Consider the following 120,871-nt stretch of genomic DNA (forward strand, 5'->3'; position numbering starts at 1 on the left):
TTATAATTTGTCATACCGTATGATCATATAATGCAATCCACGAACGAAATTATTGGATATCAAGTAAAAATCTGTAAGAGGGACTTAAGAACATTTTCAATACTTTCACTAGAGAGGGTCTCTCTCTCTCTCTCTCTGTCTCTCTCTCTATGCGTCTGCCTGGCAATTACCTTTATTGGTCATTTATGCAACCCAAATTCTTTTTCTTTAACTTCGTTGGCTTATTTCGCTTTTCAGTGGTAAAAATCTTTTCCGCATTTAGGCTTTTCCGTTATTTGTTTTTCCCATAGCACGTTTTGTGTCCGAAAAGGGTTTTCCTCCACAAACTGTTGCTCTGCGAACGCATTCACATTGTTCCCATCTCGGTCATTGTTATTGTTATCCCCTCCTTCAATTGTGGCGCCCTCGCTAGCTCCAGCAACCCGCCCCTCAACTCCTCTGCACTCCCATCGAGACCGCTATTTCTTTGGCTCAGTGACTTGGACCGTTTATTGTAATTGTAATAATTTCGTGTGTTTTTGTTATTGTTGTTGTCCAAGTGCAGACAGATAAAGCCAAGTCAAACACATAAATAAAAGTTTCAAGTGCGTGCGCTTTGTTATTGAAACTACTCACTAGCTCGACAACGACGACGACGATGATGACTATGACGATGACGATGACGACGACGACGACGACGATGATGTTGTTGTTGGTCGGTTTGTTAGCTGTATATATATATATATATATTTCTTTTTTGTTAAGCTTACTTTTTATAGCCATTTGATGTACGGGCAACAGCAAGGCAGAGTCTTAGACAAAAGGGGACTCCATTTGGGATAACATGAAGTAATAGAAGATTTTTCCAAATTTCAAAGACTTCCAGGGACTAAAGGCATTCCTTCGAAGTATTGACTTCGAACCAATCTCTTGAATTCCCAGAATGTACCTACCCCTCTTTTTGGGTACTGATTCAGCGTTTCGGCGCTTCTGGATAACTGCAACATAGTATTGTAAGTAATCTGTGATAGTCATCAGGCATGTCGTCGTCGTCATTGCTGCTGCTCTTAAATTCTGATTTCGTGAACTGGACGATGTCGACGATGACAACAACAACAACAACAAAAGTAATAACAGCAGCAACAACAACAACAACGCATGGTTTTTGGCCTTTAGTTTTGGCGGCATGGGCACTTTCACCCGATTTCTACCCTGGCATTGGTATTTTCATGTTGCATGGCATTGCGGTCTCTCTGCTGGGCTTATTTATGTGGCATGTTGCACTCTTAAGAACCAGCAGCAGCTGACATGCAATATTCGACAGAGGTGTATAAGGCACAGGGGGAAGAAAGTGAAACAGTTGAGAGCAGAGCAGAGCAGCAGCAGCAGCAGCAGCTTCCAATGCCAAAATATGCAACTCATGCATTAAATTGTCGCTGTTTTATTTCTCATTGTTTTTTGTTTATCTTCAACTTGTTGCTGTCAAACTTGGTCAGTTGGTCGGATGGTTGGCTGGTTGGTTGGCCGACGGTCCAAAGATTGTTTCGACGCTGTTGCCTTGGAGCGATGAGCAAAAGTGGGTCAAGTGGCGCCCACTTTTGTTTTCTTTGATAACTATACCGATCCGAGGTCACTTACTTCCTTGTTTTCGTTTGATTGAAACGATCTTATCTGTCTTCAAGTTAAAAGTTGACGTTGATGATTGGAAAACGAGTTTTCTACTCCAAGAACATGGCAACTAATCCACTTTGTCTTTCGTTATTCTTCCACTATGTGTTCACAGGTCTTATATTCGCTGGTGCTCTCTTCCTGCTGGCCCAACTGAGCATTTTTGGCATTTGGAAAACCGTTCAGAGGCGCACACGCAAGGAGCGCTACTTGTATCACCACGATCCCACGCCGACCATCACCTACGGAGCACCCACCATGCTGTATGGCCCCCCACCGCCGCCGCCCTCGTCGGCAGCATCCTCCCACATGGGCAGCGCCAAGGACACGCTGAGCAAGCTCTATGACAGCGGCATCAATGGGCGCTATGGCCAACAGTACTAGGTGGAATGCACCCAGTGTGTTTTGGCCAACTGATGGGCTAGTGGCTCTCACATTTTGCTGGGAACAAACGCAATATGCCTCGAAAGCTTCAAAAGATTCGATGAGACTTGATAATTGAATATATTCGCTCCAACAGCGGACGTTGGACCAATCATTTAATAACTTAGCTTAAATTAATGACATAGTCTAGGCTTAATCTAATATAATTTGCTCATTTTGTTTGGTACTTGTAATATTTGTGTACGAAATGCGCGCTTTCAAATGCTTGGACACGGATCCATCTCCATCATTTTAAATCTGCGCATTGCTCCGACTCAATTGCAAAATTCGATGTAGCCTAAATTCATACACACTCCCCCTGCCCCTCCCACTCATAGCAAAGGATAGGCTAGTTAATTGTGTAGTGAAAATCTATTATTCTAAATATCTAAGTCTAAACGAACTCTCGAGAAAGTGAAATGCATTTATCGATTAACTTATTTTAACTTATTTATTTTGTATGCATATAAGTATGTACTATATCTAATACTTCTTGATCAATCGCTGCTGCCCCTTCCAGCAAAGTTTGCCAAATGATTTTTGTATCAAAATGTTTTGCGCAAAACTTTGCGCAAAGCGCGGCCACGTTTCATTTTCGTTTCGAGCCAAAATACTATTTATTATTGTACTTAACTGTATCAACTAATTGCTAATTAACTCATTTATTTATTTATTTATTTATTTTCCAAAAACAAAACAAAACGAAACAAAAACAAAGCCCAGAGCGGTGCTAAGTTTTTTATTAGCTTATACTAAAAACACAAGAACAAGAAAATTAATTCGAATTATAAAATGAATTCTACTGTTTAAGTAAAGCAATTAAATCTATGTCTAAGGAATACGATCTAAATAAACGACTAAAGAAATATGATTTTTGGTGTATACTCAATTCATTCTGTTGCTAAATTTTGTGGTAAGTACCTTTAATACCGAATCAAACATTTCTTTTTGAACAAATTGTTTGATAATTCTAATAATTCTTGAATAAAACACGCAAAATCCAATCAAATAATGATCAAATTTTATGACAATCGTTGAAGAAATGACCACTACACACTTTTTATACCCTAGCAAAAAGGTCCATCCGTCCAGAGTTGGTTTCAATATATATTAACATTCATATATATCGATTAGAAATCTGGATGATTCATTCATGAGAAGAACAATTTGAACGCTCACAAGGAAATTTCAGAATTGTATGAATTTCATTTATTTAATATATGTGATTACTGCGCAGTCCTCGTTAGATGAGTTGACTAAATAGCCCAGTCATTTAGGCAACAACGAGGATCCGGGTTCGAATACCAGGCTAGTGTAGGTTAATAGATCAGTAGCTACTGTCTACAGGTTAATGTGTGTTATACCTGGTCTAATCGGTGACTTAGTGAGGACCTACTCAAACATAAACACCGTTGTGATCGGTAGAATACTGAAATGGATTTCATGAATTAGTGAATAATATATCATAGGAATTAGGAAACCCTTCTTCTTGATGGATTTCTAAATGTCCTCTCGGAAACCGCGAAGCAACATATCCTAAATGAATGATTCGAATAGACTCGAGTGCCTCATCATATTTTAATGCTTTGGCACTCAATTCATTTGATTTTAGACACTTAACAAAAAGATATTTCCCTATTTACTTGTAAAGGCCAAAACTGCTTTAAGTTCTTATTATATCGTTCTATTGAATCAAAAGTGTTTGTAAAACGTCGAATGTCTTCGAACTAACATCATGTGAGTAGTAATGAAATTCGTCAATTTGCTAATATCCTAACATTGACAGACATTATGGCCATATGAGCTGATTAAGAAGAAATATTTCACCATCTAATTCTTCAAAGATGGGAGACCAAAGATTAGTTTTTGTAATTTGATAGGTTGAATGAAAAAAAAAGCAAGTGATTTAGTTCGAATTTGAATGGCACATCTGAACTTTAGGTTTTTGATTGGCTAAAAGTTTTATACAGATCAAGGGTTAAGAGCGTAACTCTTAAGTTAGGAGGAAACAACCGATCGATTATGTTTAAATGGGTTCAAATGTCTGCTGGTCTTGCTTTTATAAGATATACATTCAATTTCTAGTCGATCGTCAAATCAAATTTACTTGAACCGAAGCCAAAAGGTTTTTTAATTTAGTAGAGACTCTCAATACCATTAGTTTGAGTATAATTCGTTGCCTATTTAAAATAATTACCGTTACCGTTAAATAAACATTTCGGTTGTCTCATCTGGTTAATCTAACAAGCTACAGATTAACATTTTTGTACCTTTGCTTTAAAAAGCCATTAATCTCACTTCACCCGAAATCAACACTCTATCATCCATGCTACACGCCTTGTTTTCCCCCCAAATTGATGATTGATTATCGAGGCGTCTCAGTAGTAGTTTTGGTGTTTGTGTCTGATCGAGTGACTGCCGTTTGTCAAAGCTCTTTTGGCTCAGAGTCTGTTCACAAGTTAAAGACACCAACAAATTATAATAATTTCACGGCATTGTGAGCAGGCACACTTCAAACGTATGTACATACAAAAATACGTGCCATATCACACAGGTGCCCGCAGCCACCATGAATAGATGGAGTAAAGTTGGGCAACACAAAGGTGTTAATCAAATTATGAGGCAAGGCTCAACCAGGCGTTTTATAAACTCTTTAACGCTTCAGCTACGCACGCCATTAGCTTGGCAAAGTTATAAATTCATAGACGAATCTTGCCAGAAGAATCTCTCACCTAAGAACTAAAGGCGTCGATTAATCACTGTCGTAAATTGAATGTGCAAAATATCGAGCACTCCAAGAGCCACTGAAGCAACACCTTTTCTGAAATGAAGACGTCTCTCTTCGCAAACTTACCCCCTACTTTCTCTCCATCCTTCCAGGTCTCTACATGGAACTGTTAAGCTAAAGTGTCAGGTAAGACACATGTGCGTCGTGCGTTGTGTTGAATAAAACGCCTCTATTAAGATTGTCATCACAATCCAACTGAAACGAGTGACGAATTGCAAATGCTCTTGCCAACTACTTAGAAAAACTGACATTAAACAAACCACTATTCAGTCGGATCTTTATAAAATATTATAGAAATAGTGACCCATTGTGTTTCTCTTAAAGTCGGACCACTGATGACACATAGGAAATGTACCCAAAAGAAAGACTCCTTGCTGGCCACGCGTTGACACTTTTTATGGCCGGTTCTTGTGCGAATTTTAGACGACACTGCGTGAGTCCGGGCACTCTTTCCGCGTCCATAGATGTGCCTAGTGGGGGCATTGGCGTTGACAGCTATGCAAATGCTTGGCCATTAAGTTGTTGACTGTTAGCAATGGCTTTTAATTAGCAGCTTTGGCCTAAGGCACAAGGCCACAAACGGATCACTTCACGATCGGGATCAGGGCCCAAGACCAAGCTTTCCCCCATAACACAATGGATGGGACATCTCTAACACCTACACCCACACTCGTTGTGCCCATTCTGGATAGCGTTGTCGGTGTCATTCTCATTGTCATTGTCATTGACACTTTGACCATCATTGACAAACGTTTGCATTTGCTCGAATTTTGCCAATTTCCATGCATAAAGTTCGCATTGAACACCCTCACGCTTCGTGGTCATTTGCATTTAAATGCCATTGATGGCACTGGCGGTTGTGGAGGTGGATCAAGAGCTGGAGCTAGAGTTGAATGCGGAGTCGATCTGCTGCCCGTTTGGCTGAATTTCCTTTGTGCCGCCTTCATCTTCTTGTTGGCCATGTTGAGCTATGCTCACGATTTTGTATGCTGCTTTTGTTTGTTAGTTTTACAGCTGCTCGCCTTGATTGAAAAATTATGCACTTGCCATGCCAATGCCAAAATAAGGAAAAAAGAAAAACCAAAGAAAAGCATACAGGAAATCTGGAAATTGAGCGTCAACGAATCGTTAGCGAATCTTGCATACTCTACGACTCAAGCCTTGAACTTCAATTGTGTCCATAAAGATGAAAATCTTACTACAAAGCTGATTTTGAAAGATTAAGGCATTTTCGAAATCCTGTCTTGCTTAACATAGTGAAGATCTGCTTGGGAATTGGTTACTGATTCAGGTGGATGACTCATTTCTTAGGAGTTCCGAGTATTCTTTATATGAACATATCAGAACTAAAACAGACAGACATATGTACATATAACGAGGGAGATCAGATTAAAGGGTATAGATCAAGCTGAGAAGAATCGCAATTTTTAGCACTTTAGGCAAATAACTTTTTCCTCGATTTCAATTTTTACATTTTCTTTTTTTCTCTGCTTATTTGGCCGGCCGGAAAACAGGGCTGGGACGTCGCTTACTTTTCATTTCGCCAAACTCCTCCGACTTGTCCTGCTCATTAGCAATTGCCAAGCATCGCACCGACAGCTGTTGGCAAGTTTTCACCTAATTAAGCAAACAAAACAAACGTGTGGGAAATCGCCAAGCAGCCGCCGTTTCTTGTGATAAACTTTTACTCTGCTCCGCCCTCTATGCGGAAAGCGAACCAAGGAACTAGGAACCAAACTTACCAACGGCAACTAATTGCCACGAACATGGGGGGCTAAGTAGCCTCAAGGAATGCAGCCGAAAACATTTGTCTCTAATTGCGTCTCTGCCCAATTGGGCAGGCCAAATTAAATTAAATGCAGCCCGAAAACAAACAACCAGAGCAAAGGCAAAGACAAGGTAAAGGGACCATTAGGGACAGGGGGAGTAATGGCGGGATGGTGGGCAACTGCGAACAGGAAGAACAGCGGTGGCAACAACAACAACAACAGCCTCAACAGCAAGAACAACAATTTGCGCAAAAATACAAATTGGAACATTTGTTAAGGCGCAGGCGTAAGCACTGTGAGAATTTATGGCCCTTCTGGGGTCACTGCCGCAATGGGATAACATCTGTTGACGCGTCGTGCGCTCGCAATGCGCATGCAAGGCTGAGCCACAGGCTCAGGACATTGACCAGGCCGCGATACCTGGCCAGACAGACATCCCGATACCCAGACAAGCAGACAGCCACAACCACAGCCACCACAGACACCCAGACAACGGCAACGGCAACGGTTGTGAGTCGCAGAGATGGAAGAAGCATTCGAAATTACCAAACAAGTGGTTCAGCTTGCGCCACTTCCCTTTCCTCGGGCTCCGCCCGTTACCGGTTGAAGATGAGCCGCCCGATGCGATTGTAGAGCCTCCAAATCCCTTTGAAAAGAGCAATAAACAAAAAACGAAACCAAAAAAAAAAACAACCAAACCAAAAAAAAAAAACAATTAAATGAAGTAGATATCTCTGGAATCTCGGCACTCTGGACTCTGAAAATGTAATTAAACTTTTCAAAAGGTCAAACAACCATTTTAAAATATTAAAAATAATTGCAATAAAAGATGTTTTCACCTCAAATGAACTAAATCTGTATTTTGCATTCATGGATGCAGTTGGTGAAAAAATAAAAGTTACAGCTTCACCTGTAAAGCAGCCTTATTTAACTAACTTACTAACAGTTAACCCAGAAAGTCTTCGACCAATCCAAATATCATATATCAAATAATTACTTAATAACAAATCAATTTCTTAAGTTAGCTATGCAGAACGAGCAGGTGCTCATGGCTCACCTTTTTAGACCTCAAGACCTTTAAACTCACTATTGATTAACTTCAAGAAGATCAAAATCTAGACCAAACTTTAAATCAATCTTTTGATCTCGAAGGTACATATATAAGATGTCTATTTTAAGTATTAATGCACCAAAAACGCATTAGACTAAAGAACTCTGAAAGGTCTGTCCTCAAGGTAATAGAGTCCAAAATCAGAAGGTTGATTCCATACCAACTCTGAAGATTCTTAGTTTTACTGAGGAAAATAAGAAGACAAAATTCGTATAGAATTGTAAAACGATTCGAATTTTGTTGGGAATTTTGTTGTCTGGAATCATGTACAAAACAAACATTTCGTGTTCAAAACTTTTTTATATTTTAGAATCTAGATGTGTGTTATTTTTATTTTTATAAATTTATACTAGTGTCTGCATTGTACTATAAAGTTTAATGAATTATAGTCTGCAGTCGGAAGAGAAGCCAAATGGAATGGCTGAAGTAATTTTTCTTAAATCATTAAAGTACTTTACCCAAAAAAGTAGACGCCTCTTCGAAAACTGATTGCTTTTTCCTTTTGTTTTACTCCTTGTTTCATTACTTGGCGCCCTTTCTAGCAAAGGTTTGGTGCCCCGCCTGGATAGACTCATGAGGCGGCGCCTCTTGAAGCTCGGTTTCTAGCGAAAGCTATATAGTTCAAAGTATACTCGGAGTTGTTTCATAGCATTACTTTTTTTATTATCTTGAAAAGAAGGAATGCCACATTACTTTCTCACATCGAACACATGGTATAACTCTTCAGGACCAAAGCGAACGAAGTGGTGTGATCATTGGAAGACCACAACAATAGCATGCGATTAATTTTCTGTATTTGTAAAGGATAATCTAAAATGTATTTTGAATAGAATTTCACAAGAAGTTTCAATATTGTTGAGTTATGCTCTGCCCAGCCTCCATTTGTTTTGTGAAGCTCGCTGAGTTCACACGGAAGCCCGGAGGCTCAGCAGCTCCAGCAACAATAATAAAAGCAGGACAAGAATCACAGTAAGTGATTATGTATGTACCGAGTGCATTGTTCGGCGGATGGATTTGGACTTGGATTTTTTCTATTCTATTACATTTGTTCGTTTATAGTGTTTTATTTCATTCAGCAACGCAACGCAGCAAACTACTCGACGGAGCTTATCAGGTATCAATGGAGCGAGGAAGCTGCAGCTAAAGAAAAATAATTTATTCACAGCCATTATGCGATGTGAATTTATGCCACTTCCTGGTGAAACAACTACAAATAGCCTTTTAAAATGCGATAAAAATAGCGCCAACGGGTCTACAGAAGAAGATGGTGCACCAACGCTGTACAATGGAGTAATGGAGCAATGGGTCTACAGAAGAAGATGGTGCTGTACAATGGAGTAATGGAGCAATGGATGGATGGTCAGACAGGCAGGCAGGCAGGCTGAGGATGGGGCGTGGTATGGGCATGGTCGCCAGCCGCTGGCCTTCGACTGCCTGTTAGAACCTAAGAACGTGGAATGGCTGCCAAGCATGAAACCGTAAAATGGGTTTTCAATATACATACATACCTACGTACAACATACGGGGGAGAGGTTGGAGACTTATGTGAGTTGTAAGTGAGGGAGAGAGTAAGTAAAGGAGCGATTGGGAGAACTGGGAAAACTGTGAAAACAATGCGACAAATATTTGAATATGTTAATTAGTTTGCTGTTGTTCTTAGAGCACGATCAGTACGTTCCTCTTTGTCGTTGTAGTCGTCGTCATCTTCTATCGCTGGACGTGCATCGGGTGCAGTCTAATTTCATGTGTTGGGCATCTTGTTAGCTTAGGCCCAGAGTATAACCAAGAACAGTTTTGCATCTTCGCACCACAAGGCTAACGAGGTAGCTGCTAGCTGAGCTCTAGCCATGTGCCTGGTGTGGGTCCTCAACTGATCGCCTGCAAAGTGCATTGAGATTCATATTTATATGTATTTATGATTGGTATGCAGTTTGAAAAGCTGGCCACACACACACACATTCTCTTTCTCTCTCACTCTCTCCCTGTCTCTATCTATCTCTCTCTGTCTCCCTTTCTCTACGTGTGTAAGCTTGGCAATAAAGCTGCCAATGAGCCTGACTAAAAACAACTGACAGCATCAGCCTTATAAAGTCACACAGGCCACCATCGGACTCTGGGGATGGGATGGACTTCTCTTACTGGCCGTCCTCTCTACATTTTCGCCATTTGCACGCAAAGTTAACCAGGGGACAAGTCTGCTACAAATATTACAGTGGAGTCTGATTTCAATCGCCCTTTTAAACACCTGCATTAAGTTGTTATTGAATGCTGAACCGATCAAAATTCATGTACGGTCACAGTCCGCCATAAATCAGCTTTGTACTTAATTGCGCGACTTTTTTTGACGGATATAAAATCCAGGGGCACATATTTGGTAAATTGCGAGGGAGGATAATAATAATTTTCAACTTTTTGTTCTTATCACAGTTTCCGAGAAGACATCTTTTTATTCATTGAACATTTTAGGCAGACTCTTCTGTATTAATCTTCAGAGTCACCTGTGGCATTCTTTGCGTGCTGCTGGTGCTACCTCGGCTTCGTCTGTAGGTGTTGCCCCGGCCACAGCTGATGCCTTTGACAGCTACTAAATTCTACTTTGCTCTCGACGCACGTTCCTTGTCCAATTTTGGGCAGCTCGCAGGCTGAGCTTCAACTTTTTGGCCGGCGCTTATCGTTTGGCCATAAATTTATGCTGTTGGTTTGTGTGCTGTTGTTGTTGGTTATTTTGTATTTGAGTTTTAAGCTTATGCGGCATCGGGCCGATTGGCGGAGGTCCTAGGCCATACCTTAGCTTGACACGCAATGAAGTTGTTGTGCGGAATTTGTAAGCAAAAACTAGGAATGCAATTAACGGAACTTGTTATAATAATATTTGACACTTGAACATAATTACTTTTCGTATTTTAACATGAAATATATGTATAGGCAAACAAAGACCTTTAGAATATATATTTGGATTATTCTTTGATATGTTTTTGGGTTAACATTAATGTTTTAAAAACAATATACTACTTTATAACTACTCTTGTGGTTTATAATTGTAATGAATTAACATATATACAACTAACATTTCTTGTTATTCGAAAATGGCGGCATTTTAAAAAGTGAGCCGGAAATCCCAAGGTCTGAGCCGAAGTGCTCATTTTGTCTGGGCGGGCATATTTAAAAAACCAAAAAAAAATGTACCCGCGTGGCAGGGCGAATTTCAGTATGGCTGGGCGAATTCGCGATGTTGTTTCAAGCGAATGTTCGATTTGAATTCCCCTGCGTCCAGTGTTGCCAGCTCTGCTGTACTAAAAAGTGCTAAATTAACTTTGTAAACCAGCTAGAAAAGGCTAGATCAAATTCAAAATATTGAATTTTTATTTTAATTGAAAACTGATAGACAATTATTAATGTCAATAAATCAAATTAAAATACTTTAATCTACGCAATTCATAACAGCAAATACTAATTAATTCACGCTTAATAAGAAGACAACAGTTTTAATATTGTGTTAAAATTAATAATTAATTAATATTATTAATAAGCAAGAAGGCTTCATGAGTTTCATGTACTGCAATTTGCAACAGCTAAGGAAGAGTGCTGCTATAATTTAACATAATGCTATGAAAAGTCAGTTTGATCTTTAAAACCCCTAATTTTCTCGCCAGCCGTTAGATCACAATTTTTCCTATGTCATTTTGCTTCTGCAAGTGAATATTTTGAATTTAATTTGGTTAAGGAAACACAGGTCCAGTCTGAAAGTACGGCTTTCTTCGACTCCAATTGCCATATGTTGGCCCAAAATATCAACCATGCAGAGATAGTAATAGCACGGAGCGGCAGTCACGATTCTCTTTGGTAAATGTTTGCTGGGTATTGCTTTAGGGTTGCATTCGAACTGGGCGAATTCGCAAGTCGCGAAGGGCGAAATTATTATTTATTATTTTTAATGTAAGTATTTACAACAATATTGTAGTAAATTACTACAAAAATTCTGGATAATGTGCCCACTTTAATGTCTAAGACGTAAACATTGGGACAACAACGTTTAAAATCTGATATTGAGGGCGTCGGCAACAGGAGAAATTTTCCATTTCCCGAAAGTGAAAACTGCAATAAAAAAAAAAAACAAAGACCAGGGAGGCTGGGACGTGCAAGGTGGCGAAGCGAGGACGATGACCGAGAGCTCAACAAAGGCTGCGTCTGTCGCTTTGTTCAATAATTCAATTGTACATAATAATAGGTAAAGTTTGTTCAGACTTTTGGATTGTGAGTTCGTTATCAAAGTCTTTTGTTTTGGACACTTGCAGTTGGGAAACACCTAGGACCAAGATGAGCATTCGCACCCGGGCATTAGTTTTTGCCACATTCTTTGGAAGCTGCTTAGCTATTGGGTTGTTGTTGGTTAGCATGACGACTAATCATTGGGTGCGAGCAAATCCACGGCGCGGGAACTCAACGGAGGCGAACGGTGACGTCAACCTTGGTCTGTTCTATGGCAATCAGCATCTAAATCCTGGTTTTGGAGTACGCACCTTTCAAGTCGATGGTTTGTTTTTCTCTAACAAAATGAAAGAATTCTGAGTGGCAGTATGTGATCTTTTTTTATCTCACTTCTTTAGTGTACGATTTTATTCGCACGGAACACGGCGACACGAGCTTTTGGCTTTGGTTGCTCACCACCCTGGGCACAGGTTTTGGTCTTTTGGCTTGTGCCGTGGCTGCCATAGCCTCTGTTTTAAAGGCTGCTTCGGCGGCCAAGCGTGGCGGCACTATGGTTCTGCTTTTGGCTTCCAATATAGCAGCTGCAGGCGCTCAAGTTGTCGCCTTTGTGGCCTGGCTTGTGCAGTTCTATAACTATCTCATACACAACGTCCTGCTGACAGTACACCAGCAACAACATTGGTATAGCAATGGACTCGCCTATTTGGGCTATAGCTTCTACCTGGTCGTTATCTCGACCCTAGTGGTATTAATTAACATTACCTTAATATTGTATGCCAAACGACGTGAGCATCGAGATCTTCATCGCCTGGAGCCGCCCAGTGAAGACAAGAATCGGACGGTCATAATGTTGTACTAGGACGCTGGAAAGCGGACAATCTCCGAAATAAACCTCAACTCGAAACTATTTGGGAACAAAGCAAGAAAAGAAATCTCAGCGGCTTATCTCAGCGATCTGTGCCTTTTCGCTTGCCACTTTTACTGAAATTATACTTAAATATCGAATATATATATATATAAATGTATAGTCTATAAATCTCCATGCAATGGCAGACAACTTCGAAGGAACAGACGTGTATTTTATGCATTTTTACACTTTTATACTCAAAAGTATTTTATATAACCTACATACTTAACATTTTGTACTATCTTATGCATAAGAAATGCAAAAAACAAAGTCATTGTTTACATATGCGCATTGTTAATCCAAGCGCTCCCTGAAAGTTTTATAAAAATATATAAAATAAAACCAAATGATTGTTTTTCAATGCAACTTGTAAATCCTTCCGTTAAATTCAACTTTAAAACAGTTTATATCAGCTCCCTTCATCATCTATAGGAAGTGTTTTACATATTTTTATGCTGCTGATAATAACATATTGAGTGGAAAAAGAACAGAAATTAGTTCGAGAATAATTAGTATGACTTGAAAATCTAAACTTTCATTGTTAAAACAGTATTATTTTTAAGTTATTAACGTTGGTCATCAGAACATTACGCAATTTAAAGACATTTACATTAACGATCAAAAAGGAATTTAATGACGAATGTGAAATCCAATTTAAACCAGAGGGCTGGGGCTAACTTCAACCGCGTCAAAGTTTGTATACCCTTGCAACTTTTTTGGTAACTCTTTTCTTACCTATTAGCCATCAATGGCTAATGTTTGCGAAAGAATGGCCTACAATCATAGGAAATAACGAAGATATTGATCATAGTCACTGTTTTCCACCGATCGTTCTTATGGGAGCTATATGATATAGTCACCCGATTCGGCACAGTCATTAACAGATATATTAAATTAAGAAATGTTTAATTTGAAAGCAATCGAGTTAAAAGTAACGGAGTTTTTAAAAAAGTCACTTTTTTCGACCGATCATTCCTATGGGAGCTATATGATATAGTGGTCCGATCCGGCTGAATCCTGTAGTATATACAAGCCACATGCAAAATTTCAGCTCTGTAGCTCTTACGGTCTAGGAGGAGTTTGCGTTAATCCAGACGGACGGACGGACATGGCTATTTGAACTCGTCTCGTCGTGCTGATGAAGAATATATATACTTTGTATGGTCGGAGATGCTTCGTTCTATGCGTTGCACACTTCTGACCAAAATTAATATACCCTTTTTGCAAGGGTATAAAAATAATTAGAAATTGCACAAGTATTGTAACAATACATATTTAAATTAAATCATAATCCCCACATTTCAACTTCTATTAACCTATGGATCTCTTGATTTTTGGCACAATGTAAACTAATCCCCTTTTTTGGTGTCGAACGGAACTTTTAAAAGTGTGCAAAGAAAATTCGATAACTTACAAACTATTCGGGTTGCAATATAATCCCGACCTTTTTTTAAATTGATTTTAATGTTAGAAACATTTTTTGTTAAATATTTTACATTGTAAAGATATTAAAGGAAAAAAGTTATTAACTTATCAATTTGTATTCGAATTACTCATTGCGGCAAACAAATATATGCTCAAAATACAAAAAATATTAGAATTTAAACATTTTCTGATAAGAATTTGAACAAAAAGCACCCCCCAAAATTTGGTCAATAGATTAGCCCAGTCTTTCCAAAATCTTAAATAATATAGTTAGACATGTGTATTCTTTGAAAAATTTATAGATCTCTGTAGGTAATCTAAGATGAACTGCATACCACAAATTTTCATTTAGCATTTAAGTTTTAAGTTTCCCTTGTTTCTATTGTTAATATTAGTCAAGAATTGGATCTAGCACAGATTTGATTCTGAGCATAATATTTGCATTTGTGATGCATTTTTAATTGCGGTGAACTCTTCCCCAGTTCCTTCTCCCTGGATCCGCCACCAAAAGGCACGATAACCCGATTTATTTGGTTAAAGCGTGTCAACCAGTTAATGGAAAAAATCCAAATCAATATAAATTTTAAAGAACTCAGTGTCCTTTCACCAGATTTATCGTGTTCAAAGCAACAACAAAGTTTGTGGAAACACTTACATAGGTAGTCCGGGTTCCAGCTCTCCGGGGAATTGGTAGCACACGCTACGCCACAGGGTGACATCCGATTCTGAGTGAAAAGTCAATTATGAATAAAAAATACATAAAAGAAGAAAGCAAGCAATCTGTGTGGCAGCATCATTGTCGTGATGAATTACTCAAGAATTTAGCCTTCATTTTTTTTACCAAGTGTCACAACAATTTCCTTCCAGCTAATTGCAGCACAGGACCACACGTTGGGGTAGCAAAATCCGAGTGTCATCGCATTGCATTTTGCAAACAAATCAATTATCTGTTTTTTGTTTCTTTTGCAGTCTTTTTATTTATTTTATTTTCAACTTGTTCCTGTCTTTGTGATCGAACACCTCTGACTGATGGCTGTTTCCTTGCCAGGATGAAGCAAAGAATGTCTGCGGCTTTGTCTCGCTCAGCAGCCTGAGGCAGCCACTTCCTATATCATTCTTAGGACTCACAGACGGGCTGCTGCTTCCTTTGGACCCATCGAGCCAATTATGTCATCATTAGTTTTGATTAGTTTGTTTGGGCTCATGTTGATGGGAACTCGGGTATTTTGCGGACACTTCCGGCACCACCTACTGTTCACCTATTCCCATTCCAAAACCCTATTGACTTTGGTTTGGTTTCACCATCCAGCTGGGCGCACCTCGGGTGTTGTTTTGGTTTTGCTTCACTTCTTGTTTGATCCTAATTGCAATTGCATCAAATTATGATGAACGTGTTTTTGATCGAGGGTCGTCAGGGTGGCAGATTTAGGGAGAATTCATGCAATAACGCATTGTCAAATATCGCCTTAACTTTGGAATATTTTTAAACAACTTTCAACTTTTCTCGAATACTACTATTAATCTTGGCCTTATCCAATAACTACCTACATACATCTGTATCCTTCTCTTGATTACAACAAATATGTAGATTTTTCTTCTTTAATGTGTGAAATTAAATTAGGATAATATAATATATGATACTTTGAATTGAATTCAATGTCAGCAAATTCCTGTAATATATCGTCTTAGAATCGAGCTTAGATATTCCAACAAAAATTGCGTTATATCGTTTGTCTGATCTTCGAACCATTCACCAAAAATTAAATGAGCCAATGTTATTATATCATTTTGTTGATGTAGAATGAAATATAAAAACAATCCCATGAAGTTCCTTTTTTTAAATATTAGGCGACTCTGAAGGAAAGTGTTGTAGAGTAGTGTACTGTAGAAATTATCGAAAAAGATTTTTAGACATAGACAATTTTGAAGAAGAAGTCGAGGGTAATTTAAAAGCATTTACAAATGTTAACGAAAGTCACTTAAGATATTTTACCAGATCGGCCATGCCGTGGTTTGTATATGTGTAATACATATACATATGTATATCTGTAAGTTAATAAATACTCTTTAATATTGTATTATCAAAAATGTTTCTTCACTTAATTGTGTCTATTAAGTTAATTATAAATACACAATTAACGAAAAGACTTTAACTTTTTGGCTTAAAGTACAGACTTAAGGGGAAAAGGGTTAGGAAATCTTATGATTAGGTAAAGATATATTTAGAAAAACCTTATAATTTTGAATGTTTTCAAATATCGACGGTGATGAAGAAACTCTATATCCAGAATGAAGTTGAGCGATGTTTCCGTTCCTACAATATAAAGAAATAAGTGACAACTTTTTGCTATTCACAGTTTGGAAAATGTTAAACAAAAATTCATTAATTGTTGTTAGTTGTTATAAAATTTTTAATCACATACTAATAATTATCGAATCCTTTTTCTGATAAATGACTTCTTTGTCGAAATGAAAAAGGAATACAGCCGGGGCTCTTCAGATGAGTTGATGAAGGGTCATTTAAAAATTTAACTACTTTTGAAGTAATATTTTTAAAGTTTACAGTGATATCCTTACTTAACTTAAATTTTCTAAAACACAATTTCTATAAACTTAATCAGTCACAATTTAAGTTCTTATTACAGCTAAATTAGTTATTCTACTTGATGAATAAATTATTCTTTGATTAGATATTATCTCAAAAGAGTCCCAAATTCCATCAGTTTTCTTCAACTAAAATTATACCCAAGGAGTTAAGGCTGTTAACTCATTAATACCAAAATTGGAAAATCGGTTCAACTTGTTTCCCGGATCTGACCATTAAGATATTTATGATTCAAATTGAGATCAAGAAAAAAGCTTAGCATAAAATAACTTTGGCTATAATATTCTTAAAGGACATCAGGTTTGCCGAGTCCAGACTGACAGTTTAGTCTTAGTATTTATAAACTTTTTTTAGTTTCTATTAAACCAGTTACTACTTGGCTAAATCGGTATTTAGTGGCCGATATCAGACAATTACTGCTATCGCTTTGTCTTTCTGTGCCTATGCAAACAGCTTAGGAACATCGGCCATGTGTGTTGATATGACCATGTGTTGTCGCTCTCCACATATCTGGATGTATATACAGATATATGTATGTACTTACGAATATGTATGTATCTGTAAGTATGTCTGATGTTATGCAAGTCCCGGCGTTAGGATTAAGGCAGAAATTGCATGCATTTGCATGAGCAGATAACAATGGTGAGACAGGCTCATTAGCCGCATCCGTCCGGACTGCGAGGCGAGATTAGGAAGCAGACAATCGACTTATTAAGAGTGTTTATGCAGATAAACGCATCGTTTAGCGTGTGTCGGGACATACCCACTTTTCCGCCTAGGATTAGCTGTGTGGAAAGTACAATCGCTTAAAAGGGAAATATTGAGCAACAGGAACACATAGAGATATACCCATGGATGGAAAAAGGAATCTCATCAATAGAAATACCAACATGCCAGCCACACACGTTGTCAGTCTACGTGGAAACTGTGGCACCTTGCTCCTCGTAAATCCGTTTTCTTTACCCGAATTTGTCGAGAGTGTGTACAAATAAATATAGTATCATCTACTACTGCTCTCTCCCTCTCCCACCACTCCGTGGCATTGTGAAAGCATTTCCAGCAACCACAAACAAGCGATCCAAAAGAAAAGCCAACAAGAGGGCTACGACCAGGGCCAGACAAACTGTCTCCTATGCTGCTGACCAATAAATTTTCCAATTAAATGGATCCTCTGACACTTTGTATAAAACGTCAGCCACTGCTACGGACTGCTACTACCCCCCTGCCTGCTCCTGCCCTTGCCCTAGTCCTTGGGTGCGTCCCTGTGTGTACCCCGTCTCCCTGTTTGTGTGCATGTTGGTGCGATTCCATAAGGGATGAGGTTGAGGGTTGTTCCTCGAGGGGTTGAAAACATTCATGGCACTTTGCTCACCCAAGAACTGGCGCTGTGAAAGGTAGCCAGTGATACCGACTATGAATCCGGCACCATTTTTTATTTCACTAGATGCTCATTTCTTTTTCCTTTTTTTTTTGTTTTTTGTTCCTTTTCGCCCTTTTTTGCACTGCTCTTCATTCAATTGCTTCGACTCGGCTTTTGTTGCATTGCGAAATTATGGGCCCGTATATTTCTCTATTAGTGGCACAAAAGACATTTCAATTTTTCACTTAGCCCAGCTACCTCACTGGGTGGCCGCCCGACTCGTACTCGTACTCGAACTGAAATTCGAATTGGTCCTGGCACTGGCAAGAAATTGTCCTTAGCGTCTTGATCTGGGCAATTATTTTGTTGCGAAATTTTGTGTGGACCAAATTTTGAAGACCACCCGATGACTTTTGTTTGGCCTCTTTGTGGTCATGAATGGCTTACATTCTAGCCTCCTACGTGGCAATTGTTCCAAGATGTCATTGGGATATTGATAGCCAAACTACTTTCTTGTTAGGAAATGACTTTTACTTCGATTTGATATTGTCTCTGGGAACAATGCTCTGTTATGTACATGTAGTTGGAATTATATTTTGGTTACAATAATAATTTCCACGAATTATTCGAGTTTGGATCGAAATAACAGTGCTAACTCCAATTCGTATTTATCATAAGCAATTGAAATGGTTTTTTACCCAAATTTATTACACATATTCCTCATAAAGTTCAGAAAGTACAAAAAGATTTTAGAAATTAAATTCCTATTTTAAATGACAGTTTTGAATTAACAAATATATAGATGGGTTACCATTTTCGACTCGATTTTCATTTTCAAATCGCTTTGGTTATCGTTTGAAAACAAAACCAGAGGGCGGGGCTAACTTTGATTGCGTCAAAGTTTCTATACCCTTGCAAGTTTTTCGTTACTCTTTCCTTACCTATGGTCTTCAAAGTGGAAAAACGTTTTAAACGGCTTACATACGAAAAAAAACGAAGTTATTGACAAAAGTCACTGTTTTCGACCGACCGTTCCTATGAGAGCTATATGATATAGTCACCCGATCTTGATCAAATTTGGGACAGTCCTTTAAAACTGTAATAAACTGACTAATATTAAATTTCAACGACAATAACTCAGAAAAAAAACAGAATCGAAATAACAATAACAAGGCAAGTAAATACAATTGAGGTATTTAAAATTGTCTAAGCAAAGGGTAAATGTATTTTAAACTTATTTATTCTATGTGAAATTTGATCTCACTGCATGAAATATAAACCATTTCGACAAAATAAATGGAGAATTGAAATCTAACGTTATTAGGTAATTAATAATCGAGCTTCATTACTGCATAAATGTATAAATAAATTATTTCATAATGGCAGACGGACAAGGCTAGATCGACTCGGCTGTTGATCCTGATCAAGAGTATATATGTATACTTTATCGGAGAAGCTTCCTTCTGCCTGTTACATACATTTTGGCGACTTTAATATACCATTTCACCCTATGCGTGTATGGATAATATAATGGATGGATATAATTATGGAGTCTTATAGGTAAAATCTAGAACGAATTCAAATAACTAAGCCTGCCCTCTTGCCTGTGTGTCTAATTTAAAAACCACTTGCCAAATAAAAGGATACTTCTATTTCTCTATGGACAATAAGTACATAAATAAGTATTATTTGTACTTTTTCAAATGCCTTGATTTATCATACATATTTCAAATTTGTTTACTCCGATAGATGCAGAGATCTACCTGAAACTTTTACCTTTGAGACTCCCAAATGAAACGAATAAATGAAATCCGTCACATTGAAGGTTTTGTAGTGCATATTGACCTAATGGCTTAATTCTTTACGATCCTCAATTGCTCGCCATTTGTCAAAACGTGCAAGTGATCGCTGGACATGTTTCATATTGTAAATGCTTCCCACACTCGGGAATATCTCGTCTTAGGTTGATTGTCACTCAAATGCTAACCCTATGGAAATTAATTGACAGCAATTACTTACATAACAAGGCCCAAAAGTAACCCAGATAAAAGACCGTATCGATGGCAAATATTGACGAAATCGAAAGCGATTGAAAAATATATGTTTGATCGGCCCTCGTCGTAGCCGCTGTGTCTGGCAGCAAACATAATCATTGAACGCAGAGGGAGACCTTGGTGTCCTAGCGAGACACTTGTGCAACCTGGACGACGACGCACTGTCTGGCCTGGGAAACTTGTTCTCAGGACACAGGTAGCGTCCCACATTGAGACATGCACGCCCCTATCAAGCGACCCTTGCTCCTTTGTTTCGAGGACGACAAAAAAATTGGGAATTGAGGCTGTGAATAGTAACCGAAATTCAAAAATTGCAGCAGCTATTGTCATATTGTTGCATTGATTTTGACCAGGGTATAGATCCGATTGATCGCATAACAAATTTGAAATACTGCAGACATTGTGTCTGGGTTTCTAGGTGTCTAGATGCCAAGTTGTCCACCCGACCCACACACAAACCCAATCCATCCATTGTCCTTATGAATGACGCAAAAGTCAAGTCAGGTGAGTAATGGCAGGGCGACGTGGAACAATTGCACGACTGTGGCAGGACTGTGAGAAACTGTGCCCGAAATGATCAGTTCCACAATCAGGGCCTCACTTATCAGTTAGTGGCATCGATGTACGAGTCCAAGTCAATTAATTTTGAGCCCGCCACCAGAACCCTTTAATGGTTAATTTTCCTGCAGTTTTCCTGAATGAAATTTTGTTTCTTTTGGCTATACTTTTCTTGCAAATTATGTCCAAAAATGACTTGTAAATTCAAACCCTTTGACGAATCTAATGGTTCAAACGACGCATGCAAACTGCAGATTAGTCTTTGAATTTGCCGGCATGACGAGGGGAAATCTGAGCTGACTTTTTGTCAAATGATATTGAGATGTCATGGTCAGAGCTAGAAATCATTTTGCCCCCGAATGAATTAGAATTGAAAGTTGCATTTGTTTCATCGTTTGTATTGTATTTCATAAATCGTAAAATCAACGTTTTTATATATATATTTAACTACATAGATCTCTCTCTATATATATATAGAAATATGTATATAAGTATGTATATATATCCTAATCGTATATTGCTAGTAACCGCTCATTCAGCATAAAAAATGTGAAAAATTGTACTTAAATCTATACTTATCAATATCGTTTTTGTATTGTGTATATCTCTTAAATCTCTTAATCGCTTAGCATATGAGAAAGGATCACTTAAGGAGGTATTTACACACATGTGTGTGTGTGTGTGTGTGTGTGCGTATGTGAATGTGTGTGGGTTCTCTACGCTCCCGAAGGGTCACGTAGTTGGAAGTAGTGTGTAAATATTCATTAAAAAATAAATAGCTCAATATTTGCATATATCGTCGCATCGTATCGTCGTATCGTCTTATGTTGTATAGTGTAAAGAATGGATTGCATTGGATGGGGATTTATCCATCTGTCCCTGAGTGTATGAGAAATAGATGAGTAGTTGTGCGCCAGTTTTGCGTCAGGTACGGCTGAGGTAGATCTTTGCAGATTGCAATATCGTAAGGGATTGAGGGATTTATAGAGGTAAGTGTATTGGCCGGCATTTTTATAGCGTGCAAGCGCTTCACAGATCGCTGGAGAGCCGCTGGTCTTTGGCTTTGTTTAGTAGCCATAGAGATATGGATACATTGGCACAAAGATTGCAGGCGCCAGCTGGCGTTCCTGTGGCATGTGCGTCTTCATGTGCTTCTTGAGATGATCACGACGACCGAACTTCTTGCCGCAGGCACTGCATGGATATGGACGCAGTCCTGTATGGATACGTTTATGACGGGTCAACTCCTCGTTGCGGGTGAATGTTTTACCGCAGGTATCCACATCGCATTTGAATGGACGTTCACCTATAAAGGAAATCCTGAGATTAGTCTTATGGCCAATTGTCATGTTTAGCTAGTTAACTTACCGGTATGGATGCGTATGTGTCCCTTAAGCTGGCCATTGTTGGAGAAGGCCACATCGCAATGGGGACACTTGAATTTCTTTGGTCGCTGCTTGCGGGCATTCATGGCCTTAAGTTGGGCATCTTCGGCCATCACACGGGCATACTCCTGCTCCATCAGGCCCAAGGTAAAGGGATCCATTGCAAAACCAGCTGCGGCGGCATTGGCTGCGGCAGCAGCATAGTACAGATCACTGGCCCCGGGTAGGAATGGCGGCTGCTCCTGCTGAGAAGCAGTAGCCACCGCTGGCGATGTGGAGGAGTAAGCCGGCTGTGGAGCGGCATCCAATAGCGGCGTGGAGGTTCGTGTGTAGCTGCTAATGTTCAGGCTATCCTCATAGCTGGACTTGCTCGATGAAGACGATGCCGATGAGGAGTCCCGATCGCTGTCATGGCCATAGCCGCTGCTGCTGCTTACTGTGGGGACCTCCGTTTTGACAGTTACTGTTTCGGGTTCACATTTCACTATCCTTGCTGGTGGGCCAGCTGGTGGAGACGTCTGAGCCTGACGTTGTGTTGTATCCCATGGACGGAATAGACGCGAATAGGTCTGAGGTGGATGCAAGTTAATGGTCGACATGATTCCTAAATATATATACTTTTCACTTTAAAACTCGAGCGGCAAAATATTCACTTGGACTTGAGAGTGCGTTGCGTGGCGTGGCGTGGTGTGTGTGCGTGCGTTGCAAGATCTCAACTCGAACTGAACTCTCCTGGCCGAGTGGCGCACAATTTAAAGAGAATCTTTCTTCATTGAGAGTAACCCAGAGACCAGGACCTACCTAGAGTGGGCTACCTACACACGCACTCTCTCTCTCTCTCTCTCTCTCTGTCGCTGTCACACTCACACACACAGGGTAACACGCGGTCAGGCCTGCTTTTGGCTCTGCTTCATTCATCGATTTGTTGTCTGTCTGTCGCTGCGAGAGCGAGATGGAATCATTTCGGGGTTGTTTTCGCCCTGCACAACAATGGCCGCTCACGCACACCCATACACATACACACACTGACTGGTATATAATGTATATGTTTGTATGTATTAGGCCCTGCGTAGTTTTTGCCCTCTTGAATTGGCAGCAGCAGCTTCCTTGACTTTCGTTTTTAATGCCTTTTGGTTTTCCCTCAGGGTCCTTGCTCTACTACGATATATCGTACACATATATATTTATATGTATATATGTATCTATTCCATTTTTTCCTTTTGTCCCTGCGGGGTGGCTTTCACTTTTTGGGCGCAACTTTAAGTGAAGCATTCATGATTATGAATTTTACGCTTACCTACCGACAAACCCCCCTCATACCCAATTTGATCAAAAGTTGTTGTCAGTAAGGCACGACTGGGCTTGGCTTTTACCCAACCTCCCCATCCCCTCTCCCCTCAGCCCTTATCAGCAGGACTCACCCTTGCTCCAGCGACTGTGCTAAATTTGATACTTGGTTATCTGTGGGCTTCTGATTCCGACTTTGTCTCGATTTCGCGGCGGTTTCTCTGGTTCTTGTGGTGGCAATTTATTATTGAATTAAGTGTTTTTCTTTCTTTCCACCAAGCCCTGCTCAGCTCTGCCCAGAGGGTTGCTTTTTCCTTTTTTGTTTTCTGTTTTGTGCTTTAAATATGCAAAATGTATATCAGTATCATAAGGATATATAAATAAGGATACACACACATGCATACATAGAAAGCAAACCAAGATTTGGCTTCAAATATTCACAGAACATTTCATTTTTCGGGGGGCTCGAGAGTTAAGGGCTGCAAAAAGGTTTGAGCATGTAAAATAGTACAGTTTGATTTGTTTTTTTCCTTCATCCTAAACTTCAGCATCTTGGGGATGCTGTGTCTGCATGGGGGGACGGGGAGATGGAGATTTAAGGGCTGGTTGTAGGCGTTTGCCGTTATGTGATTGTGGGGACTGAGATTAATTGGATTGGATAAACACGGCCCAAACAGTTAGATAGATAACTGAGATGATACAGTCAGTTCAAAAATTGAAGGATATTTTCCAAGTGGCAGTAAATACATATAAGACTCTTTGTATTCCTTGCGATTAGTTTCTGTTTAAAAAGAGTAAACCAAAATGGAGCATATACAACATTTAATTTGGCGGACGAATAGTATTTTAAGAGATACTAATCTTTAGTCCAAGCAACAGTAACACACATTTAAATAAAGTACGAATACATACAGGGAAACTCCACATTCTTCAGACTCTAAATTTTAAATTTTTGTAATATTGAAACACTTTAAGTTAAGCTTTTTCAGAACGAAGCAGATATTCATAGTAATATAAAAGTAGAAAAAAATGTTGCAACATTTACAAATAGTTATTACCATTACTCTCTAGGCCTTTATTATTAAGAACTAGAGACTTGCAGTAATAAATTTATAATAACAGAATCATTCATTAACAAGTAAGATATAAAGCCTTAAATTATAAAATACTTTTAACAGAGAACAACCAAATAAAATTGCAATAAATATCGAATGGTATCTGTGTCGTATTTCAGAACAAAGAGAACTAGGATCTCCGAGATGATAAGCACCGATCTAGGTAGCAGGCTTGTCGAGTATATATCGTCCGCAATCGTCTTTAATTAATGATTAACTCTTTTAATTTTAAACATAGTCTATTCTGTAAGTAATATGTAATTGTTGTGTTTATTGACATGGGTCAAATGTAATGTTAGAGTAAGTTTATAGCTATATCAAAGTAGAGGATTCCCATAACATTACTAACTCTTAATTTTGAGGTAAACAAACAAACAAATTTTGTATCTCTATTCTCAACATAATTAAATTAAAAGAAGAATCAACTGCTGCATCATATTTACTAAGAAATGTAGTTTTAAATGGTATATCAAATGTAATTTATTAATTTAGTCATATATATATTGGGATACAAGCCTACATGTAACATTTTTAACTGTGTAGCTCCAACAGTCTAGGATAAGTTTGCGTTGATCCAGACGGACCAAAATTAATATACTCTTTTTGCAAGGATATAATACAATATTGTTCCTAAGGTGCTGGGTTGCTGTGCATTCTTTAAGGATGTGGGTAATGTTGAGGTTACTTGCACATAAACAGTTTGGGCATGGGTAATGTTGTTGGGGTCAATATATACATACTTGTTGGGTGACCCGTGTGTGTCCTATTCTAAGCCTAACTATTTTTATTTGGTCTCTACGTGTCATTATGTTTTGGCTAAATGATTTTAGATAGTGTCTTGAGTTCGTTAGGCTAGTGTTGACTTGTTGGTACCATCTATTGCAGTGTTCATATATGTATATATTTATATATATTTGTTGATGTCTTTAGTATTGAAGTTGGGGGTGCAATGTAGCGGCCTAAAGATTGTAGACTTGGCTACCGAATCGGCAAGTTCGTTCCCTTCAATGCCACAATGGCTGGGGATCCAAAGAAGTTTTATTTTTGGTGCAGATTTGGTTAGAAGATTCCTAATTAATTTTATAGATGAGGGAGAATCAGAACAAGGGTATAATAAAATTGTGTTGTATGAAAAGAACAACTAAACAATCAAATATTATTCTCAAAATCCTCTATATTCACTCCAAATTCCTAATTAACTAGCAAATCGCTTTATAGAGATTCACTTACAATCAATTTATTGGTCTGAAAAGGTCTGGTAGTCTTACATAATTTACATGAATACAAAGAGAAAACAATTTGCAATTCATAATTGGTATATCAAGATATTTTCCCCATCAATCAATCATTTCAGTTGCCAAATCTGCGGTTGCCATTGTGTTTCCTGGGAACTGCGAGTTCTACGTGTACGGACACAGTTTAAGCCTACCGTTGTGTCATTAGAAACAAAAGGGAAATCATTGGGATTAAGTGCAACCGCTTTGTTCTACTAACGCTAATGGATGCAGCGGGTTGACCATCATCGCCGGCTCGGGTTGAGTGGGTTTCAGTTGGGTTAGGTAGGGTTCTAGCGCAGTGCCCGTAGGTGGTTTTAGTACCTGTCATAAAAGTGCAGTGCGGCGCATAGATTCATTCACCATTCGGGACGCCGCGTTTCAATACGGATTCATTCATAAATACGCCGATTTGCAAAATGTGGATGGGTCAGGTAGATGGCCCCGGCCCCGGGGTGAGCTGTTGGTCGTAAAAAATCCTCAAGCTTATTTGCGTAGGCTCTTAGGCTTGCAGCCGCCTTGGGTAGGTTGCGGGTGCGGAATTGGGACTTTCCCTGGTTGCTTCTTCAAATAATGAGCGCGGGATTTTCCACGCATTGGCAACTCGACATCGTCATAAACTAGCACCTACCTATTACAATGCGCCGCTCATAAATGCTGAGAAAGGAAGTTATAAAATAATTAAATATAGTAAACCGGGCGACCATCCATCCGACCAGCCAGTTCATTCATGGAAAGTAAGTCTGTGTGTGATGGCTCGCGTATGTAAATATCTCATCATAATTAGGTCAAGAGAAAACAATATTTGGCGATAAGGATGAGAACGAGGACGTCATATTCATATTTCAATTAATTTAGGAAATTTTGACAGGAATACGTGAACGGATCCGGAGCCACGCATGTGGGGGAAATACGACTTATGTGATTGTAATGAGACGGCGACGTGATCAGGGGAAAACACACGTCCTAACCAAACTTTGCTCAAGAAAAACAGTTTGTCCATCCAACTAAATGCAGATAAGTGCAAGCGAGTACGCTCCATAGATCAATTGATCTTCAGTTTCAACTAATACAAGATTAGTTGATACTCACAGTTGGTCGATGGATCAGGTCTACTAGATCCAAGTCCAGATCAGAACATCCGGCTTGACAGAACCGAACCAGAGTGCTTATGATAGGCCACGCTTTGATCACTCCACGTGATGGACTAGGTGTGATCTCGATAAATCACCTGATCACATATTTTGGTCGATGCTCAGGTAAAATTGAATCTGCAACCACATAGGTCAGATTAGCAAAGGGATTACATTTCCACAATGTTAGACTAGGTCCTAGAGGTCCTAGAATAAATAATTCAATCCATTTCATCTGAAACTGTTCAACCAACAAAAACCAAACATTATTTATTACTTCAATATTCATTTATGTATTTGTTGTTAATCATTTTTAACCATTTAAATGTTTAGCCAACAAGTCTTAAATATTATCTGTTGGTCTAGTTAAAGAAATGTTGACATGGAATTGTAATAATTCGGCGGAAAATAGACAAATCTCTAGTTATTAATCATATTTAAAGGGGAATTTAGCTCGAAAGTAACTAAAATTTATACCCAAAAGGTATTCATATACCCTGACTCAAAAAATACATTTCTTGTTGGAGTAAATCGAGTTTGAATCTTTAGTTCTTGACTCTTGAAAAGACTTAAGATCCACAGTAACCCAATAGACAGACCAATTAATCAATTTACCTTACATGAACTATATTTTATTTTAGTCTTAACATTTCCATCAAATATGTACATATGTATATGACTAACTAGAGACATGTAAACCTTATTTTAAATGTTCGAATTAATAAAGTTAGTTCAAAATGTGTGCTAAAGCTCTAGTGTGACTCGACAGCTGGCCCTTTAAATTTGCCTCCAAATTCCGAGAAATAAAATTAATTACACAATGTCCCCCACAAAACAGAACCAAATCGAGGCAAAAATCCATCCAAGCAAGAGGCATCAAAAGGCGCTTTTCTGGGCGTTACAATGGCAGGCTGAGTCCGCATCTAGATGATTTGCCTGGGCCTTAGATGGTGGTGGACACCACCGAATCGAAAACCATACGAGGAAACCTTACGTTAGCGCGAAAACATAAATCAAATTAGTTTTTCAAGTGAATGCACTCGACTAATTCATTCGGCGTCCACGCCAAGGTGGCACTACGCGGTCGATGCGCATTTCAGGACGCTGAGAATAGACAACGACGGACGACAAAAGGGATGCTACAACCACACATACGTCGATCGATTAACATTTATCCCGTGACACCGAAAACCGCGTTGGCTGTTGGTCCATTAAAAGAACCCCAGGCTACAACGTGAACCATTGTATTGTTTGTTCTGCGGCCCTCTCAACGCACCAGGCCAAGCCAGGGAGCGAGCTCGCGCGTTCAAGTCGTCCTTTACCCACTCAATGATCGACTCTCGTCCTTGTCGTTTGGTTCGATTTCCTTGGCGCACGTGGCTGGGCCCTTGCGATTGCTTTCTGCGTTTTTTGGGGGCATGCCACTGGCAGCTGAATTCCCTCCCTCTCTTTCTCTTTTTGTGTCTCTCTCGCTTGCGCCATGGTTTCAGCAGCATCGGGGTGCATCGTGTGGCAGAGAGTTGCCCTTCCAGCAATGGCGTTTCTACTTTGCCCCGCCTATCCTCTGTACGTTTGCGTTTTCAGCGCGTTTTTTTCACACATCTCGGAGCGGAACAGCAAAGTCAAAACAGTTGTGAAAATCCTTGTTACAATATTTCGAATTTCAATTTTATTTTACACTTAATCGCTGAAAATGCACTTAACCTCAAATCCAATAATCCGCTTGTAATGCAGTTCATTCATATGCCAAGGAATAACAATGACATCGACATCGACGACTGACCAACGGACAAGTCCTTTGTGCCCATGTCCTGCGGTGCTTTTCAATTTGAATATGCATATGCGGGCCGGAGCAGGATAGACACCTCGGTGAATGTTTCCACACATAAAGTGTTGACCTCGATGGGTAATCGTTCTATTATTAATGCACATTTGCCTTCAAACAATGTCACAGTTGTATAGCTCGGCTACCGACCTAGATATCCACTTACCTGACCAAGGATTAGCAAGGCCTGTGAGCCCGATTCTGGGCATACATACAACACTTTTCAAACACTGAATAGGAAGCGACTCGCAAAAATTTAGTTTTTGGCTGAAACCACATTACATCATTACAATTTTACCATTCATTCAATACACTGATTCCATATCGAAAATTGAGGAAAACCTATTCAAATTTTAGATAATAAATGTTCTTAAAATTGATTTGAAATTACAAATTGTGGACCTTGGGTTCGCTATTTGGAAAATTCAATAGAAGCAAATTAAGAATCTTAGTGTTTTTGGAATTGTTAACTCCAGGATTGCATGAATCCACCAATCGGGTAGCTTGTTGGTCGAGTAGCCCAGGATTAAAGAATTAAAGTTCGAACTTAATGAAGCGATTCTATAAAACCTGTAACAAAATGTTTTGCAAATATATACATATATTTCGTAGATCAACGAGGATCCGGTCGAAGGCTTTAGTTGCCAGTGCTATACTATATCCTATACTTATAATAACAATAACAATAACATTCTGTTCGAATTTGTTTTTAATTTTCTCGTTCTTAAACATTTTTCCTACTTTCCGGTTGAAATCGAAAACATTGATAAAACTGAAGAGAACAAATTTTGAAATACTCTTGTTTTCATGGTTTAATGATTGACACATTTATTTACAAATGAATCCAAAAACAATTCACATTTACATTTCTTTAGGCCACAGAACAAACTTTGTCCTTGATGACTTTTTGTTGTTGTTTTTATTCGCCCTGTGCTAGTGGCTGTTAGGACAAGACTACACTTAAATTGTTAATTGGTAAATTTCAATTTCGATTCCTAGACAACACTTTGCCTAGTGACAACGATTGACATTCAAAAAACTAGGAGTTAAAAGCAGGATTTAGAAAGATTACATCTGATTGTCAAACCACATATAGGATCTTTACAATTTAACAATCCTGTTCTTCGATAGATAGACACTTTGAGGACCTAAAAACCTATAAAATCATTTAACCTCATCTTTAAATTGACCAAACATTGCCTCTGAATCATTCTATCAAGATTCCCTTAGAATGAGACTATTTTCTTGAGAAGTATCAAATAAATATAATTGACTACTCGAAATATTTTTCAAAAATATTTATATACAAAATATAAATATGTGAATAACTATGAAAATTCTTCGATATGTATTTACCTAGATCTTTCAGTTCAATTTGCCATGTGACACGCTTTGCGACTTACCACAGATTTGTTGGATAGAGAAATCGTCTTGGGATTCAAAAAAGATTTGTGCAAGCGAGCGAAAGATATATGTATATGTGAAAATCTATTGCAATTGTCCTACAACTGGACGGCACACTTTTTTCTTTACAGAGCCAAAAATCGGCTCGGTCCTTGATCCGCCTAGCAAACTGTGACATTCAGTTGAAATTTCATTTAACATTCCGTACGTGGATTCCCATACATAAGTGGTTCGGCTCGCCCCCGACTAGGCCACAAGGAAAGTCAAATGCAAATGTGAATGTGCGAAAGTGAGACAATGGGCGGCAGGAGCTGCAGTTAGTTCAATAGAAGAACAGAAGAGAAAGAGGTCCTCTCTATGCCATTGAATGGCAATCCTGCAAAGCCTTTTCACACTTGCTTTCAATGAAGATGCAAAAATTTGTAATGAAAGGTTCGGTAGGAGGAAGTTACCAGAGGCCTGCTTCTCTCTGACTCTTATGGTGCAATTATGATGGAAAGGTGCTAATAATAACCGATAAATTCATGTTTACCTAACAGCCCAGGGTTTTTTGGGTTTCGCTTCTGACCATGGTCAGCTGTCAAGTGTTGTCTGTGATGAATGAATCTTTCAATGAATGGCAACGACAGCGAAATGAATGATGAACTGTGCAGTTGAAGTGCTTGTTGTAGGAGTACAAGAGATCCTCAAGCACATCTCGATGCCCATTCCATTGCCCACGGGCCATGCAATTGTCCTGATTGCAAAATATTGCAATACTTTTGATTGATCGGCAGCGGTTACGCTCGTGTGCCTCTTCATGCTAAAAATTACAAAAAATAACCCAAAAAAATTTCCTTTTTTAGTAAAAAAAACTCATAGTTTTCGTCTCAAATTTGATCGATTGGGTTCTATTAAAAGTAAAATAAAATGGCGAAACGAAATAGAAAATATTGTAGTTCCAATATACAGAAAAGTCCAACGAAGTTGTTTGGCCTAGAACTATCTAGTCCTGTCTAACTGTCTGTCTGGGAAAACCGCAAAAACTACTGTAAATTGACATCATAAATTAAAATTACTTCCACCCTTCTTCATCAAGGCTCAGAGAGTCCAACCGTGTTGCAGAACTGTTGGTGTTGGTCCTTCGTCTCTCTCCCTTCCTTGGAGGGTTGGTACTGGGGTTGCGGCGGGCCAAAATCTACCCGAAAAACCAAAACGAGAAAAAGGGGCGAGCACGCAGCCATCAACACGATTATTTCGCATAAAATAAATTGATTCCTGTTAAAAAGTCAAGCATGTCTTTTGAAGATATACAAAAACGAAGTATACGAGGTATAGACAAACCGACAAACAGCGTTTGAAAAATGTCGAAATTTGTCCACAATAAGTTCTTTATTGAGTCGCCATAGACAAAGGATTGCCTCTTCGGGCCGCAGTCGCAGCCGCTATAAACCACGGACACTATAAGCCAAGACACTCGAGGAGAGCGATGCTGATACTGATGCCAGTGGAGAGGGAAGAACTAAAAACCAACAAAAGCAAAGGACGAAAACAATAGACTGAAAGACAGAGTGAAAACTGTGGCACGTCTTCGCCTCGAAACGGGGCTGTCCCTGTTGTCTGTCCCAAACACCTTTGGCTTGACACCATCCCCTTCCCTTAGCCTCATCTTTGTCATTCGATTCAATGGAAAGTGGCATATAAATAATGATGAGCGAGCCAATTTCGGGCAGTTGCGTCAAAAGTCTATTGTGACCTCACCGCCTTTGTGTTATGTATGTATGACGTAGACAGCCAGGCAACAGCAGCAGCAGCATCTTCTTGGCACCTTTCATATCCTTAAGTGCGGTCGCCAGTGTGGCTAGCTGGACCAGGTCCTTCTCCACTCCCAAATCAGACGCGCGGTCGCCGCACAAATTGAGCGAACAGAATTGATTAGCTCACGCATTTTAGTTACAATATTTGTATTTAGTTTATAAACTAATTCAAAAACGTGTGTCCCATTAATGAAATGATGTCCATGAAGTATGCCACCTAGGGTGCTAATCATGCGAACACGGATTTCATTGATGCCACTACGGAGGAGCGGTGTGCGGCAACAAATAGAACGGTTGTGGCTGGTGAATTTGGTCATGGTTACTGGTAATTTGATTTCATTCATTATCCACTCTGCTGCTAGGACTAAACCGAACAATAACGAAAGCATTTAAAACACTTGAAAGATTCTTTATTCCAAGATTAATAGAATTAAAAGTCATTCATTCTGCTTTTAGCTTTTTTAAATTTATTCAATTAGAGAGCGTTGTCTCTCAACAACAGTCAAACCTAAATCCGTAAATCTAAGCAAACTTTACTTGTAGTCAGTCCGATAACAACAATCAGTCTATGCCCATTTTCCATCCGATCGACCCAGGGGAGCAGCCCTATATCGCAGGGTTCGAATCTGGTGGACAAATACGCCTAGGAAAGGGAGACAAAGTCTGTCTGATCGGTTGATCCTAATATATAAACAACAAGTAGTTTAAGGTTGCAAGTAGAACATCGTCTTCGAATAAAGGAATAAAGCGATAACTAGTTGGTCTACAAAGTGGGGATAGATTAAGATAAGTAAATAACTTGACATTTCTAACAAGTCTTTTTCATCCTTTTTTGTTGATGCTTGCTTGTGTATTACTTATTATGAGTGATTTCTAGGAACAATTGCAAATAGGATTAATGCTTTATAAGAGTGTGCAGAAAAACTTGTCTAGCAGCTTTTTAGATCCAATTCACAAGCAATAAACATACCCATTGCCAATAAAAGACTCAGATGGAAGTACATTTTTGAAATAAACAAAGTAGTATTAGAGAAAACTTGGATAAGTAACTTGAACTTATAATTTAGCCCCCTAGTCCATACAACATTTTTTGGTCTTCTGTCTTTTTCAGAAATTAAAGGGTCTCTTGCAAAAAAAGTCTTTAGACTTATACTGAGTATCTTTAAGCAAGACAGCCCAAATACTTTCCTTCGCCTATATATTGGTTCCCAAATCATCTAAGTGTACTACCTCTAAAGAATAAGAGGACAACAGAACTATTCTGAACTTTGTACCTTGGAGGAAAAACAGAACAAACTAGCCGATCAAGAGCTTAAAACACGTCCACCAAGAAAGCGGTTACAACGGACACAACCTTGAATACTTTTACAGATTACTTTTTGTTGCGTTTCTGCAAAAATCAGACCGTGTACCGTCTATGAAGAGTTTCTACCTTCGTATGCAATGACTTTATTGCTCATAATGATATAGTCGACTGTTTTGAAATGAATATCCAACTAATACAATGGAATATTATATGCTTTTAAATACAATGTTCTATTATGTACACCCTCGCACGGAGACTGAACACTCTGATGATAATCCAAAAAAATATAGGTTTCCAAAACCTAATGCAAACAACATGACATAGGGATACAGCACTAAAGTTAATCATTATCATTTTTTGACCTTTTGAAAACTTTCATGACTCTTACATCTGGATGGTCCTACTCCCACCATATATGTAATGAAGCAAGTAAGTCGACTCGTCGACTTGGGTATACCATACACCTGGTGAAACAAATATTTCAAATTTCGAAGACCAAATGTATGTCTATTAAATTGTTTTTACATGTCTTATACTATGTGCTATCTCGCTCACTCTACAAACACACGAGCACTCTAGCGCCGCTACTAGCCAACGGCCAATTCTGGCCTTGTGGACCGCGTAGTAAAATACGTTCATTTGCATATTTTACATGTTTCTAGTCCGATTTCAAATTTGGTAGTTTGGTAGAAATAGATAGGATAAATTAGTCTGCCAAATTTAAATGCGATAGTCAAAAAACTAAAGGAGGAAATCGTTTTTTTCTAAATTATGGAGGCGGAAGTGGGCGTGGCAAAATGTGAAAACATCTAAATTCTCCGCGCATACTATGCCAGTATACATACTAAATTTGGTGACTTTAGCTTTGTTAGTTTTTGATAAAATCAGTTTTGTTTAATTTGCGGGGGCGGAAGTGGGCGTGGCAAAATGTTTAAACAATTAGTTTCTGCGCGCTATCTAACCGAGCATATAAACCAAATTTGATGTCTCTAGCTATTATACTTTTTAAGAAAAACAGTTTTGTGTGATTCCTGGGGGCGTAAGGGGGCGTGGCCGAAATTCCAATTAACTCTGAACATGTGCATACTACACGAGTATACATACCAAATTTGGTGGCTCTAGCTCTTATAGTCTCCGAGATCTGCGTGTTCATACAGACACGCCTGTTACATACATTTTGGCGACTTTAATATACCATTTCACCCTATGGGTGTATGGTATAAAAATGCATGCATCGTCTAACCGCTTCCATCAACGCATCTTCTTTAAGTTCATCTAAGGTACAGTGCTTGAGTTTTCCATGAAGGTTGCACGTTCTTTTACAAGGCCAAAGTATTCTCGTCCTCTGATTAATTTACTATTCCAATGATTACCCACTTAAAATTGAACTCTCTGAGGATATTCAATTTTTTTCATTACAATAGTTAAAAATTGGCTCCGTTTTACAATCGGGGCCATTTACAATCTCACACACTTTCCCATAAAGCTGTTCACACCATTGGTAAGATAAGTCAATGTCTGAAATTTCTGAATCAATGTCATATTTCTGGGTTAGTCGTGTCGTTCTCCAAAGAGCAGCCGCTGAATTTCCCAAGAAATGCGCACTATTCACCGACTTTCGCAGACTGACAGTCGCTCCACCTTTCTTATAGGCGGCGGGTAGGAGAACTACCAGTCTTTTGTGCACCCTCTAGGACTACCCCGATCCCGTTTGCGTTCCCAAGTTGTAATTGAGCCATATACTCAACCTGTTACAATTGAATGGTAGCCGATCCCATTATTAATTTGCAGAAATGTCATTGTCCATTTGTAAGGTGTCAACAGGTAAATTCGTCATTGTGATGGCAATTTTTTATGATACTAGCCATAAGAGCCTTTGCCTCTTTTTCTTTCGGTTTGTTGTACGGCCCCGAAGGAACCCTACAAGGGCGGCTACATCAGACAAACGTATGTAGCAATGTCACGTTGCACATCAGAGATGCCGATTCAAAGGATAATGTGGCAAAATCCAGACAATTGATGTCCTTTGCGGCACTTCAAATGCCGCGTTTGTTTGCTGTTTGCCTAGGCCAACCAAAAACACTTGAGGTCCATGGCCGAAGAGGCAGGGCGCATATAAATAACAATCAAACATAACAAATTTCTATATTCCAAGACAATCTAAATGTGTCATGTGGTATATTCATTGTCTTTAATGCAATTTCTCAACAAATCCGTAATTAGCCAATGACCAAGGTTTACGTATAAGTCAATTATTTTTGAAGTTGGCGGAATTGGAACTTCAACAAGGTTGTTCTCTTCAAATCGGCGGCCTAAGATTTCTCAGACACAACTGAACCAATTGGTTTGAAATTTTTACACCTGCTCTTCAACGATATTTTCATGGCCAAAATGTAGGTTTCAACAAGATCAACAAATTAATTTTTTTTACTTCATAAACTGTTTTTTTCCACTTCAAACATAAAGTGGTCACCGCAAAACGCTTTTTTGGCAGGAGTTCCAGAATTGAGATCCACCTAAACCTTAACGGCTTGCGAGGGAAATTTTTTTTTGACCATAATAAATTTATAAATTTGATCAAAATGGGTAAAATAGCATGCAATATGCGCACTTTTTGGAATAAGTGAATGAATTGTACTCTTTGAAATCGTCTTCGAATGTTTTTGTCGTTCCTAAATTTCACGTTTTTGTCTCTTTTTTTTTTTGATTTTCTTGAAAACTGCAATACAGTTTTGTACTGTTTTGGAGAGTTGCTCATATATTTTGTCCAGGTGGAAAGTCTAGAGGTCAGGCAAATTAAAAAGGGATTAAACATCTTAACATTTAAGCCGAAAAGGTAAGAGAATACGTTTTGAAAACTAGAAAATTGACTCCCTTCTTATTGTAGTCTACAAATGTTGCTATGTTTGCTACAAGATCCTGTAATAATTAAATTGTTTCAAAGAGGTTTTTTTAAATGTATTTTTGCATTTTAGCAAGGAATCGATCGGATCATTCCGAAAGCTTTGTACTTAACATAATGTAATACGCCAAACAGTTACTAGTCACAGTGAATTTTTAATCTTATTTACATAAATAACAACTAAAGTATTCTGCGAAACTGGATGCACACCCAAATGTTCTTGCCAATTCCCTTACGCGAACTAATAATAGAACTCGTCTTAAAAGAAATGACAGACCAACCCAATAACAAGTGATTCGGGCCGCCTGCAATATCCCCAGGATTTATATTAAGTACTAGATTAAGAAAAATATCTCAAACTTGTTGTTAGGCTCTAATTTAAGAGTAGATTCAACAAATATATATTAAACGTTAAAAAAAAAAAAAAAAATTTACATAAATCTATATTTTTAGTGCTTGTATGTTTTATATTTATATACATACATAGTTATACAAATCAGTCAGAAACTTAGCTTATCATTGTAAGATATTGCCTTCTCTTTAGCCTGTGGATGCTCCTTTGGTTCGCAAAGGGTCTAGCCGGGTCAGCCGGTTTGGTTTTACCATTTGTCAGCCAGTTTAGTTTCGACCATTTGATTCTGCACGTTTTTAGAGAAGCTTCGATGTGATCTTTAAAAATGAGGCGTTTGTCTGGGACTACTGACAGGTATTTTGCCTTTGCTTCTGTTTGTAGCACCTTCCCGTTAAGCCATACACGAGAAGGATGATTTCTTCTCAATGTTAAGCATATATTTGAACATTTGGCCTCGTTTAGCATTATTCCCAGCTCTCAAGCAGATGGAGATATTCCTGCACTGCATCAGCAGCAGAATACTCACAGGATGAGGAATAAAACATACAGACATCATCTGCATACGAAGCTATTAAGGACTAGTTTTCTTCCTCAGACCTGGGTATATCAGAAGTATACACCGTGTATAGTAGAGGACCGAGAACACTTCCTTGAGGCACGCCCGCAGCCATATCATGAACACTGGAGACTACAGATCTTACTTTAACTTGAAATTTCCTGTATTCAAAGTAGGAGCGAAGAATGAGGTAGAAAGGAGCAGGCAGCTTTTTCTTCAGTTTTGCAAGAAGGCCAACATGCCAGACTCTATCGAAAGCTTGCTTTACATCTACGATGACTCCATTGCAATACTTTTTTTGATTCGAAGAGTGAAAAATTTTTGCCACAGCAGAGTGTCTATAAAAACGTTGCATACTTTGTGGAGCAATAATTTCACTTCCCATTCGTTCTTATAGAAATGAAATTGGTTTAATGTTTGCTACAATATATAATTAATAAGACAATAATTTATAGCTTGTAACATTTCAGAAGTCTAAAAAAGTAAAAGTTAAAAGAAAAAAGAAAAAACAAATAACAAAACCACGGAGCTGTGAAACAATTACAATTTAAAATGAAACTTAAACAAAGTCTGTGGCTCGGATGTTATCAGTCACGTCTATAACTGTATGTATAACTTTAGACTTTGTGCTTTGAAGTCTTCCACTATGGATTAAAAAATTTATAAAAATATGCTTATATGTACATATACATATGTATGTATGTATATATAAATGTGACCCAAACCTTATCAGAATCCGAATGTACTTTAGACAAATTTTTAAATGAATATTATTAACCTTATACCATTCCAAATCAGTCCAATAAGTGCGATCTGACATATTTCCAATCCTATGCTTGTAAGAATAACTATGACGACATTTTGCCTTTTAGATATTGTTCTTATGAATTTGAAAAAGCTTTCCATTTGGCATTCGGTATATCGAAATCGTCTCTCGTATATCTGAATAAAAAATCATCTTAAACTGATGGGTAAAAACTTTATTCAAGTGCAAAGGTCTGCAGTTAAGTTGGTCTATCGATGTACCAACCCTCGGAGTCCTTTCTTAGAAGGTCTGCAGGTGTAAGCTTGCCATAGATGGCGCTAGTGGCATTTCCACTCATATCCAAAGAAGATTGATTTCCGTTTTCCGAATGGTGAAAAGCTTTTAAAAATCAATTTGAATTTTTCTCGAGCGCCAAATGGAAAATGTAAAGAAATGAACTTGAATACATGAGCAGAAATATGAGCGAAAATATTATATTTCTAATGGTCGGAGAAAAGAGAATTTCACACTTGCATGTTGTGAATTTCCCACAAGCGACTCGGCTTGACGCCTCACAACGGTTGCCCTTTGGGGGGCGGTCGGCTGTGGTGAGTTTTCCACGCGCTCCGACACTTTGGGATGGACTTGGCCAGCCAAAACGCCGCAGACTTGGCGACGCGAAGTCGTCAGTTCAGTTTGTGTTCAGTCGTTGCCAGTCGAAAACAAAGGCAATCCGCTCCGCCTGGTCTGCTCGTAGTGCTCGTATCACACACACACACACTCCCCCACACCAAAAACACACATACATACACATACACACAGAATCATCCGTCAACGCACACCGCGGCAAAATAATAAGTTATTATAGAAACATACATAAAAACAGCTAAGAACAAGTGCTCTAAAGAAAATGAGACATCAGTGATGAAGTGAAAATATTGTTGAAAACCATTCACACTTTTCCAATGCAACGGTTTTCTTCTGTATCTGTTTTCCACAGAAGCTATGTATAATTGACAAGAAAGCCAAACGTTATAATACACTCGAATTTCCAAAGTGCTAAAAGGATACATTTTGAGGCTTAAAACAACACGAACACGAGGAGCAACAACAACTGGGGGAAAATGGTAAGAGAGAGTGGATTATGAAATGAGACGAAATGGCAAGTCAATTTTTGTCAATTGTCCCGCACCGATTGTCCAAAGGATTTATTCTTTGTCCATTGTTTCGGGTATATATACATATATACATCTTTTTTTGGCAAGTCCTCCTCGAAATTGTGCTTGCCCCATTGTTTTGCGACGTTAAGAAGAAAATATGTATGATGTAAGCCCCAAGCCCAACGACGCCCCCAACCTACCAATGCCACACAGCTGTAAAAAACCAAGCAGTAGTCAGTAGTCCTGACGTTTTCCTTCTCTTTTGCCGATTTCCTTCCTTCCGCAGCTACGTATTTAGTTAGCGCAGCCATTTATTTTTATAAGATGGTCGGTGGGATGATGGGTCGGTCGGCTGCAGCCTCCGTTAGAGTCTCGTCGGGACGTGAGCATCATTGACGCCGTCATCGTCGCTTGCTCCACCAACAACATCAACAATCACACACACACAGATAAAACAACTGTAACTAACAGCAAAAGTCAAACGACCATCCTTCTCTCCCCCTGACCCACCAAGTTGTTCCCAACGTTTGCAACCTTACCCAACAGCGCGTAAGAGCGTCTGGGGGGGGGCGGCAGGAGGTTTTGGTCTCTGAATGTAAATCGATATTGTGCGGCCTGACCGAGTGGCCCACAAGAGTAGCGCCCGCTCGTTGTGTGGTGGCTTTGCCTCCGCTCGCCACCCTGCACCCTCTCCCATGAATGTGGTGAAAACTCTCACTCGTTTATTCGCCATCTCTCTCTCGTTCGCTCACTTTCCATCTGCTGCGACGAATTTGCGTTGTTATCACACCAGCAAGAACAACAACAACAACATCAACGATTTCTGCCAATAACAAACAAGTGAAATGTTATTCAAAGACATTTATTGTTACGATTCAAGAACAAGTCCATGATGTCATATGGCAAATCCTCCCTATTAGGTTCCACCGCCCATGGGCCATGGCCCATCCATGCCAGTGGATGGAACGAGAATGCAGCAGCTTCTGCCAGTGCAAACAGAATCTTGGTCTGCGTCTTGTTGCTGTTTGCTCAGCGCTTATCAGTTTTGTGATATTGGAATCTGAAGCAAAGAACTTTGGCCCTTGGGTATTTGCCTTAATGGACTGGGATCTGATGTCACTAATTGCCATCTCAATATCAAATATTCAGGCATTTCGAATACTTAAAAAGAGTTCAATTTCACTTGCAATTTAATGCCCCAAAGCAACGGAAACTCATGTTCTCCGTTTTATTACTGCAATGATAGTTTCTTATATGCACCTACAATTATTTCTGTTTCTGTTTTATAGTCTGTCTTTAGTTCACGTTTTAAAAACAATTAGTTTCTTCTCATTATTTTCTTCTAAACGCCTGACATTTAGGGCTATTCAGGACATTTAGTGCTAACAATTCTCTTAAGATATTTGAGAGGCTATATATGTATACTCGACAAGTCCTTTCGATTGGTATTACTTATCTAGATCGGAATTTGGATATTTCAAATTAAGACTTTATTGCCAAATCAGGGCCATAAATAATAATAATAATCCCTTTAGATTGCACTGAAAAAGTCGACAAAGATATTGTAAATTGGATCCAGCCAAAGATAACCCTTTAATAATAATATTGCTACACAATTTTTCGATTCTCCATGGCTCTTTGAAAAGTTCGATATACCCAATTAACTTTAAGCAGTTAGAGGGTAAAAGTTAAAACAGAACAAGAAGATATACAATTTCCTAACATGGCTGAGTAAAGTTTCTGCTTCTCTTCCAATGCAGGTTATTGAAATTACTTAGAAGACTTATATTTTATATTCATTTCAATCAGAAAGAGCTTAAATCAAGCTATTGAAAAATAAATACAGACAAACGTCGAATTCGCTTTTCTGCTGGCCCGATTTCAGTCAAAAATGAATTCACTTTTATCTTAATAGCTTTATTAATAAATGTTCCTTAGATTAGGATGCTAACTGTAAACAAATTATTTTAACGCGGTTTCTTTTGTCAAAGTCCAAGAATATGAGAATCTAATTCTACCGATTTCTGATTTTCAGTTGGATTAAACCAAGATGTTGGTTAAAACATTAAGATTACAAATTTCATGTCAAATTTTCGACAATTTAGAGAGTCTATTCAACTTTTAAAGGGTGTTCAAACTATTGGAGCCATGCAGAAATTTTATTTTTGCCTTTGCTTTTACTCGAACCCAGACGTTAGTCTGGATTCATGCGACGGAAAGGTATTAAATTTCCATTGTGAGTCAAACCATCGAGCCAAGCCTAGCCAAGCCAAGCCAAACTAAACCAACCAAGTCTGTGACAAAAAACCTAATAAGTTTTCTAGTTGGAAAATAAGTGAATGTACTTATTATATACTTGTACAATTGGATGGGTGTGAGTGGGTAGTTAGTTACCTGGCACTCAGCATATGGCAAATCTTATCAGAGGCATCGCCTCTTGGCACTGCACGGCATGAGTTGATAGCTGAGTACGTAAGCCGCACTTTGGAGGGTGTGCTGGGATTATTTAGCTTGTTCCTTTGTCTTGGCAGTGTAATTCCTAATCCCTTATTTCATTCCCCAGATCGTACGTCGTCGCTCCCACCGCGCCCGCATGTGGAACATGGGGCTGCTGTTTTTGATCTACTACTGCGTCAGTATTTACTCGGCCAAGGGTGATGTCAAAGAGGGCGTTGACCAGACGCTGACTCCCGATGTGGGCAGCCTGGCCGAGGATGCTGGTGATGCGGATACCAATGTAAAACCAAGTGAACCAAGTAATGGAAACATTGAAGACGAACCGGTGTCAACCTCCGAGGTGAGTGGGTAACTTGTTTTAGAAATTGTTTTGCTAACTTGTTTTATTGCTTTTAGATGCCATCCACAGTGGCCACCCCGATACATGGAGCCGTGCCTACTTGGCGACCTAGGCGAAATAATTGCACACCGCCGGCTATTGAGCAATTTCCGGAGCCCTTGATGAACAAATGGGCGCGACGACATGGCGGCCTTATTCTCCACATCCTGGTGGCAGTTTTTACTTTCTTTGGCCTCGCCATTGTGTGCGATGAGTACTTTGTGGCCAGCTTGGATCGCTTGTGCGAGGGTGAGTCAACTGTCTATAATGAAATCTGCGACTAATTGCATCCTTTTCTTCATTAGAACTCAAACTCTCGCCGGATGTGGCGGGTGCCACATTTATGGCTGCCGGCAGTTCAGCCCCCGAGTTGGCAACCGTTGTAATTGGAGTGTTTTTCGCCAAGGATGACATCGGCATCAGCGGAGTCATTGGCTCCGCTGTCTTCAACATTATGTTTGTCATCTCAGTGTGCGCCCTGTGCTCTGGAACCGTGTGCCAATTAAACTGGTGGCCACTGGTGCGCGATTGTTTCTTCTACTGTGTGTCCATATTGGTCATGTTGATCATTATCTTCAACGATGTCATATCCTGCGTAAGTCCCGTACTCAATACAGTGCAACTGAGTGCAGCTAAAATGATTCCCTTTCATTTGCAGTTCGAGTCCGTGGTAATGTTGCTCTGCTATGTCGGCTATTGCATTGCTTTGCACTTTAACACGGAGCTGGAACGCTGGGCACTGAGCCTGAATCTACCCTTCAAATTGCCCAGCAAGGAGGAGCAGTCAGCTTTGGTAACCTACAAAAATGTGCCAGAAGGATCTTATACCCAAGGACAAGGACAGCAGCAAACAAAGGAGACCGGCGATATTACTTCCCCCGTCACTAACAGCAATCAGGCGCAGCAAAATAATGATTATCAGAATTACAGTGATCCCAATGCCAGCTGGGATCCGAACGCGGCGTGGGGAGAGGAGAGTCAACCCAATCCAGTGGCAGCCAGCCAACCGCCTGTTGACAATTGGGGTGGCATGGGTATGGGCCAAGAGAATATGGGCTACAATGCCGATCAGCCTGATTCCGTAGTGACAGGCGAGGCAGCAGCAGCAGCTGCCGCCGCTTCATCGGCCGGGAAAGGTGGACAAGTGGTGGCCACTGCTGCTTCAACTGGTGACTATTACAAATCGACAGATAAGCAACGCGAACCCCGCCCGGATCCGCTTATACGACCCACTGAAGGTGGTCTACCCGCCTTGGTGGCGTGGTACGTCGTCTATCCCATACACTTTCTTTGCAAGAAGACCATGCCCGATTGCCGGCAGGAGCAATATCGCAATTGGTATCCGTTCACCTTTCTTATGTCAATGGTTTGGATCTCGTTCTACTCGTACTTTATGGTGTGGATGATCACCGTCATCGGCTCCACACTGGCCATACCCGACACCGTGATGGGACTGACATTTGTGGCCGCTGGCGTTTCTGTGCCAGATGCCCTAAGCTCAATAGCTGTTATCAAAGAGGGCTTCGGCGATATGGCCGTCTCGAATGCAATTGGCTCAAATGTCTTTGATATACTAGTGTGCTTAGGTCTTCCATGGTTCATACAAACGGCCATCATAAAGCCCGGCTCTCATGTCAACGTAATATCCAAGGGTATGTACTCTTAACTACCTCAACTATGCACATACATAGCTCGATGTTTCTCATAGTGTGTGTGTGGTATGCCTGGCATGTTACGTAGCTGTCCTCGATGTGTCTAGATCTCAGTGTGTCCCCTAACCAGTTCATGATTAATTGTCGAGAGCTGGCTTGCTGGCTCCTCTTTTGCTTTTTGCTTCTCATTTCAGGCCTGGCCTACTCTACATTATCTCTCTTCTCCACCGTTGTCTTCTTGATTCTGTCAACGCATTTAAATGGCTGGAAGCTCGACAAACGCCTGGGAATCATACTCATGGTCTGGTATATATTCTTCATCACGCTGGCGTCGCTTTACGAATTGAATGTGTTTGGCTATATGAACCCACCCGAATGTCCAAGTGAGTATTATGTCCAAGTATTATTGATTTCATCTTGAAGTTTGACAAATTTCGATTATGACAGAATTATTTAGCTTAAACGTAAAGAAAAAATGTTTTGGTTCAAGTTAATGAATAGTGAGGTTGAAAATTATCGGCCATATCTGGAATTTGTCGTTCATCAATAAAGGATCAGATTGAGACAGGTTTCCAGTTCTTTTGTTGAAAATCCTTTCCCTTTTAGATAGCGATATGAAAATAATTATCCAGTTTCTCCAACGTTACAATATTCATTACTACGGGATTTTGAACCCTATAGTCCGAACTTTCCAAAATATCCTTCCAAAGATAAAACATCTCTTTAGAGATTCGTTTAAAAATGTAGCTTGAAAATCTCTGATGTAATTTTCATAATTTATTTTCGTGTTCATCGGAATTTTAATGAAAAATGTGTACTTTAGTATAAATTAGTGTCGTAAAATGAACTCGCCGAAAGGAATAAAAATTTTCATACAAAATTCCGATTTTCAGTTGGCTCCAAATCGAAAGTTGGGGCTAAATCCACAATTTGTGGTATGCACTTTATATTAGTTTTGATAGATCTACAACTTCTTCAAAAATATCAAAGGTCTATCTTTAATATTTAAGATTTTGGAAAAAATGTCTTCAATATATCCTCCCCCAAAAAACAGACTTTTCTTTGTTCAAATGCACCTGTGGAAAAAACGGAGAGAACTATGAAGACCATTTTGACGATCCATTATCTGAATACAATAACCAACAAATTACAGATAAAATTATTCCATTAAGTTATTTAGGAGCCGAGAAAATCAGAACTAAAATAAAACAAAACCTTTTAGTTGTGATTCCCAACTAGTTTTAACACTGAATTAGGCGTAAGCTTTGCTGTTCAATTGAGGTGAAATTTCAGTTAAAAAAAACTTGGTAGTTCTTGGCAGGGCATCTAATTTGTGGGGTTTCTTTTTTATCCTACAAATTAATTACAATATTCTTGTTTCATTCGTTTTCTACCATTTAGGCACATATTAAGCAAAATAGCCTAAACAGCCTAGACAAAATATAGCCACAGATGCACCGGCATATATATATATGTATGGATTCGCCAGATTCTTACCAAGCACCAAATATCATAGTCAATTTCAGCAGCATAAGCACCGACAGCCGATACATATATACATATATGTATGTACATACATTTGTATGTATGTGTGTACTTCGTTTAAGTACATATTACATACAATCTCATACATAGAAATATTTAACATTAATCAATGGACAAATTTAATACTCGAAGCGCGTTTTACATGGATTTTTACATTGCACCAAATGAAAGAAAACAAAAAAAACAAATGGAAAATATACAAAAATATATATTTAAATGATATTTAGGTAACCAAATAACCATATGTGTACAACAACATAGCACTGTAGATAGGGAGACAAAATGTATGAAACTAAAATAATAACTATATACACTAAATATATGTATTTATGGCAAAGGTTTGAAGGAACAAAAACAAAATTGAACAGAACAACGCAACATTTCACACACGACCATAAGAAAAACCAAAAAACAAAACGAAAACAACAACAAAAAAGTCAAACAAAGAGCGGTCAATACGTACTTTAGCAATTTTGTTTAAATATTTTATAGTAGGTACCATATTGTACATACATATACTTTTTATATTTAAATTGTTATTGTTAATACATATGTATATTTATGGTTTTATATTGTTACAACAAATGTCGACAACAAATCGAGCAACGAATTTTTGTTATATACGCGTTTCAATTCAATATCTTATTTTTAGTTCCCATCCGTATAAACAATAACAACCAAGCAAAGCACTATACTATATATTTTTGTACAATAAATCGAAAACAGAACAATGAACAACAAAAGCAACAACAAGAAAGGGCTGAACCAATTTCGGTCGTTCCGAATTTCCAACACTTTTGCAATATATTCTCGGATCATAAGTGACAATTGGATTGTTTTTGGTGCCAACTCAAAAAACAAATAAGTTCAGAATTCATCAGTCAAAACTCCATTAACTTCTCTGCCGTTAAAATTAAAGAGTTTATATTCAAAAAGTCCTGAAATGTCAATATTTCTGATCATTTTTTGCTTGCCTTTAGGCCCCTCGGGGGACACCCCCCCCCAAAACTATTTTCAAGGCCCGAAAACATTCAATCCAGGCCAATCATTTATGACAGATCCATTGCAGAAGTATAAATTCGAGTTCCAATTTGGTCGCCAATTTAGATTATTTTATTTGATCAACTAAAAATATGGCATTAATGTTAATAACCAAAAGAAATTACAAAAATATTAACTTTATGGCAATTAATGGCGTCAATTTTTGAATGTAAATAATTAACGAAACAAAACAACAACAAAAAACACAAATTATAAATGAAAACCCTAAATGAATGTAACGAAAATTAATTACAAAATTTAATAAATTATATATTTAGAGTCAATTTTTGGTACATAATGACGAAATATTGTATGTACTTAAATTGAAAGATCTGCTTTTGTTTTTTAAATTAAAATTCGAAAACATTAATAAAAATATATAAATGAAATATTTTTTAGACTCGTGTATAAATTGTTAAATTGCTTGAGATAAATAAAGCAACAAACTAAAAACCAAAAAAAAAAATAACGAAATAAATAAAAAACAAAACAAAATCCAGATAAATCATATTGGAAACAAGAAAAGATTTTTCATTTCGCAATTGCCTCTATCCTGTTGAAACAATAAAACATATTAACTAATTATAATTTATATTTAACTCCGGACAAGAACTAGTCCAAGAATTAACTGCATTTACGTTAGCTAACTAAATGTCACCCCTCACCCAAATGTATTAGTAATCTAAACTCCGACACACACACAGAATCAGTATCAGAATTTAGCTGCAAGCGAAAAGTGTAAGACAAATATATATATACATTAACATATTATATACATAAATACATACAGATATGACAAATATAAACATAACATTCATAATACCCACATAACATATTTAATAATACAAAAATATACTTACATAGTGAGCAATGCACTGGCTATATGAAAGCGCTCAAAAGACGTACATAATTATACATACATACATACATATAGAGAACATACATACATAGATGTTATGCATCAGTTGGATGTATGTAGAAATGTGTGTAAAAAGATTGATGATGAAATACGATGAAACTGAATACGATGAATTATCAATGCAACTTCCTTGAAACTAAAACGTAAAACAATAAATGTATGAACAATCGCATAATGAAAACTCCCACTAAGAATCCCCACAGACATCCACACACACACACACACAAATATATATACCTACATTTTAGGGCCAACATCTCTGAAGAGGTCTCGACCCAGTGGAACTGCAATCTCTTCATAAATTAAAGGTCCTAGCACTCACATACATATATTATTCATATACAAAATTATATCCATGGTACAAGGATTGGGGATCTTCCCCATGTGAAGATCTTACGTCTCGTTGGACACTCGAATCTTACAAAAACAAAAAATTAATACGAAAAACCAAAAAACCAACTAACCGATCTAAGAAAATAGAGTCAAATATTAAGTGTTTCAATTATTACAATTTTTCGATTGACAGACCGTTTTTACCGTTATTTCAATGTACAAGTACTCGTGTTCTTATTAATCAATGTTCCATTCCCAATTACAATTACGATTACAATTATTTTATGTATACATATACATATGTATGTATTATTATAGTTGAGGAAATCAAATCAAATATATATTTCGTGTTACTTTTAACTGAAGTCTACCTACATACCTATGAAACATACATATACATACATACCTACATACATACATGACATACATATATATACAATTATACATACTTATGACTATTGCGGTCGATTGATGGATGACAAAATACACCAAAAACCTAAAATCAAACAACAGCAACTAACCCAAAACAAAAAAAACAAAAACTATACAAACTATCTACAATAATTGTTACACCTTATGTGCAACTAGGCATACATCAAAGACACATCTTGACATTTGTGTTAATTACGACTATAATTGTTTGCGAAAACTACATTTAAAACAAATGGAAAATCTTTAAAAAATTTAATTATGACAATTTAACTAACATACATAATAAACTATTGCTAGTATACAAAACTGTTGATGTTATGTTTAGTCAAACAATGGATTCCAATAATAAAAGCATAATTATATACACGATTAACTGATTGTTTTTATTTCTAAATCTCTAGGTCTCTAAAGAGAAAACTTTGCTTAAAACTTGAAGGTTGGTGTAGAAGTTGAATAAAATCGGCATTTGTAGGAAGATGAGCATTGCGATAGCCTGGGGACCAATTGGGCCAACATCTGTGGTAGGAGGACTAGTTTACACGGAAACAGATCGTACATCGTAGTCTCAAAATGTTATTAATATCACAGTTTTCAATTAATTCCGTCTTTTGACATCGAAAATGGAAGGCTAGTATTCTGAATAGTACTGCATGTTGGAAAGGAAGAACAGTTTATCTCACTCTTGGCTACGCAAAACAATGACAAAATTCGACTTATATATAATTTGTAACAATAATTTGAAACAAACTTAATCAGGCTGAGCAATGTAGCTAGATGTCCAAACGGATGGACGGAGGGCACGACAAGCTGCCTTCTATCTGTTGCATATATTTTGACGACTTTATTTCCACCCTCTGAGAGCGTGGTACAAAAAAAATGGCATAAACTCCTAATTTTAGACAACTTTAATCAGCACGAGTCTACAAAATTGGGTGGATATACATTTGTAGCTCTTATGGTATCCTAGTTGTTGACTTGGCCTCTGCTCGTTGCTGATCTAGATTCTAGACTATAAGTATACTTTATGGGGCCGAAAAGCTGTTTTGTCTGTTGCATACATTTGGGCGATGTTTCATTCTCTGAATTCAACAGCCGACAGATAAAAACATTCGGAAACAAGAACACGTCGATTTCGTTTTTATAACCACTCAATTCTTATTGCCTGCTAAAAATAAAATAGTTTAAAAGACTTTTTTAACTGAAATAGAGACGATATAAATCCGTGTAATTTGGCTCGGAATCGAAAACGAGAACAGCCTTGCTTAACATTGACAGATACGAGTGTGCTTTCTGGAGGCAGCAGCAGGCTTTTGGATTTCGTTTTTGTTTTCGTTTTTTAGTCGTTTTTTCACTGCCAAAGTGGTAGGAACGGTCCCGGAGCTCGAGAGTGTTAAGACGTGCGAGTGAGTGTTTTGTGAATAGGTGGAAAAATTATTCAATTTGTGTGAGCGTGTGTGTGTCTGTGTGTGTGTGTGAGTGGGTGTGTACATATACGTACACACATAGGCGAATACAACCTGTTCTCTTTCTCCAGCTTTTGTTTATGCACAGCTGAGAGTCTGCGTCGGCTAGCGGCACTGATAACACTTGTATATAGATTTTTCAATAAGAATGTGCCCTTTTAACGCCATTATATAATTCAGCCAAAAGTATTGTTATTTGGTTTGACTTCGTAATACATAATCGAACTGCTGACCACTGACAGTCGGTTCAAGTCCAAAATCTGAAGAGAATATTCAAGTATATGTGTTCAAATATGTATACATATAAAAATATACGAGGGATAACTAAAAAGTTAAAATGTTTAAAGACTTTCTCTGAATTTGTTTACAAACATACAAACATACATACAAGTGGCAACTAAAGATTGCAATATTTGATTTAAATCCAGTTTTAAAATGAAATTTTTGCCTCTTGCTTTAAAGCAAGCAGTCTCCAAGTTATATTTCCTATTATCGCCACTCTTTAACGATAAGAAAATTAAACCAATTGCCATTTTTTATGATTATTAGATGTGATATAAAATCACAATACCGTTCACGGTACATACATTGATGTTCTATGGTGGTTTTCAATTAAAGCTTTTATGCAAAAAGTAAACATAATTTCATAGCAGCCCTCGCATAGTTATGTACATATATGCGGGAGAAACTTGTTTACTAGCGATAAGCAAGACGCAGTCGGGTCACAAACATTGATAAGAGCAGACGGGCGGGGACTCAAGATTTTGCAATTAATTTTTGTGAATATTTTTTTGATTTGTTTTCTACGCAGATTAGATACTAATTCAGTTCATTTAATTAACTGTATTTCTGAATTTGCAGTTAAAATCCAGTAACTAACTACGAAAAATGACTCCATTGCCTCGTGTCGACATTGATAAGCCAAAATATGATCAGAGCACTTATGTTGGCAGAGCCAAGCACTTCTTTTTAGTTACCAATCCGCTAAACGTACTAGCCACCAATGAGCAACTCGAACGTGCCCGGCAAATAGTCCTCAAATATCGCGCTGGAAAAGATGTGCCCGAGTGCAAATCAATGGATGAAATATGGAAGGCTAAGTATCTCTACGATTCGGCCTTCCATCCAGAGACGGGCGAGAAGCAGATTATTATTGGACGAATGTCGGCACAAATGCCAATGAATACCATCATCACGGGCTGTAAGTGTGTAGAATGTGATTCAATTAGAAAATTTCACAACAATTTGCTTCCGCGCTTTGATTGTTAAACGAGCTGTCTTGTTGTTGTCATGTGTGTGTTGGTTTCATTTAGGTATGATGACCTTCTATAAAACCACCCCGGCCGTAGTCTTCTGGCAGTGGGTCAATCAGACATTCAATGCCACTGTCAACTATACAAATCGTTCGGGCTCCACTCCATTGAGCAAAACGTAAGTACGCAATCATAGCTGGACTTCTTCATCTCATGTCGTTTCATTTGCAGACAACTTCTGACCTCCTATTGCCTGGCCACTGGAGGCGCCTTAGCCACGGCTTTAACCCTCAACAATGCGGTTAAGAATATGAATCCCCTGGTGGGTCGCCTAGTTCCTTTGGCAGCTGTGGCAGCTGCGAATTGCATAAACATTCCTTGCATGAGAATGCAGTAAGTATGAGCCTAAAGAGAGAAGGAATGTTTAAAAGTTGCATACATTTAAAATCGCTGCAGAGAGCTTCAAAATGGTGTTACACTACTTGATGAGAAAAACAATGAAGTTGGAGTATCCCAGAAGGCGGCCTTCGTCGGTATCTCAGCGGTCATCCTAAGCCGTATTGCCATGGCATTACCCGGAATGAGTAATTAATATAAAAACAAACATTAAATAAAGCAAATCTCTAATCTTTCTTGTATATATTGCTAGCTCTTACTCCCTTACTGATGACTAAACTGGAAAAGAACGGATTTCTGGCCAAATATCCACGAGCAAATGCCCCTATTCAAACACTCTTCTGTGGTTTTATACTAATCTTTGCCACGCCTCTGGGCTGCGCCTTTTTCCAGCAACGCGCCGCAATCAAAGTGGCCAGTCTTGAGAAGGATGTGCGCGAGAGTGTACAGAAGAAAAACCCTGATTTGGATACCGTCTGGTACAACAAAGGCTTGTAAATTACAGTTGCGCTTGGGTACAATTTGAGACACATTATTCGTAGCTCGATGACAATAATTTAAAACAATTTATTTATTTATTTGTACTCACAAACCACTTTAACAAACTTTCTTGGCGCAAAATTACCATAAGCAAGCATTTGTTATACGAAATACCTCGTTTATGTTCTTACTCGTAACTTAGTTGGTAATGCCATTAAAAATATCTCCTCAGAGCTTGTTATTGTTTATAAATCTTAAACTTACGTGAACAAAATCAGGAAATATATACATATATGTGAATTTAAATAATTTTTTTAAATGTATAATTGTGGGTCTATTTCAAAAATTATATTCACCACACCAATTAGATTAATCGTTTCGTATATAGTGATTCCAAAAAGTATTGGCAAAATTAATATTTTACAGAAAATTTATATATTTTCCAAAGAGCAAAAAAGGGTCCGAAGATAGTCAAAAAATTTGACCCACTTTTGTCAACTGACTTTATCAAAGGAAATTTAAATACATATATCAAAGAATAATTTAATCTTTAGGTTGAAAAGTTAATTTTGAATTTATTTACTTCTTAAAGGGAATTTGCACCTTTTATATAATTTACCTGCGAAAGATATGTTTATAATTTTGTATTTTGCTTGTTGTTTATATCACACTTAAACAAAAGAATTGTTTTATTAATTTAATATAGAAAACTTTACGTTGGCGACACTTTTTTGACTCACTGTAGGTATCGATATGAGGCCAACTTGGAGAAACATCGATATCGATTGGTGGATGTTGGGCCCAGCTTAAAAAACGACGGTCACACTTGTCGGCTTGCTCATCTCCAACCTGCTTACGGAGTCGTGATTAATTTTTGTTATTTTTTCAATTCAATTATAATTTTAAAGTGTTTTGTAAATTAAGTTTTTACCAACTGGACGATACACATTTCGTGTGAACTAACTGTTACCGTTACTTTTTGAAATTCCACATCAAGCCGACATAAAAACACAATTACAGAGTAAATTTATAGTTTTATATAAATTTAAGGTGTGGTTTTGAATAAAATTCATAATCTCGACTTGGGGCGGCGGCTATGCTGTTTAAATTGACCAATTGGCCATCTTATTTTCAAGTCATCTTCAAGCAACCAACTTAGTATTTGGATATAAGTTGAGCTAAACATCAATGATTTAAAGATTTTAAATAACTAATTGGCAAAGCAAGCTCAAGACCACACCTAATCACACGTACACACATAAATATCACACTCACACACATGAACATGCATACACACTTACACGCATATCTTTGTTGCTCATTATTATTATGAAGCATTTGTTTATAACATTTGTTTTTTGAAAATAAACAATTAGTTTATTTATTGTTTTTTTTATTTATAGACTTCAGCGAATTTCGGGCAGGAGAAAAATGTGTCTTTAGTCTAGGGTGAAACGCCATCTGCAGCAGTTCTCACACTCGCACTCTGTGACCCCCTCGAAACAATGTCCCAAATAGTGGGAGGATTAAGTAGGTACTTCACCTACTTTCTTTTGGTGGAACTATGCCTTTTGGCTGTGGCCCAATTGCCGGGAAGTGAATACATGCCGCAGCCGGATCTGGGTCAACCGCAATCCCAACCACAAACATATCAACCCACCTACAACAAGGATTATTCGCCGCGTTATAATCCATTGTACACGGGACAACAGCAACCACAACCTAATTCGAACATCGATCCAAATCAATACGATAATACACTACTAGACAACAATCCGAACAACTACAACCCAAATAATGGCTTCTTTGATGGCAATCGTCCCTTAATCGGAGGCGGAGGCAATGTGAATGTCGGAGGACCTGGTCAAAATCTGGGTGGCATTGGATTGGGGCCCCAATACGATCCCTTTAACCGCAATAGTCTTAATTCTGGAGGAGGAGTAGGCGGAGGTGTAGGAGGAGGAGCTGGCGGTTTGGGCTACAGAGACATGTTCAGCGATGAAGAGAACTTTTGCCCCGAACATTGGGTATCCTTTAGGCAAACGTGCTATCGTTTTATTCGCTCACCGAAACGCAATTGGGCCGAGGCCAAAAAGATTTGCAAAGCCTACAATGCAGATTTGATTAATGTGGACAATGTCGAGAAGCATTCATTCATCTTAAGGAATCTGATTGTGCAGAATCAGCGACAAAATCGTTTCTTCATCTCGGCTCGCCAGACAGGACCACAGAATTGGGTGAATGATGACAATACACAGCTGGTCCATATCGAGGACTCGTTTGCCTTCGATGAGCAGTTGCCACTCGAAAACGAAGACCTCCATGATAATCGGTTCTTGGTGCAGAATGACCTGAACTTGAATCGAAATCCTAACAATCCCAATCAGTTTTACAATGTGTTGCCTGGCAATGTGAATCAGAGGAATCAAAATAATTTGCGTGGTTATATTGGTAAGTCCATGCGCTTGTAGCTGAAAGAAACATAAAAATCCGTAGTTAACTAAACAATATTCTTCCTAGGTGCTAACCAGCCCTACGGCGACAATGGCTATATACGTGATCGTGTGGTCTATGCCTTCTCAAAGAAACGCGATAAATGGGTCTTTATGCCCGCCTACGAAATCGAACTGAATCTCTTTATATGCGAATCGAGATCTCTTTATGGTCCGGATAATGTAAACATTAAATTGGATGACAAGCGTCCCTATCATTATGGCTTGGATATACGCGATCTGGAGCGCATTCCACGAGGTCCCTACTTTGTGAAGCAGCCCAATGATACGACTTTCGATGTAAACAAAAATCGGCTGATCAATGATGTATCCCTTAGTTGTCTGGCAGGCGGCTTTCCCACGCCCACATATCAATGGTATCGCGAGGTGTATGTGAACGATACTCTCGAGTATCGCAGGATCGATCCTCTGGTACAGGATCGCTACACTATTTCCGGCGGCAATCTCATCATCTATGAGCCAAAACAAGCTCTCGATCAGGGTGCCTACCATTGTGTGGCAGAGAACAAATTTGGACGAGTTCGGTCGGAGAGCGCCCATCTGAATTTTGGATTCATTATGGAGTTTAATTTAAAGCGTTCGTCGGAGACAAGTGAAATGAACTGGGGCAAATCCATATTCTGTGATCCACCCCAACACTACCCGGCGGTGCGTTATTATTGGGCTCGTGACTATTTCCCCAACTTTGTGGAGGAGGATCAACGTGTGTTCGTCTCGCATGATGGAGCCTTGTACTTCTCGTTTATCGAAACTGTGGATCGGGCCAACTATTCGTGTACCGTGCAAACCCTTGTCTCCGATACGGGTCGCAATGGACCCTTCTTCTCGTTGCGGGTTACACCCAATAGCAATTACCAGGCACTAATCTTCGCCAACACGTTCCCCAAGGTGTTCCCCGAGGCGCCTGTAGCGGGTGAGGACATACGGCTAGAGTGCATGGCCTTCGGTTATCCGATTCCATCATATAACTGGACGCGCCAGGGCCAAAACTTGCAGAGAAACGCATATACGACAAACTATGGGCGAGTTCTCATCATACAGAACGCCACGACAAATGACAACGGCGAATACACATGCACAATCACCAATCTGCGCAAGACTCTTGTTAAGAGCATTTACATCAATATCCAGATGCGACCCGAGTTCACCATCCCTTTGAAGGACATGATCAAGGACTACAATAGTGATGTTACGTTCATATGCGAGGCTTTTGCCATTCCTGATGCCAACTATACCTGGTACAAGAACGCAGAACGCCTGGATCCGCTGACCATCAATAGGGACCGCTATGTCATCCAGGATAATGTGCTAACAATCAAGTTCCTAGAGAAGGATAAGGACGAGGGCATGTACCAGTGCGGAGCACAGAATCAACTAAAGACTTCGTTCTCGTCGTCCCAATTGCGTGTACTTTCCATGAAGCCATCGTTCAAGAAGCATCCGCTCGAAGCCGAAATATATGCCGTCTTCAATGGCAATACCACAATTGTCTGTGATCCCGAGGCAGCTCCGCGACCCAAGTTCCAGTGGAAAAAGGATGGACAACTTTTGGGTTCAGGTGGACATCGTCGCATTCTGCCCAGTGGCACGTTGATAATATCGCCAACATCGCGTGACGATGAGGGAATGTACACCTGCATTGCTTCCAACCAGGCGGGTACAGATGAGTCCCACGCCCGAGTCATAGTCCTACGTAAGTCAGAATAAAAACTGTCACGGATCCTGAAATTGTTTAAAACCCCATATTCTTTTTTGCAGAGGAAATTCGTTTCCTTCAGACTCCACCACAGCGCATTGTTTCCAAGGAGCACGATCTGATCTATTTACACTGCGAGGCCATCTACGACGAGCTTTTGGACATAGCCTACGTGTGGAAACACAATGGGGAGATATTAAAAAACGACCACGACGGCACAACGCGTATTGTAAGTCAATCCTTTCGCCTATGCTCGAGATGTCTTAGTTCAACTGGCAATATTTTCTTTTCAGATTGTGGATTGGAACAGCTTGACCGTACATAACACCACAATGGCCGATGCCGGAGACTATGAGTGCGTAGTACAATCTGCAGTAAATGAAATTAGTGCCAAAACCATTGTCGTAATAGAAGGGGCACCTGGAGCTCCGGGCGGTGTTCAAGTTAATCAGATCGCTAAGACCAAAGCCATCATTGAATGGGTTGATGGGGCCAACAATGGGCGGCCCATACGCTATTACAACATCTTGGGTCGCACCAATTGGAATCGCACCTGGACAAATGTCTCTACTCATGTGCAGGCCAAAGAAATCGATCGATATACAATGCGGCAGCAGGCCGAGGTAATGAATCTCACGCCCTGGTCTTCTTATGAGTTTAGCGTGACTGCCGTCAATGATTTGGGAATCGGAACTCCATCGGCCCCCTCACCCATCTATAGTACCTACGAAGACAAGCCATATGTGGCACCTAGGAATGTGGGTGGAGGAGGTGGCAAGATTGGTGACCTGACCATCACGTGGGATCCCCTTCTGCCTCAGGAGCAGCACAGTCACGGCATTCACTACAAGGTATTCTGGAAGCTAAAGGGTGCTAAGGAATGGGCGACAGATATCATTATGAAGCAGGAGAACGTTGGCGTTGCCGTGGTCAATATACCGCGGAAGAACTACTACACGCAATACGATGTGAAAGTGCAAGCCATCAATAACGTAGGCAAGGGCCCCGAGAGCGAGATGGTTACCATTTATTCTGCTGAGGACATGCCACAGGTGTCGCCGCAGAAACCGTTTGCGTTGCCTTTTAATTCGACCTGTTTCAATGTCACCTGGCAACCAATAGATATGTCTCGTGAGCATATACGTGGAAAATTAATCGGACATCGGGTAAGTCAACGGAAGAGTTTGAAAAAACATACAAATGTTTCAACTCCTTTTTAAATTTAGTTGAAATACTGGAAGACCACCCATCAGGAGGAAGATGCAGTGTACTATCTTTCACGCACAACAAGAAACTGGGCACTAATTGTCGGATTGCAACCCGACACATATTATTTTGTGAAAGTAATGGCCTATAATGCTGCTGGCGAAGGACCCGAAAGCGAACGTTTCGAAGGTAAAGACACATTGAAAATAGAAAGCAATAATTGCAACTTCATCTATTAACATGCATTTCAGAACGCACATATCGTAAGGCACCTCAAAAACCGCCTTCTTCCGTCCATGTCTATGGAATAAATCCATCCACTGTGCGCGTCGTCTGGCGCTATGTATCACCCTCGCAGGACGAGGAACCTATTGAAGGTTATAAGGTAAGCATATGCAAATTATTAATTTTGATCTAATCTAAAGCAAAACTCTATGCAATGTTCAAATTTTAGGTACGCATTTGGGAAACGGATCAGAACATGATCACTGCCAATAACACAATTGTGCCAATTGGTCAAAAGCTGGAATCATACATCAATACTCTAACGCCCGGCAAAAGCTACAACATGCGTGTCCTTGCGTTCAGCAATGGTGGCGATGGCCGTATGTCCAGTCCCACTTTACGCTTCCAGATGGGCAAAACAACCCGCAACTCAGCCGTCTTGGGTGGCGGACATTACACAAGCAACATCAATAGCGCCTTAATAATGAGTTTATTGCTCTTTTTGACACACTTTTTCTATATAGATTACTAGTATCTCTAGACTAGCTTAATAAGTGTAAGAGACATACATATATAAAGTAACCAAAATAGCCATCCAAGATTTGGGGCGAAGCGCACACAGCTTTACAAACAAATAACCCCACACACCCACACACAATTTATGAGTCTCGTATTTAGCTGTTAAACAAGTCATTCAAGCATTCCGTATTTAAGAAAGTGACCTTATATAAAAGTAAGAAAGAGTCGAATCATTTTTATACATAGATATTTTTCGAATCGTGTATATTTAGCATAACCTAATTAGTTTTGTTGTCGTCCATATTCATTGTATTCCGTCCAATTGTACAAAACTATTTCGAAATATATTAATATTTTTCTGATCAAACCATTTTCTAAATGTATAAAAGTTCTATAGCAAAACCAGCACAAGAAGACGGAGCGTTTTTTCACAATCACATAAGATTCTTTGAGAAAGGCAAGAATTGTCTTTTTGGACTGACATTGTCATTACCGCAGAAAACGGATGGATTTATGTCCAGACACAAATTGCTTAAAATCTTCATGTTTCGGAAGGCGGTATCTTTGAAGATTTGAATGTGCTTGATGCTGAAACCCACAAAATGGAAAACAAAGTGTTTCAATTTCTATAAAATTTAGACAACCTTAAATCTCATTTCAATTTACGCAAATATATTTACAATTTCTACAATGCAATTATTTATCAGTCAAAGTTTTTTAGACACAAACACATTTTCTTGTATACCTTGCAGCCATTGGGTGAAATGGTATATTAGGGTCGCCAAAATGTATGTAAAAGGCATAAGGAAGCATTTCCGACCTTATAATGAATATATATTTTTGATCAGGATCCACAGCCGAGTCGATCTAGCCATATCCGTCCATCCGTCCGTATGAAGACCTAAATCTCGGAGTCTATAAGGGCTAGAGTCACCACATTTGGTACTTAGACCCCTGTAATCCCTACGGCGTTCAAGTTTATTTCAAATTTTAGACCCGCCCCCGAAAATTAGACAATACCGATTTTCTCAAAGACTATTCTACGACTATAAAATTAAATAAACTTTTCTCGAAAACTAACATAGCTAAAGCTACCAAATTTGGTACGTAGATTTGTTTAGTATGCGTGCAGATTAATAATATTTAATCATTTTGTTAGTTAACTTATTAATCAATAAGATCCCACTACTAAATCAAGAAATCATGTCGAATTTAGGTACTTTATGGACTTTAACTTTCGCCATTTCGAATACGCGATAATCATATTAAACGAGACTGTTATCGCGATAATTGGTACCGTGTAAGCGTTCACCTAGATGTGGGCGCATTTTTGGTATTTTTTTGCTTTCCAACAACGACCTAGAGTATTCGGTGAAACGCAACAGACAAAAACATCAAAGCAATTATTAAAATGGTTTTATAACGACCCACCCAGGACGCACGCCCACGCACAAGGAAAAACCCCCCACACAGAAGAGCAGAGAGCAAGATTGACAAGATAGCCAGGTCGTCGATATGGCAAAGGCGAACGGTTGGTATGCTCCAGCTGGAGCTGGAACCAGAGTGGGAGTGGCGCAGGGAAACGGTGTCACTGTAAGCGGCGCCTCAACGCATTTGCCAAAATATTCACGCAGTACGGAATTACGGCGCGTGGAGGACAATGACATTTACCGCCTGGCCACCATATTGGATGTGAATGCTTGCTGGCGAAAGCTGATGTCCATTATTCCCAAAGGTCTCGATGTACAGGCGGCAAGTGCGGCCGGCGCGCTCAATTATCATGAGATAGCTGCCAACGGTGGGCTTAAGTACAGCGCACAAGACATAAGCCTGATTGATGGCGTAGCGGAGAGATTGCCGCCCGATCAAAGCATATCACAGGTCATGATAGACGAATGGAAGACTTCGGGAAAATTAAACGAGCGGCCCACTGTTGGCGTGCTGCTGCAGTTGCTCGTTCAAGCAGAGCTTTACAGTGCGGCCGATTTTGTTGCTTCGGATTTTTTGAGTGGTAGGATTGAATCCAGAAAACACACACGCATTTAGCCAGAGCCTAAAAATATTTTTACTTTTGTTTTAGAATCGAAACCAGAACGACCTGCGGATGGTCCAGCTGCACATATTAGTTTAGACCTAACCGAGGATTTGGACGAAGATATGGATGTAGATAATGAACAACCGGGAAGCCTGGCTCGAAATTTGGACTATTTTGACAAGCATATAGAGCCACACGACAAAAGTGTACCGCAGCCTTTACAAAATGAATGCCCACCGACAGCACCGCCTCGATCTTCACGTCAACTCAGATCCAATACAACTGCCAATTCCTCTAATCAAAATCCCATGACAGGCACATCGACGACAAGGACAACGACAACAACAGCAACAACGACAGGAGCAACAGCTGCCTCAGCGTCAACGTCATCAAGCATACCCAATGTACCCAATTTAACAATTCTCAATCTTAGCGAACAAATACAGGAAGCGCAGCATCATCTACAAAGTGTGCCAAACCTCTCCATACTCAATCCCAGCAGACCTGCCGCAGTATCGGCGACAACGGCTACCTCCGTCTCGGTGGACGGGACCAGCAATGGCATTAGTACACACTCAACAGATTTGCCCAGAATAACATTATTAATCGAGAACTCAGCGGAAATTGGGTCATCGCCGTCCACCACCTCAAATGTTGCAGTAGCAAATTTACCAGAGATTAGCGCATTAAACCTAAATACGCAAACCCAACAAAACAGTGCCAATAGCAGCAGCAGCACCAACAGTCTGAGTAATGACGAGGACGACGATGATGATGATGACGATGACGATGAAGAAGAGGATGATCCAGATGCAGATAACTCCCTGCCTAATCTGAGCAACTCGGAGCATCAGAACTCTAACAATGATTCCAGCCTGACCACAGTAACGGGCACCAGTGGTGATAACAGTTTTGAACTTACCAACGATTCCAGCTCCGCCTCAAATGAAGATTACTCCAACAACATTCCAAATCTAAGCGAATTGCAGCCGTAGAGGCGAGAAAGTGCCATTATCTGGCCGTCCATATATAGCCAATGTCCTTAATCCAGACATTCCTTTAATCATATTAGCTTTAAGATCTGGCATTTATGGTAATAAGAGGACCGACCTAATACACATACATATACAGTTTGTATTGGGGAAAGCTTTTACAAATATTTCATAGTTGTACCCATTTTTTTTTTTTTGTTTTAACCATGACATTGCCCCATGTTCAATTATGTTACGAAAAAAAGAAAATATGAAAACAGTAAGCATTGTTTTTCAAGGGAAACAAAATTTACAAAAATTCAAATGTAAACTAAATAAGCTAACAGTAAGAAATGACTTGCTGTGTCCTGCTGACTCTACCGATTTACATCTTTCCACTGGTATCGTTCCTACACATAGTAAAAATGTTCAAAATGAAGCGATCTATGGCCCAATTGGAATTGAAGCTACGCCATTCCTTGATAGAGCTAAAGCCTTTGGAGGCGGATATAAAAACACGTGCAATCAAATTCAAAATCAAGACAACGACAAAATAAATCTGAAGTAAAATGAGATACTTTTATGTAGTTCTTGGATAAGTGGGATCAGTGGAGCCAACATTTTTTGTTTCGAAACTTGTGTTTAAATTGACAGTCCATGCTAATCTGTTCCATTTCGTCGTTCCGCAGAACGCTCTTCGCCGCGATATTCGAATTGGTTGACGGAAGTCAAAATTTCGCCAGCAAATACATTACTTTTCGTGCTCCCAATTTTTTCCATCTTTTCCTTTTTTGATCCACTACATTAAAAGCTACCGTCTAATAGTTAATGTGAAGCTAAGTAGCCTACAATCTTGACCGAGATTTGGGCTCCCAAAAGGCCACTGTTCAGGTGTTTTACTGACTTGGGCAGTTGCACATAAAAATTTTCCAAACCTGCAAACTTTTCCATTGTAAAATTGGTTGATTGATTACTAGTTAGCAAAACCGTTTTTGCCAAAAATAAATTGTTTTCGTCATACAAAATGTTTGTTTTCAGAGGCGTTTGATCACACATGGTCCACGGTATTCATAATTATTATTTGCTAAAGGCAGAGAAGAAGCATCTCAAAATCCCAAATTGGTTCGAAAGCCACACGAAAAATTACCTAAGCCATTGACGAATACTAGCTCACTCTTCCAAATATGGGATTCCTAAGTATCCGATTGGCTTAGCGATAATGTTTGCTGGGTATTCTTTTAGGAATGGAATGTATAGTGGATATCGGCGTGGTTGTTGTTGCATTTGTGCTGGGCGAATTCGCAAATCGGAAAGGGCGAAATTATTATTTATTATTTTTAATATAATTATTTGAAACAATATTGTAGTAAATTATTACAAAAAATCTGGATAATGTGCACAATTTGAAGTCCAAAACGTATACATTTGCGCAACTACATTAAAAAGACTTGCCAAAAATAAAAATAAGGTCAACAACAAACTAAAGATCTGCAAAGGAATTTTTCGATTAATACACCAAAATTATTCGCAACATGGACGAGTCGGAACTGCTCTTTAATTTGTTCTATTTTCTGCTTTGCATGGTAATAATTTACCCACCGGAGGAGTTCTCCCGTTTGGGGTTTACCATTGAACAGCTGTTTTCGCGCCTCTTGGGCGAGGAGTATCAGGATTTCGTTGGCTACCACCTGCGGCGGACATCGCTCAATTTATTTGTCCACTCGTGCCTCCCGTTTTCATATTTCCTCATACACAGGCTTAAGTTCTCAGTTTTTGCCACGCAAGAGCCCCTCGAGGAGTCTGACCTAGACCCAGATTTTCCTATGCCACAAGAGGCCGTGGCATTCAAGACGCTGACGTGGAAGACTGCTCAACGGTTTAGCGTCCTGGCCGTACTAGCAGTGCCAGCATTAATTTTTAATTGGCACCAGCAAAACTGGCGTCGTCACCCCATTAATAAGACGTTATCCAAATATGCCAACAACAACAATCCGGGAAATTACCGAACGGTGGCAAGCGACATTGCCATCGAGTTCCGTCGACCGGAGATCTACAAGAAGAAATTGAACTCCATTAGCACGGTCATTGCCACAGATAACTGGCTAATTAAGACGACCATGTACAATGTGCACTTTGCCCATCAAAGCAACACCACGCTAAGTGTAGCAAAGGTGAGTGAGATGTCTCAAAAGATTCTTGAATTAGCCTTCTATGACTTAAGAACCAGATATCTAATATGGTTTGATTAATTCATCCCTATCAATAAAACTAAACTAGATTTTTATCTACTTATTTTGTCAGGCTGAGACGTACAACATTTCGCAACACGACCAGAATGATACATTGCAAATGATCAGCATCGTTGTGAAGCCCATGCGGCAAGGTGTATCCGATTTCCACATACGCATCAATGCTCTGGAGTTTCGCAATTTGGAAGATCGCCTCCGGAGACCAATTGCCATACCATCAGACATACAATTTCATCGCAGTGTTATTGACCGTTTTGTGGATGTTTTCAAAACGCAAGTTGCTCTAAATCCCATGTTCAATTCAGAACCCATCACAGACAAATGCTTCGCTTGCATGCTGGCCGAGCCGAACATTAAGATAAACAAGCAATGCGTCGATGTGAATCGCCAGGGCGTACCTCTCACGGATGAAGCTTGCTGCTCCAACTGCTACTGTCGACCCATGTGGTGTGTGGAGTGCCTGGCCCGTTGGTTTGCTGCTCGTCAAAGCGATGTGGATCGTGAAGTGTGGCTGGAGCAAAAGTGCACGTGTCCCATGTGCCGGGCCAAGTTTTGCGTGCTGGATGTGAGCTACATAAGTGCACCAGCAGCAGCGCCAGCTCAACCGGACTCCCAGGGGTCTGATTCGTCCTTGTGATTTACTTTACTTTGCCCATGCGAATGTGGTAATTACTAAAGAACTCATTGTAGTTTTAATCGAACCTTGTGCTTTATTGGTAAGATTAAACAATAATCCTTTGTAAACTAATTCTAACAAATAATTAAATATAGTTATCACGTTTTAATACTTGTCTAATCTAAGCAAAGCAAGAGATATAAATGTATGTATGTACATATGTGGAGAAATTTATATGAAATCTCCGGAAATGAATATATATTTATGTAATACTAAAGCTTCATCCAGCAGCCAGCTCAGCTCTAGCTTGGCTTTCCTCTTCCTCTCTGTGCCTCTCTGCCCCTCCTCTGATTTAATAAAGCGTCATTAAATGTATATATATACATTATGGTTTATATAAGTAAAATAAGCCACACTGCACGTCAATTCGTTCATTATCTATAAATTCGTTTCGTAAAAACTTTTATAGGTCTCTGTTTTGTCACGTTGACTTCGTGTTGTGTTTCCTGCTGCAGATGTGCCCGAAACTGGGGACTGTGTCTGCGCAGTGGTGGAGGATCTGGACATGTTAGCGGATACAGTTACGCCTGTGTTGCGCGATGAGATCTGCAATAGAAGATAAGACATATTCAAGTTGACTCCGATTGATAGAAGAAGTTAAACAATCAAACTTAATTGAGATTACACTTTAACTTATCAAAAGACATGCTTGAAAGTTGTATTTATGGTTTGCCGACCTGATTTTAATCGATGTCGAGGCTTAATACCATTGACTTCAGGCACAAATGAACACTTGAACTAATACACAGAAAATATTGTTCTTGGAACTATTTATCAGAAGGTTGGGAACATTATAGACTAATATATATTTTTAATTCTTATCTTTTAACTGTCACAAGAAACTAAAGTATCTAAACGGGATTCAACTAAAACAGTTTAAAATACCAATTTAAAGTTATCTTAAATAATTTGATTCCTGTTTAAATACTTATTCTAACTTTTTGGTAATACTGATACACAATTTCTAATTATTCTATTCCAAAACAGACGACAAAACCAGTCCAACAATGTATACACTCGTTTAATAGGTACATACATATGTATGTACATATATACATTTTTCTATATATGCAGTCAGTCTTGCTCCGATAATAAAAACCACAAAAAAAAACCGTTGTCTTTGTAGTTTCGTTTGTTTTTGTTTTTTCGCTGGCATTAGTGATAACGTGTGTGCGTGTGTATTTTGTTATTATTTTAGCAGGTCGATGAAGAAGAAAATTTGCAATATCTGATATGGCCTGGCATGGGCTGTTTATATAGTGTTAGTGTTGAGTGTGTACTTCTTTCGCTTGGAAAACCTTGGAACCAATGTGTGCTAAATTATTATCAATAATAATGCACCAATACACTCATAAAATTCACTATTTCTAACCACGAAGTGAGCTAGTATACGAAATCAAACTGTTTGCCTCGATTTAGTATACATATATGTCTATATACATATGTATGTATGTATATGATACTTGAACAGCTTCGGTGACTGAAATCACTTTCAGGACTAATAATGCATATGGGCAGGTTTTTAAGAATTGTTTGTTTCTAACTTAATTTCGCAACTGTATGTTTCAAATAGCATAACTTTGACTCCAGCTTTCAGTTTTGTATGTATGTATACATATTGAATTTTCATTTCATTTTTGCTGCTTGGTGAAGTTTATCATTTAGCACCTACACACGTATCTGCGTACAGACAATCTTAATCAAATCCATCCCTCCATAAACCACAACACCCAAGACATTATAAAACATTCTCCCCTGCCCTACTGCTACGCTTCCTCCTGGGCTCTTTCAAGTTCAATGTACAGACGAATGAGCGATGACGCAGCAACAATGTCGGCCGATCGATCGATCGATCGGACACTGCGTTTGAGTTGCGCAAGCCAACACCGACCCACCCGACCACAAAGGAACCCCCGCCCCCCATTTCCAGCTCCAGCGATACTCTATCTCCCAGACTGACCGGTTGCCAAAATAAAAAATAAAACAAAATTTCAACCACATTCGCATGTCGCCAAAATTCATAAGGGTGTGTTTTATTTTTGCTCAAACCCCGAATTGCACTTCTTTTTTTATACATTTCATATACATTTGTACATACATATGTATGTATTTACATGTGTATGTGTACTATAATTTGCATAAATTTAGTCACTTTTACTTATTTATGGGTGTATAAGGTTTCCAGAGAGGTGTGTTTGTCGGTCTCGGTCGGCCTCTGTTGTCTCAGGTGAGACAAAAAGAAATTAACAACTTTTGTTCTTTCTTTTATTCTTGATAGGAAATTGCATGTACGCAATGTTTTGAGTTCAGTTCGTTTTTATGATCCTTTTTCAAGTATACGACCCTTTTTCTTTTTTTATTAAACAAAGGGGAGTGGTGGGGGGATTAGGCGATAACAAAGGACTTTACGGCATGTGAGAGTTGCAAAATTTTATATCGTTCCATCGCACCAGCGAAATTGCAATTTTGTTTATGAGCTTGTCAAGAGAATGATAGGCAGACTAACATCAAAAAAAAAAAAAAAAAAAGTTCCCTTTTTTTTAATCTAATCTTCTTCATTAAATACATATAAATCTTGACTAAAAAAAGAAATACACCCAAGGACAAATTAAGGTACAACTTTTATTAATCGATTTTCAGAGTACTATCCAAGTGCTGTGAATAAACTTAAAGTCCAACATTAACCCAACCTGAACCGAAAGTTAAGCCATTAAAGTCGACTCGGTCTCTGGATACACATATTTTAAGGGGTTTTTGAGTTTTAAAACAACTTTTAACTACTGCTAATTGCTTTTTTGTGATGATGAATGTCTCGCAGAGGTCATCAGTCTATCAGTCATCAGTCTATCAGGCAACTCGTCGCGTGGAGTGACATTGAAATGATAAATAAAAGCATCCAGAAAGTCTTACAAAATATCCCATAAACTTGAATATATTTTTGATTCACACATAACGGAGGGTCTTTTCCGCTCTTATCAAAACAGAAGCGAAGCCCCAAAACTTCCGTTTTGTTAACGAGCATTTCCGTTTTCTGTTATTATGCACATTTCACAAGAAAAATGATTTCATACCGACTACGCTATACCATGCACCAACGACTATATCAATTTCTTATAAGCATCCATGGAGTAACACCTTAATGGCATTAGTTTAGCGATTTTAAAAGTTTATGCGATATTTTTACCAAATTTTATTACAATTAAGGAGGAAAACCCAACTATATGCACTTTATGGGTTCGGAAACTGTCCCTTCTTTCCTTTTTAGTACTTTAATGCATGGTACAATAAAAAGTTCCAAATGGTGACGCGGTGACAATTGGTTAAGACCCACTTCTAGATAAAAAAAAAACGACAAAATGTCGTTACCTATAAATCACATTCACGCACAATCTATTTATGGTATAGCTGTGTTCATATGTAGAGCCCTGATATTCTTGAAACTTGTGATAAGGCTTTTGGCCATGGACACGCACCTTTTCGTTGTTTTCTTTGGCAGACACTCCTCCCGAATTGTGGGCGGCATCGAAGAGTTTACCGTCGACGGCATCGCGCTTCTTGTTCTTCGATCGGAAGCGGCCGGAACGAGATATGGTGAAATTGCGCCACTGATGGCTGTAAGCACCTCTCTCCTCTTCATTCAGAATGCTGTCCAAGTAGTGAATCGGTTCGTGGGCAGCTGTCATAGTGTTGCTCATGGTGATAATACCGACGACGTCGATGATGATAGTGTGGGTGGTCTTGAGCTGGTGGGAGAGTATAGTCTATTTTCTACTGCTCCTTGTTTGTATGTGTTGTATTATTAATTATATTTAGTACAAGCCCGATCTATTACCCAGTTCGAATTCAGTTCATTTTGCCCCGAGCGAGATAGCAGACCACAAACACATATGTATATGAAAGTTTTTCTCTTTTTTCGTTTTTGTTACTTGTGTTTTGGTTTTTGTTTCTTTTTTTATCAGTCAATACAAAGAGACGATGATGATGGTGCCCGTGCCGAGTGTAGTCACTGACTGCGGGCCAAGTTCTCAGCGCTGCTGCTATTAACCGACGCGACTGCCAGCAATTCGTTACGTTTACGTTATATGCCTTGCCTGGCCCGACCCGGCCTGGCTTTCCCTTCGTCCCCTTTCCCGCGCAGAAACGGCAGTCAGTCACAAAGAACAAAACGCAATCCGTTGGAGTTATGGCTCTTTCTGTTGCTGCCTGTCGCCAAATGTGAGCAAGCAGCGGCAGAAAGAAAGCAACAGAAATCTTACAACTTAGCGTGTGTGATTGCTCCTGAAAACCCAAACAGGTGGGTTACACTACACTCCACTCACACCTGACTGTCTTTGTGTGTATGTGTGTGTAGACATAAGCTTAACTGTGTATGGCCTGTTGGACTTAACTTGATGCTGTTGCCAACTTTCGATGAAAAGCATCATATACATTCGCCCAATACTCTGCCCCTCGTAGTAACCAAAAATCTGGAAAAAGGAATCCCACATATAGTTTTACTACTATAAACCTAATGGTTTGCCTTTTTCCAGCTTTTTCTAGAGTTTGCGTTTATGGAAAGTTACCCATTCTACTAGGCGTTTCCACCCATTTCTTAAAAGAAAAAAATATTGAAATGGAAAATTTTTAAATAGATTAGAAAAATTTGGGCAGTGCAATTTACAATTCTTTTTTTAATAGCAGACGCAACTAACTGGTTAGTTGAAGTCGTTAAAAACTAAGTCTTTATTGGGTCTTAAATTTGAAGTGCATTCAAGAGTCACCAGTGGCCATATTAGATTGTGTTTTCCGCTTGTACGTACATACATATGTATGTACATATATATTTTCTATATGCACACAGCGGATATCTTTCGTCTAACCGTGTTGTTGTGTTTTCTCGATGATAAGCGCAAATAGACAAAACAAACAAACACAAAACTTGCTAACAATTATAAATGATTAGATCGCTTTTTGGAGCATTCACTTTGAGACGGACGGGATCGCGGTCTTTAACAGTATCTTTGGTGTCTCTACAATTCGATCAAACATATATGTAGGTACACACACACTTAAATATTAGATACGTATATATGAACATACATAATAGATGGATAGAAGCTGTTGCTCTTGTTTAATGCTGAATAGATGTACATATATACACACACATTGAGTCACACACATTTCATATAAAAATATATAGTAAATGTATAGAAAATATTTAGATATGTAGTCTCGATGACTCAGCAGAGCCGTATTACAAGGCTAACTAAAACATTATTTACACTTTCTTGCAAAGCTTGAGAAGATAGATCGGCTCTTCGTCATTCAGAGATTCGCAAAGCAGTAGTGATCGCATATATCTTATCTCTTGGACATTGCACTATATCACAAAGTGTTTCGTGGACGATTCCAAAGGCCATATTATTATATTAATAATTCAGCCAAAGCCGAGGATTTGTTTTTTATTTACATAGGCAACATTGTAATTTACAAGTGTTAATGTTAAATATATGTAGTATATAAATTCAAAATATTTTTTTTTTGTTTTTAGGAAGTATCTATATTAATCCTTAATATGGCTAAAAAAAAGGGACCGGGAACCTGTGTCGTAATTTGATTTTGGTTTGGTTAACAACAAAAAATACAAGATGTACTTGGCCTATATCGCGCAATTCCGTGGTAAGAATGCATTTAACAATAAATTTTAGCATGAATTCGTTTTGCGTTGAGCGTGTGTGTGGAGTGGGGGTGTCTGCTAGTGGGGACAATCAATTAACTTAAAAGAAAAACCAACTGGTCTTAGGCCATAGTATATAGGATGGTTTTTATCATCAACATCTTAAACAACGCTGCCAACATTGGCCCCCTGCTGACGGTCATGCGCCGGCGCTAGACGAATTCCGCCGGAGGTCGGCGGTTGATTACGAGCCCCCCTCCGCTTGCATTTGCTGCTCCTCCTGCTGCATGATTAACATTGCGATGCATGAAATTGCGTATATTCTCCTCGGTGTAGTCCACAATGCGACGCTTCTTGCGTCGTGCATATTGTTTTTGCTTCAAATATATTTTCAGTATACCCTTGACTGTAATGAAGGTCAAACCGCCCAAGAGAGTGCGATGCAATGTATTGTCCACAGAATCAAATAGTATGCGTCCTACAATAGAGGATATAGTCGGCAGTATAAGGGCACCGCAAAAGACGCGAGTTGCCGATACGGGATCGGTTAAAGCAGGTGTGACCGGATTACTAATGCTTTGTTGCTGCTCCTCAGAATCTTGATTACTGCAAAAGTCAAGAAATTTGTTGAATAAGCCAGGAATATATGTAAGGAATTAACTTACAGTCTTGGATAAATCAAATTCACAAAGGGAAACTTGCGAACAACCGTGCCACGGTTGCGTATTAAACGCAAAAGGGCGTCTTCCCAACGTATTAGCCGTCCCAATATGAGGCCAACTGGTATAGCAGGAAGGCCAATAAGCAGAACTAATGGGTCGCCACCCTCCATGATGGACATGCCGTTCTCGTGGCCAACAATTTGCAAAAATGTAACAGCCCCATATGTCACAGCCGTCCAGTAGAGTGAGCCGACAACAAATCCGGCCGCCAGGAATGGACTCAGGCGCTTTATAATATTATCCATCGCTTCCAAGACACCACCAAATTTACCCATTTGGGGGAACACAATTATGTATTCTGTCTGGCATTGCGGACATGATACAGACCGCAGTGCATTGCCCTTCTGAGTTTTCTCATCGATCCAGCGATAAAGGCAGCTTTGGTGGACCCACTTGGTTGTGCCACGGCATTGGCACGGCTTCACCCAAGAGGCCAGTCGATTGTCCTCGTCAGTGGCAAAACAAATCCAGCAACATCGCTCTGGTTCCTGAGGATCAGCACTAACCGAAACGGTTGTGGATGTGTTGGTATTTACCGTCGTTGCCTTTAACATCGTGTCCTTATCAGCAACAACAGATGGTACGGGAACGGAATCTGCATCTCCGTCCGGTTGCACTATAACCGTTGTATGGTTAACGGATCCTGAGTCCGAAACTTGTGTGGATTGTGCGGCCTCTGCCGCAATGTCATCCATTTTGCTGTAAGGTGCCACACCTGCGAATGTGCAATGAAAGATTTATGCTAATATTAATCGGATTGCTGCACTTTTGCACAGGTGTATATCATTTTCGATTATCGCTTACTTTGGGTGATGTGCCTTGGTCTTTGCCTTTGGATAATTTGGATTAGCTTTGCACTTTCTTTGTACTTAGTTGTATGTTAACTGGTTTTCTACCGACTTCAACTGTAAAAACTAACGCAAAACAAAAAATAAAATTTACATTAGTTGGCAGAAGCTAGAGATGAGCGACATTTACGTGTTTGCAATTCTTAGATATTTGAAAACAACAATTCACACTTTGAGTATGCGTTGAAGATGGAATGAATATATTTAGCGCATAAGCTATTTCATAATTTATTCTTGTTCTGATTTAGGCCTTTTGACAATAGTGTATTAAATTGAAAGTAAGCCGATTGCTATGTGGGAATTTTTAAAATATTTTGGTCTCGGCCTAAGTTGCAGTGATTGAAAAATCTGATCATTGTTCATCTCTATATCGTGCTTTGACTGATTCTGGCAACACTATTCTCAGAGTTGATTTTTGGCAATGATATCGATGCTTTGGCATCGTTGGTTAAGTGAAATTTTGCAGAAGAAACTGTAATAAAAAATGCAAAATAACTCAAATGTCGTAGCTAAAGACGCACAAAAATTCAAAATATCGTTTGCATTTACGACTTGTTTTGACTGATTTTGGCATCTCTGCCTTTGTTCAGAGTTGCTTCTGTTCATAAATGGTATCGATAGCTTGGAGTGAGTATTAGCGTCAATATCGATACTTGGATATCGGTTTTACATTCTTTTCGTGTCAAAAATCAGGCTATCAAGATGGGTCGTATGCACGCTCCTGGGTAAAAATTGCATTTTCTATTAAATTTAAAGCAGCCGGTTGAACCAGTACATTTGCAAACTATGCCCGTGCTATAGTTTGATGTAATTTATATGTTACCTTCAGTGCCAGAGTGGGATTGAAGTTGAAAAATTGTCCACAGAGGCAAGCACATGTTTTGCAAATGTACTCGCGATACTATACTCAATGCGCACAGCTCTAACAACCCAACGATTCTTCTTGCAGCAAGGGTATTTCCCAATCCGCTCTACCTTATCGTCGCACAGTGCCATCATGGCTGAAGCTGAACTCTGAGGATGTTAAGGAGCAAATTAAGAAATTGGGCAAGAAGGGTTTGACGCCTTCCAAAATTGGTATCATCCTGCGTGACTCTCACGGTGTTGCACAGGTGCGTTTCGTGAATGGCAACAAAATTCTGCGCATCATGAAATCTGTGGGTCTGAAGCCCGATATCCCAGAAGATTTGTACCACATGATCAAGAAGGCTGTGGCCATCCGTAAGCATTTGGAACGTAATCGCAAGGACAAGGACGGCAAGTTCCGTTTGATTCTGGTCGAGTCCAGAATTCACCGCCTGGCCCGCTACTACAAGACAAGGAGCGTTCTGCCACCAAACTGGAAATACGAATCGAGCACCGCCTCTGCTCTGGTTGCGTAAGGAACAGCTGCTATCAAGCCGAACATGGTATTCGATAGTTGTTAGTTTGTTTTGAAAATAAATTTTCCTCTTTTACCATGTACAACAACAATAAGAAGAATATCAAATAAACACACCCAACCGGAAGAATAACATTTTCTATCATTTTCTAATAAATGCTTTTAAGAAGAAAAACCAAGTTGCTAACTTAATCAAGCCCACACCATGGCCGGCTAAAACCAATTGCTAAGCTCTTTAATAATGCAACACAAAACTGTAAATAAATCGCTTTTAAAATACATTTATTTTCCAATCCGTTCGGGAATCTAAATACATTGCAAATAATGCGCACCGTTACGGTAAAGTACAATAATTTTGCACACAATTAAAATAACAATGAAAAATAAAGTCCGAAGAGAAAAGACTGCGGTAGTTCCTGTTGCTTTTGGTGTCGACTTGAACTGAAACGGGCGCTTAATGCTATAAAGGACCATCTCATTATCCATTCCAATTATAGACGATATTAGTCGAGTTCGTTGTTGGCGTTATGTCGTCTTGCCGCCGAAGACTGTGGTTCTTCAATATCATCGTCATCAAAACCTTGCATTAGACGGTTGAATATATCGCCAATCATCCCACCCAGTCCCGATGGACCACTATGCGGCACCTCGGGCTGTTCATCGAAATAGACAATTCCAATTTTCGTCAGATATTTTAGAAATGACGTGTCCCGTTTTAGTGATGGATCGTACAGCTTTCGCAGGGCGCGGAAGCCGCTAACAGATTTTGTGTCGATGAGGCGGAACAAGAAATAAAGGAAATTCACAAGAGGCTCTCTAAATGGGAACTCGTGCCGTAATATCTTCGGGTGGTAACGTGTATACTCATAAAACATAACTTCGGCTGTTCTTTGATCCTTCAGCGACAATTGCTGAAGCACGGCCTGCACAAGAAACAAATCCACCTCACTGCGAAAACCCTTGCTTTGGCTTATTTGAATTAGCACCCGTCCACACAAACTACCATCCTGGCAGAGTAGATAATGGTGACGCGCCGACTCAACGTTGCCTTCGTTCCAATACACATGGGCGATTAGCTTATGCAAGACTGGATGCCCGTACTTGCCATGTAGACCACTGCTCCATTTAACGACCCGTTGCTGAAAAGCCAATAGCATTTTGTCACATCACTCAAAATTTTATGTGTATACATGTATGTACATGTTGGTACTCACAATAAATGTATCGCGTTCCACAGTGGTCGGGCTAAAGCCACGGATAAGTGAACCCAACCGTGGGACCCAATAGAAATTATTATCTCCAGGCAAGGAGCCTCTTTTTTCCAGCGTGTCTATCAGTAGCAGAGATAGATCCGCAGCACTGCTTTGCTGATCCTTGGCAATCAGCTTCTCGGCTCCATCGAACAACAAGACTAAGCAATCTTGATATCGCTTCTGAGCCGTATAACGGAAATATAACGTCCTATACATCATATGAGCCTCATAGAAGTCGCCTGCCTCGAGCGAGTTGGCCAACTTATGGAGGACACGACTCACTCCCCCGTTGGCTGGCGGAGTTGCCAGTTTCAGAACTGCTGCTGCCTACTGGACGTTCGCCCTCGGCGGTGGCCATATTGTAGCGAATCGTTTGCTTCGATCAAGGATATAGTATAACGATGTGTCAGAGGATTGGAAAATATAAGCTAAATTGGATATTTATAATTTGTATGGTAGCTCTATGAGTAGAGTCAATCAGTGTTGCCAGAAGCACAATTAGTCAATCGATTTCACCAATCGATTTCGTGAAATCGACTGCATCAATTATGAAGGGATGCCAATGTCGAACTATGGTAGGGTATCGTGGGGAGCTTTGACTTATTGAAACATTCTAGCACTTATTATCTATTTACAAATTAATAAAAAGTTTTATTAATATTTTAAGCAAACAAGGGTACAAATCTTAAGGTAGTCAAGGAACCCAGCAAAAAACTTTAAAATAAATCGTAAATAATCTTAAGATATGAAACTATCTTTAGTTAAAAAAAAAAAAAAAACATACGTAACCTAAAGACATATATTACTTTAAAAAACGAGAAATATATGCAGAATCTATTAAACAATTAATCTATTTAACAAATGAAATGATTTTTTAATTCTCTGATCAAAATTTATACGGGAACACTTAGTGTTGAACAATCCAGACATGCAGAAAATAGTGGGTAAATATCAGACAAAAAGAGAAATAGGGGCCAATATAATAAATAAAAATAAACAAGTCTTTGGGGTAAAAGTGCATGTGCATTGATGGAAAAGGAGGCGAGTGGCAACGGATGTGGAGAAGGGGAAGAGCTGCAGCAGGCTGTTAGCCGATGGGTTAAATTAAATGTGGGGGGTCAGGTGTACACAACCACAGTCGACACTTTGTTACGAGAACCGGACTCGATGCTGGCTCGCATGTTCCTTCAGGATGGGAACGTTATTAGACCGAGCGAAAGGGATGAGCAGGGAGCTTATTTGATTGATCGCAGTCCACATTATTTTGAGCCTATACTGAATTATTTGCGTCATGGCCAGTTCGTATGCGATGCTCAGATAAGCATCAAAGGTGTGCTGGAGGAGGCTCGATTTTTCGGCATATGTTCTCTGGTGGCTCATTTGGAGGAGCTGATAAGCCAGCAGGAAGGACCACCAAATGATTTTTGGCCTCTCACGCGAATGGACGTGATTAAGGCCATAATACAGACATCTGTGCTAACTGAGTTGCGTTTCCAAGGCGTTAACTTATCAGGCGCTGATCTAAGGAAGCTCGACTTTCGGAACATAAACTTTAAATACGCCAACATGTCGCGATGCAATTTATCTCACACGAATCTTAATTATTGCTGTCTAGAGCGAGCGGATCTTCAGTATGCCAACTTAGAGTGCGCCCAGTTGGTTTCCATTCGTGCCCTATGTGCCAATATGGTTTGCTGCAATTCGTTTATCAAATACTGCATTTTTATTTATCTGTCTCTTTTTTCTGAAGGAAGGAGCTAACCTGCGTGGCTGCAACTTTGAGGATCCAACCGGCGTCCGTACAAACCTGGAAGGCGTTAATTTAAAAGGTGAGTTTTTCTTAAAATATAAATACATACACATAAATATATATATAAATATAATATATAATATTATATTCATGAATCTTTCAGGTGCATGCCTTGAAGGTAGTAACATGGCTGGTGTTAATTTACGTGTTGCCAATTTAAAGAATGCTAATATGAAGAACTGCAATCTGCGCTCTGCCGTCCTTGCTGGGGCGGATCTAGAGCGTTGCAATTTATCGGGCAGTGATTTGCAGGAGGCAAACCTTAGAGGCGCAAATCTAAAGGATGCGGAGCTTACCCTTATGGTAACCCCGTTGCATATGTCGCAAGCCATTCGTTGACCCCAGCCGGGCAATTTCATATCATTTTAGTGCAATGGCAGATTTCACTTAATAGATATAAAATGTGTATTGTGTAAATAATTCGAATTGTTCCAAAATAGTATTAACAGTAAACAGTAACGGTAACATTAAACAGTATTAAGTAAGTCAAAAAAAAAAAAATTCAATTTGACAAATCTAACAAATCTGACGTACTGCTTGTTTTACTGTCACCCGACATTCATTCGATATTCTCACTTCGTCGTAGACGGTTGAATTAAGCATTGACTTCAGTGATTTTTCATTAATTTGTAAAGTTTCCGATTTGTGTTTTATCATAATACTTGCCAGTGAATATTCAACGGATGCCGAGGAGATTCTCTTAATCCCAGGTGAGTTTTTTGAGTCCTAATGACTTGCGTAACTATGTACATATGTATGTACATATATGCAATATACTACGTTTATTTTTGCCATGAGCGGCTTCGTGTCTTCTATAACTGGATAATTTAAAGAGTTGTTTTAGTTGATTGTGTGTGGCAGGCGAAAGGTTGAACATTAAGGGAATTAAAATCTGTTTTTCTTTAAGATTTCACCATTTTTTTCTGGAAGTTTATGTGCATGCATTTTATTTTGAAAGGGACTAGAACCACATATAATGCCATTCAAAATTATTTTTACAAAATAGAAGGTTGACTTAATAAAACATTCCTGTTTTTTAGAAATTGTTAAAGGCAACTTCATTTTTATAATATAGGATAACACTACCAAGTTTCCTGTTGGCAGGACGCAGAAGAGGTGTTTACACCACATTATATATTTGTAGACATAGTAAACGAAAAATTATATTGGTATATGGACAAAAAGTTATGTTAAATGGCAAAAAAGCATTTAGAATCTTTAAAAAAAAATTGTTCTACTAGATTTTGAACACAAATTCCATCATATCTATGTACATTTGATATTTCTTTTCAATGTCATACCTTCATTTTAGCGATAAATTATATGGAAATAATCCAAGTGTAAACACCCTATTTAAACAAATGCAAAAATATCGATATATCGATAGTGACATCGTTTTGTTTTATCTCCACTTATTTAGCCCTATTTATATATCGATAATTTCAACGTGGTTTTGTTGGAAGCGCCGGAGAAGTTGGACGTTGCTGTGTAAATTGTGTAAATTGAGTGAAAGAAAAAGAGCAGAAATTGTTGAAGAAAAAAAAGAAAAAGTAGCAGAAAAAACGAGAACGGAAAACAGTTTAAACACACATTTTATATAAACGAAATACAATGGAAAATCAAAGCAACGCAGCTCCCGCTGCCGCCGCTGCGGAGAATGGCGCTAACGCAGCGCAGGAGGTATCATCGACAAGTAAGTTTTTTCTTTAATGAAATGGGAAATTGCATATGTATTTTATTTTTTTCTGGCCCGCGCCTGTGAAACAGAATTATTGTTATCATGACTGCTCAGTGATGCGTTAGAAATATGTGCATTTGGCAGCATGAATTTTGAGTACACATGCGAATATATATTCTCATGCTTTGCAAATGGATCAAGGGCAGGGAGTTGGGAGCTGCCAATTTTTGCCTACGGCCATTTTTAAACGAACTTGTCAAAAAAGAATGAAAAAAATGCCGCCATATTTCTTTCAATAGATTACTAGCGGTAAATAAGAGTTGTCAAATTGCTGAAACTGTAAACTTAATTTGACGGCAACACAAATATACATTTGTATGTACAAATGTGTATGTATGTATGTAGGAGTCCGCCCCGCCGCCTTACTTTTCTTTGGCGATCCATGTTTGTTTTGTTGCTGCTATTATTAATTACGTCATCGTGGCGCGCATTCTTATGCTGAAAATTGCTCAAAGATTTTACAATTAGTATGCGGTGTGGAAGAGCGAGAGAGGACACACAACTAATAGTGCAAAGTGAATCATAGTTGGTGACCATTTTAGTTGCTCTTGGCCGCCGATGATTTGAATGTTTCAAGTTATTATTTTTACTTTTTGGTATATGTATATGTTCGCATGCGTGTGTGTGTGTGTGTTGTCTTCTCGCTCTTTCGCCGCTAATGTCATTCTATGCAAGCGAGGCATACAAACGCACCCATATCTCATATACACAAACACACGTACATGAGACGAGGGTTTATTAAGAATGTTCTATAAACTTTACTGTCATCAAATGTATACTCTCTTTTGGAAAAGTAAGTTTTTCATGAAATGCAAAAACATTTGTATGCCCCTTTCATTTTAATTGAGAAATTTCGCATTTTGATGCTCTCATCGCTGAACAATGTTTGTGGTGTGTGTGTGTGCGTGCGAGCGTATGAATGAGTGGTCGCAGCAGCGTTGCCAACTTATTGGTCATGCGTCAATATCGATATTTTTAATACTTTGCAATTCAATTTTCTGACACGCACACACGCAATTTTGTTTGTGGTAGTATATACTAGCATGTACATACTTATGTATATAAGCAGGAATGTGCCAATACCGACAGTTGGCATTTGATTTAATTACTTCTCTTTAACATATGTATGTGGGGATGTACAATGTGTCGTGCAGACAGGTGGCAACTCTATTAAAAACACTCGCAATGCAGATCTCTGCTTCTTCTATCTAAAAATTAGAAAGAGAAAAAGACAGTAATTCTAATTTGAAAACGGCGGTATAATGCATTCACCATTTGTTTAGTTTTTTTTTTTTATTGCTATCGCATCGTTTACTGGGCGTGAAAACCGGTTTATCAGCTATCACCTACTAAAGTGAACCTGACGTGATAAGAAAATGCTTGTGCTAAAACCTGGGTCAGCGATAAGAGATAACGAGCGACTTTGGGGCGGTTCTATCAAAAATAAATTTAAATTATTGCGTCTGTATTTCTATTCTATTGACCATACAATTTAACGGTTTCCAATTTTCATTTTTATAGCTCAGCCCTTGGAGCCTACAAAGCGCTCATTGCGCGTCCAAACCTGGAAGAAAATCCAGGAGGGCAGGGTTGGAGTCGGCTCTAACAGCATATTCAATCGAATTCCTGCGTTCGTGGATGCCGATAAGGCCGCTGCATTGCTCATTCAGCAGGAGGAGTTCAAGAAAGCACGTACGTTGAAAAATATACTAATGCAATTAGAACATTAAATGTACATTTTGATTAAACCTATTTTAATTTTTGACCACTTGCAGACCACATTAAAGTGAACATCGATCGGGCTTTGCACGACTTTAAGGAACAGGCTCTGCTGGCTAACAAGACTGTCTACTTGCCCAGCACACGTGACTCGTCGGCACTTTGTTTTAAGGTTGAAGTGCCAGGGGATGCCCCCGATGAGCAAAAAAAGGTGGCCCTGCGTGTCCAGGAAATACAAAAGTACCGCACGGAAATTGGACTTGACAGTAACCTGAAGCTTGATTTGGTAGTTATCGGTTCTGTAGTAGTGTCGCGCGACGGTTATCGTATTGGACGCGGCAATGGATTTGCCGATCTGGACATAGGCCTGCTTATTGAATTGGGCTCTATTACACCAGAAACAGTCATTGCCACAATTGTGCATGATTTGCAGGTGGTGGACACGTTGCCGGTAAATCTGTTTCAGAAGTACGATACACCGGTGGATTTAATTATAACGCCCACCGAAGTGATACGCGTGGCCAAACACCTGCCCCGTCCCGCCGGTGTCTTCTGGGAAGTGTTGTCTGAGCGTCGCCTTAAGATTTTGCCCGTGTTGCAACAGCTTAAGGAGCGAGAAGAGAAGTCAGGCAAGGCCATATCCCTGAAGGAGGAGGATACCGATGTCGAGCAGCATCAAAACAATAGGCGTCGTCGTGGACCGATGCGTCGTCGCTTCCAACGAGGAAACCCAGGACGCACCACCTCTCAGACTGATAACGAACAGCAAGTCGGTGGAGTAAGTACATAAATTAAGCTGCTGTGGTGTATAGTTAACTTAGCCAATTGTAAAACGAACGGAAAGGATATTTTCAAAGACATTTTTTTTGTTTATTTTTTACATGTGAAATCCTTCAGCTGAATTCTATACTAACCAAAAAATATTATATGTTTCTTTTGCAGCAGGATAACGCACAGAAGCGTGCTCCCCGTCGTAAAGGTCGTTATATTAATCGTCGCAGACGCCCAACTAGGGTAAGTGTAATAAAAATCAGAAAATCGTTAAGCTTGAAATTAACTTCCCATAACCATTTTGTTTGCAGTCTGAGGGCGATCAGTCTGGTGTTGAGGGTGGTGCAAAGAGTGAGGATCGTAAACAAGATGAAGCTGGAGGTGGCGAGCGTCGTCAAAAGAAGAACAAGAACCGCGCTCCTCGTGACTTTTGTATTAAATTGACAAACCTGACGCGCGACATTCGAGTCAAGGATTTAAAAACGGAATTGCGCAAGCGCGAATGCAATCCCATGTCAATCACGTGGAAAGGTAGTCAACAGACAGTCTCCATTAATTTATTTATTTTACATTGTGCTTATTTTACTTTTGTCTGTAGGTCACTTTGGTAAATGCTTTTTGCACTTCGGAAATCGCAATGGCACTCCCAGCACCCAGGATGATATCGACAAGGTGCTAAAGTCACTGAACGATCTCTCTCTGACGATTACCACTGGTGGCGGCAGTGGTGCCACTGCAGAGTCTACTGGAGCCGACGGCGGCGATGCTGCTGCTGTGAAAACTGAGCCGGTCGAAACCGCAACACTAGTGCAGACAAAAACCATTAATGTCAATGTGGAGTTGATTAAATTTGGAGCTAAAAAGGGCACCAATGCGGCTGGTGGTAATGCTGCCACTGGCGAGGATGGTAATGCTGGTAATGGCGAAGCCCTCAATGGCGAAGGTCAAACAGCTGCTGGCAATGGCGGAGATGACACGGGCGCTGCACGCATCGAGTCAGTGGACACCACCACTGTATAGTATGACCAAGAGCTTGGTGCAGCCAACAAAATGTTTAGGCGGATGTCCGCCAGCAGTAGCATCACGTTTGGAGTTCAACGAAAACGAGTATCATTTTGTTTCGAAAGAGTCGAAAAGTAACACAAACACTAAACAATCAACAATAGCAGTGAACTCCAAGCGACACCACCACCAACAACAACAACACACACAGTCATACACTTCATCTCACTTCACACACACACACTCAAAAACAACTCATAGCCATTAACAACACTCAAACACAGTCTCCAGATATCATAATTTGCCGCTTAAAGTTTCTTCTTTTCCTTTATTCTTCTTCTAACAACGACAACCAATAGCTATAGAGAAGAGCAACAGAGAAGCAAAATTCTTCTAACGACAAAACACACAAAATCACTGACGCTTTTTCTTAACAATTGCATTTGTTTTTGCTTAAAAACAAACAAAATCAAAAAAAAAAAAAAAAAAAAAAACAAAATTCGTGCAACAAATGAGTTTACACACGACCTATACAACAATCTTCGTGTTCCACATCTGCAATGTGGTAAAACATCCAAAACACACAATTTCAGCCCCAAATAGTAATAACCCTTCACTAACTTGTTCTTTTACTTGGGCCAACTCATGTTGCAGTTTTCATTCAACTTCTCTTTCATATAAATTTAATTTTACGCCCTCTCTGGACTCGAGAGCTTGCTATAGCCCGATCGTCCGGCCACTCCTCATTAAGGCAGTTGAGCTGCTTTTTCTTGGAGAGCATTGGCACGATTTGGACCGATAGCAATAACTGGGCGTATGTTAAGAGCTATTCGTAAAATATATAGAATAACCATAAAACAAAACGAAAAACTAAAAAAAAAATATAAAATCAAAATACAAAAAGAAAAAAAAACCTGGATTCAACAACAATGAATTAACAAACTATTAACATGTTGCATTTCCGTTGAAAGAAAGAAAAACAAAACAAACAAACACACAATAATAGAAAAGAGTCAACATTATTATTGTAAATTTGGTTAGTGTTTACCATAATTACACCACAAACACCAATAACCATAACTTATATATATATATATATATACAGATATATATATATGTTTTTAAAAAGAAATGGATCAACAAAGGCGTGAAAACAAACAATGATACAATACAAGATTACAATTATTTACTCTTTTTTATACAAAGAAAAGCATTACAAGCAAACAAACAAATGTGAAACATGATTGAAATATAACTTGAAATAAAAACTTCAAAAAAATTGAACTGTTACCAATTGTTTAATCTTTTCTTTAACTACAACTGAATTTTAATTCTGAATTCCAGTTGTTAGTCTTGCTATTAGACCTGGTTCATTTGATGCTTTGGGGAATTGAAAAAAGGACCAGAATATTCGATCACTCGGCGCTGAAGGCACAAACTTAGAACATTATAGATATCATATACCATGTGTAAATGTTTTATCCTTCAAAGCTCTAATCTTAGAATCTGAATATCAACCTAGCCTGAACTGCTGTTTTTGTACATGGAATACTATATTACATAGAAATAATAAGATCGGAAGATTAAAAAATAAGCAAATAGATTAAATAATTGTTCAAAAATTAAATGAAATATTTCCTTCATTAACGGATATCCATTTGGGTAACTTGAATAGCAATTACAAGAAACATTCATGGATTTGTCTAGAGTTATTTTATTGTATTAGGATTTAAAAAAAGAAAACTAGAGATTAACCATGGCGATTTGGAAAATCTTTCACGGTCAGTTAGTTTACATGACTCAGTTCATAATAAGTCCTGTAATCCGGATCCGACCACCATATCCTATAGCTCACATACATAGCTAACTGTTCTCTATGAAAGCCACATGATATAGTCACCTGATCTTTATCAAGTTCGGAGCAGTACAATTGGAAAGCATTCGCGTCAAAAGTGACGAAGTTATCGAGAAAAGTCACTATGGGAGCTATTTTATATAGTCATCCGATCTTAATTAAATTTGGCTCAATCGTTGAAAGCTGTAATAAACTCTCCAATATTATTTTTGAGAAAAGTCACTGTTCGTGACCTACATGCAAAATTTTAACTCTGTGGTTCCAACGGTCTAGAGGGAGTTTGCCTTGACCCTGGCGGACAGACGGACGGACAGACGGACATGCCTCTTCTTGTCGTGCTGATCAAGAATATTTACACTTGATATGGTCGGAGAAGTTTTTTTGATCAGACGCGTCTTAAGGAGGTCTTTGATAAGTCATTTTTCTCTGCACAATTTTATTATTTTTCCTGTCCGAACTCATCTTTGTTTCTTCTTTGGGGGAGGATTGAGAACATCCCTTTTCTTGTCAGTAGCATCAAAGGTTAGGTTTTTTTCTAGTAGTTGGTCCCTGGCTGTGTGGTCAAAGTACTGGCTCAGCGGTCTTACGGTCGTTTTGCCATAGCTCATGTTACGGGAAACTCGAGTGGTCAGAATGTGCAATCATATATGGATGTACATATGTACATATATCTACATAAATATGTCCAAATATGTTGCTGGGCATGTTTGTGTTGTTGTGTTTATACATTCTTCTATATACTTATTCATGCAACAAATGGTTAAAAGAGATTTATTCATGCAACAAAGTGTTAGAAGAGAAGATAGGTAACGTGCTACATATGGGTCTATATATATGTATATAATATGTTTAGATGTAAATGCACTAAGTATAGTGCAACAATGGAAAAAGAGTACATTTTTTTTGGATTTTTGTCAAATTTTTTATGTTACGGATAATGTCGACAGAATGAGTTCGGATGAGATATCTAGGAGTGATATTTTTCCTTGAAGATGTCCCTATCGTGCCTTTCAGCTTTTTCTAATTGACGTACTCACTTGATGTCTCTCTGAGGTTTCTATACTCTGTTCCAGAACTCTGACTCTCATCTTTAGTAATTTCTGAGGATTCGAGGACATTTATACGCTTGTTAAAATGGTATATTAATTTTGGTCCGACCATATGAATTATATATATTCTTGATCTACATGACAAGAATAGTTCGAAAAGTCATGTCCGTCTGTCCGTCAGCCTGTCTGGATCAACGCGAACTCTTCTTAGACTGTTAAAGCTACAGGGTCGAGACTTAGGCTTGTATATACTGCACAGATTGTATAATTTGGATTCAGCCGGATCGGACCAGCATCTTAGCTATGCTAAGATTGTAGGCCGTTCTTTCCCAAACATTAGACTTTTTAGATAAATTGTTTTTCCATAGGTAAGGAAAGAGTAATGGTCGAAGTTAGCCCCGGCCCTCTGGTTTTTTATTTGAATAGTTGGTGAAATCTGCTCGTCGCTAGTTAGTACAAGATACAGCCTTTTATCAATGATGTTACTAGGGCTTATGTAAAGGCAAGGGAAGGATGCCGAGGCTAAAATGAAGCCATATAGGCCGACCGACCCGGTCACCCTTATAGGCACGTGGTGTAAAATGTTCTTTGTACAGCTTGACTTACGATTTAGTAACGCAGTCGTAAACAAGCTGTAGACAAGCAAAGTGTGTGTGTGTAATTTCCTAAATACGAGTCATTAAAAAAAAAACAAGGTCGAATTCGGAAAAATTATCCTAAAAAGTATTATGTGGTTATTGCAGGCAATAAACTCCGAAATCTTTGCTTTCTGTTATTGGCATGTTCGGAAGATCAGCTTTACATATATCACTGATTTAATATGATGATGAATAAATCAACATTTCGAGACACGTCTTGAGTCAGGATATCTAAACGATAAAAATAAAGTGCTACAAATAACTCCACGGTCCCCTATAATTAGGCCAGCTAATGTAATTATAAATCGTATCCTTTTCGTATTTATTGTGGTTAGTTAATAGGTTCTTTTTTCCCCGATTGGTAAATTTCTGAAGATTCTTACATGGGCCAGACTCTGGTTGCAATACTTATACAATGTCATGATTATTTTCTCTATTAAAACTTCCATCTATCTCACTTTCTCTTTTGAAGCTGAAGCGGTTTCTTTATCAGTTTTAGATATGCATCCAAAATTTATGTTTGGTTTACAAAGCTATAGGATAATTTAAATGATCTAAGTGCTAATTCAAAATCTTCTGAAATACTTACAAATATCTAAATCAAGATCTTGAAAAATGTCCCTCCTCGAAAACAGTGAGCAGATGCTATTATCGTGTTTATGATTAAACTTCGAATTCATCTTAATCGGCTTTACCAATTTAGATAAACAAAAGCAAGTTGGCTGAAAACAAAACGCGTCCACACGCTTTGGTAAACACTTATAAACATAGCAACGCTGCTTGACAAACAACCAGATGCGAGGGTCATTAGGATAAGGACTCCTAGATTCTAAGAGTGTAGCTCAATCCAAGATAACATTTTTTATGTTTGCTGGTGGAGATGTGTCTGTTATGTTATGTGTTCACACTCCAGTTAATCCGAACCTTTGGAGACTTTATGAAGATTCGCAATAGACGCATTTACAATTATATGTTGTTGCATTTATTTTTGATTTTTAGCTAACATCTAACAATATTATATATACAAAGGAACTTATGTCCTAGGATCGGTAATAGAGACCTTAAAAGTAAACAAATTACAAACATTCTCCTACATATGGTACATATGTATACAGTATACAAAGGTGACATTCAGCGTGTTCATTGACGATTGTAATTGGGCTCGAAAAATAGTTGTGAACTGTCTTCTTATTGTTGGTGCTCGGGAGCATAAAGAATCTACATACATATGTGTTGGTGGTGGGTGGGTGGGTGGTCTTTGTTGTTTTTAACTGGGCATGTGTGTTTCTATGTGTGAAACCTGTTGCATTAGAATTTTGGTCTTATTAGGTGTTGCAATCGAAAATTTAAATTCGTTTCGAAATTTACTACTTTAGGGAGGTGCTTGTTGTCTTATCGGCCACGCCGCAGAATCTACTTGGTGTGCCCTGTGCGATGCTGGAGGATGATGGTGTGCCCTGTGGCTGGGTCTGGGCCTGAGGCGACGGCGTTCGGTCTATAAATTCAATGTTATCACTCTCTTTGTAGGTCGTGGATCTGGCGCAGGCGGCGCCAACTGCAGCAGCGGCTACGCTTGTAGCTGTCGCTCCATCAGCTGGCTGGAGGGCAATGGATGTGCTGGGCTTCTCCTGTATGGGGGCGAGGCTGTTGACAATTGAATTGGCCATGGCCAGTTCCAGTTCCCGTTGCCAGTCGTTCTCCTTTTGCTCCATGGCCTTGCGCTTGAGCTCCTTGTAGCGATTGTAGACAATAAACTCTTTGACCAGGGGCGTCTCGTGATCGCTATCGCGTTGCGCTGATCTCTGTTTGGCCAATCGTTTCTTCTTCTTGTGCAGGGGACGTGTCTCCACTATCATTTCCTCCAGCTCCAGACAGGGATCGCAATTGAGATGATCCTCGGGTGGCTTGAACATTGGTTTGATTTTCTTCTCCAACACTTGCTGGAAATCAATATGTCGCAACAAAGGAGTCTGATGTAATTCCTGTTGTGTGCTAATCCTGGCCCCAGGATATGTGCAGAGCAACTGCAAAATAAAGTTTGAATATGCTTGAATTAATTCAGTTCCGGGTAAGTCCTGGGTAATGGACCGCTGACTGTTCCTTTATCTCTTTGGCCGAAATGCCAAGTTCGGTATGAAAGAACTGAAGTCGGAAAGGACTTACGGCGTAACAGCACAGGATAATATTGTGGGAAAAACAAAGCGCCATCACTTACAACTACTTACCTTTTGGAGCAAATCGATGAAATTGCTACTCCAGTAGCGGGGATAATGAACGGGCGTATTCAGTATGTTCTTTATCTCAGCCAGCGGGGTGTTGGAGTGCACCACAAAGGGGCGGTTGTTGCCTCTCATCTCGTAGGCCACAACGCCAAGGGACCACCAATCCACTGGATAGCTGTAGCCGGCTGTAATTAAATTGCAACATTCCGGATGCATTCAATTGGCCATATATGAGTAGTTCTGTTAGCACTTGTATAAATAATTTGATTTTTCTCGTCTCAAGTGCAGAGTTTTCACATTTTTATTAACCCGCTGACACCCACCCACTGCCAGCCCCGAACACACACACACACACTTACCCACTTCGTCCAGGGCACACAAGAAGACCTCGGGGGCCATGTAGGGTTTCGTTCCAGACATGCTGCATGCCAGGCCATCCTTTTGCAATCTCGTTGCAATATTAAAATCAGTCAAATGAGCGTGTCCTTAAATGAAATGTCAAGTAATTGATATTCACTCCCAACTCAATTAAAACAGTCGCAGGATATATAAAAATATGCATACATACAGGGACTATCATTTTGGTTACCCCCAACGAATTTAAATTTCTGGTTTTACCCCATTAAAAGTAAATTGAATAAAAACCTCGTTCATATCCCAAAACTAGTAACATTTCAAACCCAAGTTATGTGTAAAACTTGTATTTTTTCAACAGAGCAGAACCTTTTTTTATCTTAAATTTCTCGTGAAACATTTGACTTGCTTTTGTCAAACAATATTCTAATCTACTCGCCTATAATCGTGTCAATTAAGTGAAAACCTAAAAATTTAGTAAGTAAGATAGAGTAATCCCATCTGAACAGGGTTTCCTTAACATTCTGAATTATTCAAACTTGAAACTTTCAGTCAAGAACTTGAGGGTGAATTCGGGTTTAAAAGATATTTAGGAATATTTCAGTGATGTGCCTTAACTCTAGCTTTTCACGATTTTCTCAAGAACGGTTTACGGATTTCATCACCGAGTTCCTCGACTTCAGGTTTTTGCAGAGATCACTCCAATTCGGAGGTTCCCCTTTGGTGTAAACTAGTGTTAATAATGCATCCTTTTATTAAACTACTTTTGACCCTTTTTTAGGTCCTTTACACTATGGTTTGCATGGCGGTTATTCTTCGATTCGGCTTAGATCCATACAAATGGCCGGCCATTCTATAAACTTAGTTTCTTTGAGAAACTCAATCAATCCGGATACGTCATCAGCAATATATATATATATCTGTTTCCTTGTTCCTGCTCAAATATAACTCGAAATGCATTTAGTCATTTGTTATAATTCAATGGCAAATTAAGTTGGATTGCAGTGTACTGAGAGTCCATCACATGGCGCAATAGTCATTCTTAACAATCTTGCTCCCAATTCGTGACAAAATGATTTTGGAAACACGTAACTCGTATATTTCCATTATCTGTTTAAATTTAGTTCACTCGGAGTGTAGAACATTTTTTCGAAATTTTATTTTGTGAACCCGTTTATCCCATGCCGAAAAATTCCTAACAATTGAAATGAATTTAACTTTCCTATGTTCTTTTGCAAAAACTCGAGATGCTGTTTCAATAAAACGTGCCATGACGAATTTTCGCATACTCCATCTCTGCCTCCGCAATAAGACACGGCATTCGCATAAATCAATATAGCAGTAAAAATATATGTACCTACTTATACTTTTTATACATACATATATCGCAAGATAAATTATTGAAGCTGCTGGCAGCTATCTTGATGGCCGGCGATTCGGCGCCAAAGTTTTCCCTTTGACAAAGGGAGCGAAAAGTTGGCACTTACCGGCATCATCCAATAGAATATTATCTGGCTTGATGTCCCTATGGACGACACGCTGTGTTTGCAAATATTCCAGCGCACTACCCAGCTCGCACACTAATAAGGCCACACTCTGCTCAGAGAATTCCACCTGAAAGAGGTAAATGTTAATGTGAATGCAAATGTAAGTGCGATGGCTTTGGCGACGACCAAGCTCGGAAGCGAAGGTCGCCGTCAAGTAGTATATGACGCGATGACTTACTCTGTTCTGTAAATGATATCTTAAATCACCGCCAGTCAACAGGTCGCAGACCATGAATAAATCTTCCTCATCTGTGCGAAAGGAGCAGAGGAAAAGGAAAAAAAAAAAGGAGCATAAAGCATAAAGGTACCAAAGAACCAAGTCGGGGTATAGGAATTGCTTGGGTCTGGAAGCTGGGAAGGGCATCAAAAGAAATGCAGAGACTTAATTTGCATTTTGATTGCCAATCAGCAGGAGCGGCGCTTAGCGGCCACAGGTAGCTCAGCCCACCCACCTACCCCTCATCCCAGACTCCATTTGCATTTGTACCTAAGCATATATTTTCCCCAAACGCACATACGCATGTTTGTGTGTGTAAGCGATGTGGTTCGGTTTGTGTTTGTGTGCACTTACCCTGAAACGAGAACCATAAATTGACAAGAAACGGATGCTCCAATGAGGACAGCAGCTCAACCTCCTTGATAACGCCGGCGAGGGCACCACGCATCTCGCAAGCGGATCGACTCACATATTTCATGGCATACAGGATGCCGCTATCACGTTTCTGTACAATGCAGACCTACAAATCACACCCCATAAATATGGCATATCGAATGTTTGTACAGGACTCTGCTTACCTTGCCAAAGCTTCCCTTGCCAATGGCTCTTAGTATTTGAAAGTGATCAAAGTTCACTGAAAAGACAATTATGAAACATATCAAAAGAAGAAAGGACAAAATCATATGAAAACAACATATATTTATTTTCCATTGCCAGCCCCCAACCTCTCCCCACATCTCTTCATCCAACTCTCCAAACACATTCCCTTTGACTAAGATGTAAAAATGATGACTCATTGTCCTCCTTCCTGATGCGCTCACTTTTTGATTTCGGAATTAGTTTTCTAAGCTGATGGCGAAGACGATGACACACAAAGAAAGGTGGCAAAACATCGACATGCAGCAAACAAAGATTGGGATATCTATGTCGGACCAGAACAATAAATTTATCCCTATCCAAGTAGCTTAGTTTAAGCTGAAGCAACCGCTTGCTGGCTTGGGTTAGAAGGAACTCAAAATCGTCTTTGTTTAGCTGAGTTTGCAACAGGTTGAGGTCAATCTGGGTTAATTTACGCCGCCAAATGTAGCCTAGGAGAGGTCGAAACCGTTCGTGACACTGCAGCATGGCCACCTGTTCGGGTAGTGGCAAGAACTCGAATATCTGCAGCAGGCATAGCTCATCCAAATGCTCCATGGCGGATGTTGATTGGACGGGTGTATCTATGTGTTTTGGTTGGATTTGATTCGGGGCTGGGGGATGGAATGTAAATGTGTGTTTTTGATTTGCCCCTAGCTCCCTGCCTGCCTGTCTACTCAGTTTTTCCCTTCATTCATTCAGGCGAGTGTATGTACGTGTTTGTTTTTCACTTGCCGTCACTCACCATCTTCATCGGCAGTGAGCAGACCTGCAGCATCGGATCTGCTCGATGAATTGACGCCCATGTTGCTACATCAATGGCTGCTTCCTCGGGCGTTTGATTAGCGTCGCTTCGATGCAATCCAATTCAATTGCTTTCCCTTGTCGACTATCGCCTCCAACTGATAGTTTCAATTGGCGTCTGTTCCAGTGCCTGGGTTTGCCTGCTGAATTTGATTAGCTTGCCACTTGCACATTGATGGGTTTAAGGTAATTGTTGATATTTGTCAACGGTTGCCCTGGAAAACACAGAGATTATTGTTTCGATTAACACTTTGGGCTCAGACAGTTTTACACAAATTCTTAAAATACTCTTCTAGTTCACCCTCACAGATAGATGTAGATTAAGGATAAGGGTTCCACTAATTCTTCTGCTTAACTTATTGTTAGACAGAATCTTGTCAAGAAGAGAATCGGTTACCTATAAGGATTTCGATTTGCCCTTATCACACAATGTTTGTTTTTGATTGGCTAAACGAAATTTTAGTTTAAACCATAGACAGTAGGGATAAAAACGTTATCAAAGTAGGTTTGTAATCTGAGAAATATATTAAATAAACATTTATCAAACGATTATATGTACTAAATTAAAGAACGATTGAAGGTTTGTGGTTTTCGTTTCGAAAATATACACTCTTTCTTAAATATAAACATAACGAAACAAGGAAACACTAACTTAACCGAAATTAGTTTCTAAATGCTAAATAAAGTAAAGTAAAACTCTTTTCAATCAATTGCTCTTTTTTTGTGATACATATGATTAAGTCATCCGAAACTCCTGAATCCGAGACAAACATTGCCTGCAGTAAGTAAAAGACTTCAGTTCAATTTAAAGTCTGGGAAGTAATTAGGTTGTACAGATAAGTATGCTTTATATGGTGCTTAAGATGCTGAATGTGGGTTCATCTGGAGAATCGAGATTGGATTCGAGTTTTAAGATGGATTGTTTTGGGCAAAAGTTTGTTAACTGGTTTCAGTTTTCAGTTAAGACAGCTCTAAAGGACGATACATGACATCTCTGACCCTTAACGTTTATTCTAATGAGATAAGCGATAGGCAGAAGTAAAGTAATGAAACGCTTCTTTAGTTTTTCTACTGCAATCAAAACTTTGATTGGCCTTTCTCTTTGGCTGGTTGATTCTCTGTAAGACGACGCTTGTGGTATAGAAAAGACAAACTCATTATTAAATTAGAATAAACATACATCACAAAGCTAAGTAAATATTTGGAGCAAGCCAATGTGGCAACTGTCACTTGAAACGTTAACAATTGTGATACATATAATATTATTATTCGCTTTCTCCTTATAAACCCCATTCATAAGTTTCCCTTCCCTACCGACAGACAACACGTTCCGCTCCAGACTATTTATTCAGTTTCAACGCTCGACAAAGCCATGAATTGCTTGAACACCATCAATATCAAGGCCAAGGGGAGCGGACGAGAGGCTATAGTTTCGTTGCGGCAGAACGAATTGATACGTAATTTTCGTGCCCTGGTGGCCGTGAGATTTGAGCTGGCCATTGATCGGATTGTGCTCGTTTTTGGTGGTCATGTGCTCTGGGATGTGGGCTCAATTGATCATCACGGAATCACCTCGGGTGTAACAGTGCATGTAGTTTGCCGACAGTTGCCTGTTCCAAGTAACAAGGTCCTGAACTTCGGTAAGCTTTACGAGGGCGAAAGAAAATCGAGGAATTCTGCTTATTTCAAGCAGATGCTGGACAATCCGAATATATTGAGGGAGTCGCTACAGAGCGATCCTCGCATTGGACGTATTATCGAAGAGAATGCTTCGTTTCGGCATTATCTAAGCAGTGATCGTAATTTGCGTGAGGTGATCTCCTTGTCCTTTAGTCCGGCTAGACAGGAGCTAGGCAGGCGTCGAGATCTATACATCTTTCGCATGGAATCGATACCAGGTGGACATAAAATGCTGGACCGCCTGAACAATCACATGCGTGAGATTTATGAGAACAGTGTGGCCATGTCTTATCAACAGCTGTCCCAATCCAGTAGCTCCAAGACGAACAACGAGAATCCCCAGCGTGGACGAGAAAATAACGAGCCATTGCCCAATCCTTGGCTGTCGCAACCGAGGCCTATGACTGACATGGAAATGAATATTCGAACTCTCCAATACTTGCCACAGCATATCAAGAGTCAATGGCAATCGTCGGCAGGCCTCGCCCGTGGCCATCTAAGCTCAGACGAGACGCTGGAGGAGAGGGAACAGCAGCAACAGGACGAAAACCAATTGGAGGAGGAAAGGCAGCAAGAACCAGAGCCGTCAACAAGTAAAGGCACTTCAACATTGAACATGATTGATTTTCTCTCGTGCAATGAAACTCGCTGCGAGCAGCGCTACCAATCGCAACTTCATGAGCTCTGTCAGATGGGCTATTCGGATCGCAAGCGTAATATTTGTGCCCTTCTCATCTCCCAGGGTGATGTTAGGAGCGCCACCAAATTGTTGGACCACTGGAACCGTTAATATAGCAAGAGCGACCGCAATCACACTCACACGTCCACCAACTCACACCCCAGACACTCAGGCACAGTTAAAGTTTCCGTATGTTTTAGTTTTGTTCAATTTTGGCCACATGTCATGTGTCTCAGTATGGGGATTTAAGAAAATAATCGTTGTTAGGTAAATTACAGAAGACTCGGTCCAAAGAAAACGGAAATTTCACCATCTCTGACATTCGGAATGTCATAATTTCCATCACTGAGCTCGTATTTATATGATGATGGATGGATACGATTTTGTCATGTCCGGCGCACAACTATTCGCTTAGTGTCCTAATCTAATCCCAATATTAATCCCATCCATCTATTCATCCATCATTGAGCTTCTTTGCGCTCAATTCGTGTGACAGTTTTCATGGCGAACATATAAATTCTTCGGTCCATGACCAAAGAGAGATGTTGCCAATCCCCAATCAACACCCACTACCCACAACCTACAACTTATAACCAACCACGTAGTTATGTCCATATGTACATATTGCATACCGCTGAAAAATTTTAAAAATATTCAAAGTTTTTTCTTAAATTTTTATTGTCTCAACTGTTTTACTAACTCTTTTTACTTTTAATTGAAATTCTCGGGCAATAGTTGGTTATTTCTCTGTCTTGAGCAGATGAATTCTGTACCCCAAGGATAGGGATGACGTGATGAAGAAATGGTCTAAGTATGTGAGGCACAACATCGATTATAAAACCGCAAAGGGTCTTGGAAAAATGGCAAATAAAGAAACAAACAAATTTTCGTAACAAAGGAAATGTGTTCCGTAAATTACTCGTAGTTTCATTTAACTAAGGTTTTGGTTTTGAAAAGGCTTTACTCTTGAAGACAGTTTATATCCAACTTCCAAAAAAGCGGAAAGACCGAAAACGAATTGGACTGAAACTTATTTTATCAAAAGCCAAATTGGAGGCTAATTTAAGATCGGAAGATTATATCAGAGCTCCCATAGGAACAATCGGTTGGAAACAGTGACTTTCATCAATAAGTTCGTTATTTGGCATGCTAAGATTGTAGGCCGTCCTTTGTTTTTTTAGATAAAACGTTTTACATTTTGACGGCTATAGGTAAGAAAAGACTATAATAAACTTGCAAGGGTATTCATACTTCGGCTCGGTGGAGTTTAGCCCCGGCCCTCTGGTTTTACTTAAGGCAGATTGTAAGGTAGAGGAGCTCCTAGCTGGGTTAAGTCTAAGAAATTGCATATAGTTTTTTCCTTAATGAAGCCATATAAATGAAGTATAGAGTCTGATTAATTAGATTGGATTCGTTTAAATTGACTAGATATAAAGTTGTCTTAATATAAATCAGGAAATGGAAAAGCTGCCACAAGATGAAAACTGATCGAAATTCAGTTAAAGATTACTCCAAATTGATTATTCATTCAGTTGAATTTGTTATCAAATATTTATAAAACTCAACATTTCTTACCCCCTTTTGGTAGTGAGTGGCTAAAAAGTTGTGATTCTTATCAATTTCTCCAGACCTTGTAAGTACGAAAACTAAAGCAGAAGCCATTAAGGAGGTTAGCCTTAAAAAGGCAAACTCATTTAAATGCACAGGCACAGAAGAGGGAAGAGCACTCCGCGAAGAACAATTGCCACGAAACGTTCCCCCAGGGTGGCGGAGATGGTGATGGTGGTGGCGACTTAGGTGGCCAAATGGCGTAAAAGTATGGACGCTTTTCTTGTTTGGGTCCAGGACATTGAGTTGGAGCCGCTTCATTAGGGGGCCACACCAGGGAATGGTTGGATGATGGTGATGGTGACGGCGTTGCTAATGTAGCGAAACATTCGTTCATTTTGCTGGCTCATTTTTACATTTAAATATTTTATAAAAATGACAGTCGGAACAAGAGTCGGGCAGCAGAAACAGCAGCAGCAGAAGATACCTTAAATGTGATTGCTTGGAAAAGCCAACAGACTCTGGCTGGGAGCAGAGCCATGTGTCACCTTGAGGGTTTTCGTTTCGTTAACTACATACAAACATATAACGTTTACACAGACAAAATTTACATGGATTTCCGCTCACTAGCTTACCCCAAAATACTTTTCTGAATAGAATGACATGATGATCTTTTGTCAATTTGAAGGTTTCCCCTGTGTGATCTGATTAAATCTTTCTGACTTAAAGATAATCTTATTCCAATGGTTAACGAAAAAGAAATGAATTTTTTAAATATATATTCTCATAGATTGTTATAATTACTAGTGACACTCGGTCCTTGTTCGTGGCGTTATGTGCACAGCCTTCATGCGTGTATCTATCAAAGGGCCGTCAAATTGTGGGTCTGTACAGGTGCCATTGACCTGGCTAAACCAATAGAATTATGCATATGTATATCTTATATATATATATGCTTATGTTTTAATAGCGTTTACTAAGACCCTCTCATCGCATTCAAATCGAAAGTTTTTAAGGTTTTATAAAATTAGGAAAATTTAAATCATCGTCCAGGAATTTGGGGATATTCATTGAACTAATCGATTTTGGAGGACGCGACGTTAGTTATACCTCAGGGTCACCCATCCTTAAAACTAAATGCTTAATTATATATTTCTTGTTTATAAGATAGCTATGATATTTTTCTTTCTGTGCATTATTTGACTTATGTATCTATGTATAAAGCCAAAGGCAAAAGGCAGAGCGACCACATCGGAGCGTCCACTTTTCATCACGTGCGGCAGGCGACAACAGACGGTGTTGACTGACTGTAGCTTTTATTTAAATTAGATAAAAGTCTTTTATTGAGTTACGTGAGTTGCAATTTCGTCAGAGTCAACTTTGGTGTGGCTTGGTTTGGTTTGGTTTTTGTGGCTAGCGCATGTTCTGTGAGACATATTGGGAGGGATTGAGAGATGTGTTCTATGCCGATGTCAGGCATGTTGGTAATTATTCATTATTTTACCCAGTGAATGGAATTGAATAACTTACGCTGTGGGAAAGGAACTACGCGTGTGACAAAAGAAAATTTAATTCCAAGAAGGCGTTTCATGCCAGTTTTCATACATTTCTGTTTCTTGAAGGGATCTTGAATATTTAGTAGACATAAAATGTTGCCTACATGGAAACACTTTTTACTCTACTGTTGTTTTTATGCCCAGGTGCGAGCCTGTGAAAACTTCCGCCCACCCAAACAAAGCACTCATAAAGCGGATTTGGGACTTATGAATATAGCCAGCGAGTGGTGAAAGGGGTGAAAGGGATTGAATGGGTAACATAACAACATAAATGCGATTTCATGTGCACAACAAGTCGCGGGAAATGAAGTGTTATCAAACGGCAAGTGAAGAGAGAATGAGGATGAGGATGGGGATGAATGGGGATGAATCATCATCTTGACATTCACTTTGTGTGTCATAAGTTGCTTTCCTTTTGATGATGGGGCGACGCCTTTTAGTTGCTTGGTTGCTCTCTTTTAAGTTTGCATAGCACACACTCCTTTCGCATCCTTAAGATGTTCCTTCCGTTGGCCTTGCTCACTCATTTCGCAATATTCATACGCATACAGTGCTCAAATGTCTGACTAACTAGATTAAACTAAAGTTCATTTAAAGCACAGCATTTGGGTTTTGAGTTTTTGTTCTTTTTCAGGTTGGGATACGCTTTGCTCTCAATGATTTTGCACATTTCACGGTACAGTGAGTGCTAAAAATAAAGGACCACTTCACGAAAATTTGCAACTTTAACGTTAGCGTTTGGCTGAACATCATCGTAATCATCGCCATCACCATCGTGGGTTTACTTATTGATTTTACATAATTAACAATTGCGTGATTTGGGTAAACCGAAAATGGGTCAAGTTGGTTTACTTGATTGATTGGATTGGAAATGACGTAACCGAGGAGAGGTAAGGTGAGTCGAGCCGAATCGGTTTACCATATTCCTGTTGTGGCTTTGTTTGCAATTAGTGTTTACAAAACGGCCCATAAATATGTATAAACTCATGGCTCTTTTTGAGAGATTAAAATATTTGGATTACTTAGCCATTAGCCATTATCTAGGCATTTGTTAGGTGGCCCCCCCCCTCCATATCAAATATCTCAAAGCCTCATTTATCAGAGCTTAACAATTGACAGAAGAATCAATCAAAATTAAATGCTCCTAGCCTCCGATGGAGCAAGTTTCGACTTGTGCCAATTAAAAAGTGTTCCTAATTAATGGCAAGCTTGAAAGTTGTTTCATATTTACTTTACTTCTTTGAGCGAAAATCTGCTGCTGTTGTTTCCTTTTCTCAACGCTGCTTCCAAAAACTAATTAGACGACGAAAAATGACGGCTGACGGCCCCAGCGGGAGCCCATCGATTCGTCCATGGTAAACCCTTCATTAGCGGATGGGCAAAGGCAAACACCAGCCAAATCAGCGAGTTAAGAAATAAGAAAAATTTGCATCTTTTTCTTAGATTTTTGAACACCACACCAAAGATAGAGTAAGGAAAGTTGTACGAAATAGCCAGATGGCATAATATATGAACTTATGCCAATAATTCATAAGGGTATCTAGAATGTGCTATCAAAGTTTGCTTAAAAGTTGTTTTGCATTTACCTCGATTTCCCGCTCAGTTGGGAATTTCCTTTTATGCTTTAATAAGAAACTAAATTACAAAAGAAAACTGAAAAAAAGAACTCGTGTACCCACGAAGAATACGTATACGCCCCATGAAACAATAGAGTATTAAATCTGGGTACCGAATCAGGATGCTTCGTTTCAGGTGCAGTGCATTCTCACATTGTACATATTATTCAATTATTTTTCGTAGTCATACGAATTTAGCATTTCTTGTGGAAAATGCGACTTAAGCAAAAAATATGCTGACTTGGCCAACAAAATATTTAGAAGCTATGCTACAGTATGTTACCATTATAAATGTATGGGCACATTTATTATTCAGGAACAAATTTCATAGAATTTAATGAAACTTTTTCAAATTTAACACTCAACCCAACGATGCGCAAAATCCGTAAATTGCTGTATACTTTAGGGGGCTTTGATTGCCCAGCCCGTGATGTGTCATTGCTCAAGTTGGGCCCAATCGAAAGGATTACAAGTGTTGGCAAAGTGAAGACAAAAAAAAAAGGACTGAGACCCTCCGTCAGCCACTGCTCCAGCCAGATATATATTTTCCCACGACAAAGCCTTGTTTTATGTCTATATCTGTGAGAGAGTGTGTCTTGGCATCGTGTGTATGTGTGTTGGTTGATAACTTTATTGCGCCGCCTCCACTATTAAGATTACTTAATCATAACGCATACCGGAGTCTGGACACGCCTCTGTTCCCGTGCGACTACATACACACACACACACACACACACAAATGTATATGTATGTGTACTTTATAGCACATTAACACACACATATTCTGGAAGCAACTTGAGCTGAGACTGAACTGAAGCCCCATAAACAAGGCCATGTCTTTTGACAGTAACTGTTTACGGCTCCACCACATCAAATATAATATCATTCAGATTGGAATCATTTATGCCGCACATATTTCTTACATACATACATGTCTGTTGACTGATGCGTTTTATGATTTTTAAAATTTAATGGCATATGCAAACAAAAAAGGATCTTTCTTAGCTCACTGCTTTTGGCCTGCTAAACCTTTTTATTCATGTTCTGGTCCATCAATCAAAAAGTTTTTATGAAATGTTTTATATAAATTAACTAAAAAATTTCACAACTTTTTTTTTGTTATTCGTTTTATGAGTTTACACTTTTTGTGTTAGGAGTTTATTGATTTTGTTTCAAAGTTTTTGTTCATTTAAAATTTTTCATTCTATTGCACCCAAGTAATTATTCAAAACTGATGGCCCGCCCCTCCCAGCCGTATGATTTTAAATGGTATATGAATTGAACACTTAACACAAATATGTGAAATATCGAAGGATTGACCATCAAATGTGGCCCACTTTATGGCCCACAAATTTTCATACTTCATACAAGGCATCTCCTCTATTTTGCATGTATAACGAAATATGAGTTAAGTTCGAAGTCAAGCTTCCTATACTTATCATTTCGAATATTTTTTTCAAACGAATAAACAACAGAAACAAATTTCTTTTAGCACAGCTTCTTACTTTACCATTTTGATGGTAGTTCCACAAATTGAAGGCAATCTCCATGTACATGCTCTCAAAAGTAAGTAAAGGTAGAAAGAATTTTAAAATTTAAAGTGTCAATTTAAGCTCACAACTAAAGTTCTCAAAAATAATTATAACTTTTTGAAAGTTAGTTCATATAAAAAGATTGCAAACGACTCTCAGGAGAATGTTGTATTAATTATTCAACCATGCTGTGAAGATGTATACTAAAGTTGCCAAATAGTATGTAACTAGCAGAAGTATGTATGTATTTGCCGACTTCCTAAGACAGTTGAATAAACAATGAAAATATAATTATATTCGTTTTGGTTGGCAAGTTCTGGGGGTTTAAGTTTATTCTATTCAGATGAATAAAAAGAGTTATCTTTACTACAAATGGAACTTACATACTATTCAGTGCTTATAGCCGAAAACAAATTTGTATGATTACTAATTTATAATTGATTACAGTTAGAATTAATTAACAAAAGTTGTCTAGTTTGTCAAATTATTAGAAACTGCAAGGACAAACAAATGTTGAACATGTTTAATTAAGCTGTTTGGTTTCGGATTGCTTAATCTGATTTAAAATTAATGAAATTTGCTTCAACTAGTAAGCAGTGGGTCAAAGTTTTGGTTAATGACCCATTATTAAGTGCTTGAAATAAGCAAACTAACTAAAGCCATAAACCAAATAAAGTATAATTGACTTGACTAATTGACATTAACTTAAGTTTATTTGAGTTGGTATTTCTGTATTTCAATTTTTAACTATTCCACTATTCTGCTGACCCATTTCGGATCATGACAAAAAAAAATTAACTTTAGAGTGGTGAGCGTTGATATCTCTTTTGCGCTTCATCCAGATGCTCTATAACTCTATAAGGACGACCTCCACATTTTTGATTTGTTTCAAAAGTGACCTCGAGCTTGTTCATTCGAAAAATTATTAAAATGTTTATTAATTTGAAGTCAGAATAGCCATAACATTACTTAGTACCCTAACGAAATGGTATACTAACGATATGAGTCTAACTATGTCCTTGTAGTTCGGGCCGTTTTAACGTAGTTAATTCCTGCAATAAATTTCCTTAATAAGTTGCCTTTTCTATAGAGGGTTTTGATGGTATCTTTTATTATAGTGGTCCGATCCGACGAAATGCCAAATTTGATCTCAATGAGGCAATAAAAGGAAGAGAATAAACGGACATTTATATTTCGTCTCGAGTTTCCATAGTTTTCAAGAATAGTATACAAAAACAAAATTAAAATTAAAATTAAAATTTGATGCCATCAATTGTGTATTTGTAGTTGAGGCTCACAAATCCCTTTTGACCCACTGTATTTTTTGTACAGATGCGACGCGGGACACGGTGGTTACGCTGGAATATATTTCTACAATTTCCGGGAGTTATTATTATTTTTATTGCCAACTTCATCTTCTCTGGACAAGAAGTTAAGAGAAAGAATTGCATTAATGGAAGCAATCATGGTTTTCTGTTATTTCCATTGGGGGTGGAGGATGCTGCGAATGAAAACTGCGATGGGGATGAAGATGGGGATGGAGATGGGGATGAAGATGAAGATGCCATAGTTTCATGCATTGTTGATGCTGATATAATTGAATGCAGAAAAGTTGTCATGGTTGTGGGCAGTGAAGCTGGCTAACAAAACTGTGTCTTCGAATCATATTCAAATTGGTTAACAAACAAACTTTCGCAAATCTGAATAGGAATTGAGGACATTGATTGAATTCCATTTGATTATTTGTCTTGTATTCAATTTCACAATTCAACTGCTATGTCCACTGCCATTGTATACTCACAACCCGAGATGACATCATTGACATGGCCCAGGCGCAACTATTCTGCGACCGAGTGGAGCCAGAGTTTTGTCTGTGTGTATTCCCTTTTACTTTTATAGCTTCTCACTTGGCTCATTTAATTTATATGCAAAGCTTTTAAAGTCCAAAAATGTTATGAAAAATTATATAGATGTATTTATGTACATACATCACGATGGAAAGATTGAACCGCAGCAGGAGCAACCCTCAATGATGGTGGTGGATTTACACCACCGACAAGACCAAAAATATCCAAGGACCACAAGCACTTGAGGAACCAAGATTTCATCAAAATGGCAGGGCAAGGAGTTCATTGACATGTTGTTTGTTGGGGCTGCAAAAATAACAACTCACACACACACACACCCTCCTCACACACACTATTCTCAAAGAAAATTTGCTTAAGTCAGCAGCGCACACAGAGCCAATGCCAATAATTTCTCATAACATTCTCGAGCTGTTTGGGGTTAGCATAGTCAGTGCTTAAGAAATTTATCGATTGATATACATATTCCGCTGCCATTATATTAAATATACATATGTAGGTTATAATTTGTATATACCTACTGAAGCATATATTTACATATGTATATTATTTTATATTATATATGTACATACATACATATATTCAAGTGAGTACTCACATGCATGAGAGTTAAGTTATTCAAATTGCACTCGCAACATTTTCCATGTTTTTAATGGGCCGTAGCAAAATGAAAAGAAACAAAACGGAAAGAAAAATTTCTTGGCACGAGACCGAAAACCAGGAACCGGGACCACCTAGTTACCCGCACAAATATACAATATAGCTACAGTAGGTACATATACATATAACTAACTATATGTATAAGTTGTAAGACATGTTATTTTGAACTTTTGATGGCGGCAAATGTCACGCGATATTACGTTCACTGTTTTGAGCACTCAAAATTTCAATTTGCCGTCGGTTAAATTTCTATTTAGCTAACATTTACGTGAGCTACGATATTTTGGTATTAAATTGCAGGAGGGTGAAACCGGATCCGCAAGAACCGTTAGCTTTCGAGGGCAACTAACAACTGTTGTTGGTTGTTTACGCTTTGCGTGTGGCAGCGTTGCCAGACCAATTGCCAGCACGCAGGCTCTGTGGCCCGAAAGAGAGAGTAAGCGAAAGTGAGGCAAAGAGAAAAGTGAGCTTAAGAGAAAGCTGTTCAAGAGCATCTGAAAAGTAGTATGGATGGCTTATGAATGAATATGTCAATTAGGCGCAAGTTGTCTGTCCAGATTTCATTATAATTATGCTTACACTTACACGCACACACACGTATAAACATATGTGTAAATTTTGGTGCATCCTGTCTATGTGTGTAGCATACATTAGGGCGTAAAATAGTTAGACTGCCGGAAATTGGCTTGTTTAGGATAGATCAGATGAGAATCTCAATCAGAAAATGCGGATTTAAATTCATATCGGATAACAAACATCTTGTTCTCACTAAGAAGTTCCAATTTGCCTTGTAAATGTGATTGTTGTACCTTGCGCTCGACCTTGAGGCACAGTCATCCTGTCCGCCCATGCCGCTTATTCGGCTTCCTCAATCTCACCACATGACTGGCCAACACACTTGTATGGGCATTGTTTTTATGAAATTTCATTGTTTATTTTGTTGATAACGCCGCAAAAAGATGAAATCCTCGAAATGAAATAACAAATTTAAAATGCCTACCCTAAAATTTACAAAATTCACCCCCTCTCTCTTTTCCACGCTCACTCTTTTACCAGCATCAGGTCTGGTCTGTGCTTAAAAGGCTATTTAAATTCAACAAAGCCAAAATTGTTTGTTTTACGCACAGTCAGTCCAATAATCCAATGCCCCACTGACTGCCACTGTGTGTGTGTGTGTGTGTGTGTGTGTGTGTGTGTGTGTGTGTGGGAGATTTCATCTGCGGCAACAAAAGGCCTTAAAGTGGTGTCTGCTTTAGGCCAAGTGGCTGTCAGGGTTATCTACTTTCTTCCCATTTCTAGAGCACATCAACTTGGTCATCACGACTGCTTTTGTCCAGGTAAATCATTTTAAATTAGATACAAATAAAAAACAACATTTTAATTGAACAGACTCAAGAGATAAGGAAGCTAATTCAGAAAATTTAAAAATATTTTGTAAGCAAAAACTCTGGAATTGTATGCGATATCCAGCTTAAACTGGTTGCGAATCACAGCATCAATATAAGTATTACATATTCAGTATGGTGCTTCATTCATTGGTACTTGCTTTAAAAAGAGGATGTTCAATTCGGTTTGCTGTAAGTGGAAAACGTTTTTCTTTTCTTTTTTCTACTTTCCATATTCTTTTGTACCTCAATATTAGCTTTTGCTTGGTCTATGCTGATGCTAATGCCGCTCCTCTTTTGTGTGTACATTTCTTTTTTGTTTTCGTGCAACACAAAACGTCAACACACACTCACACTCACCCAAGCTCTCACACTCACTCTCTCACTCACACACACACACACCAACAAAACACTCAACACACACACAAAGTTCTGGTATCGAAAAGGATATGTTTTTTCGCTGGAAACGCGTTTAAAAGTGTTCGCCAATAAGTGCTTAAGGCTAGGGTTAACACAAGAGTTAGGGCTAAGGCTATGGCTGGGTTTAGCTGGGTGTGTTCGGCATTGGACGCTTTGCTTGTTTACTGAGTGTATTTGATGAAACCACAAAGCTTGCCACTTGCCTCTCCAAGCGGCTATAACGCTCGAAGGCTTCGTTCGGCAATTCAATTAATTCAATTAAATGTGCTGTTTGAACGCACATTCAATGCCGACCTGAATACTTGAAGCATACTTCAATTTGCATTGCGCCCGCTTATGTTTGCTTTGGAAAACTGCGAAAGGAGAACTGGGAAAATCCATAATGAAAAGTCAATTACGTCAATCAAATTGATAAGACACACACAATACGAATTGATACTCGCAATTCGCAGTTGCTTGTGTTGTCGCATCCAAAGGACTCGTTTCATTTTAATCAACAATTATTTCCTTATTCTAAAAGAGATTTACAAGATATGGCTTTGTGATAAGGCCCTGTGCCTTGTGCCTCTGATTTTCTTTTTCCGGCTTCAGTAAATTGGATATTCTTTTAAAGTCTTCATGAAATTTAATTGTCTTCCTTTTTACGACGAGAATAAGGAATAATCATATTAACTAGTAGAATTCTTTAAGTCTATAATTGAAAGCATTGACTTGACTTTTCGCTTAAAGCTTAAAGTTGAGGGAAATTTATACAAGTTATGCATAAATTGCATACAAGGATCATTGAACATGAGCAATAAATTCATCAATTTTCATTCAGATATATTTTTTTAATTAAAAATTTCTTTAAAATTTAACCAAAATTCATTTTAGTTGTGGGGTATTTTGCAAACTTTCTCTCTATTTGTTTTTCATTTTGTTTGGTTTTTTTTTTTTTACGATGTTGGCTTGCCTGGACCATTCCAAATGGCAAACGCAAAATAAAAGTTTTCACTGAAAATCTGCAATTAATTTAGTCTTATTGCAACTCCAACTTTATGTATGGCTTTCCGCCATGAAAACTCAACGAAGCAGCACAATGTGTATTATATACAAATCAGAAATGTTTTAAAAACAATAAAAAGTTCGTAAAATCAATATTGGATTTACTCTTAAATCGATGTATGTACATACGATGAATGGGCTTCCTGCGAGCCGTTCAAAATTTAAACTAAATGAGAAGACTGTTCCCATTTTGGCCAAGCTGAATTTAATATACTGCTTCTTATTACTAATTTGTGATAAACAACTAAACAACAACCAAGCAATTACATCCTGAAGGGTGTCTTTTTACCGGCAGAAGCTGAGCAGAGAAAATGACCACTTATGCATTGTACATTGTAATCATTTAATTTTACACAATTTGAGCTAATGATTAGTTTCGCTTTTTGATAATATTTGGCGAATATTGTGATTAACATATATTTTACTGAAACCCATTAATTTAAAATCTATACCATACATAAAGCCTTCAGATCCATCTGAATCCAAGATTTACACTAAAATGCACAGTATTCAGCACCTTTAAACATAGAAGTTAGCTTTGCCTTAGGCGAAGAGACAGGTGGACAGACAGATGTTCGGACATGTCTAAATAAACTCGTCTTGTTGTGTTGATCAATAATTTACAGCGAATGCTCTTGTCATGGCAAGTTCCAAAAGGCGGACGTCTCTCTCTCGGACGAATCAGTCCCAAGACTATGATTTGCATTTAAAATCTATTTCACCAGGCAGCCAAAAATACTGAAACTGTGAATGCCCGCCGACGGAAGCTTTCACTGTATATTATCTATATATAATCATTGGCCTTAAAATAATACTTTTAAATGATTGTTTGGAACTCACTTGCTCGGCTTTCAAATTCAGTTTCATGCAAAATTTCGATAGGGAAATTTGTTTATTTGAACATAACTAACAGTTAGTATAACAATTTAAGCAAGCCTAAAATTTTTTGTTTAAACTCGAACTGACTGGATGCTCTAAAATAGTTCAGTATTATGATTACTGCGAGGATCCATATTATTCTGATTTCTAATGATTATTATAGGAAACGGATTGGGATGGGCAGAATCGAGGCCAAGCTATCGCAAATGTATGTACGGATCGGATCATATATATCATATTGAATTTACCTAAAAGCAACAAAATGTAATGCTACTTATAGCTGCCAGAGAGATTTCTTTGTTTAAAATATATATGTATAAATAGAATCATCTATTACAGATATATCTGTCCATCTTGATTGTTTAGAAGCTGCTCGATAGCTTGGTCTCGCCTTCCACGTGAAGAAACGAGTACTCGAACTTTTTCGCTCATCAGAATATACAAAGTTGTTCATTTTTGGTAACTTTTAGAATGGTCAGATAAAATTGACCTCGGCACAGCTAAAGTCGTCTCTAGTTGAAGGATCGATAACTGTTTGTTCCAACGATAAGCAAACGCAACTAAGGGAAGGCAATAGGAACCTGATTTTGAATTGAATTGTCTAGTAATTATTAAAGTCTCCATGAGTATCGAATTTAATATTTATTAATGTTTTTGCAACAAAAAAGATCCAGTCAAACATACATACATATGTATATATATGTATGTATGTGTGTAGGTACATAGCACACGTGTACACAGAAGGCCAAACAACAAAAATTCGGCAAGGCTGGATGGCTCAGAGCAAGCAATTTGTGTTCGACTGGGTGCGACATGTGGGGCGTGGGTACACGTACTTACACGTATACACAAACACACACAAACATACAACGGTGATGGAAGGAATCTGCCGACGGGAATCAAACAGAGAACACCAAATATTTGCGACATAAACGTGAACGAACAGGAAAATACATTTATTGCTCGAGGTGGCAGACATGTTGATGCCGTTGCGGAGTTATTGCCGCTGAATTCCCCAAGAGACAAGCCCATACACACACATGCGTGGCATACATGCACATGTGTGTATGTAACTGTATGTATACATTATATGCGGCAGAGTTTGTCATTTTAAGGCCTCATAATTAAAAGTTACAACATTGTGTAGCATACTTTTTTGCGCACCCCAACACAAAGTAACTTACACATATTCAGATGCATGGCGACAATAATTGTCTCATTTTTTATGTCAAATTAATTGCGTATTACGCGTAAATGTAAACGTCAGTCGGCTCACCATACCTCGAACTTTTGACTCCGCCAGATTGCAAAATGATTGCAAAATTTGTTCAAGGTTTATTCCATTTCATTAAGCAGGAAGACAGACAAGTCTCCTGGGCGAGCCCACGTTGCAAATTGTGTGTAATTGCTTTTGAGTGCTAAATGTGCTGGCATTAAGCTAATTGTTTTGCATTAATAAACAGCTCAGCCAGCCATCCAGCTTCCAGTCGAGCCGAGGAGTCGAACCATCTGGGCATAGCCACATCACGGGAGCCAAATGTCATCTGCTATCTGACTTGGTTGACTTGAGTTGAGTTCAGCCAGCAGCAGGCGTTGGGCCAAGGCGTTGGTGTTATTAACGCTTCATAAGTTGCCAAGTTGAGTAGCCTGCATACAAACAAACATATGTACATGTGTACATAGATAGACATAGTGATACTTGTACAACATTTTATTACCGCTGCAGGCTCTGTCAGGGATTAGTTATGTATGCATAAGCCAACCACGGCAACAACAAGAGCAGTAATAACAGCACCACCAAGGACAAGTACAACATCAAGGAATCCTGGCATATGATGGGTTAGGTAAGGGTAAAAGCATGGCAATGGCGTAAAAGTTAAAACCGCAAGTTAGTTATACAAAGTTTTTTCCTCACACCCATTAAAGGGCTCACACACTCGCACACACAAATATTTTAATATTTTACGGTTAGCAAAGCAATTTGCCAAAAGTTGATGTTTTCTTTTGTTTATTCATGTTCGTTGCCCATACGCCCCGTTGGTCTGAAGGAACTCTCGACCCAATATGCCTTCAATATGCATGAATACAAAGTGGACAGGAACTACAAAAGTCTAATCTCGTGTGAATTGTCATGTCAATATCTTCAGTTTGCATTTACAATGTCTACCTAACTCAAAGTGATCACAGCTCAATTATTATTAATAAGCTCATATTTTCTATGACAGTGTCTACCAATAAATAAATTAATTGGGCAGCTGCCCATGACGATACAATAACTTGAATTTATTTTGACAACATTTCTCTTTTTTAATGAGTTAATCGAAAGTACTTGAGAATGGTACATAAAGGAAATAAATAAATGACTTTGAAAATGAAGTAAATTGAACTTTAATTAAATGTTCATCAATCTTACGAAGAAGACTATTTCTAAGAAAAATCAAAGAGGAGAGCAGGTTTACATATTACATATTTATAACTTACTGCAGCGAAATATGATTGTCAGAGATTTTATAATCAGAGTTCATCTTTTAAGAGCTTTGGCCTTAGTCAACTCATCATCACGGCTAATTTGGTTTACTTTATGATACAATATATACACAGAAAATATATTTTTTGGAACTAAATTTGACCAATTTCAACATCAGTTTATAGAGCACACATAAAAAAGCGTGTCTTCTGTGATTGTTTCCCTGGCTACTTTGTCTTGGCCGCAATATCATATAGCTCCCATACAAACGACAAAGTCACGAACAGTGAGTTTTCTCAATAACTTTGTTATTTATTGTCGAAATTGATTGAAATTTAGTATTTATGACTTTAATAACAGATTAGAAGAAGATCAGAGGATTAACAAAATAAACTTGCATGGGTATACCGACCCTCAAGTTTTACTTCATATAACATTTTCAAATATCAACGAGATCGAGAAAATCAGGGTTAGAAAACATTTTTTTTATTCCCATGGCAATGGCAAGAATGAATTATAGCTTTGACCGTGCCTAAATTGGAAGATATATTTTACAGACTTTCAGAAAAGTTTATATGGTCTCTTTTGGACCAAGGAACATGGACCATAGACAACGGCATAAATGGGATATCCACATTGACGATGTGGAACAGTAATTATTCAATTAAGAAAATAAATTATTATAGATTAAATTTAATAAACATCTCTGCTAAGTGAATTTTGTAATATAGGATGATTATATCAAATAGCCGTCATTTCAGCTCAAGTTTTTAGGCACATCTTAAGATTTTCAGAAGAATGTTTCTCATTTAGACAGCTGTAGGTAAAGAAAAATTAAGTAAGTACTATCAAGGATTTACATAATAGTTTTCTTTAATTATTATCATTTCATTTAATTTTCATTGGTATAAATCATTCAACTGAAATGCATATTATTTTTAAAATACCTTATTTAATACTATATTAATTATTGTTTTGACAGAATTTGTGTACATTCTAAGATAGTTTCAATCTTTATTCCTTTGTCGAATAAGCATCTGAACTGATTTGAGAGAAATGGAATCACCCCAACTCATACTTTCGTATGTGAGTAAATCACTTTTAAAATATTTTCCGTTGAGGTACCTAACAATCATTAGGAGAAATGTTGAAATTATTAATTATTATTAAATATTATTAGTTGTTTACTTACACATAGCCACAATCATTGTGCCACCAGGGTCCATGCATTTTGGCACAATCTAAGAATCCCGATCGATCATTATCTTGATCAAACGTTGAGAATTTGCTATTTAACAGATATTCCATGCTATTGTTGGCTGTCCCCCGAAATTGTCCCAACGACTCCAACTTATATTGCTTGTTCTCACCACCAATTCGAAAATCATTATAGCTAGCAAATTTGACCCTTCCATCGAAATATTCCATTTGTGTATAAAGGATATAAGATACAGAATTAAGTTGGCAATCGGTTATGCGATGCAATTGCTCGAGCCCAATAAAGAACTCCCCCGTGAGATTACCGAATCCATTACGGTACTCAGTCCAACTCCTATTGAAGTCTAGGCTACCGTCATACCGCTTTAGAATAGTTATCCACCCACCACCTTTTATGTCTCCGTTGCAGAGAGCAGAAAATGGATCAAGTCCATGAATTTCAATTTTACGAACTCCCGTTGGGGATCTTTTGCAGCCTATAGGCATTTGGTTTGCTTTGCACTGAGTCAACTCCGAACTTAATTTATCAATTTCAAGCTTAAAACCATTTTCCCTATCCTGTAAATCTCTTATTTCTTTTTGAATCGATTCTTTTTCGATTTCTGTATTCTGACTATTTGAACAATTTTGTGTCAGTGCCTTGATATTGTCTTTTAACTCGGTCACATATAGAAGCGCAGGCTTGACAAATTTATAGCAATCAGACGCACAGCGATCATCTTCGGAATCCTTTATACGGGTTTATCAATCAGAGTTAATTTCACTTTACACTAATCACTTTTCCACTTACCTCTTGGGGACCTAACATTGAGAGAGATGTCAATGACTCTACTCCTAGAAGCGGGAATAGAGCCAAAACTAAGCACCCACTTTGTAGAATCATTTTGGAAATGTACAAGTCTGACTTGTCGAATGTCTCAGGGAGCAATGATTTAAGTTTCAATTTATTCACTGTATTATATATACCAGACTTAAATCTAAACGTTCGAGTATGACAAGGTTTGAATCGGACAGTCGTGGTTAGTCCACAACTGATTGTTTGATTCCATTTATAGTACTCGAACTTGTAGATGATTATTGTTGATCCCATAGGAAGTGATCAAAAGTTTCCTTCTGCCTGGTACATTTTGGCGACATTAATATACCACTTCACCCTATGGGTGCATGGTATAAAAATATTCAGTAGAATATATTAATATACTGCCATTCGTCCTCTTTTAATGTTGAGGTTTGATTTGTCTTAATACGACATTTTAGACATTTGATTAATCATGAATAATTATAGTCGTTGCTGTTCTTTTAAATTTTTTCCATATTTATCATTAGCGGAGCTTGACTCAAGAACTTCTAATCTTGCCATCATGACATGAATTTATACTGACCACAAAATGCAAAAAGTGTTTATAAATAGCTTCTGAAACCTTGTAATCTTTATCATTCAATGGAAACAATAAAGTCAAGTGTATTGAGTAACATTAAAGTGGCTTACTTTCGTCACTTATGTTAGTACATACTGTATAGTTAGTAAATAATTGCTTTTGCAATTAAGCGTTCTAATTAATTGTTGTAGTCGAATTAAAGAAAAATTTGTGATCTCTCACTAAGATAATGTAAGCACAGACTGAGTACAAAATTTACAAGTTTTCTCATAAATCATCATTGATCAAATTTGTCAGAAGTCATAGGAAAAGACAATAGACAAGATCTTCGAACAACGAGATGCCAAAATGGCAAGGATTACCACTTACAGCCCAATTTATTAGAAAGACATTTAAGTGAATAATAAAAAATGCCGAAGTTTATATACCCTTAAGCCCTCCAGCTCGGACTCTATCCCTTTCAATTTCGCTATACCTACTTACAGAATCACTTAAACACATGTAGTTTATGTAGAGTTGCGTCTGTATCTACTCTACTGCTAGGCTGCTGGCAGCGCTGTCGGCAGCTGTGTTCTATTTGTCCGATGTTATTAAAATTTTGGGATACGATGTTTTGCATGCAAAACTATCACATTTTTTTAAAATTTGGTAAAGATACTCTCACTCCTCTCCTGATATTTCGTATAGCTCTTAATGATATAGTGGTCCGATCTGTATGATTTTCATGCTTTATCTCACCCAGGATTTAAAAAGCCCAAATGCCAAGTTTTATCCTAATTGCTTTGGCTAAGTAAAACGCATAGGACAGACGGACATGATATCGACTCAGAATCTCATGCTGATCAATAATATGGGGTCGGAAACGTCTCCTTCTCTGCGTTACAAACTGCAAAATTAAAGTCTTCTAAGATTGGAAGAATTCACGAATTTTTCACAGAAGGAACTGTATCCTGTGTATTGAGTCGTCTATAATTGGAGGCATTGAAGATTAAAGTATGTAGAAGTTATTGTTTTTATAAGTATATTATATAATTGTAAACAATCAATTTAACCTAAGGCCTTCGGCTTACAATTAGATGAAAACTACTTTCATACACAAAGCTCTTGTCGGTGGCTCAATGGAGACGTCCTAAAAACTACAATTCTGTTGTGCTCGAGTTCGAACCCCGACGTAGGTGAAGTTTCCCCCTGATGAAGCAATTCTGAAAGGTAGTTCCGTCGGGGATAATGGAACCAACCGATAGTGGATAACGAATAATTTTTTTTACTTTCATACACAAGCCTGGGTTTCGAACTGGCCCATTTAGACAACTTATCTACCGAGGACTGCATATAGAAGTAATTCATAAAGGATACATTGAACGTCACGAACTAATCAACACGGTTTGTATTCTCATGCTTTAATTTGTATTTTCACAACATTATTTCCGTTAGTTATTGGTTATTGTTTCAAGAACCAAATTACCCAATTTAGACTAAATTTTATGCCCTTTGTTTGGGTCTTTCTTCTAGGCTAGTTTGAGGCCACAGAAAATATTTCAATTTCATTCGAAACAACTCATTTGACAGAGAATTGATGGGCTCCAAATTTTGATTTATTCAGACTTTAAGGGTTGCGAAGAGAAAATACAAGACACCTAGAACGAACCGAAAAAAAACATGAAACATAAGACGAACATAATTACTTAATGGGTCTGGGGAAAGTTTGCAGTTCGGACATTCTGATTACCGCATTTAAATTTCTGTTTTTACTGTTGACCGAATTAAGTGGGTGGAATAAGTTTTTTGTACACGAAAGCCACCCGCACCACCATCTCGACCAGCACCGCCATCCACCGCCCAGCGACAGAACGTCACACAGATATGTGGCTACATTAATTGCGCTCTTTTAATTACGTTTCCAAGTCTCTTCAATTGCATTAAAATTAAATGGACCATCATTTAATATGTTAATGCATTTTATTTTTCGATTTATTTGCTTTCTGTTAAAAAAATTGTGGCGACTAATGAAAATGCCAAATGATAATGTAATTAAATATTTAAATTTAAAAACTTTCATTCGAGGTAAAAAAAAGGTAGATAAAAAACTCACATACTATTCAATTCAGTCATTCGAGAATCTTTTGTTCAATTGTGAAATGGGAGAATGTTTTATATTTGCCCCTTACCGAAGTCAGCCAATTAAATTGCTTGCCCAATCTACGACAGGTGGGCGTGGTAAGGGCGAGCGGTGTCAATCAATCCTACGGAAATGCGTTAGTGCCAGCGTGTTTGAAATTTCTCTGCCAGTCAGAGGCGGTGGTCGATATCGATTAGGATGCGCCATCAATAATTGCCTTAATGGGCTAGCGACTAAGCAAGTCAGGCAGACGGAAACAAAACTACATACATGACTCATAAACGTCAATCACTGGCTGCCCGGACAGCCCTTGGCCTTTGTCTTTGTCTTTGTTGAACAATAAACTGTGTGCTGAAAGTGAGCAGTCACTCGGCGGACTCATGCAAGTAGGTGGCAACTTTGTGGCCACATTAGCTTTTATTATCAAAAAGTTTATATCGTTCACGTTCACGTGGTTGGGGTGGGGTCGAACCCATCCTTGTTATTTTGGTGCTGCTTTCTTTTTTGTTTGCCGTGGTTGGTGGCAGTAGATTATTATGGCATATGTTATGACAAGGCCGCCCGCAACTCCCCAATCCAAAATCTAAATGCCGCCACCTAACAGTGTGTGGGCAGATAACATAATAACAACATGAGGTTTATTTGCCCCGAGCAAACAGCGGGCCACAATTCATTACAACGGCCTTTGGAAAAACAAACTTTTGGCGGAGCTGTATAAAGAGGTTGTTGGCAGGACCGGGGCGGGCACTCACCTCAGGGCCGAAACAATGCTTGTTGGGGCCTTATCACAGTTACAGATGATTTTATTCGTTGTCTATACGTATTAAAGTAGTACTTAAAGTAGTTGGTTTCTCTGCAGTCAAAGTGTGTCTCTCATGCAGTTTGTCCTTTGATGACCGTTCTCTATCGTATATATGTATTGTAAGTATTGATAGAAATCTCCGTGCTCTTCGCCTAGCGTAAAAATTGTAAACCCTGACCTGAAAATTGATTTGCCTAAAGTAAGTCCTTAATCAGCTCGTTTTTAGTAGGCGAAAATCTTGGTTAATGGCTTAGTCTATAAAAGACCATAAAAATATCCAAATTTTTAAATGCTTTACTTAGCGTGTAAGTATAAAGTAAATTTTGAATTACTAATCTACTAACTTTTTACTTGAGGTGTACTAACTCATGGTATTGTAATCAATCACTTATTAGTGATTAAAGTATATCATACAAAAGTAATTAGATTCGCAAGGGACTATATTTCAATACTGTATTTGATTACAGTAAGCAGTTGGTAAGCAGTTTTGTAATCGATTACTTCATGGCTTTTTAGTGTACGGATTCTCATCATGAATCACAGCAGGATCAAGCGATCTACAATCTGCTAAGCGATCTCAAATTTTCTCATGCATTTGATTCACCACCAGTCTATAATACAGTTTGGAATCGAAAGCCAATTAAAGGAGTATTAAATCTGATTGTTCATTTTGAATGGGAGTTGTTCATCCATTTTAGTAATGATTTTCTTAAGATTTCCTTTCATACGATGTCAACTAGTGTCCTGGGATTAAGGCGTAATGCGGCTTTAGCAAGAAGTTAGTTACACTTGCAAACTATCAAGTCGATGGTTTAATTAGGGCTTAGGTCAAACGGTTGAATGCATACGGATAAAATCGAAGAAGTTTGTTGACATTTCCTTGCCTTTCTTCTCACAAGCTGAGCAAACAGCAAGTGCAATAAGCTTTAAGTGGGAGACAGATATGGTTAATATAAACTTTTTCCCAGTTGTGATGTGAAAAATTACTTAAAACTTTTAATTTGGCCAAGAAGAACTTTAAGTCGTAGATGCTACGGTAGACAAAAAGTTTTATTTAACTTTGGATGCTCATCAAGAGGCATGAAATTCAAGTGAGCAGAGAAAGTTTTGCGCATTTAGGTTGAATAAGGTAGGAAATGATTGCCCGACATTACGTATACGCCCTGACATCTGTATGTACGAAAAAAAAGGGATCAATAAAGCCAAGCCAGAAGGCGACAGCCCAGGACTGACATTAAACTAATGAAGTGGGTAATTCTCTGTAAAAGGATATAAAACATATTCCTTTTTGCCTGCTCCTTTCTTAAGTAAACAAACATTTCGGTGCGAGTTCAGTCAAGAGCTGAGTCGAAAGTCAAAAAAGCAAGCAAACTTCAAATGAGATTTGCGTTCAAAAGATGTCCCTTTAGCCAGTAACCAGGACCAGCACATCTAGTACCCATTCCCAGTGAAGCAACTAAAATGTTTGCTAGTCACAAAAGTCAATAATGAAGGACAACTTTAACGTTCGGTCCAAAGTTTCGAAGGACGAGCAGAAGGCAACAGTTAAGAAAGCGTTGTGCCACATGCATCTATAAAAATGTGTGTGTGTGTGTGTTTGGGTCTATGTCAACGAATTCTACTTCTTTCTAGCAAAAGTAACCAGTTAAACATGAAAGTTAAGATCTTAAAAACCGATTGGTCATGGTAATGACTTATAAATAACATGGAAACAATGAACAAAAAGTTTACAACAATTGAAGTTCTTAGATTATGAATCTTTGAAGATAGAACCAATGTTGGTGGTTGAGACACATTTCAGTTGATATACCGGGCAATTGTAAATCTAGAAAATTAAATTTTCTAATGCAAATCATGCTTTAGAGTCATTCTTAGAAAGTGACGTTTTGCTTGACACATATAAATTCGGATGCTCTTCGCTTTTACCTAAAGGTTGTCGCATATTCGTATGAATTCGTATGAAAATGCGACACTTTAGCATGAAAATGTGTTTTAAATCACGGCTTAATGATAAAACGATTCTGCCTCTCATTACATGGGCTATTTAAGTGCAGATTTTGCTCATTAATTGTATATTAAGTGATACTTAAGCCGAGTATCTGTGTAATACCTGGGCAATTGATGCATATGGGACAAAATTCCCCCCGACTCCTTCTCCTCTTCACATGCGAATCACGATTAAACGCTTAATGAACATATTTTACATAAGTTAATGAGACACATACGTGAAAGCTTTGACGTGGTGAAGACCCTTTGTCCTGGCGGGGTGCCAACATATAAATAGAATTCAATTTGTCATTCCCTGCATGGTGGGAGTGACAAACCCTTAATGTGTAAGGACTTGTGTTGGTCGCGAATCTTCCTTATACTAATTAAGAGATGCAATTTCGACTCATTAGTGCAACAGATTGAATGGATTACAAATTGTCGGCAGCGTGCCCCCGACCTTTGTCCTTTGACCTTGCTTTGCCACCGAAAACTAATTAAAACTATGAGTCGTTATTTGAAAATAGAAACAAACAAAGACTTTTGTTTCACAATATTTGGGTCAGCAGTCCCAGCAGCAGGAGATGAAGAAGGATCCGGCAGGGATGTCAACAAATATTAGCATAGCCACAACAAAATAAAGGCTGTTGCTGTCTTATATTAACCTTCCCTCTGTATCCTCCACACCCCCTTGGCTGTGTGGTATATTGGTGACGAATTTTAAATTTCCCTTTTGTTGGATGACGAAATCCAAAATGCTGGCAATTAACTTGTCGTTGGTGGAATGGCAAATGGCAAGCGGCACTTTGATGCGGTCCTATTTGGGGTCCAATGCCAAATGACAGTAAATGATGAGGGGCTATTTGAAACTCTAGACAATTTGTGTGGGCCAAAAAGGTAACATCGGTCTGGGCTTTGACAGAAAGTATTTTCATTTAAAACACAAGCACGGAGAGTCGGCACGGAGAATCGACAAAAACAGAGAAAACGAGAAAAGATGCAACCCAGATCAAGTTTTCACTCATTTTTACGGGCCGCTGTACACGAAAGTCGCATTATTAAGAAGTGGTTAGCAGTTGCTCGCATATTTCAGGGTATCCTTTAATTATAAAGTTACAAATTATGTTTGCGTTTCAAGCTTTAAATGTTTATATGCATCCAATAGAAATTGCTTTTTTATTTTTCGCTTTTCGACCTTTAGTAATCATTTGTGTAAGGGCATCATCATCACTGCATCATTTAATGATGTTGGTATCCTCCAATTAACCGAGGCTCATTTATGGTCTGGCAGCTTTTACCATCTCTATAAACTTAATTGAAATTTCCTTCGTGACCACACAAATCAGAATTCATTTTCAATTCAGTACAGCCAAATAAGTTCTTCTAGAACTAGGTAAAGATGTATGTATGTATGTACGACCTAGAACAGATCAATAATGGGTATAGAGGAGTGCAATTGATTCCATTGAAACATGGGGGAACACATCCCAAGTCTTCCCTAACAAGCAACGTTAGTGAGGTCCTACTTTATGGCTTTATAGCTGCTCGGATATACAGAGGAGGGGAGGGAATTGTTTCATACATTTATGACTTTAGTAATTTAACTTGTCTACCTATTAAAGTGAGAGACAGACAACAGGTTCCCTATCCAACTCTTCTGTTTCAAAGATAAAGATGTACAAATGTGCAGTCAAGGAAGTACACTGTGAAAGTCAATATGAACGAAGCCAGAGAGATTAAATTCGAACATGACGAGCTTTATAAACTCTAACAAAATGATCAACCTAAATATGGCCAAAGATCACCTTTTAGTCTCAAATAGAAGTAATTAGACGCATATAGTATCCACTTTGTATATATCGATTTGCATGACAGCAACAAATGTACATATATGGATAATATAGTCATCCGATTTCAATCAAATTTGGCAACATTTATGCTAACGATTTTAATTTTGCTCTCGTATTAAAAGTTAGGTAGAATTTCTTGAGAACCTCTCATGACCTCTTTAAATTACCACTCACAAATGTCAATAATCAAGTGTGACTATTAGTCGATTAAAACGACTGAGATCTGGTGTTTTAAGGCAAATATTCCTTTTTCCGTTTCTCCTATGTTCTTGTAATTCCCAACTAGTTTTAGCACTGGCTAAGAGGCATGGTTCGTATAGTGGTTCACTTTACTTTTTTCCCACAGTAAGGTTTATAAACTTCAGCAAGTAAACACGGAATCTTGGCCTAAAATGACCACACACAGATTTAATAATTTTCATTTTGTACTGATTTTCACTGTGTGTACTTATAATCTGATTAAACGGGGCATTATTGAAAATTGTTTTGCCTTGGCTATCACAGAATTTTGATTTATCTATGGAAATTCGATTGGCATTCACATTAAATTTTATAATTCTGATGCCATCATATATGTATATAATATGTATATATTCATACATATGTATGTATCTACTTATGTGTTTTCTTTTTGTTGTTTAACATTGAATTCAGCATCTTTGCTTTTCATTGGCTACTTATGGGCTTAAGTTGCACATGGAACATTCATTGAAATCAATAAATTCGTAATCTGCTTTGGAAAATTCTGAGCTTTCGTTTGCCATTCATCATTTTTGAAGCACTCTCTAAGCAATACCCATCGACGTGTGCTATCAACAAATCGAAATCACATAAAAACCAATCAAATTCAATACAAATATTTGTCATAAAACGTTCTCTACGTGGTGGCAACATTTTATTTGATCCCCTCTCGCGTTGCATGTTGACCAGTTGGGACCCGTTCGGACGCCAGAATTGGTTTGGTCACGTGCTAAGAGAATGGAAAACCGAAACCAAGTATCAGAATGGTTAAGAAGAATATTTAATTTATGTGCATTTCGATATACATAGCTACACAAATTCAAGATAAGTTTCTTTCTTAGTGGCTTAGTGGCTGGCCACTGCTTTGCTAATTAAACTGTCAGAAACAAGTGGCCAACTGGTGAAAACATCAAAGCCTCGACACCACATTCTGGCCAGAGTTTAGGCAAATCCGGCTGAAATGCTCATTTCCCTTTGACTAAGACGGCGGCATGAAAACAATATCCTGTTTAAAGCTAAGCAAACATAAATCGCAGCTCAGGCCATATTCAATTTTCTGTTGCCAACCAACGGGAAATGAGTTTTCGTATTTTTTCCTTCTCCGTTTTTTTTTTTTTTGGTATGGTAAACGGAGTAGAGGTTTGGGTTTTTTATTGGTGGCGAGTATCCTCATCCCAATATACCCAAAATCTTTATATAACAAAGGGATTTCAACTCAAACTAATGGCCCAGCATCCATCAAGCAGTCAAACTACACAGGCACACGTGGGGCAACCTTTTCTCTGATTAATGTCTAGTTGTTTTAGCCAACATATATGTATGTATACCTCTATATAAGTATGTATATATACCAGCCACGTATGTATGTACATATATGTTAAATTTCTATAACAAAAATGATATATATATAAATGAATTTAACTGGGACGGGATGGTGGGAGTTGTTAAAATGTATGCATAAATCATGGCCAAATTCAATTAGCTTCAGCTGCAAAGTAGGCATTTTAACTTGAGTTTTACACTTGTCAGACAGTGGGGAAAGTTTAGTTGTTTGTGTCCTACCAACCTTTGAAGGAGCCAAAGCTCCGGCTTGGCGTTTTGGTTATTTAACTCAATTTAAGATGCGAGGCAACCAGCCAACTGATTCTTCATCATTATGTTACTCTCCGGAGGATGTTTATGCATGTAAGTGATATTTATTTGCACTTTGCCGGTTGGCGCCAGTCTTTTAGCTAACTCACACACAGACAGAAACACATCCACTCGCCTCACATTCGCGGTCTAAATGTCTACGTATGTAGTTTAAGGGGTTCAATTCAATTATCATACATTTCACTCTGAGATAACGATACAGTCCGCACTGCTGCTAGGACGAAAGCAAACTGAAATCAAATCACTCAAATCCTTGCTCCTTCTGTGGTCAGCGCAGGCGCTGGGCCAAAAGAAGAAAGAGCGGCTTTAAGGCAACAGCCTTACCCAATCCTGCCGCGTCATAGTCGTTCCTGTGCCCCTACACTAAGCCCCAAAGGCTTGTTTATTTCTTAAAGGCAAGTGCAAGTGTCGGTTTATCATGGCAACTCACAAATATTTTGATATTCTTTCATTTTATTTGTTACACTTCTTTTGTTCGCCGCTTTTCGCTCTCGTTTTAAGTGCCGGAAAATCGTTGTTCTCGTTGCGGCCCGAGTGCGGATGACGCCGCTTCAAAATCAATTGAAATTCGCCCACAAAACATTTGGCAAATTGTTTACACAATCGCATTTCCACCTCACTCGAGTTTCCCCTTTGGTATGCTTGCACAGAATACATTGCATTCGATTTGAAAATTGAAAATTCCGAAAAAAATCAAATTAATTATGCCATTTAACAGGCATTCATAATTGATTTCGTTATATCGTAAAACAATTGCATATTCCATTGTATTATTCATGATTTGGTTCAGCCAAACTGGTGCATTATCAGCCATTATTTATAACAAATTAAAAAATTGCATCTTTATAAATTATAGTGGAGTAAGGAGGCGTGGCATAAATTTAAATGAACTCTGTATATCTACATACAACACCAGTCTACTTACCAAGTTTGGTGGCTTTATCTCTTATGGTCCGCTAGATCTAGCTGTTCATACAGACGGACGGACAGACAGACAAGGCTAGATCGATTTGGATGTTGATGTTGATCAAGTATATACACTTTATGGGGTCGGAATCCTATGTCCTTTCACCCTATGGATGCATGGTATCACAATCTGAATCCCTAACCGACATACTACTAGCTACGCATAATAACAACTTCCTTTGACAAATACTTTTCTCTAGAAAAATGTCCCATCTTTTACCCGAAGTATTCTTGCGCACCTTTGTTTATGTACCATCAAACATATGAATAAATGATACTGGACCTAAAGGATCAACACATATGTAAACTGCAACTACTCGCCGTTTCAGTAATTTCACCACCAATTCCTTTTTAAGAAAATCTATAGAAACAGAGATCGAGTTCGGAATAACCAAAAGTTCTTTTATCATCCGTCAACAAAGACAATTTTTCGGAAGGTAGAGAAAAGTTCAATATTAAATTGTCTCAATCGTAATTTAACTGCCGCCGTGTACAGACGTGTTTTTTAATGCACTCCGCAAAAATTGAGTGTAAAAAAAGACCGCGTTTGCAAAAATTTGTGTAAGGCTCTCAGTCGCCCCAGAGACGCCTATTTACAATCATATTGCTATTAGATTGCTCTAATAGCAATAAATACTAAGTTGCAACAACAAAGTGCGTAATTTTTACATAAGCCATGTCCACCAATTCGGGCCCAAGCTCTCTCGATCCCCAACAGCAACAGCTACAAGAACTAATTGTACAACAACAACGTGAGCGTCGACTCTCGGTCCAACGCAACAACGCGTACTTTTCGGTGGTGTCGCCGACCCCACTGAATGCTAACGTAAGCAATAACACCGAAAGTGCCAGCCACTCAGCAATCAAAAGCAACTTACCGTGGAGAGAGCAGTGTGCTTCTCCATCAATAACGATAACTGGGTCACCGATTGCACCGACCAGCACCGTCAGCTCGTTGACAGCAACTACTGCAGCGTCTGCCGAAGTATTGACCTGCCTCAAGCCGTCAACGACAAGTCGCCCTGAGTCAGCCACAATAGTAAACCCAACGACTTCTGTCCAAACTGGAATGGATAGATATATTAAAATAACTAAGCGGAAGCTAAGCCCGCAAAAAGAAAAAAAGTGGCAACACGCCGAAAATAACCAAACCAAATGAACGAGTAGCACCCCTTAGCGGGAATCGTTTTAAAATTCTTGCCGATCAGCAAGATGATCAAGCCGGCGCTGTAGATAAAGTTAAATCGGCTAGACCACCCCCCCTTATACATCCGTGGAGCCAACTGCAGCGCCCTGATTTCGAAGCTAGTAGAAACAGTAGGGGCAAATAACTTTGTTGTAACCCCTCTCAATAGGGGTAACATTAAAGAAATTAAATGTCAAACCCAAACTGAGGACAATTTCCGCATCATTGAAAAGTACCTCCGTAATGCTAACATCAACTTCTATACCTACCAACTAAAAAGCAGTAAAGGGCTCCAGGTTGTGTTGAAGGGGATTGAGCCATCGGTCCCTACTCAAGAAATAGCAGACGCGTTGGTCGAAAAAGGGTTTGCGGTCAAATCCGTT

The 120,871-nt window shown here is 38.7% G+C and overlaps 16 protein-coding genes across 23 annotated transcripts in view; 11 read left to right on the forward strand and 5 right to left on the reverse strand.

Annotated features, from left to right (window-relative positions):
* nyo (nyobe) overlaps positions 1 to 2,090 on the forward strand; it is a 22,509-nt gene extending 20,419 nt beyond the window's left edge. Inside the window, exon 9 of the mRNA XM_068297430.1 lies at positions 1,763 to 2,090. Within this exon, the coding sequence (XP_068153531.1) occupies positions 1,763 to 2,031 (269 nt within the window). The 3' untranslated portion in view covers positions 2,032 to 2,090. The remainder of the gene's footprint in view (positions 1 to 1,762) is intronic.
* A 9,508-nt stretch (positions 2,091 to 11,598) lies between these two features.
* Positions 11,599 to 13,201, forward strand: LOC137582381 (uncharacterized). Of its 2 annotated transcripts, XM_068296897.1 has the most exons (4): positions 11,599 to 11,674; positions 11,748 to 11,966; positions 12,034 to 12,272; positions 12,346 to 13,201. In XM_068296897.1, the coding sequence occupies exons 2-4, from the start codon at positions 11,899 to 11,901 to the stop codon at positions 12,804 to 12,806; spliced, it is 768 nt and encodes a 255-aa protein (XP_068152998.1). In that variant the 5' UTR covers positions 11,599 to 11,674; positions 11,748 to 11,898; the 3' UTR covers positions 12,807 to 13,201. The 2 variants fall into 2 exon arrangements, with proteins under 2 accessions (XP_068152998.1, XP_068152997.1); XM_068296896.1 differs by having other exon boundaries at positions 11,622 to 11,966.
* An 8,332-nt stretch (positions 13,202 to 21,533) lies between these two features.
* Positions 21,534 to 22,850, reverse strand: hkb (huckebein). Its single transcript, XM_068297704.1, has 2 exons — positions 22,225 to 22,850; positions 21,534 to 22,162 (listed from the first exon to the last, which is right to left on the reverse strand). The coding sequence occupies exons 1-2, from the start codon at positions 22,838 to 22,840 to the stop codon at positions 21,924 to 21,926; spliced, it is 855 nt and encodes a 284-aa protein (XP_068153805.1). The 5' UTR covers positions 22,841 to 22,850; the 3' UTR covers positions 21,534 to 21,923.
* A 15,778-nt stretch (positions 22,851 to 38,628) lies between these two features.
* LOC137582801 (probable sodium/potassium/calcium exchanger CG1090) lies at positions 38,629 to 45,489 on the forward strand. Of its 2 annotated transcripts, XM_068297497.1 has the most exons (8): positions 38,663 to 38,681; positions 38,937 to 39,063; positions 41,660 to 41,893; positions 41,950 to 42,181; positions 42,238 to 42,527; positions 42,591 to 43,584; positions 43,779 to 43,967; positions 44,986 to 45,489. In XM_068297497.1, the coding sequence occupies exons 2-8, from the start codon at positions 39,061 to 39,063 to the stop codon at positions 44,994 to 44,996; spliced, it is 1,953 nt and encodes a 650-aa protein (XP_068153598.1). In that variant the 5' UTR covers positions 38,663 to 38,681; positions 38,937 to 39,060; the 3' UTR covers positions 44,997 to 45,489. The 2 variants fall into 2 exon arrangements, with proteins under 2 accessions (XP_068153596.1, XP_068153598.1); XM_068297495.1 differs by having other exon boundaries at positions 38,629 to 39,063.
* A 3,714-nt stretch (positions 45,490 to 49,203) lies between these two features.
* Positions 49,204 to 51,755, forward strand: Sfxn1-3 (Sideroflexin-1-3). Its single transcript, XM_068296970.1, has 6 exons — positions 49,204 to 49,257; positions 50,179 to 50,518; positions 50,631 to 50,748; positions 50,802 to 50,963; positions 51,027 to 51,154; positions 51,220 to 51,755. The coding sequence occupies exons 2-6, from the start codon at positions 50,206 to 50,208 to the stop codon at positions 51,462 to 51,464; spliced, it is 966 nt and encodes a 321-aa protein (XP_068153071.1). The 5' UTR covers positions 49,204 to 49,257; positions 50,179 to 50,205; the 3' UTR covers positions 51,465 to 51,755.
* A 522-nt stretch (positions 51,756 to 52,277) lies between these two features.
* Cont (Contactin) lies at positions 52,278 to 57,972 on the forward strand. The gene is made up of 8 exons (XM_068296627.1): positions 52,278 to 52,467; positions 52,850 to 53,897; positions 53,967 to 55,652; positions 55,718 to 55,884; positions 55,949 to 56,821; positions 56,882 to 57,050; positions 57,113 to 57,246; positions 57,316 to 57,972. The coding sequence occupies exons 2-8, from the start codon at positions 52,952 to 52,954 to the stop codon at positions 57,616 to 57,618; spliced, it is 4,278 nt and encodes a 1,425-aa protein (XP_068152728.1). The 5' UTR covers positions 52,278 to 52,467; positions 52,850 to 52,951; the 3' UTR covers positions 57,619 to 57,972.
* Positions 57,973 to 58,949: 977 nt separating this feature from the next.
* On the forward strand, positions 58,950 to 61,186 carry tub (interleukin 1 receptor associated kinase 4 tube). Its single transcript, XM_068296264.1, has 2 exons — positions 58,950 to 59,616; positions 59,686 to 61,186. Exons 1-2 carry the CDS (start codon positions 59,121 to 59,123, stop codon positions 60,633 to 60,635), a joined length of 1,446 nt encoding a protein of 481 aa, XP_068152365.1. The 5' UTR covers positions 58,950 to 59,120; the 3' UTR covers positions 60,636 to 61,186.
* Positions 61,187 to 61,892: 706 nt separating this feature from the next.
* LOC137582819 (E3 ubiquitin-protein ligase TM129) lies at positions 61,893 to 63,851 on the forward strand. The gene is made up of 2 exons (XM_068297515.1): positions 61,893 to 62,782; positions 62,913 to 63,851. The coding sequence occupies exons 1-2, from the start codon at positions 62,144 to 62,146 to the stop codon at positions 63,495 to 63,497; spliced, it is 1,224 nt and encodes a 407-aa protein (XP_068153616.1). The 5' UTR covers positions 61,893 to 62,143; the 3' UTR covers positions 63,498 to 63,851.
* LOC137582820 (uncharacterized) lies at positions 63,545 to 67,562 on the reverse strand. Its single transcript, XM_068297517.1, has 2 exons — positions 67,010 to 67,562; positions 63,545 to 64,082 (listed from the first exon to the last, which is right to left on the reverse strand). The coding sequence occupies exons 1-2, from the start codon at positions 67,229 to 67,231 to the stop codon at positions 63,915 to 63,917; spliced, it is 390 nt and encodes a 129-aa protein (XP_068153618.1). The 5' UTR covers positions 67,232 to 67,562; the 3' UTR covers positions 63,545 to 63,914.
* Positions 67,563 to 68,936: 1,374 nt separating this feature from the next.
* Positions 68,937 to 71,045, reverse strand: LOC137581759 (E3 ubiquitin-protein ligase MARCHF5). 3 transcript variants are annotated; one of them, XM_068296019.1, is made up of 4 exons: positions 70,893 to 71,045; positions 70,719 to 70,828; positions 69,858 to 70,629; positions 68,937 to 69,798 (listed from the first exon to the last, which is right to left on the reverse strand). In XM_068296019.1, the coding sequence occupies exons 3-4, from the start codon at positions 70,607 to 70,609 to the stop codon at positions 69,405 to 69,407; spliced, it is 1,146 nt and encodes a 381-aa protein (XP_068152120.1). In that variant the 5' UTR covers positions 70,610 to 70,629; positions 70,719 to 70,828; positions 70,893 to 71,045; the 3' UTR covers positions 68,937 to 69,404. The 3 variants fall into 3 exon arrangements, with proteins under 3 accessions (XP_068152120.1, XP_068152121.1, XP_068152122.1); XM_068296020.1 differs by having other exon boundaries at positions 69,858 to 70,656; XM_068296021.1 differs by lacking the exon at positions 70,893 to 71,045 and having other exon boundaries at positions 69,858 to 70,656; positions 70,719 to 70,874.
* Positions 71,046 to 71,351: 306 nt separating this feature from the next.
* RpS13 (ribosomal protein S13) lies at positions 71,352 to 72,276 on the forward strand. The gene is made up of 2 exons (XM_068296024.1): positions 71,352 to 71,487; positions 71,712 to 72,276. The coding sequence occupies exons 1-2, from the start codon at positions 71,465 to 71,467 to the stop codon at positions 72,142 to 72,144; spliced, it is 456 nt and encodes a 151-aa protein (XP_068152125.1). The 5' UTR covers positions 71,352 to 71,464; the 3' UTR covers positions 72,145 to 72,276.
* Positions 72,277 to 72,408: 132 nt separating this feature from the next.
* LOC137581760 (Golgi to ER traffic protein 4 homolog) lies at positions 72,409 to 73,888 on the reverse strand. Its single transcript, XM_068296022.1, has 2 exons — positions 73,358 to 73,888; positions 72,409 to 73,282 (listed from the first exon to the last, which is right to left on the reverse strand). Exons 1-2 carry the CDS (start codon positions 73,613 to 73,615, stop codon positions 72,647 to 72,649), a joined length of 894 nt encoding a protein of 297 aa, XP_068152123.1. The 5' UTR covers positions 73,616 to 73,888; the 3' UTR covers positions 72,409 to 72,646.
* A 467-nt stretch (positions 73,889 to 74,355) lies between these two features.
* Positions 74,356 to 76,782, forward strand: LOC137583249 (BTB/POZ domain-containing protein KCTD9). Its single transcript, XM_068298208.1, has 4 exons — positions 74,356 to 75,085; positions 75,147 to 75,225; positions 75,310 to 75,916; positions 76,627 to 76,782. Exons 1-3 carry the CDS (start codon positions 74,426 to 74,428, stop codon positions 75,543 to 75,545), a joined length of 975 nt encoding a protein of 324 aa, XP_068154309.1. The 5' UTR covers positions 74,356 to 74,425; the 3' UTR covers positions 75,546 to 75,916; positions 76,627 to 76,782.
* Positions 76,660 to 81,720, forward strand: lost (methenyltetrahydrofolate synthase domain-containing protein lost). Of its 2 annotated transcripts, none has more exons than XM_068298207.1 (6): positions 76,660 to 76,899; positions 78,466 to 78,636; positions 78,720 to 79,441; positions 79,609 to 79,677; positions 79,746 to 79,965; positions 80,033 to 81,720. In XM_068298207.1, exons 1-6 carry the CDS (start codon positions 76,818 to 76,820, stop codon positions 80,452 to 80,454), a joined length of 1,686 nt encoding a protein of 561 aa, XP_068154308.1. In that variant the 5' UTR covers positions 76,660 to 76,817; the 3' UTR covers positions 80,455 to 81,720. The 2 variants fall into 2 exon arrangements, with proteins under 2 accessions (XP_068154308.1, XP_068154307.1); XM_068298206.1 differs by having other exon boundaries at positions 76,661 to 76,899; positions 79,606 to 79,677.
* A 3,217-nt stretch (positions 81,721 to 84,937) lies between these two features.
* Positions 84,938 to 118,549, reverse strand: LOC137582458 (serine/threonine-protein kinase 32A). 2 transcript variants are annotated; one of them, XM_068297007.1, is made up of 9 exons: positions 118,251 to 118,549; positions 89,700 to 89,973; positions 88,897 to 88,952; positions 88,673 to 88,838; positions 88,280 to 88,350; positions 88,042 to 88,168; positions 86,560 to 86,685; positions 86,204 to 86,385; positions 84,938 to 86,002 (listed from the first exon to the last, which is right to left on the reverse strand). In XM_068297007.1, the coding sequence occupies exons 2-9, from the start codon at positions 89,758 to 89,760 to the stop codon at positions 85,346 to 85,348; spliced, it is 1,446 nt and encodes a 481-aa protein (XP_068153108.1). In that variant the 5' UTR covers positions 89,761 to 89,973; positions 118,251 to 118,549; the 3' UTR covers positions 84,938 to 85,345. The 2 variants fall into 2 exon arrangements, with proteins under 2 accessions (XP_068153108.1, XP_068153109.1); XM_068297008.1 differs by lacking the exon at positions 118,251 to 118,549 and adding an exon at positions 100,833 to 101,151.
* Positions 90,260 to 92,789, forward strand: LOC137582597 (ubiquilin-2). 2 transcript variants are annotated; one of them, XM_068297196.1, is made up of 2 exons: positions 90,260 to 90,338; positions 91,079 to 92,789. In XM_068297196.1, the coding sequence occupies exon 2, from the start codon at positions 91,131 to 91,133 to the stop codon at positions 92,226 to 92,228; it is 1,098 nt and encodes a 365-aa protein (XP_068153297.1). In that variant the 5' UTR covers positions 90,260 to 90,338; positions 91,079 to 91,130; the 3' UTR covers positions 92,229 to 92,789. The 2 variants fall into 2 exon arrangements, with proteins under 2 accessions (XP_068153297.1, XP_068153296.1); XM_068297195.1 differs by lacking the exon at positions 90,260 to 90,338 and adding an exon at positions 90,390 to 90,539.
* Positions 118,550 to 120,871: the final 2,322 nt, after the last annotated feature.

Source organism: Drosophila tropicalis, unplaced genomic scaffold (genome assembly GCF_018151085.1).
Source record: "Drosophila tropicalis isolate 14030-0801.00 unplaced genomic scaffold, ASM1815108v1 contig_859, whole genome shotgun sequence".
NCBI classification, from domain to species: Eukaryota; Metazoa; Arthropoda; class Insecta; order Diptera; family Drosophilidae; genus Drosophila; species Drosophila tropicalis.

What these genes read in the sequence shown, in the direction of transcription:
- Sfxn1-3 (XM_068296970.1), top strand. Translation starts at nt 50,206, where the DNA reads ATGACTCCATTGCCTCGTGTCGACATTGATAAGCCAAAATATGATCAG. An exon ending in GAATACCATCATCACGGGCT is followed by an intron (nt 50,519 to 50,630) that starts GTAAGTGTGTAG and finishes GGTTTCATTTAG; the next exon opens with GTATGATGACCTTCTATAAA. An exon ending in ATTCCTTGCATGAGAATGCA is followed by an intron (nt 50,964 to 51,026) that starts GTAAGTATGAGC and finishes AAATCGCTGCAG; the next exon opens with AGAGCTTCAAAATGGTGTTA.
- tub (XM_068296264.1), top strand. Translation starts at nt 59,121, where the DNA reads ATGGCAAAGGCGAACGGTTGGTATGCTCCAGCTGGAGCTGGAACCAGA. An exon ending in TGCTTCGGATTTTTTGAGTG is followed by an intron (nt 59,617 to 59,685) that starts GTAGGATTGAAT and finishes CTTTTGTTTTAG; the next exon opens with AATCGAAACCAGAACGACCT.
- LOC137581760 (XM_068296022.1), bottom strand. Translation starts at nt 73,615, where the DNA reads ATGATGTATAGGACGTTATATTTCCGTTATACGGCTCAGAAGCGATAT. An exon ending in TGGAACGCGATACATTTATT is followed by an intron (nt 73,283 to 73,357) that starts GTGAGTACCAAC and finishes TTGGCTTTTCAG; the next exon opens with CAACGGGTCGTTAAATGGAG.
- RpS13 (XM_068296024.1), top strand. Translation starts at nt 71,465, where the DNA reads ATGGGTCGTATGCACGCTCCTGG. An exon ending in GGTCGTATGCACGCTCCTGG is followed by an intron (nt 71,488 to 71,711) that starts GTAAAAATTGCA and finishes TTCTTCTTGCAG; the next exon opens with CAAGGGTATTTCCCAATCCG.
- hkb (XM_068297704.1), bottom strand. Translation starts at nt 22,840, where the DNA reads ATGTCGACCATTAACTTGCATCCACCTCAGACCTATTCGCGTCTATTC. An exon ending in ACACATACGCATCCATACCG is followed by an intron (nt 22,163 to 22,224) that starts GTAAGTTAACTA and finishes TTTCCTTTATAG; the next exon opens with GTGAACGTCCATTCAAATGC.
- LOC137582597 (XM_068297196.1), top strand. Translation starts at nt 91,131, where the DNA reads ATGAATTGCTTGAACACCATCAATATCAAGGCCAAGGGGAGCGGACGA.
- Cont (XM_068296627.1), top strand. Translation starts at nt 52,952, where the DNA reads ATGTCCCAAATAGTGGGAGGATTAAGTAGGTACTTCACCTACTTTCTT. An exon ending in CGAAAGCGAACGTTTCGAAG is followed by an intron (nt 57,051 to 57,112) that starts GTAAAGACACAT and finishes CATGCATTTCAG; the next exon opens with AACGCACATATCGTAAGGCA. An exon ending in AACCTATTGAAGGTTATAAG is followed by an intron (nt 57,247 to 57,315) that starts GTAAGCATATGC and finishes TTCAAATTTTAG; the next exon opens with GTACGCATTTGGGAAACGGA.
- LOC137581759 (XM_068296019.1), bottom strand. Translation starts at nt 70,609, where the DNA reads ATGGATGACATTGCGGCAGAGGCCGCACAATCCACACAAGTTTCGGAC. An exon ending in AATTTGATTTATCCAAGACT is followed by an intron (nt 69,799 to 69,857) that starts GTAAGTTAATTC and finishes TGACTTTTGCAG; the next exon opens with TAATCAAGATTCTGAGGAGC.
- LOC137582820 (XM_068297517.1), bottom strand. Translation starts at nt 67,231, where the DNA reads ATGAGCAACACTATGACAGCTGCCCACGAACCGATTCACTACTTGGAC. An exon ending in CCAAAGAAAACAACGAAAAG is followed by an intron (nt 64,083 to 67,009) that starts GTGCGTGTCCAT and finishes CTTCTATTGCAG; the next exon opens with ATCTCATCGCGCAACACAGG.
- LOC137582819 (XM_068297515.1), top strand. Translation starts at nt 62,144, where the DNA reads ATGGACGAGTCGGAACTGCTCTTTAATTTGTTCTATTTTCTGCTTTGC. An exon ending in CCACGCTAAGTGTAGCAAAG is followed by an intron (nt 62,783 to 62,912) that starts GTGAGTGAGATG and finishes TTATTTTGTCAG; the next exon opens with GCTGAGACGTACAACATTTC.
- LOC137583249 (XM_068298208.1), top strand. Translation starts at nt 74,426, where the DNA reads ATGGAAAAGGAGGCGAGTGGCAACGGATGTGGAGAAGGGGAAGAGCTG. An exon ending in GTGCCCTATGTGCCAATATG is followed by an intron (nt 75,086 to 75,146) that starts GTTTGCTGCAAT and finishes TTTTTTCTGAAG; the next exon opens with GAAGGAGCTAACCTGCGTGG. An exon ending in GGAAGGCGTTAATTTAAAAG is followed by an intron (nt 75,226 to 75,309) that starts GTGAGTTTTTCT and finishes TGAATCTTTCAG; the next exon opens with GTGCATGCCTTGAAGGTAGT.
- LOC137582801 (XM_068297495.1), top strand. An exon ending in AACCGGTGTCAACCTCCGAG is followed by an intron (nt 41,894 to 41,949) that starts GTGAGTGGGTAA and finishes TATTGCTTTTAG; the next exon opens with ATGCCATCCACAGTGGCCAC. An exon ending in CTTGGATCGCTTGTGCGAGG is followed by an intron (nt 42,182 to 42,237) that starts GTGAGTCAACTG and finishes TTTCTTCATTAG; the next exon opens with AACTCAAACTCTCGCCGGAT.
- lost (XM_068298206.1), top strand. Translation starts at nt 76,818, where the DNA reads ATGGAAAATCAAAGCAACGCAGCTCCCGCTGCCGCCGCTGCGGAGAAT. An exon ending in GGAGGAGTTCAAGAAAGCAC is followed by an intron (nt 78,637 to 78,719) that starts GTACGTTGAAAA and finishes GACCACTTGCAG; the next exon opens with ACCACATTAAAGTGAACATC. An exon ending in ACGAACAGCAAGTCGGTGGA is followed by an intron (nt 79,442 to 79,605) that starts GTAAGTACATAA and finishes TTTCTTTTGCAG; the next exon opens with CAGGATAACGCACAGAAGCG.
- LOC137582381 (XM_068296897.1), top strand. Translation starts at nt 11,899, where the DNA reads ATGACCGAGAGCTCAACAAAGGCTGCGTCTGTCGCTTTGTTCAATAAT. An exon ending in TCAATTGTACATAATAATAG is followed by an intron (nt 11,967 to 12,033) that starts GTAAAGTTTGTT and finishes GGACACTTGCAG; the next exon opens with TTGGGAAACACCTAGGACCA. An exon ending in ACGCACCTTTCAAGTCGATG is followed by an intron (nt 12,273 to 12,345) that starts GTTTGTTTTTCT and finishes TCACTTCTTTAG; the next exon opens with TGTACGATTTTATTCGCACG.
- LOC137582458 (XM_068297007.1), bottom strand. Translation starts at nt 89,760, where the DNA reads ATGGGCGTCAATTCATCGAGCAGATCCGATGCTGCAGGTCTGCTCACT. An exon ending in GCAAGGGAAGCTTTGGCAAG is followed by an intron (nt 88,839 to 88,896) that starts GTAAGCAGAGTC and finishes TGTGATTTGTAG; the next exon opens with GTCTGCATTGTACAGAAACG. An exon ending in GTGTGCCCTGGACGAAGTGG is followed by an intron (nt 86,386 to 86,559) that starts GTAAGTGTGTGT and finishes ATTTAATTACAG; the next exon opens with CCGGCTACAGCTATCCAGTG.